The sequence below is a fragment of the Trifolium pratense genome, linkage group LG1 (genome assembly GCF_020283565.1).
Source record: "Trifolium pratense cultivar HEN17-A07 linkage group LG1, ARS_RC_1.1, whole genome shotgun sequence".
NCBI lineage: Eukaryota > Viridiplantae > Streptophyta > Magnoliopsida > Fabales > Fabaceae > Trifolium > Trifolium pratense.
Genome location: NC_060059.1, coordinates 40,067,225 through 40,194,187, shown reverse-complemented (window position 1 = coordinate 40,194,187; position 126,963 = coordinate 40,067,225). Strand labels below are relative to the sequence as shown.

General features: G+C 31.9%; 10 protein-coding genes and 2 long non-coding RNA genes across 13 annotated transcripts; 8 read left to right on the top strand and 4 right to left on the bottom strand.

The window, feature by feature from the left end:
• Positions 1-12,006: 12,006 nt before the first annotated feature.
• LOC123917365 lies at positions 12,007-17,419 on the top strand. Its single transcript, XM_045969070.1, has 5 exons — positions 12,007-12,478; positions 12,670-12,797; positions 13,269-13,381; positions 16,785-16,970; positions 17,094-17,419. The coding sequence occupies exons 1-5, from the start codon at positions 12,144-12,146 to the stop codon at positions 17,121-17,123; spliced, it is 792 nt and encodes a 263-aa protein (XP_045825026.1). The 5' UTR covers positions 12,007-12,143; the 3' UTR covers positions 17,124-17,419.
• Positions 17,420-28,939: 11,520 nt separating this feature from the next.
• LOC123917359 (AP2-like ethylene-responsive transcription factor ANT) lies at positions 28,940-33,437 on the top strand. The gene is made up of 9 exons (XM_045969056.1): positions 28,940-29,466; positions 30,035-30,587; positions 30,876-30,958; positions 31,126-31,134; positions 31,238-31,326; positions 31,453-31,526; positions 31,869-31,919; positions 32,014-32,090; positions 32,375-33,437. Exons 1-9 carry the CDS (start codon positions 29,136-29,138, stop codon positions 33,034-33,036), a joined length of 1,929 nt encoding a protein of 642 aa, XP_045825012.1. The 5' UTR covers positions 28,940-29,135; the 3' UTR covers positions 33,037-33,437.
• Positions 33,438-44,426: 10,989 nt separating this feature from the next.
• On the bottom strand, positions 44,427-49,474 carry LOC123917350 (ruBisCO large subunit-binding protein subunit beta, chloroplastic-like). Its single transcript, XM_045969045.1, has 14 exons — positions 49,094-49,474; positions 48,868-48,993; positions 48,559-48,696; positions 48,355-48,450; positions 47,473-47,715; positions 47,147-47,381; positions 46,844-47,013; positions 46,452-46,529; positions 46,278-46,349; positions 46,095-46,199; positions 45,825-45,917; positions 45,661-45,753; positions 45,039-45,162; positions 44,427-44,682 (listed from the first exon to the last, which is right to left on the bottom strand). Exons 1-14 carry the CDS (start codon positions 49,283-49,285, stop codon positions 44,669-44,671), a joined length of 1,779 nt encoding a protein of 592 aa, XP_045825001.1. The 5' UTR covers positions 49,286-49,474; the 3' UTR covers positions 44,427-44,668.
• A 6,521-nt stretch (positions 49,475-55,995) lies between these two features.
• Positions 55,996-57,078, top strand: LOC123917342. Its single transcript, XR_006812437.1, has 2 exons — positions 55,996-56,225; positions 56,804-57,078. It is a non-coding gene; the product is annotated as an uncharacterized LOC123917342 (long non-coding RNA).
• A 1,526-nt stretch (positions 57,079-58,604) lies between these two features.
• Positions 58,605-63,146, top strand: LOC123917335 (transcription factor bHLH74). The gene is made up of 8 exons (XM_045969029.1): positions 58,605-60,265; positions 60,655-60,855; positions 60,950-61,015; positions 61,182-61,250; positions 61,489-61,560; positions 61,846-61,986; positions 62,079-62,160; positions 62,488-63,146. Exons 1-8 carry the CDS (start codon positions 59,663-59,665, stop codon positions 62,508-62,510), a joined length of 1,257 nt encoding a protein of 418 aa, XP_045824985.1. The 5' UTR covers positions 58,605-59,662; the 3' UTR covers positions 62,511-63,146.
• Positions 63,147-68,645: 5,499 nt separating this feature from the next.
• On the bottom strand, positions 68,646-72,601 carry LOC123917324 (probable xyloglucan glycosyltransferase 12). The gene is made up of 5 exons (XM_045969016.1): positions 71,715-72,601; positions 71,153-71,461; positions 70,165-70,455; positions 69,856-69,969; positions 68,646-69,709 (listed from the first exon to the last, which is right to left on the bottom strand). Exons 1-5 carry the CDS (start codon positions 72,453-72,455, stop codon positions 69,068-69,070), a joined length of 2,097 nt encoding a protein of 698 aa, XP_045824972.1. The 5' UTR covers positions 72,456-72,601; the 3' UTR covers positions 68,646-69,067.
• A 2,136-nt stretch (positions 72,602-74,737) lies between these two features.
• On the bottom strand, positions 74,738-78,199 carry LOC123917309 (amino acid transporter AVT6A-like). Of its 2 annotated transcripts, none has more exons than XM_045969002.1 (5): positions 77,501-78,199; positions 76,933-77,085; positions 76,541-76,744; positions 75,416-75,881; positions 74,738-74,916 (listed from the first exon to the last, which is right to left on the bottom strand). In XM_045969002.1, the coding sequence occupies exons 1-5, from the start codon at positions 77,901-77,903 to the stop codon at positions 74,772-74,774; spliced, it is 1,371 nt and encodes a 456-aa protein (XP_045824958.1). In that variant the 5' UTR covers positions 77,904-78,199; the 3' UTR covers positions 74,738-74,771. The 2 variants fall into 2 exon arrangements, with proteins under 2 accessions (XP_045824958.1, XP_045824964.1); XM_045969008.1 differs by having other exon boundaries at positions 74,893-74,965; positions 77,501-78,019.
• Positions 78,200-82,901: 4,702 nt separating this feature from the next.
• Positions 82,902-84,202, top strand: LOC123917302. The gene is made up of 2 exons (XR_006812430.1): positions 82,902-83,017; positions 83,540-84,202. It is a non-coding gene; the product is annotated as an uncharacterized LOC123917302 (long non-coding RNA).
• Positions 84,203-93,786: 9,584 nt separating this feature from the next.
• Positions 93,787-96,763, bottom strand: LOC123917294. Its single transcript, XM_045968985.1, has 4 exons — positions 96,425-96,763; positions 96,118-96,313; positions 94,544-94,630; positions 93,787-94,145 (listed from the first exon to the last, which is right to left on the bottom strand). The coding sequence occupies exons 1-4, from the start codon at positions 96,652-96,654 to the stop codon at positions 93,996-93,998; spliced, it is 663 nt and encodes a 220-aa protein (XP_045824941.1). The 5' UTR covers positions 96,655-96,763; the 3' UTR covers positions 93,787-93,995.
• Positions 96,764-102,833: 6,070 nt separating this feature from the next.
• On the top strand, positions 102,834-107,184 carry LOC123917289 (squalene monooxygenase SE1-like). Its single transcript, XM_045968972.1, has 8 exons — positions 102,834-103,298; positions 104,449-104,560; positions 104,679-104,853; positions 105,307-105,475; positions 105,718-105,936; positions 106,048-106,323; positions 106,519-106,797; positions 106,890-107,184. Exons 1-8 carry the CDS (start codon positions 103,077-103,079, stop codon positions 106,998-107,000), a joined length of 1,563 nt encoding a protein of 520 aa, XP_045824928.1. The 5' UTR covers positions 102,834-103,076; the 3' UTR covers positions 107,001-107,184.
• Positions 107,185-112,577: 5,393 nt separating this feature from the next.
• LOC123917280 lies at positions 112,578-116,359 on the top strand. The gene is made up of 6 exons (XM_045968961.1): positions 112,578-112,967; positions 113,148-113,255; positions 113,779-114,023; positions 114,922-114,958; positions 115,922-115,979; positions 116,076-116,359. Exons 1-6 carry the CDS (start codon positions 112,854-112,856, stop codon positions 116,153-116,155), a joined length of 642 nt encoding a protein of 213 aa, XP_045824917.1. The 5' UTR covers positions 112,578-112,853; the 3' UTR covers positions 116,156-116,359.
• Positions 116,360-119,979: 3,620 nt separating this feature from the next.
• LOC123917244 (probable pectin methylesterase CGR2) lies at positions 119,980-123,462 on the top strand. Its single transcript, XM_045968917.1, has 7 exons — positions 119,980-120,212; positions 120,297-120,431; positions 120,557-120,596; positions 120,691-120,732; positions 121,750-122,124; positions 122,800-122,855; positions 122,973-123,462. Exons 2-7 carry the CDS (start codon positions 120,339-120,341, stop codon positions 123,123-123,125), a joined length of 759 nt encoding a protein of 252 aa, XP_045824873.1. The 5' UTR covers positions 119,980-120,212; positions 120,297-120,338; the 3' UTR covers positions 123,126-123,462.
• Positions 123,463-126,963: the final 3,501 nt, after the last annotated feature.

The following is a 126,963-nucleotide window of genomic DNA, read 5'->3' as shown; positions in this document are numbered from 1 at the left end:
AACCGTTTTTAATTAAATATATATTTTAATTAATATATAAATAAAAAATATGAATAATTGTTCAATATTTCATAATTTCACACATTAAAAAGATAAAATATCAAATGTCAAAATAAAATAAAATTTATAATTCAAACCAAATTAGAAATTATATAATAAACTAAGTTCAATAACACAAAATAGCACCATAACATCAATTGACAACATACTGCTTTCAAAAAAAATCAATTGACAACATACTACCAAAACCAAGTGCCAAGTGAAAAAGCAAAAACTAAATGTTCATCAAGTTCATAAAGACTAGTGTCCAAATGCATAGCTAAATGCAACGTAATAATCATTATAATGTTCATCTAGACATAAAAAGTTAAAAACTAATAATCATTATAGTCTTCAAGGTAATAGTAGTACCGCCGGCGCCGGAGCAAGAGGAGGAAGGGGAAGGGTTTGTGGCAAGGTTGAAGAGGGTGGAGGAGAGAAGAGAAAAAAAATTAAGCGTTTTTACGTGATGACTAATGAGAGAAGAGAAAAAAGATGAAAAACAACTTTTCCTATTCCTACGTTGTTTCAGATTTTTTTTTTTTTTAAAAAAAAAAAAAAGATTTTGCCTTGTTTTTAAAAAAAAAAAAAAAAAATTGCAAAACCGTTTGGACCGGCCGGCCGGTTCGCCGGTTCAACCCGGTTCAACCCGGTTCGCCACGGTTTTTTCCCGGTTGGTTTCCTGTCCGGTTTTCGATCATAACCGAGCCGGTTTCATGGCCGGTTCACGGTCCGACCGGTCCGACCGGCCGGTCCGGTCCGGTTCTGACAACCTTGACTAATGGTACTACAACTATAAAGTATTCTCTTCGACGAGTCATTGACCCAACAGTAAGAGAAAGGATGAGTCAATAAATATTAATATATTTCATTTAAATTTTACATCAAATCCATTAGTATTTATTTACTCAATTTTGTCTTATTTATATTTAAGATCATATTTCCTAATTTATTTTTTTTAATAATTTGGTTTCCAGAAAATAGGGTACGGGAATTCATAGTTTAACAGTGAGATAAATCAAATATGGGCAAAAAATCTTTCCACTAAGAATCGAATTCGGATTCTTTCAAACAATTCGATTTAAAGACGGTTCATATTAACCACTTGAACTAAATAATTTTCTCTCATATATGATCTAATTAATATCCTAGTAAATACATTATTGAATATTTCTTCGTTTGACAATGCAATTAGAAAGAAAGAAAATATAAATACAATTTGAATGATGGAAGATGCGCAGAAAATAAGATTGACAAAACGAATTTATCCGGTCACCCTATCGAACATAACACAAGGAGGATTGATAAAGTGAGTTTGAACATCGTACCCTACATTGCGACGAGTTAGTACCAACAAAAAAACAATAACAAAGATTTTGATGCAAAATATATCAAATGAAAAAATAATGACCAACTTGTGTATATTTTGTTTTATCGTAGGTTATGAAATGCATGTCAATTTTTATTGCTTGTTTAAAAAAATTACAACGAATTTGATAAAATATAGAGCTTCTCATCAAGTGCTTTCTTTCTCCATTGAAGTTCACCTTCATATTCCTTTTCCTTCCTCACTCGGGGCCTTTTCTTGCTCGTTAGTGTTGTTTTTTTATTGCAGGGCGCTAGCTTACTAAAATATCAGTTAGACATATTTATTACACTGCGAAGAAAGATCGAAGACGAAGATTTTTTGACACAGTGCAAGCATTGGATGGAATAGGCAGAAAATGTAACAACCCATCGCACCAGAAGGACATACCTTAGGAGCACTGGTCTCCCTCGACAAACATCTATTTGCACGAAGCCGACAGAAATAAATATAGAAAAAAAAATGCTTTGGGTAACACTAGTTTGATAAGTTCACCATGAGTTTTACATATCAGTAAGTTGAAAGTGTCAATCTCTTCCAACTAAAACATACCATTATAATTAGTGAGTTAATAATTTCAATTCCCTCAAATCAATTAAAAGTTAAACTGGTTGTTGCGATGGAGTTAGTCCATTATGTCATTCTTTTCTAGTTCTAGTAAAAAGCAAGTACAACATTTCTCAAAAGGAAAAAAAATAATAAAATCTAGTAAAATCTTATTAGTACAAGTTTCTTGAAAAATAGACATGTCCTATTTCAACCGACAGAGAGAAAAGTAAAAAGAAAGGCAAAGTGATGCATTATATATATAGCATCCAAATTATAGAATAAGTATATCTCAAGACTCAAACTGAAAGCAAAACAAATAAAGCAATGAAACTCTGAATACAGTTGGCACTTCAAATTGAGTACTGTACGGTTAGATGATCAATCAAACAGCTAGCAACTTTGTCGTCTAATTATGTACCTTACAATAAGTCAATAATGTTACTTTTTCATGGCTATATATTTCTAACGGGCTTCCTACAATAATCATAATCTCATCAACAAAAAAAAGTGCTTCCTACTAGTCACAATTTTTAATTAATTGTCTGTATTCTTTTCGCAGCAGATAATCACATTTATAATCTCATAGTTCAATTGATAAAATGTCAAAAATATTAGATTGAACATTTTTACTTAAATTCGAATTTCAAACCTCTTAAATCTTAATTATGCGTATGCGTGTGTGAATTTCAAGTAATTACATATAGTGCTTGATAATTTATCTATACCAAAAGAAAAAGAAAATCAAACTAAGAAATTCATATTAACGAGTAAGTCTTTCGTAAATATAACTTAAAATAAAATATATTTGGACATATAAATTTTGACTTTAATTAATTATTTTCTCTTTGTTTGTAGGAGTGTATCTAACCATATTTTTATTTGTGCATGTTATATTCAATATTCATACAAGTATTTATCTCATGTTGACCCAAAAATGCAATGGTCCCACTAGGCCACTATCATAGTTCATAGGAATTGTAAAGCAACTGCAGTGATTAGGAATTTGGTCATGTCAATTCCAACTATGGCCAGGTTGTAAATTCATTTTCAAGTAATTCTACATAATAATAATAATAATAATAATAATAATAATAATAATAATAATATACCACCAAATTTTGATTTTAGTCCCTCTAATTTCTTTATTCAATCCTTTTCTTTGTAAAAACCAAACTACACCACTCTTTTACTTTCCAGTTTCCACTAAAAAACATATATTACTTTGGATAGTAAATTTCCTTTTAGTTTACATAATTTGAATTTTTATTAAAGTCCCTTAATTATATAATTTTTTAAAGACGATCAAATATGTACGTTTTTAATAAAATATTATATTTATTTAAAATAGTTAGTACATCTTATTTTCAAATTATTTTAATTTTGTTTTTGAAATATTATTACTATTAACCTAACACATGCATGTGATTTGACTTTTACCATTGGGGCATAACATGAGGAACTACTCATGTAAGATCTGGGGTTTACATTACGTAGGAATTTGACTTCCACTACAATGAATACAAAAATAATGAGAAGGAATAATTAAAAAAAGAAAAAATTGTTGTAACTTTATCAAAAGCTGAATTTAGCCCATACATTCATATACAAGTCTCAAACTACAGAGAATATATAATGAAGTAAGAAAAAAAATTCCATCATTAATGATCCTGCAATTTTCAACTATGAAGGTGCCATAACACAACGTATATATACTATATGAGTATGTATGTGCATGATAAGCTAAGCTATTCTGACACCACGCAAGGAATCTGTTTCAACAATTTGTTTGTGGGGATATATCTTCCTTTAACTATAGTCAATATATAGGTATATATTTATTTTTTTACGAGAGTCAATATATATTGTAGGACATTTGTACTATAACCAAAATTTATTGGCAACAAGTTAGGAGTAGATAAAGAATCTGTTTCACACACTCCCCATGAACATGGAGGGAGAATTTAATTGGTGTTGGTGATTAACTTTGGTGTTGATGCATGATTATATTGTTGTATTATCACGTAGTCTAATTCTACTTTAGATCTCTTATTTTATGGATTATTATGTGCTGTTATAATAAATAAATACATGTCGTTGGACATTTTTTTTTTTTTAAATTTCGGCCGTTTATCTAAAATTGGATGGTTTTTAAATTACAAACTTTGGTACAATCTCAACCATTGATTTATGATTGGATTACAGATATTATAGCGTGTTACAACATGCTTGTATAATTGCTACGAATTTGATTCTATGCCTAATGATTAAAAATTTCACCTTAAATGTGAATAAGTTGAGTGTCCAGAATTTGAACCCTTTGTCCCCATGATGAACCAAAAAGAGCGAGCAGAGTGAAGTTACCATTTTATGAGTATATATCCCGATTTTTATTTCCATTTCTTTTTCCTTCCATGGAACAGAACCTTATTTGCCTTTGTCTCCTGCATAATATATGTGATGTTCCTATTAACTGAGCTAAGTTCATAGGGACGAATCTGATTCCATTTTATCACCTTCTTAAAATAGTTTTTCATATTTTAGTAAAACAAAATACATCAAACTTTATGGTTCCTCAAGTATGAAATTTGATTTGTTACTAATTTAGAATTTTGACCTAAAAGTTGCGATGTGGCAAAAAAATTGGCCCGTGAAGTAACTATTTTATCGGCGTTTGTTTGCTTCAAAAGAATTTAAGGTTCATAATTTCATTTCTTTGTAACTTACTTCCTCCGTCCCAAAATATAAGTAAAAATGAGTCAAAAATTAATATAATTAGTTCAAGATTATGACCAAACACATTTACTTTTATTAACCAATTTTTACTTATATTTTGAACGGATGAACTATTTATTTTTGTCACATTAGCAAGTTTCATGTCATGTATAATTTACGATTTGTTAGGTACCACTTTTGAAATTGAAAATATGAGTTGGAACTACATTCATATTAATGTTTCATGTCGTGTATATTTTTGTCACGTTAGTATGTTTCATGTTATCTGAATGAGTTATGTTTAAACCCAAAATTTTCTATTTATTTATCTTAAGTGGATTTTTAATCACTAAATCACGATAATAAAAAAACTTAACTACACATTTGGTCTTACGTTTATTTTAGATTTTAATTTGATCTCTTATGTTTAAAAAATATCAATTTGGTCCCTTACGTTTATTTTAGGTTTCAAGGTAGTCTTTCCGGCAATTTTGTCATGCGTGACAACCAATTTGCATATGTGGACTGACACGTGGCACTTGGACACACTGACATGTGTATTGTTCAAACGGTGTTAGTGACAAAACTAACGGAAAAGACTAACTTAAAATCTAAAATAAATGTAAGGGACTAAATTAGTACTTTTTAAACGTAAGGGATCAAATTAAAATCTAAAATAAATGTAAGAACTAAATGTATAGTTAAAAAAAAAAAAAAAAAAACCATTTTGCCAAAACAATATGGACAGTTAATTGGATTAATTTAATGCAATAGTATAATCTAAGATGAGATTCTTTGTTCTTGAAAGTAAAAAGGAGTTTACTTTGTTCACGGAGGTAGAGAGAATAGGTGGTACCGTGACATTGACATATCAAGGGTCTGGTGTGGTAATGATAGTGCCACGTGGGGAAAATGTAAGGTGAATTTGGTACTATTCATTTCTTTTCAAAGATAACAAACTTACATTATCAAAAAAAAAAAAAAAAAGATAACAAACTTCTATCTATAAATGATGGGAAATTAGAGAAATATTTCTTTATCAAATATTGGACATGCCTTAAAAACAAAATTTGGACACATAAGTATTTATCTATCCTTCAAAAAATAATAAAGTATTTGTCTAGTTTTTTGAGTTTTTAATTGTGTCTTTTATATCATGTACAAGTTTGTTTCTTATTATGAGATCAATAAATTTTATCACATCTTATCTTATTTAATTTAATAGTATATGCTTGACTATATATATAAACTCTACTATCATGTACAAGGTTGAAGGTTGTCTAAGGTGCATAGATAAATTCTTTTTATATCATATACAAGTTTGATCTGTGTTATACTCAAATTTTTATAATTGAAACCGGTAAAAATTTTAAAAGTCATACTAAATATTATCTCTAGAAGGAGTATTAGTTAAGCATATTAAAAAAAGAAATAAAAGAAAAAATTAATGTTTAATTTTTTTTTTACATTTTTAAAGAATGAATGCACAAATTTCAATATGAATTTTCCATAATACATACTTAACTAGTGTCTTGAAGACACCGTTTAGCATTTTTCAAATTTTAAATATGTGCTATTGTAAAAAAAAATAATTGTTGGTAGAACACCATATATCATAATCTAAAATTAAAGGTAAAAAAAGACATGATAAGGTAGAAAGGAAAATCTTTAAATACAGTTAAGATATTGGATTCAAGTGATTAATTAATATAAAAAAATTATGATGAATTGTACGGATAATCCGAATTCAACAATTTTTTATCAAACTTTATTTATTTCGAAGTGAAACTCTAAATTACTAGATCTATTTTTTTTTTGGAACCTATGAGTTAATATAACATAAAATCTTATCCGGTCCAAAATTCATTGCATTGTATAGTATGATTGTATGTATGGTCAATTAATAAACTAGAGTATTTGGAATTTCCAATGTTGATATATGTAGTATAACAATAAGTCATGTCATATGTGATATATACTATGTATTTGAATTTAAAAATGAATTATAATATAACAGTTGGAAAGGTACATTAACATTACATGTACACATACATAAATAATAGAGATTTTTTTTGGTTACACATAAATAATAGAGATTGAAAATGAAAAAATGTGAAGAAAAGAGATAAGAAAAAAGAAAAGTTGTGGGTAGAGAAGTGAGGGAAGTAGGGAAGGGTATGTTGGGCTTAAAGAGAGCGAGGAGGTTCGCCTCCCCTTCGCCGACAGGTTTGGGCTGGGGCCCACATATCATTTATATGCTTGCTTGTCCTATTCATTCACCTCACTCAAACGGCCCTTTTTATTGCTTGTAGGGTCCCATTTTCTGATATTTTCTTCTTTCCTTACTTCCTAGTTCCTACTCCTACACAACTTGAATTTAATTGTTTCCAATAATTTATTTTTGGGTTATGCTAACCGGTGCCCCGGGGTCACCGGTTAAAGAAACCAAAATAGGAAATTTTTAAATTGAAAATAATACTTTTTAGACTTTCGAGACGTTGACTGCACAAAGTTCAATGTCATATTACTATATTTGCTTCCTTAAACAGTGCCCCGGGGGCACTGTTTAGCATTTTCCTTTATTTTTTTTCTTTTCTAGGATAATCTTTTCAATAATGTCTTTAGTAACTATCAACTAAATTAATTTAATGAGACTTCACTTACTTATTTATCGTGTAAATATTGGATCCAGTTTTCTCTTGCTCATTCTACTACCATTATCATTCATCTCACTCATTCATTCAAATTTTCTAGCTCTCCGACTATTTTTTAAAAATTTATTTATATTTCATAAACTCACAACTTGCATTCTCAAATACCAACTAGTTTTCCACTTATTTACTGTGTAAATATTTTTAGGGTTGAATAAATTTTTAATATCTATAAGTATATAATCGGGTTAAATAAGTGAACTTTTTACGCTAATACTACCATGTTTGCATATACTAAGTAAAAAGATTACGATGGAAGAAACTTATGCACAAGTAGGTGTAACGATGAATCAATGTGAATTTATTGATATTGTAACATATAATGTTTTAATGCAAGGTTTTTGTGCAGGAAAACACATAGAAATTTGGAACAAAATGTCACGGTTAGGACCTATTCCATCTTTGTAAGAGGATTAATTAAGATTAACAGGATGGATGATGCATGCAATAGACCTTTATCATTACTTACAATAAAAAATGTAGCTTTGGAGGTAGAATTTCATAACATTATTATTGACAATATTTGTAAGTTTGGAGGAGCGGTTAGGACCTATTCCATCTTTGTAAGAGGATTAATTAAGATTAACAGGATGGATGATGCATGCAATAGACCTTTATCATTACTTACAATAAAAAATGTAGCTTTGGAGGTAGAATTTCATAACATTATTATTGACAATATTTGTAAGTTTGGAGGAGCTTGAGAGAATGATTTTGATATAAGCTCAGCTCATCCGGATGAAGAAACCTTTAATTCTTTCTTGGATTATTTATTTAAGATTGATAAAATGAAGGAAACATTTGAGATATGATGGAAGAAGCTTTTGCACAATTAGGTGTGATAATTAAAGTTGTTTTTCCTGATATTGTATTGTGGACTGTTTTAATTATTTACCTGACAATTAGGCGTAATGGTATAAGTATTCACTCCATTGACTCAATTGTGAGAAAAAGATAAGTCAAATAAATGTTGAAAAGATAAGTCAAATACCTCAATTATGCAATGAATCTAAAAAGATGGTTTTTGCTTATATAGTGTTACAGATAGAGTATATCATATGTACTTTTACATTTATTGGCGCGGTATTTATCCCTTTTTTAATATATCAACGACAAATGATTTTCGCATGTTTTAATTTATTATTTTAAAATTTATTCAACTTATTTAACAAATTTTTTAAGTGTGCTAATTAAGCCACTAGGTTTGGTCTAGTGGTGAGGAATTTGAGTCATATGCACGAGGTTCCGAGTTCAATCCTCTGCTCAATTGTAAACAAAAAAAAAATTATATATTAAATGATGTTTAAAATATGGGCTCAAACAAACCAGTTAGTTAGATTTACTGTATTGTTTGAAACAAAATATTTTGAGAAAAAAGTCTAATTAAAAATAAAGTCTAATTAAATTTAATTAAAATGATGTTCAATTAAAATAAAGAAAAAATAAAGATAAATATTTACTGCATTAATGCTTCTAATCATCGTTTCATAAGTACGTATGTAGTTTCATTTGTTGGTATAAATTACTTTGAGGGATATTTATTGATATAAATAAATTTCTTCATAATTTGAGGGATATTTTTAATTGTGACATGTGATTTCATACCTAAAGATAGTTATTATATGTTATAATTAAAAATTAATTATAGATGAAATTATTGGACATTGTACTAATACGAGGGATTTGTCTGGTTAAATATGACAATTTCTCAATTTCAATTGTTTATAAAAATAAAATCTAACTCATGGTAGCTATCACATATTGATGGCTAAACACCCACACATTTAATAATTAACACAATTGAATAAAAAATAGTTAAAATATAAATACTAAAAACTCGAAGGAAAATATATTTACATTTTGTGATGATAAATTAAATAGAGGGTGTTATAAAGAAAGCACTTATGCATATGAAATTTTATAATCAATTTTATATTAAGGGACAAAACAAATGTAAAATATGTAAAATATCTTATAAATAGGGGGAAGGGAGTATATAAATGTAATATGATTACAATTTATAATTATTTCATATTTCTCTCAAATATAATATTTATTATCATATGCATGACTAAAAAAGTCATTTATTACATGAAGAAATAAAGAATAAAATGAATTTTTTTAAAAATATATTGGTGTTGTTATGCATGTAGTAGTTGATTGGTGATGTTATTGGTGATTGATATGCATGAACAACCCAAGAGTCGTAACTAATACACGAGAATGAGGAAAATTCAAAATTATTAAAACACTCTTATCCGCTACTTAAGTAACAGACGTTATAAAATGGAAAATTTGAGAAAAAAACACTCTCCTAACATGACAATTTTAAGATTTTACATGTCCGTTACTCAAGTAGTGGAAGGGTAAAATATGAAATTAGAAGGGCGCGCGAGAAGATGATAGAGTGGCAAAAGAAATTCTCATTGATCATGGTAACATAGCTTAGATAAAAATGAATTAGAAACAACAAAGACACTCAAAAAACTACAAAAACACACAGATCTTATATGACAAGAAGATGAAATTTTCATTTGTCACCCTACTTACTTTTTGTGCGCCCTAAGCGTTTTCATTTATACCTTTCTACTACTTAAATAGCGGACGTCATACACAAAATTATTTGAGGTACCTATTACGTAAATAACAAACATGAAAATTTTATTAAATTCGTTTAGCGCATGAAAAAATAAAAAGGGTGGCAAAAACAATCTCCAAAAATTAAATCCTTGATCCAAAAACTTGAAGCTTGAATGCTCAATATAAAGGCCTCGATCCAAAAACACAGAAATAAATGGGCCGCGAAATTGTTATCACATTTTCACATGGATGTGCAAGGCTAAGTATGAAACAAATAAAGAGAATTACTTCTGGCCCGGCATATATGAGCACCCCCTGAAAACCCCAGTTTACCCCTCTTGTTACTTAGGATACTAGTGTGTAAATAGCAAAAAGGGAGGGGGGGAGTTCGCTTTCTAGATAGCAAACTGCAGTTGAGCTCACTTTCTAGAATGCAAACTCCTGTTTTCATGATTTTTTCCATTCTAGGTGGTGAATTTGAGCTAAAAATATTGACACTCGTTACTTAGAGTGCGGAAAAGTGTTCGCATCCTAGAAACCAAGAGGGTTAGTTTGGTAATTTCAGGGTGCGAAAAGTTGGATTCATATTTTAAATAGAAGAAAAAACTGACTAATTGTTACCTAACATAGTAAAGAGTTAAATATACTTTTATGATTATAAAATTTACAAACATTATAAAAAATTTACAAAATTTTATTTTAGTGCTCTATAAATTTTCTATTACTTTTAAAGTTTGTGTGCTTTTAAGCTTGACCAAGACAAAAAAAAAATAGTTTTGTTCAGTTTATAATTTTTTTATTTTATTTTTACCAACAATAAATTGTTCAAAATGGTAAGAGTTTTGAACCACTTAAACAAATAATCACAATTTTGATATGTGACTCTTGCATAAGAAATTTTGGTTGAAAAAGAGAGAATAAACCTTGTATGCATCATAACATTAGTTATCGCCAAACGATGGTAAATTTATTGTATCTATGACTTGTAACACATACCTTTTCATTTTTTATTTTATTGTCACCGTGAGCTTAACTCAATTGAGAGAAACATCACATTATATATTCATGAATCGGAGCTCGAACTCCAAATACTTAACTTTTCTTTTTTGACTAAATAAAAGGTATTCATTCAAATTGATAAGAGTACATCGATGCAATACAAATTCAAAATTGCTAAAAACAAAAATGATGAATCTGCGAACAAACTCACAACATCCGTGTTAATAGCATATAATGACATGTTGCATAAGCCTACATACTCCCTCCGGTCCTTTTTATAAGAAACACTTTGGAATTTTTATTTGGTCCTTTTTATAAGAAACACTTTGACACAATTCCATTTCTACCCTTATTAAATACAATCAAATAATTCATTATAATGCTAGTGCATTAATTAGAGAGACCTATTTCCCATGCTAGTCAAAGGTTAGTTTTGGAATATAACATAAAATGTTAGAATCATTAATGAGAAAATTTACCTTCCTTGGTCTGTGTGATTTTGTCAAAGTGTTTCTTATAATAAGGACCGGAGGGAGTATTTGACTATATTGAAGTTTCCGGAATATCCATGTCTTCGGATCTGTAGCGTTGATGGGATAACAATACTGCGCACTAAGACGGGAAAATCAAAACAAAGGATGATGAAATCACAAAAACAAACAAATGAAATACTAAATATATGTGGAAATCACACTTATTTGATTAAAATAGAAAGAAAAACGATTTGAAGGGGTAATTTTAGACCTAAATTGACCCAAAATCACCTCTATCTAGTAGATCAATAAGAAGAGAAAGAGCGGTGACAGCCGGTGTTAGAGGAGGAGGAGAACTCCAAATACTTAACTTATTCATAGTTAATAGTAAAATTCTAATCGCAAATTCTCTGTGGATAATTACTCTATAATAAAACTCTTTTTTAAATAACTTATAATAAACCATAAAAAAAAATTAAGCTGTTGAATTCAAGTTATTGATGAATTTTACGAAACAATGAATCCTTCAAGAATTCAAATTTAATTCTTAAATATAACAAATTTAATTCTTAAACATGGAAAATTGGAAATAGAAAAGAAAAAACATAGAAAAATTTAATTGTGTGGATGAGAAAGCATAAAAAGAACAAATGAACATCATCGTTAAACATCAACACAAACACAAACACAAACGTTTGAAAGTTGTAAATAATAATGATACTTGTTGTTAGCCATATCCAAGGTCCTTGTGGAGCCATGTTTACAAACTGTTCCATTTCGTCTTCAACCAAATTCATCACTTCAAACTCATTCTTCAATAATCAAATACCAAAGTTCACTAGAAGAAGTTCCATTAGAACCTTGCATCTTACACTAGCCAAAGCTGAAGGAAGCATAGAATCAACTTCACCACCAAAACCATCAACTTCTTCAACAACACCTCCTTTTGCCAATGATCAAACAATTTTTGTTGGTGACAAGGATGTTCCATTGGAGGGTGTTATTCAGTTTGACAAACCCAACAATAATTCTCGTATTGAAAAATGGGGGTAAATTATTTTTATTATTAAATTGTTGGTTTTTTACATAAAAATGGAAACTTGATGTTAATTTTCATTTGGGTTTATTTTTTTATTATTAAATTGTTAGTTTTTTTTTTCTTAAAAATGAAAACTTGATGTTAATTTTCATTTTTTTGTTTCTGTTTGTGGTTATGATGAGGATTCATGTTTTGTTGTAGGCGTGTAGCTTTGTTTGCTGGTGGTGATGTGTTGGCTTTGCTTTTGTTTGCGACAATTGGAAGATACAGTCATGGACTCTCTATTTTGGATTTTGAGACTCTGCATACTGCTGATCCATTTATAGCTGGTATGCTTGGTTTCATGATTGTGAAATTTATTATTGTCTTTGAATCAAGGTTTTAAATTGTTGTCGTGTCGTAGTGTTTCATATTGTCAATAATTGCCATTAAGTAGGTTCATGCATGCAGCCTTAATACGTGGCACACCAACGGTGTGTTTGGTGTCCGACACCGGCACATTGCAGTTGAATAGGCTCATGTAACCTTAGGACATATAACCAACACTTCACATTGAAGACATGTCTGGTGTGTTTAGTCTCCTCCACGTGTCCACTATGCCATAATCTGTGTCTGCGCTTCATTGGCCTTAATCAAAGTCGCATAATGGCTGTAGATACATAAACTTTTTGATAATGTGGCTGAGATTCGTGTTGCAGACTTTTTTTTATAACCATGCGAGTTGAACTTTTTTTGTTTTTATTTTGGAGAGATTATATGAGAGATTTGAAATTTGTTGGATGTGTTTCAATGGTTGGCAGGGTGGTTTTTAGGTGCTTACTTCCTTGGAGGTTTCAGTGAAGATGGGCGTGGAATGAATGGTCTACCCAAAGGTGTCACTGCTACTGCTAAATCATGGGCTGTTGGGATCCCTGTAAGTTGAATTTTGTTTTGTTATGTCAAGCTTATTGGCATACTTGGAAATTGGAATCATCCATCTTTCCACAAGTTGTTTTCCTAGCATGACCTGAGTGTCGGTTTAACTGTGTTGATATTCATATTCTCATAGAGTCATAGTTGACATTGTTTGCTTTAGCATAGATTTTGTTGCGAGGAAACCATCATTTTGGTTCCTAAATGTATTGAAGTTACAAAACAATTTATAAATGCGTTCCTTGTTAGTCAGTTTGGTTTACTTTTTTTTTTTTTTTGCTAAGAAGGAGGCCGTTAGTCCAAATTACAAATGAATACGACGATTAAAATAAACATTTGCAACATCGTGCCAAAGAAGGTTATAGCAACCCGGGGGAGGATGGGAGAGAATAACAGAACCCGTAGGAATAGATAAAGCGTAGTTTGCAATCCAGTCAGCGACTTGATTGGCCTGCCTATAAATGTGATGAAACTGAACTTGCCAACTCCGCATCTTAAGGCGATCGGTGAGGGAGACAATGGATGCACAAGGGTGGGAGGGAGGGCACCCCTTGGTAATCAAAGACACTGCAATAGTCGAATCACTTTCCATGTATATACGTCGAAAACCTTTGTTCCAAGCAAGTTAAAGAGTAGTTTGGATACCCCAAAGTTCCGCCATTAGAACCGAGCAATACCCCACGCTTCGAGATACACCACTAATCCATGCACCTGATTCGTCGCGGATAACACCTCCGCAAGCTGCTTTGTGACGAGCGGACATAACAGCCCCATCTGAATTACATTTGACCCAACCATTGAGTGGTTTCTTCCAGTTAATTTCAATATTAGCTTAGTTACCTTGCATGTGAGGAAAGGTTATTTTGGCCCTGTTGATGTCTGCCACTAAGTTATGGACTTGATGCAATGCACTTTGATGAGAGAAGCCTCTTCTTGAAAAAACAACTTGGTTCCTCTGCAACCAAATCATCCAAATAGTTATTCCGAAGATAATATGCTGATCTAACTTACCCAACTCGTTGGATGGCGTCAGGTGCACGTTCAACCAACTCGGGAGGTTTTGTGTGTTTTGATGAGTAAAATTGAAATTCAGTTGCCAGACCGACTTGGATTGCACAGTCACGTAAAACGTGGATGGGAGTTTCCGTGTGTGTCGAGCACAACGGACACCTATCATTTGCATCAATATCGAACCTCACTCTCTTGTCATTAGTCTTCAGCCCGCATTATATAACATCCACCGAAAACATTTAATTCGTTGGGGTCCTTCCCATTTCCAAACATTCGACCAACGTGATACTCTAGAATAAGATGACACAGTAAGGTAATCGTAAGATGGAGAATGTTCACCCAACATTGAATAGGGCGGTGTACAACCCGAGATTTGATCAATAATTTGATAGGGAATGAGATCCTCTACCACTGTGAGTGACCAGTTACCATTGTTATCGGAGAGATCCGCCAAAGAAGTGATTAGCTGTGATTCAGTGAGAGGTGTAGTTGCGACATCCTTGAGAATAATACCCGACGGTAACCAAGAGTCTGTCCAAAACTGATTTTTTTTCCCATTACCGGATATTCCAATGCATTCCAGATATAACATCTTTCCAAACTGCTACAATTCCCCTCAGGGACAGGATATCACTACCAAACTTGTATTTGGCTTTCAAAACTCGAACTCCGAGCGCTGAAGGGTTTTCCAGCATATTCCAAGCTAGTTTCATGAGGAGAGATTTGTTATACAAGTGAATATTTCGGATTCCTAAACCACCTTGCTCCTTGGGTCTACATCTATTTTCCCAAGCTACAGAGTGCCAACCTCGTTTATTATCAGTGGCGAGCCCCAAATGAAATCACGCACCAACTTTTCAATCTGCTTACAAACCCCTTCCGGAAGGAGCGTGGTTTGCATAACATATGTAGGAAGGGCAGCAAGAACAGATTGAGCGAGAATAACACGTCCCACGAAAGACAAGGTAGATGATTTCCAAGAAGAGAGGCATTTCCGGACTTTATTGATTAAGAAATAGTAATAGTTTGCTTTTTTCTGGCTAGAATGGAGAATAGGTACCCCTAAATATTTCCCAAAATCTGAAGACAGTTCAAAACCTGAGGCATTACTTATCTCTTGTGCTTTTTGAAAGTGAACATTTTTTGAATAAAGCACTCTTGATTTTTCCATACTAACCTTCTCTCTAGAGGCTTCACAGAAGTTCTTGAGACAATCAGTAATAATCTTCATTTGAGATAGAGAAGCTTCCCCAAATAATATAAGGTCATCCGCAAAAAATAGATGCGATATAGGGGGACCTTCTCTTGAAAGGTAGATTGGCATCCACTCCCGGTTAGATACCTTGTAGGATATCAGATGGGATAATCTTTCCATTGCAAGGACAAAGAGATACGGGGACAGCGGATCTCCTTGTCGAACGCCTTGAGAAGGATGGCTTCAATTTGTCTGAGGGTCTCAATTGGTATAGTTGGATAAGTACCCCTAATGTGCCAATCAACTAAATCGCCTCAGGCTTTATAAAGATTATCAAATTAAGAGGTTGCCATATTTTTCAGAACATTAGGATCAAATTCCATCTTGTTTTCTTCATTTTGGAGCATCTCAATCGTGCTGCTTCTTTTCTTCACAACAGTGGACATGTGGAAAAAACATGTGTTTTTGTCACCAAATTTGATCCAATCTTGTCGAGCTCTCTGGTACCAAAATAAATCCTCTTGAGCTAGGATATCTTGGTATTGTTGAAAGGTTTTTCGTTGGAGTACCTGAAGGCTTCTAGAATCCAATACCGCTCTCCGCCGGTCAAGACCCTCAAGCCTCGCAAGCAGCCACTTTTTCTTATGAAAGATATTTACCAAATTTGGTTTTATTCCAGACCTCAACTTTGTTTTTAAAGCCTGCAACAGTCAGATTCCAATTACCATTATCAATCCAGGACTCACGGACGAGCTCAGGAAAGGGTTGATCCATCGTCCAATTTGCCATGAATCGAAACGGTCTTTGAACTCTCACCTCCTGGTCCGGCTTCAAGCGGAGAAGGACCGGACGGTGATCAGACTTTAAACTCAGCAGATGAAAAATACTGGCATCCGGACGGTCAGTTTGGTTTACTAATGCTTCTTTCATTATTTAGTTTGGTTATCGAATATATCTTTCATTAGTCATTTGGTCCATGAAATAAAATTACTAACCAAATTCACACTTTACAATGTTTTTCTAATTTCAATACATTCAGGACCGCTGTGACAGCGCCTCACATATTTAGGGGATAGAAGGGTTGTTTACTTGTTTTATTGCTGAAACTTCGATGCAATTTTTCAAACAGTTGAAACTTGATAACTTAAGAAACTAAGCCATAAACTAGTTTCTTAATATCTTTTTAACTGCTTGGCAGATAGGAATTGCAATAAGGGCAGTAAAATCAGGCCATTTACCTAACTATGGTTTTGTATTTGTGAGTCTTGGAAGCACTGCTGTTTTACTCATTGCAGTCAGAGCATTATTGTACGCCCTTCTTCCAGTTGACAATAGTAAGAAGAATGATGTCTATCGCCAAGGCAGCCCCTTTGAACTTTTTGAGGTACATAATCATTTCATCTTTATCAGTTCTTGTTAATGTTAAATTTCTGATTCCATCACATAGCTTGTATCATAATTATGTAATGCTGAACATAATACAATATTTGTTTCTTTTCTTTTGTAGCTTCTTACATCATTAGTACGGCGGTGGTAGCGCGCGGTTACATGTTCAAGGCATTGAAATCTAAAATGCATCAGGACATCAGTTTCCATATCTAAATCTCTTTGTATTGTCCATTCAATTGAAACAAGTAGGAGCATACATATAATGTATTTGAATTTCAATAATTTTTTGTTACATTTACAAATTTGATCATTGTAAAGTTCCTTTTTAAGTCATTATACCATGATCTGGTCCATTTGCACCATGTCACATGATATGATGAAATGAAGTTTTCAGAATTACAAGAGAATAAAAAGGATCTAGATATCATAGAATCATCATAGTGTTTTTTTTTTTTTGATAAGCAAAAAAATGAATTATAAGGAGTACAAGGGGTACTCAACCCTTACAATTCAGAATAGATCACTTTAGATACGTTGAAAACAATCTAAAGGATTATTACGCAATTCAGAGAAAACTAAATTAACATTGTTCCCTGTTCGGCCTATAAACCAAAACCAAGAAAAATAAACAATTTGCTCCACTAAAGATGATATGTTCACACAGTCTCCTCTAAAAATGTTATTTTGAACATGCGAAATGTGGACTTTCCAACAATGTTATTTTGGAAGCCATTTTGACCATATTATATTAAAGTGTTACAGATATATCAAATGCAAAATTAGCATTTAAGGTTGCAAAATTAGCAATTAAGGTTGCATAATGTGGTTTATTACATTGTCATGCTTATTAAAATTGGGGTCTCACATTGTTGAGGTTCTTCAAATGTATTTGAATATTCTTATCTTTTAAACTTACTTTTAGGATGAGATAGAAGTCCCTTTAACGAGAAACCAAAAAAAAAAAAGTCCCTTTAACGATGGTATAGATACAATGAACTTGGTAATGCATCTTTCTTTCAATTTATTTTTTTTAAATGAAAAAAAAATGAAAGAAAGATGCATTTTATGTCAAGCGGTTGTGAATGTAGAAATTTGAGATGTTGTACATTTTAATGGGCTGGATACTAGATATTTTTACGAGAAATGGTGGCGGTCGGAGAAAACTTTGGGTAAAGGAAAGAAAATTCTAATTAAATTCAAATTTCACTTTAAAATTTACTATAAATTTTTATTCAAATTTGTTATATTTTAGTATTTCAATTTTGGTGGTAGGACATTAGTAACAACCAAAGATTCATCGCCATATTGAAACTGATCAGAGGTGGCGGTTCAACATTCTTATGGTGAAACTAATCAGTGTAGCAATGTGATTTAGCTAATTTTGGTTGTTTGTTGAATTCAAATTATGGTGTTTTTTGAGCTGTAACGCATGATAACCGTTGATTTAAGATTAGACGGTTGAATTCAACATTGATTCTTAAATGTTTGATTTAGAGTTTTAGACTATCTAATCTTAAATCAACGGTTATCAAATGTTACTGCGTGGAACTGTGCTACACCCATTTAACACATGCACACCCACCCACTTATTTCAAGTTCAAATTAACACTTTTATGAAAGAAAAAGAAGTTCAAAATACTAGGCATGACAATGGGCCGGAAACGGATTTTGCTTTCTTCAAATCCATAAAATTCGGGTATTCTCATACATCCCAAATCTTAACGAGGATAAAAATTAGAACTCAAATCCATACTCGATAGGGTTCGAGTATCCCCGTTTCCCTCCACCCGACATAAATTTGCGTCGTATTTTAGTATTTTTGTATTATACAAAAAGTTAAAAACGCAAAACTATTTTTTCTTATTTAAAGGATTAGAGGGAGGGAGTAATATTTTCTTTTATTATAACACAAATTACTTTATTTAATTACAATAATTACTCTATCAGTCCTTTAATATAAACTCCCTTAAAAATTTTCACGCTTATTAAAAAAAGTTGACAGTGTAATAAATATGTAATTACAGAAATTTCTGTTAAAAAACAAGAGAACTAATAAAAAAAAGAAAGTAATATAATAAAATAAAAGTGGATCAAAAAAGTAGAACAAAGTAGTATTTGAGTGACGTGACATAGTGAGAGGTATAGGTTGTAGGATAGAGTTGCTGGATTAGATAGAGAGAGTAGAATAGGAGTAGGAGTAGGAGACTAGGAGTGTAGGGTTGTGTTAATTCTCTGAGTGCTACGTGCTGAATATGCTGGGCCGGGGGGCCGTAGGGAAGGCTTATTTGGGCACTGCATGCGGTGTCATATCACCTTCATCATCACTAGATACGTTGCCAGCTACTAGCTACTCCTATCAACTCATCAAATTGTTTCACCACCTTCTTTTTTTTTTTATGCCATTTAACCATAGTACTAGTAATTAATAATCTCTATGGAATACTACTCCCTCTACCCTTATACTATAATAAAAATTTTGCTCTCTAAATTAATGGAATGATTAATATATTTGGTCCATTTTTTAGACCAAATATATTAAATATTTCATGAATCTAAAAATTAATTTTTTTTATATTAAAGATCGGAGGGAGTAATATGCAGTGTATATAAAATATGATAGTAATTGGCCTAATGGTGATTGATGTTGATCTTAATAGGGAATATCAGAGTTTAATCCCCTATAACTACAATCAAAAGAGGTTAAAATCACTTAATGTCAGAACTAACTTCTAAATCAGATTAGACGATCTAATGAGCCAAATACTAGTTTTGAAAAAAAGAAGAAGAAATCTTACCTCATTCTAACTAAATTTTATTTATCCATAAAAGTTTATCTAATTGGTTTAAAGAATTTAAATTTTTTACCACTTAAATCAATTAATTTAATTGTTAGTGTTTTTTTTAAGTAGCCTAATAACTAAAAATTTCACTCTCTTATTGTCAAAAAAAAAAAATTCACTCTTAAAAATAATATTTTTTATAAATGGTTCTTATAATTAGGCACGGAGGAAGTAATAAACAAACTCTTTTAAAATAAGTGAGATTTACACTTTTAAATAATATATTTTTTTAGGTGCATATTTTCTTTTAGTTATGCTCCTTAATTATTTAACTAATAATGCGTGCACTAATTATTTTTTATTCTAATCACACTTTCGTTGACTTAGCTTGCCACGGATTACTATAAAGAGAGTTTAGACTTTAGAGTGGAAATGAATCCTCCTCTCATGTACTAGAAAAAAGGATTCACTTTATTAGAAAAAAATTGAGTAAATAATGTGGGTATTTAGATCATTAAATTATAAACGTATGATAATATTTTAAGGCAAATATTGACTTTGAGGTATTCTTTAAGATCTTAAATAATAAACTTTTTATATAATTTTTTCGAAAAGCATAAAGTCAACGCATTGGAATATATTGCATTTAACTTTTTGAATAAATTTTTTTTAAATAAAATGTTTAAAGAGTCTTCCTAGCAAGACCCATATTTTAATTAAAAAAATGGAGAAAAGTTGGTCAATTGTTAAGATGTAACAATTGAAAAAACTTGAAGAAAAAAATTTGAGAGGATCGTTTCTCATAAGTTAGATACATCATACATTATTCTTTCAGTCTATCCATAAAATGAACATTTTCTTATATTTATGAATAAAATGAGTATAATTTACACATGATTAAACTTTTTTCTTTTGTTAGGATGTGAGGATTTATACTCTTGTTCGTAGGGAGTATATGAGAGGATTCATTTCCACTCTAAACTTTTTCTTTTGTTACATGTGGGAGTATTTGATATAAGTAGTTTTAGTTTATGTTATTAATTTGTTCTTTTTATACTCTTGCTTTTTAAAATTTTATCGGACTGAATTGTTCTTTTTATTCAGCCCGTCATTTGTTTTTGTTATGATTGAATTGTTAGAAAAAAAATAAATTGAAGGGTTAAATATATTTTTAGTCTCTATAGTTTTACAAAATTTTTATTTTAGTCTCTGACGTCTGTTTTTACATTTTTTAATCCCTATGATTTTATAGAATTTTCGTTTTAGTCCCTAAAGTTTGTTTTCATAATTTTTAGTCCTGTAGTTTCACATAATTTTCGTTTTAGTCGTTGAAGTTTGTTTTCACACTTTTTAGTCCATCAAGTTTCTTCACTCAAGGTTTTTAGTCCATACTTTTAATCAAACTATTGTATACTTTCACATTTTTTAATGATCTTTTATATTCATTTTTATAATATTATAAGAACATCTTAAATAAAAATTTATTTTTTTAACATAAGATGAATTATTTATGAACTTTTATGTGGAAAAAACTAAAAAATTAATATTTAATTTATTTCTTGTTAAAAGAATTAAACTTTTGAAACATAGATTCATATAATGTACTACTAAACATGACCGCAGAAAAAAATTTAAAATTTCGAATGATATTCACGAGTTGAATGAAAAGTAGGGACTAAAAACCTTGAATGAAAAAACTTCATGAACAAAAAAATATGAAAACAAACTTCTAAGACTAAAACAAAAATTCTATAAAACTATAAGGATAAAATCATATTTAACCCTAATAGCTTAATTAGTTTGATGGGAAAGTAATACTCCCACGGTAATGTGACATGAGAGAGAGAATCTGCTTCCAAATTTTAAAGAAAATTAGCATAGCGTGTTAAAGTTCTCTATTAATAGCGAAATTTATCTCAAATTTGTATGCCCGTTAAAAATTTCATTTTATTGTGGATCTTCTTGAAAGAATTCAAAAAGCGATGCATAGTAATATTGTGTCTCCTAGATTAATAAATGTGGTTTTAGGAGGACTGATTTTGTCATCTAAAAAAATTTAGCGACGCAGTTTGTTGCCCCTTATTTTTCATCCATATGTAATTATATTGATTATATATATAATTTAGGCTTAATTAGTAAAATGATCCCTTAAAAATATTTTTTGTTTCACATTGGTTCCTTAAAGACATCTCCGTTAATCAGTTTGATCCTATTTGGACATTTTTTTAGGGACCAAACTGATTAACGGAAATGTCTTTAAGGGACCTATTCAGACCTTTTTTTCTTTAAGGGACCTATTCGGACTTTTTTTTTCTTTAAGGGACCAATCTGAAACCAAAAATGTCTTTAAGGGACTATTTTACTAATTAAGCCTATAATTTATATATAATTCGACTCGTCTGATTCATTAAAAAAATATAGATTTATTGTTAGAAGCTTCATTTGTTTGCTCTCGTTAAAACTTCATTATATGAAATGTATTGTTTAAAATAATTATAGCAGATAATACATAGATGAATATAATATTTAGGAAAAATAAAAGTATCGCAAACTGATCAACCGAACTGAACCAATAGAGAGTTCATCGATTCTTTTTTCGACCAAAAAATGTTCAAACCGATTCAATTATATTACACCCTTAATTATTTCTCCCCCTCCCTTCCCTCCAAACTCGCGCCTTAATTGATTTGTTGATAAAATGAAGTTTTAATTATGCCCACTTTAGGGTTTTCCTTCTATCATTGTATTTTTCTTTTATTAGGGCATGTATTTGTGATAAGTATGGCCCTATGGGACATGCATTTGTGATAACGTACATTAAGACCAGAAGGCAGATAAAAGATTAATTCAAAGAGCAGAAATAACGTACCAATTTAATTTGTCTATGAGCTTTTCAAATCTGTCCTCACTACAACAAGAAAATAAGAAAGAATAAAAATAGAAAAAGATGCATTACCTTGATAAGCCAAAAGAGTAAGAATCTAAGGTGATTGTGACATGACATAGAAGCTTGGATTTTGACATTTCATAACCGGGGGGGTCATGACTCATGACTCAGAAAGAGTGAAAAATAGTACTGCTACTATAGATTAGATTAGAAGATGATGAGAGTGTAATGTAATGTAGTAATTGGAAGAATAGTTGGATTGAATTTTGAGTTCAAAAAGTCCAGTTTTTTGCATCAAATGAAGGGGACATAATGAGGAGAGAGAGTGTGAGAACTAGATAAGGAAAAGGTTGTAGACCAATTTGCATGACATAAGAACATTTGAATTCTAATGGCCAAACATATATGCAGGCAGGGGTAGCAGGCGTAACATCTCTTACTTTACAGTTCCTGAAATTTCTCAGTTAGGTAGGCATCAAGGAGAGTGATATCAAAATCTACTTTTTCTTTTTACTTTTTCTAACAATGAGTAAAAAATATGACTCGATCTCTTCTTCGTTACAGCTAAGATGATGACATGATTGAAATTGGTTCAATGCGAACTACATATTTTAATTGAAATCAATTAAGTCATCATCTCAATCGTGAAATTGAAGAGGAGCATTAACCTGATCTACTTCTGAGAAACGGTGTATGTCGTCACTCGTCATTAGTCTTAAACATTCTCAAGTACTATAGTTTACGGTGAATCATATTACTCTAGTCATAAACTAAAATTAATCGAACAAAATTGATACATTTGATTTAGATTTTAAGCTAAATACAATAATTTTCTTTGACATTTTTTAATTATATTTAAGATCAAATAAAGTAATAAATATTAAAATTTCTTTATATATAAGATATTTCCTCACCGTAAAAGGTACGTTATGTTGGACTTTGAATTTTTTTTATCCTCCACTCTCACTCTTATTCTCATTTCTTAAAATTGCAGTGCTAAACTCAAAAACAAACAAAATGTGCTTTTCTATGATATAATTAAAGAACTAAATTATTTGAAAAATAAAAAACTAAATTATTGTATTTAAAATACTAAAATCTAATTTTATAATTTGAAGGAGCAATATAGTAATTTACTTCTTTTGTACTAGTCATTGAGCAATAACAGACTAATTTTGGGAATGGATCTTCTCCAGTATTATTTTCATTAGAGGGATTAATGTCTTGATCTTGACCTTCCATTTCTTTTTTTACATTATAGTCAATTTACAAAAAAAAAAAAACAACATATGGTTAGGATTTCACTGGATTCACTTTTCAATGGAAAGGATCCTCTCCCGACTAATTTTATATTCGAATTATGTCCTTGGAGGGTCATGCATCATGCATGGTTGATGATGAGTGAGTGAGTCCTGGAATCCGTATATGTGTGGCTTGTTCAATTGTTCTGTGCATCTGAACAGTGCGTTTGTCTTCCTAGTTAGTTTGTCTTTTTCGTTAATAATAATGTCAGAAACTTATTCATTCAGTGTTTAACATATTATATATAAGGTGTGACAAAGGGAGACATAAAACACTTTCATTATTTATACGGAGTAGTAATGCATGGCATATATAAGACTATATGACAATTTTCATAATCAAATTCAATCTCAAATGAATCTTCATCCTCCATCAATAATTTAATGTTGAGTATGACTAAAAAACAAAAAATGACTTGTAATGATTGTAACATTGAAAATTATAATTCATTTTAAACGGTATTTTGTAAAAATTCATAAATCGCTAATCTTGATGAGTCTCAATAACATATCAAACGATGTTTAATTTTTCTAAAAATTTATATAAATGATCTATATGATATAAACTTTCAATCTAACGGTAGATTTTGTAAAATTTATTTTCGTTATCAAGATATTGACGAGTGGTGCTCGTCTCACTCTTTCATTTTAGCCAAAGCCTCAAAAGTATACTTTTAGTTTTCTCATTACAACTTCTCCAAAATAAGGTACTTACCCCACATAATCTCTTTAGGTGTAATGTTATTGTGGAGTATGGTATAAGGTTTATAGATGGTTATGTCGGGAGCTAGTTTTACCTTAAGATTGACGGGATTATTTTTCATCTTTGTAGATTTAGGGGTTAGAACTAGGATTATGATAGGTTTGGTTTTGGTTTTGCATGATGTTTTGTGGTCCATCGGGAAGGCTCGATCAAAATAGTCTTTTTTTTTTCCGGCAAGACAATAGATGTGGAGCAATGGATGGATATGATTCAGTTCTCTTATTGGCAATAGTTCTATTCTAAGAGTTTTGGCAATCTTTGCTCCCATTATGATTTATGAGTGGGTGATAGAGCCCGTCCTTTCTTGATGTCAGTAGAGTTTTGTGTGATTGACATGCCTCAATGTCTCTCTTTGTGTGGTCTTGGGGGCGGTCCGCCCTTTGAAACTCCTTGCATGTGGCTGGGTGCCCCTATGATCTCAGTTTGGGGTTGGTTGATTTGTTTTGTACTGATAGCATTGAGTTGCTTTCTAGCTCTCTGCTCATCCTTTTCTATTTGTTGATTTGTTTTTCCTTCCTAGTGATTATTTCTTTTTTATTTGTTTCGAGTATTTTTAGTACTCATTGTTTTGTGGTCTTTTGACTTTTCTTTTTTTGACAAACCTTTATTTCGAAAAAATTTCAATTGAAAAATATTATAATATTTACCATTAAAAAAAGTTATTTAAAATTTATAGAGTTAATTTGAGTTCTTCATCGCAAAACTCTCAATTTCAATCTATTTTTTTCTTGTATTTGATAGATTGAGTAGTTATGTCACGTATCCGTGACAGATTTTATCCGCAGATACCTGCATATATGATTTTTTTTTCTATCTCTAATTACGCATGTTTAAGAGAGTTTATAATTTTTTCATATAAAATTATACGAGGATGTTTGCAATTTTCATAACTAGTACTCAAGAGTTCTAATTATTAGCATTTTAAGATTTAAAAGAAAAAAGTCCTAAATAGCATTTTCCTTTTCTCATTTCTTTTTGGACGTGAAATCATACGTTGACTAATTTTGCCAGTTTGCAATGTCACACACACCAACACGAATTATGTTATCAAGTCTGAAATTCGAAGCCCCCTGCTCCAAGTCCAACAAACAATCATATCCCATGCCCAAACTCTTTCACCATTTCTAACAAGAGGTCTGCTATATAATTGTATACTACATCCAAATTTTTTTTTACCATGATATTGACACGATGTTTTCACCAACGTTAGTAATGACTAATTTTTATCGGGAAACTTGTGGGGCATACAAGGTGAGTTATGCTTTCCCAATCAAATTTTCTCCATACGCATGAGTCAGGAATCGAACCTCTGACCACATACTTAAGAGGACCAATACTCTTACCGCTTGGACCAATTTATTGTTGGTTACTACATCCTATCTTTAATAGAAGAATTTTTTTTTCTAATTTAAAATACACAGAAACTAATATATCATATATTTGGTCATGATCAGATACATCAGACAGTGTATTTAAAATATAAACTTTTTTTTACTAGTATTAGTGTTATTTTTTATTTAAAATATTGTCAATGTTGTTTGAATTTATGATCTCAATATCTCATACATATTATTAAAATATCTTACCAAATCTTGTGATCAAATATTGTCTCATTTGTTTGATCATTAGTCTGACTTTTTTACACTTAAATAAATTAAAATATGTTAATAAGTGTCTTAATAGACCAATTATTAGTTGATTTAATGATGATTGACTCTGATTTAGTTGTCTTAGGTATCGCATAAGAAATAAAAAGTAACATAACATTTGTATAAAAATTTAAATGTTGTTTTAATATCTTGATTAAATTTCACATTTGTTAAATTTTAGATGTGGTTAAAGCTACTCCGAATGCCTCTTTCTTTTTGGATGATATTAAAGCTACCTCTTGAATGTGGTTTAGTGATAGATTTGTTCGCAATTCTTGTTTTTCTTTTATCGATTGATGTTCTGATCCTATGAATTATATCCAAAACATATAATAAGTTGCTTTGAACTATAAGAGATTGAGTATATCTTGTACTCCATTATAATATATTTGCTTATAATTTTTTTTTTTAATTATTTTAATTATTTGATTTTAACTCTAAATTTTACTATAGTTCAATTTAAAAAGTCAAAAAGTTAAAATCAAATAATTATCAAATTTGAGGGGACATTTGAACCTTTATATAAAAGTGAAATAATTAATAATTATATGAGGCGGTGGAAATATTTTTGTGGTAACACAGGCGGTGCAAATATGAAATATCATAGAGTAGATATCTAAAGAAAAATAAAGATGCTTTAAAAGTTTGCAGAATGGCACAGAGTGAAGTACTGTATATGAAATGACTAGATGAGCAGGTACGTCTTTGCTGCTGCTGCTGCATGTCAAATCTTATTAACCCCTATGCATTCCAAAGTTCTCTTCTCTTTCTCACGGTAAAAAATAAGATACTACAGTACTATAATAGATTCTTCGGATATTTCTTATCTTAACATCACACTACTATATGTCACTGGGAGGAGTGCTAGCAACACATTCTTTAACAAACACACTTCAATATACTTTCTTTTCTTTTATTGGTTAAAATTTATATGGGTCTCATAAAAGTTATATGGGTTCACATTTTTTTATAGGATTCATGTGAATTTCAACCAATAAAAAAGAGTGTGTTGGAGTGTGTTTATTAAAGAGTGTGTTGCTAGCATTATTCATGTCACTAGATTCAGCTACTACCACACTACATATATATAATACTAGTATTTTCTCCTTTAGTATTTTATAATAAGAGTCTTGTTAACTACTCAATTTAGTTTTTAATACAAGAAGTTAACTTTTTAGATACATTAAAAAAATGAATGTATTTAATTTATAATATAATTTAAATATATCAATTTTTTAATGTATTTAAAAAATAAATCTCTTATATTAAAGATCGAAGGGAGTAGTAACTAGTGCTCCGGAACATTAGTTAAGGAATTAAAATGAAAAAAAAAATATAATACATTGAAAAGAATAAAGTTTAGCCTTTAGTATATTATACAATAATTATTATTTTTTATTTGTATAAAAATACAGTGAAAACAAGATATGTAAATAATCTTTCAATCCTTTATTATAAGCTCATGTTGATATTTTTCTCACATATTAAAAAAATTAATAGTTTAATTAATATGTATTTTTGGATATTACAATTACTAATCGTTTGGTTTTAGTTCAAATTCATTCATCGGTTTTCGTATTTTTCTTCCTTTCCACTTTCTTTCTTTCTTTCCAAACAAACAGATCGTCGTTGGTGAAAATATGTATTTATAGTTGATTTTCTATACTTTTTTTTTACTTTTATCATCAGTTTAATTTAATCTGATTCAGAGGTCAGTTCTGACATCAAGTGATTCCAGTCGCCTTCTATTTAAGTTCATCGCCAATATCACTAAGCCAACTAATGATTGATTGACTTTTTATATTCTAATGCAAAGTAAGATTATGTTTAAAAAAATAATAATAAATACATTAGGAATTTGAAAAAGAGTGATTATAATTATAGACCAAAAAAATAGTATATTTGATCACACTAGATCATTTAAAATGGAATGGTTAGAGGGCTTTGTCTAACATGCACCACTTGATTAAGTGGTGCATGGTGCACAAGTGTTTGATATTTTTATAACGAATACGAATTTTACAAAATTCACCGTTGGATAGAAAGTTTATATTGTTTAGATCATCCATAAATTTTTTTAATTTTTTTGAAAATCATTTGATATGTTATTGAGACCCATCAAGATTAACGGTATTGAATAAAAATCCATAAACCGTTAATTTTGACGGGTCTCAATAACATATCAAATGATTTTTAATTTTTTTTAAAAAATTTATGGATGATCTATACGATATAAACTTTCTATCCGACGGTAAATTTTGTAAAATTCGTATTCGTTATAGTATTTTCGATAACTTGTGCATGTTGCACAACTTAACTCACTTTTGCACCTTAGACTTTGCCATGGTTAGAGTAACATTCAATTTTTCAAAAATAGTTTATTCATATTTTCTCATCTTACCATATTTGGTTTTAAACGTTGTTTCTGGTTTTACATTATATAAGGATAAAAATAAAGTGTGGGACAGAGTATTAACTTTATAAATATTTTAAAAATTAAAATTAAAATTAAAATTAAAAAATCTTTCTCATATATGTGTACACAGATCCCTATGGAATGAAGTGTATACTCCCCCAAGTTTTTCATTTTGTATAGTAACAAACTCATTCTCTTTGCTTATTAAATAGGCTAAGACTAGATAGAGATTTTGGTTGGTATGAGAAAAAGATTGTTCTAGTTCTAGCTAAGCAACAAAAAAACCAAGTTACATAATCTGGTTTTGTAAAAGTGATTATATTAACTTGTCACACCTAATCATTGACTTAGAACCAAGAAGAAGATGAAGTCCATGATGAATGATAGCAACACTAGTGATGATGGAAACAATCATAACTGGTTAGGATTTTCTCTCTCACCTTACCAAATGGGAGAGATTACTTCTGAGTCTGACCTTTCTCATAATCCTAATAATCATCATCATTACTATCATCATGATAACCAAGTTTCTTCTTCTGCTGTTGTTCCCTCTAACTTCTACATGTCACCTTCAATGTGTTATGGTGTTGGACAAAACAGTAATTCCTTTCATTCTTCTTTATCTATGATGCCACTTAACTCTGATGGTTCACTTTGCATCATGGAAGAAGCTCTCACTAGATCACAATCACATGGTTAGTCTCTTTCAATCTTTATTTTCTTTCTTTACTCAAAATAAGTTATTTTTATTAGTTATATAGAGTTTATGAAAATAAGCTGAAAACAGCTTATCAAAACGGCTTATGCACAAATGTTTTATGATGGTAGATAAGCTCCATGCAAGACTAAATATGCATTAAAAAATTTCCTTTTTTTATATATATATATATATAATTTTGTGTTAATCCTCCCAAGACCTAGTAATTCAGAGTTCGGTCAGTAGCGACCGAACTCGCGAGGTAAGTAAAACTTGGCTAAGAAATTGTTTCACCTAGGAATCGAACTTGAGTTTTATTGAAGTTCATTAACCACTTGAGTCTAATGTCTTAGTTATATAACTTGTTTTTGATATAGCTATGCCTGAGCATTATGAAAATAAGCTGAAAACAAATTATGAAAATAAGCTGTGAAAACAGTTTATAGACAGGTGTTTTTTTATAAAGGTAGATAAGTTCAAATAAGCTAGTTTAAACATGTTCTAAATATGCATTCTAAATGTTTATTATGACCCTTTTGAAAATTTTATCTTTATGATTGTTTTAGTGATGATGCCTCCAAAACTAGAGGATTTCCTAGGTGGTGCAACAATGGAAACACATCATGAGTATGAAGGACATGAAAGAGAAACAATGGCTTTAAGCTTAGACAGCATTTACTATAACAACAATGTTGAACAGCAAGATCATTCTTCATATTATTCAGAACTTGCATGTCATGGAATGTATCAACAAGCACCATTGTTAGAACAAGAAGAAAACAAGGAAGAAAACATTTTTTGCTTCAAGAACTTTGTGGCTCCTAGAGATTATTCTTTGGAACAACATCATCATCAAGTGAATAATAATGTTGTTGATGATGGTTCTGTTGGAACAGTTAATGGTTGTGGAGAGTTACAATCTCTAACCCTTTCAATGAGTCCTGGTTCACAATCAAGTTGTGTTACTGTTCCAACTCAGATTTCATCTTCTGGAAATGATTCTATGGTTGTTGAAGCTAAAAAGAGAGGTCATGGTAAAGTTGGAAAAAAGCAACCTGTTCATAGGAAATCTATTGATACATTTGGACAGAGAACTTCTCAGTTCAGAGGAGTTACAAGGTTAGTTGGTTAGTTAGTTCCACTTTCAAAAAATCGGAGGATCGATTTGATCCGGTTACATTGCAGTCTGGTTGAACCTGGTTGAAATTATTAAGTACTCCTTTACTTTATTAATTATTTATTTGTCATCTAATTCAACTTATGACTAAATCAATTGAATATTCATCCGACGGTCTTACTGGATCAATCTCCGGTCCAATTTTTAAAAGGATGGTTATACTTTTACAAGCATTTTTTTTCCACTTCAATTTTTTAGTGACTTTTTATTTTTTTTGTTATTTATATTAGACATAGATGGACTGGTAGATATGAAGCACATTTATGGGATAACAGTTGCAAGAAGGAAGGACAAACAAGGAAAGGAAGACAAGGTTAGTAACCAAAAATTCATAAACAATTTCACATTATTTTTTATTTGAAATAAGTACACTTTAATTTTACATCTGAAAATTTTGGTCTATTATTCTGAACTTTGTCTACTAACATGTCACATGTTCACATTATGGATGACAAATCAACAAATCATTGTACATCACAGTTTATTTGGGTAAGTACTATATCCTATATCATAGACCTATTTTTTCAAACACCCTTTTCCCATTATAATTGATATATGTGGTAAAATTTTGGTTATGAAATTTTTACTAAAGGTGGTTATGATTTGGAAGAGAAAGCTGCAAGAGCTTATGATCTTGCTGCTCTTAAGTATTGGGGTCCTTCAACACATATAAACTTCCCGGTACGTTTCGTGACATTGTAAGACGTAATTTCATAAGTGATGTATTTTCAAATACTCTCGAGAACAGACGTAATTTTCACTAGATTTGTACCTTGGAGTCTAATTTTCTTTTATTCTCTTTGGCAGCTTGAAAAATACCAAATTGAACTTGAAGAAATGAATAACATGAATAGGCAGGAATATGTTGCTCACTTGAGAAGGTATAGACACCGGTTAACTTGTCAATTATTAGAGTGAAAACCCGTTGTGGACCTTGAGAATAATCGCATAACAAAATCTAATTTAGTCGATGAGAAGAATAAAAGTAACTTTTAGTCTCTGAGACAAATAAGCTGGGACAACTTAGTTCTTAATGTTCAAGTAGGAACTAAGTTATTGCGGTTTATTATTTTTTCAGAGACTAAATGTTTTTTTCTTAGAATAAATTTTTTCTCTAGGACCACAATATGTCTTCAGTCTCATTATTGTGTTGCTAAAAGTTGTCAATTATTGATGTGTTTAATGATATGATAATACTAAGTTTTTTTTTTGTTGGTTTGCAGAAAGAGTAGTGGATTTTCTAGGGGTGCATCAATGTATAGAGGGGTGACAAGGTTCTTTATGCAATTCCTATTGTTCCTTTTTTTTCTCTATAAAGTAGAAAACAAAATATGAGCTAACTTTACTTTTCAATGTTTTGTTATGCAGGCACCACCAACATGGTAGATGGCAAGCAAGGATAGGCAGAGTTGCAGGAAATAGGGACCTTTATCTTGGCACATTCAGTAAGTCCTTCCAAAATACACCATTTTTAGCATTCAAATTACAACACAATAACTTAGTTTTAAAATTAATAATTAAGGCTTAGTAGTTTTCTTTTAATGCAACAAATTACTTTAAATTTCTAAGGCTGTACTCTCAAGACTCGGCTTGAAAGTGTGTCTAGTGTCTGACACATGTTTGACAGTGACACGTAGTTAATTAATTGTATCTTTATAATTATTATTTGTGTCTATGTGTCGGTGAATTGTTTTGTAATGTTTTTTGAATCGGGTAAAAAAAAATTCAGGCACACAAGAGGAAGCAGCCGAATCATATGATGTAGCTGCAATCAAATTCCGTGGCCTAAACGCAGTCACAAACTTCGACATGTCTAAATACAATGTCGAAAAAATCATGGCTAGCAACACCCTTCTTGTCGGGGAACATGCTAGAAGAACAACGAAAAAAATTAAGGATTGTGAAGAACCAAAACCTGAGGCCAAAGAATGTAGCAACAATGTTGTTGTAACAAACCAAATCACAAATGGTGAAGAAATTGAAGCTGTGAACAACAATGAAACAAATAATTGGAATCAGTCCCCACAACAAGAGTCAAATACATGTGACCAAAAAACTGTAAAGTTTGGAAATTTTTCTATGTCCCTACAAGATATCATTGGGATTGATTCAGTAGGAGGATCTAGCCAAGTTTTGGTAGATGATGATTCCACTAACAAGATGAAAAGGACTCATTTTTCAAATTCATCTTCACTTGTGACTAGTTTAAGTAGCTCAAGAGAATGCAGCCCTGACAACAAAAGTACTGGCCCCACTATGCTTTTTCCAAAACCTCCAATTGGGTCAAAAAATTTGAGTCCTATTGTTACTAATGTTGGTTCTTGGTTTCCTTCTAGTAGTACTATCTCAATGCCGCACTTTCCGGTTTTTGCGGCTTGGAGCGATGCTTAGTGCATGTTTGGATTGACAGTGGACCGTAACAAAATCAGGGTGACATTGTAATTTTGCGAGATTCGATCTAGTTTGACCAAGAACCATAGTGGAAGGAAAAAGAAAAAGCAGTTAATGGGGTTGAAAGACAATATTGGTTTTTTGAAGTAACATTTAGAATATGTATTTTGCAAGTTATGTTAGTGAAGGAATTTTAGGGGTTAGTTAATTGGGTGTGGGGGAAACTTTATGTGTAATCTTTATGTATGCTAGTGGAACAAGACATTTCCTATGGTAGTTATTTTTAGCTCTATAGTAATAGTATTTGGATGGGAAATATGCTAACTAAAGGGATGGAAAGTGTTATTAAGGGGAGGACTAATGATTATATTTCAATGAAATGATGTTTTGATTAATTGAAATGACCCTTAAATTATTGAATTTGCTTTATTAGGTTAACAAATGTTCAATTTTATGGGTCCGGGCTTAAGACATAAACGACTTCTTGTTTGGCAATATTTAAAAGAGGTATCTCCTTTTGATATTGAATTCTTTTATTCATATATATTTCATCTCATTTAGTTGTATATTTGTGTTTCTCAAAGTGTTAAATACCATCGTTGGATTAAAACTTTTTTGTTGTTAGCTTGAGCTATCATCAAAGGCAATAACATTACTTGTTCTCCACTCGTCTTCATTCAAAAAGAAGAGAATTTAAAGAATTTGATCTAATAGTAAAAAGAAAGGTTTTATATTTGAAAGTTTCATATTTGAGTTTCATGGTATTTTTGGAGAGGGAAAGTTTAAATGTTTTTGTTCTTCTTTGAAATGGGGTATCATCTCATTTTAAAAAGAAGAAAAGTGCTTGTCATAAATACTCATGCACTAAAGCTATTGTCTACCCCATTGCCATGGACCATAATTTATTTTGTAAGGAATCTGATCCTAATGTTGAGGTAGCTAAGCGGCTGATTGGTAATAACACAAATAGACAGTGGTGTTGGTCTTGGTGTGGTGAATTAACGGCAAATGAAGAGGAGGAATTGCAGGGTCTGCAACATTTACTTCTTGATGTGGCGCTGGTGGGAGAAAGCAAGGATAAATGGAGATGGATACCGGAAAGTTCTGGACAATTTTATGTAAAATCTGCTTATTCTTTGATGATGGATGGGAGAGTTATGCAGGGTTTAAACCCTTCGGTGTTAACAACTTTGCAGTCTCTTTGGGAAAATGATATACCTTCAAAAGTAGGTGTCTTTGGCTGGAGATTGCTACTCGAGAAATTACCTACAAGAGCAGTCCTTGCTTCTAGAGGTATTTTAAATAATCTACATGAGTTACCTTGTGTTTTTTGTTTCAATGAGGTAGAGGACTGTCCACATCTCTTTTTCAAATGTCATTTTATGCAACAAGTTTGGAGAAGAATTTTTAATTGGTTGGGATGTGCTTTTTATCATTATGATGTGGAGTGGAAGCACTTCAATTTCTTTGGAGATATTGTGAAATCTAAAAGGGGATTAAAAGTAAAACATTTGATTTGGCTCGCGACAACGTGGTGTGCTTGGAAGTTAAGAAACAACATTGTTTTTAGGGGAGCTATAGCATATTTGGATTTGTTAGTAGATCAAATTAAACTCATTTCTTGGCTTTGGTTCATAGGCCGTTCGGGTAGATTTAGCACTTTCTTGTATTCTGATTGGTGTGCTAATTCCTTAGAATGTATTCTTAATATCTAAGGGTTTTTATTTGTATTGTAAGAATTTGAGTACTCCTTATACTCCTCCTTATTAATACAAATTTTGATTATCAAAAAAAAAAAAAAAAAGTTGTTGAGTGGATAAAATATTTGGTGAATAGTCCAGTACACGTATTATTTAAATATGGTAGATTTATCACTAATCTTAATTTGTTGGGACCATAATTAGTTGTTGAGTGGATAAAATATTTGATGAACATTTTGGTACACATATTATTGAAATATGGTAGATTTACCACTAATCTTAATCAGATGACAAATTTGGCACACATGCTAGATTCACCACTTTTAACAGAATGTTTTTGTAAGAGTTGGGAAATAAATTTCTGAAGATATTTGCTTTAAGGATTCTAAATCATTTATCACTTGGGTCAACATGTAGCATAGCATTAGTTCTTTTATGTATTGTTGATATAATATATGATTAGTGATTATATATACAAAGATATTAACCCTTTTTCCTATATTATATGTCTTTTTGCCGTATTTCTTATGAGTTGAAATGGATAAAGTTTTCTTTCTTATCGGTTTTCTTTGTTCTGCCCCTAGGTCGAGCGACCTGACGATCAAATTCTTCGTGGGAGTCATCAACTTTATAATGTTTTATTTCTTCAAAAACTTTATAATGTTTTAATAACGGCACATGCCTTTTTAATGATCTTTTTCATGGTTATGCCGGCGATGATATAGGTGGTAATTGGTTTGTTCCGATTCTTATAGGTGCACTTGACATGACATTTCTACTATTAAATAATATTTCATTATGTTATATAACTTACATATATTATTATTTCACCTTAATAATTTTTATCAAGTGCTGTGTGTCCCTCGTGTTTTAATATTTGTACTCGATTACAATTTTGATTTCTTGACCGTAACATTAGGACGACAAGGAGGAATCAATGTCGGCAATGTCAGTAATTTCTGCATGCATGGAACAATAATGTATTAATAATCATTCTAGTTATATATTCATAATTTTTTTTGAATCAATATATATTAATTTTACCAAGTACAACTTTCCTAGATGGAGCAAGTCTTTGTTCAATGGATCAATTTGTTCAGTTAGGAGGTGAAAGATATATGTCTCTAGTTCAATTCAACGGTGAAAAAAATAGGAGAGAGTACAATTTTTTCTTCTTTTGTCTTTAGCCAAAGTGAATTATATGTTGAATATAAAAGATTAATTTATTTTGACAAAGGAAAATCATGCATATAAAAAAGTGAAACTAGATTACATGATAAACTAAAGGTTAAACTAAATTAAGATTGATGGTCAAAAAGCTAGTGGAAAAAATAGGAAAGCAAAAGATGTAAAGATATCTCTATTTCAATCACACGTTTTTTTTCCCTCCTAACCATGGTGATTAGTCAACAACTATGATTATATATTTTATTTTGTGGACATCCTTAGAGCAAAAGGTTTTCTAAGGACAGCTTAATTTCCAAAAGCACTTGCAGCTGAGCTGGATCATTTTTTAATGGCAAACGAGATATACGAGTTTTTTATATGACTAATTGTTTAGGGGAATTTGAGTTTGATTTTTAGTGAGACTAATTTTTATCATATTTTACTTATTTTGTGACCGAAGTTTAAACTACTAATGTCTCTTTCTCTTAGAACCATAGTTAATAGTAAAAAATTATTAAATACATCTTAAAGTGTATGTTGCTATATACTATATATATGGCCAAAAGTAATCAATATATTGGACTCAAATGGTTAATAAATTTTATTAAAAGACAAGACAAATTGTTTAGGACAAAAAAATTCATGAAGAAAAATTTAGAATTACTTTCTTTTTTCTAGTAAAAGAATTAGTTTCTTTTGAGTTTTGATGCATGCATCGTAGAAAATTTCGAAATTACTGACTTAAATTGTATGTATTGGTTGTAAACAAATATGTTTTATATATTTCGTAAAAAAAAATGTTTTATATATATGCTTTCCAAAAGATTCACCTCTTAATTTCTTTTCCACTTGCTTTCACCAAAGTCTCGAATCAACAAAATCGCAAACACACAAGGAGCGGTGGATGTATGCGCAAACGGAGAAAATGAGCATTTTAAGAGTTTCGAAAAACAAATCTACAAGTTAAAAAGGAAGATCACAATCACAAATGTATAATGCACAAAATCTTTGTACATCAATCGTAGTGATAACCAACGTAAAGAAACGCTCGCAACATCGATTATAAAAACAGCCGGTATAAGAAAGTCACATCGATTAATTTTGTAACCGGCGTACGACAATAATTCCCTAAAAAAATTGCTTCATTTTTACACAAGCTTCCAAAATTCATATGCCCTCTATTTATAATTTTACAATTTTTATACTTAGCTTTTGTGTAAGTGTACAGCAAAAGTGATGGTAAATTTTGTTGAGAATTTAGATATCCTCTCAATAGTGCCAGAAAGGTCCCCCACCACACACTCACTTACAAGATACAACCATGCTGAATGCAATGCAACAAAGATGGTCCCCAGAATATGTTAATATTATTACATCATGCAACTTGATTCAATCTAAAAGTAGTGTCATATTTTTTCAGTAATAGGACCATTGAGAGACAGAGAAACCCTTGTGATTATTTTGTGGTGTTATAAAGGGAGAAAATAATGAGTGTGCCCTTTAGACGGGCCATGTTTCCTTTGGGGAAGCCTCTATAATCTAATTAGTAATTACTGCATCTAACTACATTTTTTTTTTCATTTCATTTTTGGTCCTTTCCTCATTGATGGCACAAGATGGAATTTAGCTTCATTTCATTTTTAGTGGTGTACTACTACTATTTGATATTGCACAAATATTCTTTATATTAGTTATTTTTGAAATCAAAATTATAAATATAGTCACAAATATTATTTATTTTTTGTTATTTTTATCGTCAAGTCAGTTTTTATGTAATTAATTTAGTCATTGAATACGGTTTTTATTGATCAGTTTAATCTATAAAATTACTAATAATAGGGACACTAGACATTTGCAATTTTGATACATTTTTTTGACGTAAACAGTGAGCAACTTAAAATTATTCACATAAATTGCTAATTAGATCTACATATTGAAAGAAAGTAATCACATCTAACCCTCTTTGTTTTTTAATTTACTTCGTCTATCTTTTGTTGCATTGTGTACGAGGTATTAAACTATTCGAAAATTAGGAATTTTTGGAGAATGAAGGAGTTTTAGATGTAAACAAAGTTTCGATCTAACCCGTAATAACCGACTCGTTCAATCCGCCACCCGTATGACCCGAACCCGAACAAACCGGAGATATAGACGATCAGAATTGGGTCCAAATTAAATGGTTGCGATTTTTATCGATTTAGTGATTTTTGATCCGAACCCGACCGAAACCGACCGATGCTCAGCTCTGAACATGATTTAATGAGGAGCAAGTCAAATTTAGCATGCATGGCTACAACTCAGCAAATTGTGCAGAGTTGAAGCATGAAAATATTCCTTTTGTTGCATGTATTTAAGTATGTCATTCCATTTATTTGATGTGCATGCATTGGGGGATTTAACTCAAATTTTATTTGTTCTTTACAAATTTCACAAAAATACAAAAAAAAAATACTCTTGCACATAAATAGGAAATCAACCTTTGAGAAGCTCGTATACACAAAGAGAACACCAGAGGATGAGTACTATGCTTTTAAACAGAGAATAAAAGAGAGAGAGAGAAAGAAAAGGGATTTGCGTGAGATAGATGAAGAAAGAGAAACATTTGACACTAACGATCGCTAAACAATAGCATTATCAATTAATCCCTAAAATATTCATTTGACACTAATGATTGCTAAAAAACAGCATTATCAATTAATCCCTAAAAAATAGCAATAGTCATTTGACACTAACAATTGCTAAAAAATAGCATTATCAGTTAATCCCTTAAAAATAGCAATAGTCATTCCATTTATTTTCTCGGTTATTATAATCAGAAAGTGAGATGAAGAGATGGAGGGATTTCGGGTATAATTGTTCAACGGGTGAAGAAATGGAGGAATTTGGGATTTGGAGTATAATTGTTCTTGGTTGAAGAATGGTTATATAGAAGGGTGGTTGATTGTAGGATGTGGTGAAGATTACCAAACTTGTTGTCCATCATTTAAGCGTATTGAGCATTACATGCTGCAAGACTTGCATGTAGAGGAAATTAAATGTTGCAAGTCATTACATGTAGAGGAAACACGTATTGATGAAGAATTGTGCAAATGGCAATTGGTGATTACATCAAAATGTCATTTAAAGATTTGTTAGAATGTCATTTAGTGATTTGTTAGAAAGATTAGGTTTAGGGTTGTAAGGGACGAGCTAGGGTTTTATGGGGATTAAGGGCTAGGAACGTCCATCTTTTTTAAAGATAGAGATAGAGATAGAGATAGAGATAAATGTGCATTGGGCTGAAAAACTACCGTTACTATTATTGTTGTGAAATTTATTTATATGAAATTTATTTATATTATCTTGTAGTATTATTTATTATTATTATTATTAGGCTTAATTAGTAAATTGGTCCCTTAAAGACATTTTAGATTTCACAATGGTCCCTTAAAGAAAAAAAGGTCCGGATTGGTCCCTTATTGATATCACCGTTATCCAGATTGGTCCCTTCTGTTAGTTAATTAACACTAAATATATTATGTGGATCAATATTGTAGATGGTCCACCATATACCTCAATATATTTTTCAATCTTAACCATCAGATCTTTTTGAAGAAAAATAAACCATTAGATTTTGCATGTCCAGCGGATCTAACCGTGCACCATCATATCCTTCATCCTCCATCATTTCTTCATTTTCTTCCTCTTATCCTTCTTCATCTTCAACACCATTTTCATAACCTTCATAAAAAACTCAGTTTTTTTTTTCCAGAACACAATTTTAGTTTCTTATTTTTTTTACAAATTTTATTAAGCAAATTGCTGAATCTTGGGTACAAAAAATGCCCCTAATCAAGAACAGTCACCAACGAAACAGGGGACAACACACAACCTGCAACAAAATCAAACAAAAAACTCCTACACGCAGGCATACAATCAATGTCTCAATACTTTTCAATGTCTCAACAACTTCATGGAGAAACAGATCTATGAAGAAACAGATTTGAAGAAAAGATCTATGAAGAACATAGATCTTGTAGAAACTCAGATTTGAAGAATACATAAATCAAATGAAACCGAAATTGAACATAGGTCGGGAATCACTCAAAATCGAACAAAAAAATCAAACAGAAATCGAAATCAAATGAAACCCATTCCCAAGATCATGATTTTGGTTCTTGCAGAGATCTGATTTTGATGATGAAGTGTTATGTTGTTCTAGGTTGTTGTTGTTCTTGATGATGTTCTTTTTTTAAACTATATGATGATGTTGAAATCATGATGATGTTCTGAGTTTTTTTGTTGTTGTTGTTGTTGTTGTTGTTAAGTTTATGAAGATGAAGAATGAAGGGAGGTAGAAGATAAAGCAAATTAGTTTGTGGTGGTTCACACCTATAGATATAATAGACCTGCAAGATCTAACGGTATCCATTGTGACAAAAAGATTAAACGGTTAAAATTTAAAATGTAAATGAGGTCTACGATGGATCACTGTATATATTGGCTCACCATAGTGCCACGTGTCAATAGTTAACGTTTTTTGGAAAAAATGGACGGAAAGGACTATTATGCGTAACGGTGATATCAATAAGGGACCAATCTGGACCTTTTTTTCTTTAAGGGACCATTGTGAAACAAAAAATGTCTTTAAGGGACTAATTAACTAATTAAGCCTTATTATTATTATTATTATTATTATTATTATTATTATTATTCCGGTTCAATCGGTTCAATAACAGTTTAACCAGTCCAACCGATTGAACCATGAATCGGAGGTCACAACGGTTCAACCTGCGGTTCGATTTTAAAACATTGATTCAAAGGAGATTTTGGCTCTGTTTAGTAAAAATAGTAGATAGTTAATAAGCTATCTGATTTTTAATTCCTTTAAAGAAAAATATTTAATTATTATGAGAATATATATATATATATATATATATATATATATATATATATATATATATATATATAAGTAGAAAAAAATCCAAAATATAAATTAATTAAAAAAATATTTTCATCATATTAAAAGTGACCGACTTGTGGGAACTCTTCTAAGCTAAACTTAAGGTAGAAAAGTTGACTTATTTACTAAAGAAATATTGAAATTTATGATTGGATAACTAAAGTATAATAAATAGCCATCAAACTTCAAAAATCATATTAGTCGTCAAATATTTATATTATCTTAAATTAATATTTCGTTTGATGCTATGAAATTTTTGTATAGTTTCTGCAAAGTGTGTACACACACGAGTATTGCCTTGAAATTTTTGTATAGTTTATTATCATATCACATTATGATTGAAAAAGTCATTTATAACATGGAGAATTAAAGCGAGAAATGAATTCTCTTAAAAATATATTAATGGTGTTATTCATGTCACATGTATGATTCAAAAAGTCATTTATAACATGGAGAATTAAAGCGAGAAATGATGAATTCTCTTAAAAATATATTGATGGTGTTATTCATGTAGCAGTTGGTTGATAGTATTCTTGATAATTAATATGCATGACTTAAATAATTTTTTATTTATTTATTTGAAAATTTAAAGAACCATATCTGATACATGAGAACGAGGGAAACTCAAATTTGTTAATGATTTATTAATATTCAAATTTGAATATGTACGTGTTCTCGCTTGAGTTATTTAGATAAGATGTGGTCATCACTTCGATAATTCGATAATGTCTGATGAAGATTGAATGATTCAGATGTTAAGATAAATTTTTATTTTTATTTAATATATAAAATTTTGAGGTTAAAATCTAAATTCCTGATCTCAATTGACTGTCCCACATTAATAAGTGCAGGTAATCTCTAACGGTGTAGAAATCTAATCTTTATGTGAGTTTGCCAAAATAATAGTGCTCAATTCATCGTAATACCCAAAATGCACCTATCAAAATGTTGAATTTTTAATTGAATTAAGAGCTTCTAGACATTAAGGAGACACTAGACATCCCAACGAAGTTGACACCCTATGGACCTTAAATAGAAGCACTATATTTACCTTGTTATGCCATGTTCGCCTAAGCCTGCCTTAATATTTGAATCTCTTTCTGAACTACCAAAGCCAATGCATTATTCTGTGTATCTCTTTTGTTTCCCTCTCTCTCTCTCTTGCACTATGATTTTAATTGGAACATCATCCTGTTGAACTGGTGCACTGGTGTTGTCCATGTCCCTATTTAAATTCTCTACATTCTCTGACTCTTTCTCAGTTTGGGGTTGTAGCCTTGGCTGCATTATCTTACTCAACATACTACATTTTGAATTGTGGTTTGGAAGCCACGTTTTTCTTATCTCTATCATCACTAGCTTTTGACCTTAGGGTGTAGCTTGTTGCAATTGTTTACGGAATGACCAATAGATTGACAATGGGTGCAAAATTCCGGCAATTTTTTATACACCACCTCTACATAAAACGCGTAGCCGTCTTGTTTGACCATGATCTCGTCAAACATGCGTTTAGTAGCTCTATTTTTAGTAGCTTCATCGAGCATAAGGGGTCTCCCTACTCCTCCTGCAATCTCAAACAAGATACGAGGTCTCCAATTCTAATCTCTCTTATATCTATCTTATAAGAGAGATTAGAATTGGAAGAGAATCAACATACTCGATAAACTTAGACGATGCACAAGGCAGTGCAACAGGTGATGGTATGACATAGTGGTGCTACAAGTTTGGGTCTATCGATATGTATGGTGGAGAATGAGCGTTGGATCTATATATATGGCGGAGAATAAGCGCAATAGTGCTACATTTGTTATGCAATGGAGACATCAAGGGTGGTTTGGGATAGGGCAAACAATAGGCGGTGATGCATTGCGACAGAGAGAATGAGTATGTGAAGAGTTTAGAAAACAAAACTACGCGTCAAAAAGGGAGATCACAAATAATGCAAACAATATTTGTACATCAATTGTGTTGATAACCGATGTTAAGAAAACACTCTCTACATCGATTATAAAGACAACAATATAAAAAAGTTACATCGATTAGAATATAACAGATGTAAAACTTCAATGTAGTAGAATCTGGCTTTGTACTAGTGTTAATAAAGCAAGAACAATAAATAACATTGTCCAAGCTTCCAAATTGATATACCCTCGTTTTAATTTAACAATTTTTATACTTAGCTTTTGTGCAAGTGAACAGTAAAGTGATGGTAAATTTTGTTGAGAATTTAGATATCCTCTCATTAGTGCAGAAAGGTCCCCCACCACACACTCACTTACAAGATACAACCATGCTGAATGCAATGCAACAAAGATGGTCCCCAGAATATGTTAATATTACATCTTGCAACTTGATTCAATCTAAAAGTGGTGTCATATTTTCAGTAATAGGACCATTGAGGGGCAGAGAAAAACTAGTGACTATTTTGTGGTGTTATTGAGGGAGAGAATAATGAATGTGCCCTTTAGACGGGCCATGTTTCCTTTGGGGATGCCTCTAATCTAATTACTGCATCTAACTACTAAATTTTCACATTTTATTTTGGTCCTTTCCTCATTCATTTTTGTATTTAAAATAATAAAAACAAGAAGAATTCATATAAGTAGAAATGAAGTGCCAATACGAGAATATGATTAAAAAAACGTGGTTACTGTAACTAAGGTATGAATCACATTATACTTATGTTTCCAAGGGCATTATACTTATGATTAAAAAAAACAAGAATACTTATGCATACGGCATTTTTCCCTAAAATTTCTCATTTTATAACATCCACTACTTAAGTAGCGGATGAGTAAAAATAGGGCACACGAGTAACTCATAGGGTGGCAAAAGTAACTCCCTTGGGAAATTCAGCAAGCTTCAAATGGTTGAGTACTATAAAGCCCAGATCCTTAAATGACTCGTCCAAGACTGCATTGCCAATATGATGATGCCCCATAGATAAAACTCACTCCTATATTATATATACAATAGGGCATTGAAGTTCTTTGAGATGCAATTAAGATCTTAAAATAACAGTGACACTCCCAAATTAAACACATTTTGTCCTCCTTTTAAGTGATCAGATTCAACCAAAGTTCATTGTTGCGTAATATACTAACTTACCTATATGACAGTTTGTCAATCCACCCCCTAAAACGTGTGGTTTACCGGAGGCGTTGTGCTGAATTTTATCTAAAAATACACTACCGAGAGACACTTCTGGTAATGTATTTTGACAGATTTGAGCATATTTAGAGAAAAAGACAGAAAAATTGTCTAACTAAATAGTTACATACCTTTGTTTGAGCCCATACCCTTTGTTTGTTCAAGATGAAGCTCCTAACCAACTTGCTCTACAAATATTACAATTGTATATCATTGTGTATCTTTTTCAATATGATTTCTTATAGATAGAACAATTGTAGTTTATTCTGTGCATCCTTATGAGTTTTACTTTCAATCTTCAAGCTCTCTGAGCTTATTTCCATTTCTCTACACCTCTGATTTTTAACAAGTCTAAATCACACTAATCCAAGGCGTGTTCCAGGAACAAGTACAAAACAAACAGATAAAAGTAAAATATGTAGGGGAGGTGATTTGCAAAAACTTTTCCAATTATTAAATTAAGAGAAACAAAAATGTCACACTTTCTGGTTCACTACACTACAGGCGTCCGTCCTACATATGGACTTGTTCCTACAAATTAAATAGCTACCAGATTATGCGCTACATCGAGAAAAAATACAGGGGGAAATGTTGTTCCCACTTTAAGGAGGGAAAATGTTGTTCCCCCTCTAAGGAGGGAAAATGTTGCTCCCACTCCACAGCAATCGTCACTCTACATACCATAGCCTGGAACAAAAGAAAGGCACAGTCAGCAAACATTTAACCCAAATGTATGTGAGATTCCTGATATTCAAAATCTTATTTTACACCTTGAAATTCAAGATTCTTGGTTGACAATTGAAAGTTACACACAAAATAATAGGAATATACGATGATATTTTGTTGCTTACAAACAAATAGACTTGGTTTACAAAATATAAAAATATTTATACAAAATACTTATTATTTTCTATTATCACTTTTAATTAAAATATCACGCTTTTTATAGATCATACATCTCCATAATTGACAATGCAATGGAAACATCAAAATGCCACGGCCTTAAAATGGTTTGAATGAATTTGAATGTTCAAACTACATACCCGAATTGTCCATGGGGTTGCCAACAGGTGCAGACTCAGGTTCCTTAATCTCAACAACAACACAGTCTGACATCAAGAAGGTTTTGGCAACAGAGGCTGCATGTTCCAGGCAACATCTGACCACCTGTGCAAAAGAGTAAGATGCTTTAGTTTATCAAAGTTTCATATCAAGCATAAATATCATATTGTTATTATCATTGTTACATAACATTCACACACTAAAGGCGGAAACATGCATAATAAGCTCTTTTCAAAGAAGCATTTTAAAGATTGCCATAGAAGAGTATTACACCACAGTTACACTAGACAAGAAACTAAACATAAAATAATTCGGGTCATGTTTCCCACATCAAGTCCAGTGACACTTCAACAAATCTGTAACGTCTAGTGCTTAATATCCTCCAGACAGTTTTCTAGGGAGGGTGGTACACTGCCATTTTACAACAGTATGCATGATTTAAGAACCTTGTGTTTGGTACGAAACCAAAGTTGAGCCAAAACTGACATGGGACACCCATATACAACGAGCAAAGTTTTAAATGTATTAGCAGATTACAAGAGATAGCAGCAAATTCAAATGCAGATAAATGAAAGACAACACAGGCACCAATCAATATATCACCTTTGTTGGATCAATGATCCCGGCAGACATTAAATCTTCGTATTTTCCAGTGGCAGCATTATATCCATATCTTGTATCGTCGTTAGACAGAACCTATCCAATACACGGAGTTACATCAGCACAATCTAAGAGTAATGAATTCCGAATTCAGCTGATTTATATACCTTCTCACTAACAACACTTCCATTTACACCGGCATTTTTCGCTATTAACTTCAGAGGGTAACTAAGAGCTCTTTTAACAATGTCTGCTCCAACCTGCGCCACGTTGTAATCATAAAGCCATGGGAAAAATCAGAAAGTTAAACAATAAAAAGTGATATCACCGAACAGAGCACAGCCAAGTCAGGCAAACTTTCAAGGACCAAAAGAGAAAATATCTCCATATATACAGAAAAAACATTAATTCTTGTAATATATCAAATAATGACTCACTTTTTCTTCATCATTGGCAAGGGTAGCCTTTATTGCATCTACCTTTGATGCAAGTCTGAGCAATGTGCACCCACCACCAACTACAATACCCTCTTCAACAGCCGCCTGAAAGTCAAGAAAATATTAGCTTATAGAACTGGAAAAAGAATAAATTAATCAACATTTTGGGAAAGATAAAGTCACCTTTGTAGCATTAAGAGCGTCTTCAACTCTCAATTTCTTTTCCTTGAGTTCTGTCTCAGTTTGTGCACCAACCTACACTCATAACAAAACATGCGCCGTTTAATCTGACTTGCAGAGATGTTAAAAGCTACCATATTATCAAATTTCAGTGGGGTACTGGGGTAGGAACAATACCTGTATTACAGCCACACCACCAGACAGTTTTGCAATCCTTTCGCTCAGCTTCTCCTTTTCATAATCTTGTTCTGCAGCCTGTATAATATGTAAACATTTTGTTAGAGCCTGCTTAACAATGTGAATTTCTCGTACTCTTTTATATGTACAGATTTAGAGTTTCTCCTATATAATATGACCACTCCTATGCATGTGTGCATACACACATTTGGATTACTGACTGTAAATATCAACCTAATGTTATGCATATTAATCCTCCTGAACTTGAAAATATTTCTCATTTGTAGTGCATCATTAGTTAGTGTGTACAAGGTCTCAAAAAACAGCCTTGCACATGTCATGCAAACAATTTTTTAGCGGGTGGAGGGGTGGGGCAGGAGATAGAGGGAAACCTCAATTTGGTTTTTAATCTGTGAAACTCTCTTGGTAACTGCTTCCTGGGTACTTCCATCACCAACAATTGTGGTCGAATCTTTGGTGAGCACCACCTTGGCGGCAGTACCCAGAACCTCATTCCCAGCTTTGTCTAAGGTAAGGCCAACCTCCTCTCTGATAACAGTACCTGTAAGCAAATTGGGAAAATACATATTGTTACCAACAGCTGGGCCAAAAAAGAAAAAAGAAAACAAGGAGAAACTATACACTTCCAAATTGAACAGAATAATCATAGACATAAAACAGTTATATTTATAAACCTCCGGTCAAGATGGCAATATCATCAAGGTACTGGCTCTTGCGTTCTCCAAATCCAGGAGCCTTAAGTGCTGCAATCTTCAGTGATCCTCTAAGTTTGTTCACAACAAGAGTTGCCAAAGCTTCTTGTTCAATATCCTCCGCAATGATCAAGATAGGGAATCCGTTTCTAATTGCATCCTCCAGTATGTTAATAAGATCCCTTGCATTGGTTATCTTTTTGTCAACTAATAGCAACTGCACAACATATATACCATATGAAATATGTAAGTAAATGCATAAGATGACGTCAAAAATAATTTCTAGAGAAAGAAAACAAATGTCGCACCTTGCAGTTTTCAAATTCAACAGTCATTTTCTCACTGTCGGTAACAAAGTAGGGTGAAATGTATCCTCGATCGAATTGCATTCCCTCGACAACATAGAGACTGTTTTCAGCACTCTTTCCCTCTTCAAGTGTCACAACACCCTTTCTACCAACCTTGCTCAATGCCTCAGCTATCATATTTCCGACCTCATAATTGTTCCCTGCACTGACTGCTGCCACATCTGCCAATTCACTGTCTTCAACCTGAAAAATTCACACGACCACGACTCTTCTAAGTCTAAATGGAAAGAGAAAAAAAAAGTGAAATAATCTATGAAGCACAGAAGCCAAACCCAAACACATTGACACTACTAATATAAAAAAAACATAGGACACTTACAGGCTACAGCGACACACACACATATGAACATCTTTTATAAAATATCCAAATTATTAAGAATCAAGATATATATGTGCGTCTAAAGTGAGTAATTTGTTTCATTACAAAAAAAAAATTCTAAAACAAGGTCTTTCACTTTCATTCATCAACTGCCGAAAAACTAAATTATATAATCAAATTTAATGTCTTTAATCCCCTCATTGATCATCATTGCTTCTACATGTCTTTACCATTGTAGATGTATCCAAAGAGTCTCTAAGGTATAACAAAGCAAAGAAAAAAATGTATTCACAGTTTCAAACACTCGTCTAAGTTGTCTGACATTTCTCGTACGGGTGTCGGACACAAGGGCAGGCCTAATCCTACATGTGTCCGTACTTCACAAGAAATAATTCCCAAGCAATGAACAGACTAAAAATATGCAAAGAAAATGGAAGTTTGAGGTACCCCTTTTAAGTAAACATGCTTAAATACACAAAAGAACAAGAAGAAAAATGTTTCACCTCCTTTGACATCAGTTTAAGTTCCTCGACAAGAGCTTTCGCTGTCTTCTCAATACCACGTGTAATAAGCACAGGGTTTGCACCAGCTGCAACAACCTATAAAATATAACTCAAAATGAGTCCTTAATTATGTGACAATAACCAAAACAAAACCAACCCAATAAGTTACTTGTTACTTATATCCACAACTCATAACAGTCCTACCTTAACACCTTCTGCAATAAGACCCTGAGCCAAAACAACAGAAGTCGTGGTTCCATCACCCGCCAAGTCATTTGTCTTAGCGGCCGCTTGTCTCACCAATTTGGCACCAATATTCTCAACTGGATCCTCCAACTCAACCTTTTCAATCCAAATTACAAACACAACATCAAAACAAACACCCCACATAACTAATTCAACAAAAAAAAAAATATTTCAAGTAAAAAATCATAGACCCTAATCTCATACAAATTAATCCAATTCTAATAAATCACATGTCACAAAATTGAAAAGCATATTCAAGTGACACACCTCTTTAGCAACAGTAACACCATCGTTGACAATTTTAGGTGAACCATATTTGCTTTCAAGAACAACATTCCTTCCTTTAGGACCAAGAGTAACACCAACCAAATCAGCAAGCTTGTTCACACCATTCTGTAAAACACAAAAAAAAAAATCACTAAAAACATTGAAACCAAAAACAAAACAAACAAACAAAAAAAACTCAATTTTTCAGTGTAATTGAGTAACCAACTTGAAGTTTTCTAATTGCGGAACCATCCGTGTTGAAATGTAACTCCTTGGCCATGGCAGAGATTTTAGGGTTCCGATTCTTTCTGGTGAGAGCGACTTTGTTGGAAGACTTTCTGCGGGAGGAAGAAGAGGGGAATGAAGAAATGGAAGCTGAGGAAGAAAGATTGCATGAGGAGAGATTGCAAGAAGCCATGGTTGAAGGAAATTGGAATGGAATTGGGGGGAAATGGAGGCTAGGGTTTAAGAAGGGTTGAGAGGATTGGTTTTGGATAAGTTTACTATGGTAGTTGAGAATGAGAATGAGAATGAAGAGATTGAAATAGGGGGTTTCAGTGTTTCATATGGTACATTGCTAGGTTTGTCTATTATCTAATTTTTTAGTACTTTTTTGAGTAAAAATTTCATTTTAATATCTTACAAAAAGGATATTCCTTCTTTTAAATATTAAATATTTGTTGAGTAAAAAAATATTAAATATTTGTTTTTTAAAAAGCAAAGTTTTTATTTATACTAACGAGCCAGGCGCGGAACTGTATAGTACAATATATATATATATATGTGTGTGTCTTATGTTATGAACTTATGGTGGGTTTGTTAATAAAAAAATTTGCTGCTAAAATAAAATGTATGTTATGTTGAGTTTGTTAATAAAAGATTTTTTTTGCTACTAAAAAAAAATCAAGGGTATTGTTGATATTATGAAAAGTTCACACAAAAACTGACCTATTCTCTTTATATATGGTATATATTTAGATACATTGACATGTGTTCTTACATGACTCTAAGTTGTGATATGTAATATGTTAAAGTGAATATATTGACAAATAAGCCAACGTTAATATTAGGTCTAATTCCGCGATAAAAGAGTTCAATTTTTAATGACTATGTGGTACTTTTGCACCCAAAAATAAGAGAAGAAGACTACGTGGTATTTTTCTTTTGGGTTAGTTCTTTTGGGTTAGTTAGTTTGGTGATTAGAAATTTCACCCTTAAAGCAGATAAGTGGGGTGTTCGGAGTTCGAACTACAGCTATACATATAATATGTGATGTCCTTTACCAACTGAGTTAAACTCATATAGATGACTATGTGGTATTTAAAACAAAATTGAAAGGATAAATGAATCTCTCGTATGTTTGAAGCATAATTTGAGGGAAAGAACAATAATTAATGTTTATATTTTTCTCCTGTGTTAACCATCACTCTATAACCTTGACAATAATGATGTTGAAAACTCATCCTGAGGTGTGTGATGTTGTTAAGTGCAATGAAATCTGATTATGAAAATTCAATAGAATGATCTCATGTACAATCTATACAGTTTGATTCTAGAAAAAAAAAATCATATGACTAATAGTCTATGAGAAAAAATCATAATTTTGTATGGTTGCCCTAGAAACTCTTAAATAACTTCAAATTACTTCCTTGAATTTTACTTCCACAGTTGTGTCACATTAAATACCTTCATTTATTTACTATTAAAATAGAAAAAAAAATTCCATGGTTTATTATTTTTTCTATCTACTAAAAAAATCTGACTGTTTTTCTTTTTAGATTTCTTCTTTTTGTGACCTCTCGTTGTTCTAGCGCGCGCCAAAAAATTCAAAAATACCCCCTTACTATTTAAGTAGCGAACTCAGGGGCGCAAAATCTGGAAAAAAAAATAGTTTGCATCCTAAGATGCAAACTGAGTTTGCTACTTAATTAGCAAACCTTGTAAAATAGGTGGCAAAGGAAGGGTGAGAAATACAAAAATATTAGATTTTATAAGATTCACATCTTAGGGTAGAGAACTGTTTTTTTATCCAATTTTTATTATTTATACACTCGTATCTTATGTTGCGAGGAGGTAGAATTGGAAGGTCCGGGCGCGTAAAAGACTCGAGGGCACAAAAAGAAAATCTTTTTATATTTATTGAGCTCATCCCACTTTTTTTTAATGGTTGGGCTCAACCCACTTAGTCCAACAGACAAAAATGGTTGGGTTGAAAGAATATAGGCCTAATTTATTTATTTTTTGCCCAATTCAATATGATCTGAAAAATTGTTGGACAAACATGGATAGTCCCCTAATCGGTTGGGTCAGTTTACAAACAAATAATATTTTTATTAATTAAAAATATTACTATTTAGTTATACATATATTATATAGGATCAGTGAATTAGTTAGTTGGTTAACAGAACCACTAAGTTAGTAAGTTAACATAGGTTAATTATAATAAGTTAATAACTTGTTGAGCTCGCGGAAGTTTACAATTCAATTGTCATGATGATCATCAATCGCTTAGATTTCCTATCTATTGAAGATAGATACTAATAAGACATTACTCATGTGGTAAAAAGCTCAATTTGACGGATTTTAATAACAGCTCACAAATTTAAGCTTAAAAAATAAATAAATAAAAACTCACAAATTCTAACGACTTTATTAATTGGTTTGTTTTTTCAAACTTAACATAAGGATAGAGATGATTCAATTCTCATTATTCATCAATTAATTTCTTACATTTAAGATGATGTTTATATACATAATTGCATATCCTTGTAACTATAGCTGCCTAACAAACATCTACCAGCTCAGCAAACTATTCTAACTAACATATGTCAGTTCAACCAACGATAAGTAATACTGTACAAAAAAATCAAGATGTACATGCTATATAGTATAAGTATCTACATAGATGTTATAATGAAGAGGCCTAATTTTCGTCAAAATAATACTAGAATAATGAAGAGGCCTAGGTTAGAGGTGTATAATATAAATAAATGACCACCCAAGTGCGATAGCCCATATTATTATTTACACAAAATAAGTGACATATCCCATAAATGTGATTGGCCTAAATCCTAATTGCCATGTGATCGTTTAGTTATAGACACGACAATAGCCCGTAGGGGACGAGAAGCAATATAAATGAGTCATGCATATAATACACTAATAATGATAATAAAATAAAAACATAGTTTTTCAAACAATAATAAAATATTGGCTTAACTATATATTTGTTCCCTTACGTTTATTTTATGTTTCAATTTGGTCACTTACGTTTAAAAAGTATTAATTTGGTCTCTTACGTTTATTTTAGATTTCAAGTTAGTCCATTTCGTCAATTTTGTCACATATGGCAGCCAATTTGCATATGTGGGCAGACACGTGACACTTGTACACACTGACACGTGTACTGTTCAAACGGTGTTAGTGACAAAACTAACGAAAAAGACTAACTTGAAACCTAAAATAAAGTAAGGGACCAAATGTGTAGTTAAGCCTAAAATATAATAAAGTCTTAACACAAAATTTAGGCTATTTATTGACTAATTGGCCATTTTATAAGTAAGTCAAATATTCATTTTAAAAACTTTAACATAAAATAGATTTTTAAACTCATTTGCACTCAAAATTTGCTATTTTTAAAACTCTTGGATTAATAAGTGAGAGTGTGTTATTTATAAACTATTATATATTGACATTGATTTCTAAGTCATATGAAACTTTTTTGGAGTACCTAAACAATAACCATGAGTTGGGCGGATTCTAGTGTGGGTCAGTGGAACATGTCTCCCACTGGTGAAATATGTCTTGGTTATCGTTCGATCCAAATAAAACAATATGAACGGTCCAGATCTTGTAAACAATAGCTGTTTCTTCCGTATCAGATTTTTGACCCAAAATTAAAATTATTAAAAAAAATCAGATTATAATTTTATAATTCCTTCATCTTGTTGTTCATCGATCATCACCGGTACCAACATAACATACTCTCCATCTTCATCTTCATCTTCATCTTCATGTATGTTCTTCATCCACATCACCTAACAACAACCCCCATTATAAAATTTAAAAATTCTTTACAAACTTAATTAACATGTCACTCTTCTTCATCAATATGAAACTATTATGAACAAAGTCTTACTAATAAACTTCAATCCAACTTGTAATTTATCAAAAAATTCATGAGAGATGCATAAGAGAAAATTCAGAAAGATCAAACTCATCAAACCCAAAAAGATGAAACCCCATCAGATCCAAATCCATGAAAATTTCGCACAAAGAGAAAATACAAGGAAGAGAGAAAATAGATCTGGGTTCACAAACTTCATGAAAGTTTTGACCCTCCATTGATTCTGCTCAATCCATCCTCTTTTCTCTTTAACCACGACATACATCATGTTTAGCCACGGTGAAACTGTGGTTAATTTTAGATTCCTTCATCCAAAAATCTAGCTTTTAATCTTCATACAAACAGAACCATACATGAAAAGATGGAAATAAAACAAAAAAATTCACCACAACAAAACTCAGATTTGAAAATTGGTGGGAAAGAGAGAGTAACGCTGAGAAAGATAGAGGGACGACGACGGTTGTGGTGGCCGTCGGTGGTGGTGGATGATGCACAATGAGTAACGAGAAGAGGAAGATTCATATAGGATTGTCACTCTTTTAGGTTAGCGGTGGCGATGTTCATGATGTTTGTTTTTTTTTTTTTTATAATTTTAATTTTGGGTCAAAATCTGATACTGAAGAAACAATTATTGTTTACAAGATCTGGACCGTTCATGTTGTTTTATTTGGATCGAACGATAACCAAGACATATTTCACCAGTGGGAGACATGTTCCACTAACCCACACTAGAATCCGCCCATGAGTTGAGGCTAAGAGTAAAGGGTATGTCCACCATTGTACGTAGTTTAGACTTTGTTCCCACATGTGTCACTAATGTTCCATTCTCAACTTACAATACACACTACATTTTTAAAGTATTGTCTCCTTTGAACATTGTGTGAGCTCTCGCAATATTATCATTTGTAAAAACATCCTAGTGTGTATCGAAGGATATGAATGTTGTCTATAAACTATCGTTGATCTATTCTAAACTTTTTTGGTGTACATGGTGGACATTTACTTTGGTGACCCTCCATGCATCATAATATGGTGAATAATTTTCAATATTTAAATTTAAACACCATTTTATTTATTTTATATTACTACTATATATTGTAAACATATGTCACCATTTTTAATCTTTCTAGTTAAGGTGTTACATTATTGAAGAGAACCCCAAGGAAGCATCCAAGTTAACATCTTGTTCATAATTAGCAGCCTTTTGAATATAATTTTTAAAGCAAGGTTGATGATGATGATTGCTCTGCATCAGACCCTTCTTCGCATGCTTCCATCTTTTTAAATTAAATTAGAGATCTTATAATGCTACACTTCGCTGTCACGTAATCACTTGAAAAAAGATAACTAGAGCTTTATTGGCATTTGATGTAAATTAAGTTGTTTTGTACTATGTTTATGTTCTCATTAGATTCTCTAATGGACCTTTAATTGATATTATAATAATCAATTAGATGAATTGATTGTAGGATTATATGCACGAGAAGTCTCGTCTACTTGAAAAAGTGGGGGGTTTGGCTTTTCACACTTTATGCAAAGAAAAGGAAAAAGTTTATGTAGAAATTTTATTGGCAAACAAATATGTCTCAAATTCTTTAAAATATGTCTCAAATATGTCCATTACATAATTTTTTTTGTAAGAAGTTAGTTGTTATAGTTATAAAAATGCATGTCATTAATATTTTAAATACATTTAAATATTCAATTACATACATATATAGAGAACTAACTTATTATTTTTGGCTTTTCCAAAAAATAAACTAATTTGTTTGTTGAATTAAACCCAAATTTTTCTAATTCGTCTTAAAAAAAAAAGTGTTAACAACAATCATGTGAGATCATTTTATATTGGGTTTTTTTTTTTTTACAAAATATTTGACCTATTTTAAAACAGCATATAAATTTCACTCGATAATAGAATGAATATTGAAAATAGTGTTGTAGCAAATATGAGTTAAGTCTCATATTGTTAGAAAAGTGGAAGTTGAACATTTTATAAGTGAGAGAATTCATAAACCTAACGTCTTAAGATTTTGAGTTAAAATGCGGTGTTTAACCCACTTGTTGAGTTGTTCTTAAACTCAATGTGCATGATCCTCGACTGCCCCCTCGTGACCCAACAAATAGAGAATCACTAACTTTACATTTAACAATATTAGAGTTTTCTTTACAATAATGATGCAATTTTAAGATTCTTTCGGTTTCTTTTCAACTAAATATTTTGAAACTTCTCTCATCTTCTTCATATATCATATCCAATTTTTTTATCTCTTTCACAGACCCATTTGTTTCAATATATCTGATTTATAATATGGACCAAATACATCAATTATTCAATGTACTTGAAAAACGAATATTTACTTATATATGAGATTGGAGGGAGTACTCGATAAGAGAGTGACATATTAAAAAAAATATTTTAGCAAGTACCACGAACATTCCTCTATTTTTTATAAACAATTTAGCGTCAAAATTCACACATATTAAACAATAAACAATCGTAGATTCAAACTTACACCCGAGGTCATTTACCCTTACGGGCACCACTGCTCTATAGTTTTTTTTTTGTTAGATGATTTCTACATATAAAATACGATATCAATATTCTTAGGATCGAGAGTTGAACTTAACCCAACCATATAAAATCAGCTTGAAAAGTAAAGATTATTTTCTACTTATAAATCCTTAGTCAGACTAACTCACATTCGATGACTTCTTAACAATTACCACTTGAGCTAAGTTTACAACACTCAAATAAAATAACTTCTCTATAGTTTTTTTTTGGTACATGTAACTTCTCTATAGTTCATTACGCCTAAACAAAGAAATACTAATATTTTTACGAAGAAAAGAAAAAGCAAGAACATGTGTTTTGGTTCAACAAGTTAGGTGTACTGTGTACATACCAAATCTCCACTAATCACACGCTTCAAATCACAACTTCACACTCATTTTCAGGAGAGATTTTTATAAGCAATTTAATTATTTTATTTGTCCCTATACTATACTATATGTGTCTGATTCTTGATATAGTATATGATTATGCTTGTGAAGAAAAAAACCCGTCGATTTAGGAAAATTGAATTAAATTTTGTGAGGATTATAATTTTCCAGCAGTATCACAACGAGGTCACATGTTGACTAACTAGATGATGATTTTAGGTTTGACTGGATTGGGTGAATAGACAAGGCTTCACAGGCTACAGCTGGAAAACGTAGGCAGGACAAGAAGGTAAAATTCATGATTAGATTCCATTATTATTCTTTCTGCTTCTCACTCACTCCCTTCTAAAGTTATTATATTAATTAAGATTAAATCAAAGCTTGCTGTTTCAAGTTTATTACATTGTTAAATAAATTGTCTTTGTTAAAGTTGAGATACAAGCTATTATACCCTGCACTTCTCCCATCTCCCATATACTAGTACTACTATCCTGTCCCATCTCAATCATCTGGTCCTCACACTTGTGCCCCCATGGTACAGGAAACATATTTGATGCTGTAACTATGTTGACAGCTTGACGCAGTTACATTATAAATCGTCCGATTTGAATAGATGACTGTGATCAGTTTAGTATATATATATATATATATATATAATGTAAACTGTCTGATGGAAAATAAATGGCTGAGATTAATTACTGCGTTAAACTGCGTGCTTTTTAAACTTCAGTAAACCCGAATCCATATGGGAAACACCGTACATGTTACTATGTTGAACAATTTATTTTACGGTGTGAAAAACATGCATGTGTGAATTTGATTGGAGTTTTTCTACTTGTGGAATTAACGATTAAGAATTTACTGTAGGACAGACGGCCTGCAAAACTGCTTCAAGTAAAGTAGTCAAACATGGAGAGCATGCTCTAACAATCGACATGTGTTTATACCTTTTGCATTTGACATTTTTTGTTTCCTAGCACCAGAGGTTGTGAATATTTTGAAAAGAGTTCACAATGTGATACCTCCTAGATCTCAAGATGTAATGTTTAAGAGAATTAATTTTGTCATTCAAAAAGAATTAGCGACGCAATTTGTTGTCCGTTAGCCTTTCATTAAATGAGAATTTGATTACTTATTTTAAATTTTCATTTATCTTTATTAAATAAAATAGGTGTACATATTTGTTCTCAGCCATGATTTTGATTTAGTAGGGTATATAGTGTTTGGAAACCATGATGAACAGTGTTTGAGTGAGGGTTGATGAAGGATGATGGATGTTAGGTGTATACAATTGAGAATTCTAAAAAGGAAATCAAAGAGGTTAGTTGGCACTGAGTAAAATGAGTGTGTAACAGCAAAGAAAGAAGAAGAAAAAAAAAAGGTTATGTTACTTAGAACAGTTGGCAAATGTGTCAGTAAAAACATTAAAAATATGAATAAAAATACTAAAGATGTTTTTTAATTATGAAAGAATACTAAAGGGAACAAGCTTGGCCTTCAAGAGAAGAACCTCTCAAACTCAATCAAAGGAAAAAAATTGCACACGCCCCTGAAGAAAAAGGTTAAAGCTTAATTAAACTATTGATTAACAAAATTATTAATTAACTTAACCTCAAACCTGAATAGTTATTACAATCATTAATAATAAACTTGTGGTCGTTCATAAAGTCCGTAAATTTTAATACAATCGATTGAAATGTTAAAATTGTTAGGTCAGATACTATGATTAGGATCTGAACTCTGATCCATTCATTTTGGATGTGTGAATTTTCAGTGATTTGTCATTTCGTCAATTAAAAAAAAAATTACATAAAGTATAATTTAGTTTCTTTTATAAGAGGAGACAATGAAACAACTATATTATTTCAATATCAAAATACAAACTATATCATATGAAATTTGGAGTCTGTCGCTAATTACTTTACATAGTCAACATATCAATTATCGTTGGACTGTGATTGAACGTTTCAAATTGAAAATTTAGTGTTCTAGATAAAAAATTTCAAAGCCTAGACAGTTTAATCTTGACCCAAGAGTCAATGATTTGTTGACGGCATAAATGCAAGCAATTGATGAACTATAGTGAATCTAAATTCATTCGAATGTGCTTATCTTTGTATCTCTTGTTACGAAATTGGATTCCCCGTTCTAATTACATCACAAAATTGCAAATTTCATCTATGTCAACGGCTAAAATAATTTTATAACAAATTTTATAATCTAAACCGTCTAATATCAAATCACCAAAAAAAAAATTAACTACAGTATAAAACTTCATAAAATCTAAACCGTATGCAATGACGATAGTTTTTTTTTTTTAATTTTATTTATATGCACCGTCGGTGTAAAGTTATTTTGCACATACGTCCAATAATATACCGACACATTATATATGATCATTAAAAACACATGATGTGTCACATTCATGAAATAATGTGGCAACGCGTCATTGAATATATGTGTAAAAAAAATTTGCACAAAAATTATACTTTTTTTTTTTGTGGTTGATAGAAAAAATCAATAGCTCAATTTTAGTATTTTTTTTATCTTATACAACTTACGCGGTAAAAAAACACAAAAATTATTTAAAACATCATAATTTTGCAGTTAAAAAACATCATATCATATCTCAAACTAAAAAGAGTGATTAGGTTGTTGTTGTTGTTCTGTTTGTGCAATAATTTACCAACAGGAGCAGTTGGCAGTAGTTAGTATGTCTTTTAAAATGATACATGTCATTTCATAGCATGGGCAGGTAAGCAAACAAATCAATCTCTCTCTCTCTCTACACACTCTCTCTCTACTCTCTCTCTCTAGTTCTAGCTTATACTAGTGTTGTCTGTAATCTATAAAAGTTAGATTTTTATGCTACCTTTAGTGTTTATGGTTACTACCCAATTGGTGAAATTGGTTTTTATTGTCCAATTTATATAACATTTGATTCTTCTAAGACCTAATTCCTGTCCCTTTCACTTTCAGTTTCCATAGTCATTGCAGGATTTGAGTACTATTTCATACTTTTACTCTTTGTTTCTTCTTGGATTCCAATTCCATTATTTATTATCATCACCAATTTCACTTTCAACTTTTTCTACCTATTAACTGTTTGTTAAATTGCCTCACTGAATAATAATAATCTTGCTTAACATCAACCAAAGTTGGAAATTGTTGTGTTGATGTGTTGTGTGTGGACAAAGGAGAAAAGGGAATCTGCTTTATATGTAATTTGATGAGCTGTTGTTTGTTATATATAGCTAATCTAATCTCAGTGTCTATGTCATCTACTTTATGCTCTTAACAAGACTGAAAGGTGAAACCTTTCTTGTCTCAGAGAGGAACAATTTTTATTATTTTCTCTTCATTAGTCTTTGATTTGATCCTAGGGTTTTTGAAAGGAAGAAGTGAGGTGAGGTGGTATCTGTATCTGTATCTGACTAGTTAGATTATATTCCATTTTATGAGAAGAAGGTTTTTTTCTTTCTTTCTTTTACTTTAACTTCCTCTCAGTCCTATAAAGCTGCAAAATTATTTGTTCCTTGTTTAGTCCTGCAAGATATCTCTTGAGCCAAACTTAGTCAACATTCACTTTCCCTTTAATCATTTTTATGCATTTCTTGAGCCAACTGCTGAGTCAGGATTGTTCTAATCAATTGATATATAAATATAGAAACTAGAAAGAGTGAGACATAGAAAAGGTGTTATTTGCTTGGTTGAATTGAGATTGAGATGGGTGGTGAGGAAAATACAATGGAGTTTCAACATGGAAATGAGAACATTATGACTTCAGAAATGGATATTAGTTCTGTATCCAATATGGCTAAGTCTTCTTCAGAGGTACCTAATCATCATCATTTCCTGGGTTCTTCAGCTTGGGATAATCCACTTATTTCATTGAGTCAGGCTCATACTTTTGGAGGTTCTTCAATGGTTTCTCACAATGATTTTGCTAATGCAAATTCAACTTATAACCCTCTTGTTTTGGAGAATCAAGGAATGAGTAGCACCTCTCATCTTGTTCAATACTCAAATCTTGGAGGCATGATCCACAAGATTCCTTCCTATGGAAGTGGAAGTTTCTCAGAAATGGTTGGTTCCTTTGGCCAACACGGGTCAGGTGGTGATCATGTAGCTAACACATCAGGGTATCCAATTCCACCACAACATTATAATCACATCAAAGATGCTGGAAACCAAAGGGGACATTTTAACGGCGAACAATCTCAAGTTGAGGACTCAGTTCATGAGGATGGAGGTACAGGATCTGCACCTGGTAGTGGAAATAGAAGAAAAAGAGGAATTGATCAAAATTCCACTTTCAGTCCAAACAAGGTTTGTTTCTAAGCCAAGTTTGATATTCATATAACAATGAATCTTATATAGGACCATTTTTTAATAGATAAATGTTGGTGGTAAATTTGTTAGGGTGAGAGAGAAATGTTAATAGCAGAGATTGAACTTAGACCTGATACATGGAACTTCATTGGTGTCTCATATATGACTTGTAATATTGTTTTACTTTGGTTTTGAGGTTTTATAAGATACTAATGAATCAAATGCCTTATATATGAGCTTGGATTAGATCAAGGTTTGTCGCTAAGCTAAATTTGATATTCATATATCAATGAATCTCATATAGGACTTGTAATATTTAATTGTTTTGTTTATGATGTTTTATGAGATACTAATGAAAAACCTCTTTATATATGAGGTTGGATTAGAATGCTGAGGGTGATGGAATGAAGGATTCTCCAAGGAAGATCTCTGATGGATCAAAAGAAGCTGAAAAGAAACCAAAAGTTGAACAATCAGGGAAGCAAACTAAAGACAACTCTCCGAGTGGAGATGCTTCTAAAGATAATTTCATTCATGTTAGAGCTAGAAGAGGTCAAGCCACCAACAGCCACAGTCTTGCAGAAAGGGTACAAACTACATATCTTATACTATAATGTTTATTATGTGAAATCCATTTTTCTAATGTATACAAATGAATGATTATATTTTTTTGGCTTGTAGGTTAGAAGAGAAAAGATTAGTGAACGAATGAGGCTGCTTCAAGAACTTGTTCCAGGATGCAACAAGGTGATTTCATTTAGATGATTGTGTTAAATGGTTTCTTATGATTCATCATAACTCATAACTTATTTGGTGACACACTGATATATGTTTCATATGTTTCAACAGATTAATTAATTTTCGATCTGTGAATTTTTCTGATGATGATGTCTTTGGTTTTTTCTCTTATTAGATAACTGGCAAAGCAGTAATGCTAGATGAGATAATAAACTATGTGCAATCACTGCAACAACAGGTTGAGGTAAGAAAGCAGTGCTTTGCAATCTGTTAAGCATCAATTTTTTATTATTATTCATAGTTCAAATTTGATCTGTTTTGCACTGTGCACATGCTTAACACCAAGGGAATTTAAAAAAAAAAAAAAGGGAAATACTTTTGTAAAATATGAAGGATTTAATCATTTTACACAACTTCAAAGCATCAATTTCATTATATTATGGATTTTGTGACTACTCATCTTATAAAGATTTATTTTGCAGTTTTTGTCCATGAAACTTGCCACTGTGAACCCCGAACTGAACTTTGATGTAGAGCGGCTCTTATCAAAGGATGTAAGTAAAGATCTTAATCCTACAGATTTGACTCATTGGAAGTGAAGAATTCACTCTAGAGGGTAAACTAGATAATCTCAATCGTTGATGCGAAAATTAGCTATTGATGTAACAATATGCTTATGCATAACAAATCTTAAACGTGTCCGAATATCAGTTATGAATCTTCGCATCAACAACTGACATTACTTTATCTTCTAAAGTGAATTGTACACTTCAGAAGAGTTGCTCTTAGTCCGTATAATACACAATTATTATTGACTTGTGTGTTTCTCTATCAATTAGATTCTCCAGTCACGCATAGGACTTGGAATCGGTGGATTTGTTCCTGGTATGAGTTCCTCTCATCCATTCCCAAGTGCAAGTTTCCAGGGAAACATGTCTGGCTTGCCTAGTTCATCAACACAGTTCCCTCCTTTGCCTCAGGTAGAAAGAGTAAAGATCTTTTGAACACTGTAGTATTGTACCTTTTAGCTCTCTTGTTTGTCAAATACTGATTATGTATTATGTACATACAGAATGCTTTGGACCATGACTTCCAAAACTTTTATGGAATGGGATATGATTCCAATACAGCACTTGACAATTTGGGTCCCAATGGTAAATACACCGAATCTTTTTCTTAGTAAACAGTCATTTTGATCTCTAATTGTGCAAAACATTGTCACTGTAGTACCTGAATATATCAAAATTACAAAAACATATGTGCGCGTATCTTCTGTTAGTAATTGGATGAACCAAACTAACTCAAATAAATTTGATGACCAAACTGACTAGTGAGAGACACACAAGGATGTTTTTGTGATTTTTGTCAACTCAAGAATAGTGACGGCGCTCGACACATTCAATGACCGTTCTGTTTTTTATAATTGTTTGCACAATAAGTTTTAGTGTCAATTTATTCTAATTAATTTATATGTTGAACAGGGAGGTTGAAACCAGAGCTATAGTGTGTTGAATATATAGTCTTGTTTCTACAACAGAACACTTTTCGAATTTTCCTCTTGACCGCACAATTTAACTGAAGTTGGAAAAAAAATAGAGGGAGAAAAGAAAAATAAAGGTTTTAGTTGTATAGGATCTTAATCTTAATACCTAACTATTGGCTCTTCGAATTTTTAGTAGAAGATGACTGTGTTAGATTTAATATCATTCGGAAGATGAGTTGCGCATATTGTGTGAATGTGTGTAAAATCTAGATCATTAAGAACAAATTGCAAGGGTATTATTGTTTATTGGTATGGAGGGCATTATTTGAGGAGAGCATGTGAGTAAAGTGTATGCAACTATCATTACTTCTGTGAAATTATGTATAGAGTTGCAAGGCTTGGATTTTTGAAGATGTGTTCAAAATTTGTTTTGGGTTAGGTGATGTGTGCATTTTTTTAAGGGTTTCTTGCTGTTCTTGTATTGTTCTTTTGAAAAGAAAATGTAATGAATGAAGAGATTCTTAAGTTCATACATGGATGAACATGTTGCAACTTACTTGTATGAGTATTGTAGAGATTGAGTAAACCAGTGCTCATAGTCATTGTTATTAGTCTATCTCTTAATATCGTAAAAATTTTCTATTTCTTTTCTTTCAACTTCTGTGAGTATTAATATCTTCATACTCTTTCCGTTACAATCAAATTCGATTAGGGTTGCACTCTATAAGTTAGAATTCCATATATAGCAATGCAACTAACACTCACATTGCATGCCCCTATTCCAAGCAATGGATATCAGTATAATGACAAACTAAAAATATATATAGATTCCTTGTGCCATGTCACTACTAATCATTGATCCTTCTAGAAACTAGATGAATCATCGTATATGAAGTAGATAGAGTCATTCAATTTCTTTGGCATGTTGCATTGTTGCTGGTGAGCTTGCACATAACACTTGATCATCACCAGAACTTCATTCACATAGAAAGTCATCCAATATTTTGCTTCATGATGATTTTAGAGCAAAATTATATGATTTTGCAACATTATATGCTTTGATTTTCAACTATGGTATTTTAAGTTTTAATGATTGTCAAATTCAATACTAAACCATGATAATAGTGTGCTTGATTATTTTATTTATTTTTGACAAAATGAGAATGGTTGGTGAAGATTCTGTTTTATAAACATTGCTTTTGTCTTACCTCTTGATAATTTCTCAATCCACCTCTCTATTCTCCGAGTTCCTCCAAAATTGAGTTAAAGTGTTGATTTTTTTTTTTGAGTTTCAATCCGGACAAATCCCATCCAGAAAGATAAATTTGGTAAGGGGTAAAAATGAACTTTTGGAGGGCTCTGGAAATATAGGGGTGGATTGAGAAACTTTCTTACCCTCTTTTGTATTCAAAATTTCTTTTCATGGGCCCAAAGCCCAAAATGACAATATCATACTCCTCAAGCCCAAATCCTGTGTTCAAAATTACAAAAATTCTATACACGTTTATATTTTAATCATTGGCTCATTGTTCTACATATTATTTTTTCCTATCGGTTAGCTATTAATTAAAATTTTAGCTACACCTCTATCTCATGTATTTATTTTTTTAAAATTTATTCATTTATCAAATGCCTGATTTATATGGATGGAGTGGGTGGGCATGGGCTTTGCCCTCTTTATTCACCAAAACAAAAGAGTGGGTGCCGGGTGGGCATGCAAATAACACCAAAAGTACACTATCGATTCAGCCCCACAACAATGCATGTCACTGCCACATATCCTTCGATTTACAAGATGCTTTCTCTCCCGACCCCGTAATTCTTTTATATTCCCAACATTTCAATTTTGTCCTTACAAAAAAATTCGGTTTGCATAAACCGAATTTTTTTTAGTGCAAATTCAGAGTAAATTTCGGTTTTTAGAAACCGAAATTTCTTTTCAAGGCAAAAAAAAAAAATCGATTTCTACAAACCGAAGTTTTTTCAAGGATAAAATTGAAAATTTAGGTGGTATAAAATAAACACGGGGTCGGGAGAGAAAACATCAATTCACAATTATGCTTTTGTGCATTTTTTAATGCGACAGTAAAGAATATGTCATCGCCTTAAAATAACCCACTCATTTTTTACTTTAATGATGCAACTCCAAAGAACTCATATTTGACCCCACAACTTTACCTCAAAAAAATTCATATTGAATATATTTTTATTTAATCAAATATCCTCAAAAGAAAATACTATACTATTTATATAAAAGAAACATGCAAAGTTTCGTTGCTTCCTCATGTTACTGCGTTGTCAGTTGGCGGACTTCATTGGTCTTCATCCAAAATAATCCCACTTTTTATAGCACTCCATGCTCGGACGTAACCAATTTTATGCCGTTCGAGTTGCTCTATGGTCAATCAAGTTTCCCAACAAAGTTAATTATCGGTAAAAAAATTAATGATACTTCACACTAATAAAATGGTTAAGAAAAACACAAAAACCGAATGCAGAACAAGTAAAGCTGGATGATTGATTGGTAGTGGAAAGAAAGTTAGTTGATTTTGTTTGAAAGGTTCACATGAGTGAATAGTGGTACAACTACCTCAAATGGACATAATCCAATATTATGATGACCTTATTTCTTCAAGTGCAACCATCCATGTGATAAGAAAGAACCATTGATTGTATATATTTACCAAATTACCAATTCGTTTGTTTTTTCGGCTTATGTTTCCATCTTAGTAAAAAAGTTGCTTTTTCTCTCATTTTAATTTCTCATCCATAAAATGACAACTATTTGTTTCTTTCCTTTGCTTAAATAAGTCATGTGCTATAGTATAGTCTATTATTCATCTCAAAATGATGAACTAAAGGGAGGTTATGTGTCATTTTATGGATGATATATCGACCATAATACATGAGGAAGTAGTGATTTGAACCAAAAGTAAATAAAAATGCTAATAGCAAGGATAAAAGAACATGGTGCGCAGACAAGTTTGGCGACATTGATCTTATCTAAATAAGGTTCGTGAATATAACCGTGTACTTATAATGTTAAACAATACTATTTAGTTTTGACTTGCTAAATAAGATTTAGTTCAACTTGAAATATGCATTCATGTAAAATGGTGAAGAAAATTACTCCCTTCCTTTTTTGTTTGTTACCATGATTGTTTTTTTTACAGCTTTGGGTTACAATGATATTAGTAAGAAGTTTTTATCATCATTAGCGATGATTAATCTCCATCGGAGAATCTATGGGGCACACAAGGTGAGTTTTCCACTCCCAACTGAATTTTTTCCATGCGTATAATCAAACCCCTAACCACATACTTAAGATTTCGTTGGATCAAGTTGAACTTTGCAAATATAAGTTGACATGTTCAAAATATATAGGTTTAATTGAATTTAACCAATTTTCTGACTGACCTAAGTTGGCAATAAAAAGTCCCTTAAAAAAATGTTGGCAAACATTTTTTTTTTTTTTATAGTAAAGTTGGAGGACTATTAATTCATGAGATTATACGTTTAATTAACTCCATTGAAAGAAAAAGGAAAGTGAAAAAAAAAAAAAAAACTCTATGCAAAATGAAATCTTGATACCAAAAACAAAAGATGTGTAATATTCAGTGTTTCCTCGTCTTTTCATTTGTGCATATTCAGTGTCATATTGTGAATTAACGGACACGAATTCACCAATGGACATGCAGCTCAGAAGCAATTGTGATCAGGAATAAAGAAAAGACGAAAAAACTTATACAGATGAATTTACTTTCCTACTACTAAACTTTTACACCTATTCTTTTTTCTGATAAATAAACAAGATTTTCTTGAGTGATACCATTGGCAATTAATGTTCTCATGTTTTTAATATTTTCCTTTCCTATTTCTTCATTTTTTTTTATTATTAGCACTTTTGACAAGATTCATGTCCCATGTTTTCTAACTTGCAGTTTTGTGTAGTGGTAATTAATTGGCTGTTACTTGGGTATAAATTCACAAGGTTTCATTTTCATAGGATATCTTGAATGCTGAATAACTAGCATGTGTTCACATCATAATCAACTTCAACACCATTGAATCAGCTTAATGCACCAGCTACAAGACCTGAAATTCCCATTAGAATCATTGTCTTATCATCTTTTCTAATGGCTCCAACACCCATCATTAAGGATGATGTTGAGAGTAAACCATCAATAGCACCTAAAACAGCGGCTCGAAGCCATAATATTGAGCTCTTTGTGTATAATCTTTTTCATCATTTTTTTCTTCTTCTCCTTTTTCTTCAACATCAATGTTGTGCACTTTTGATTCACTACGAGCTAGTGTATCTGCATGGTGGTGTTGAATTTCAGCCATATATAGATCATTACCATATTTCGTTCGTCAGAGTTTTTGTCTGCCGTCGAATGGAAATGTTGAAGGAGATGATGCTACTGAGGTAGTATGAAGATAGGATCCTGTGGAACAATTTTACATGTTCTCCTTTTTAATTTTTTAACACATCTTGACCGTTGATTATATCTGATGGTTAAATTTTTTTTTTTACTCCCTCACAAGTGAGAGATATGTCTTGCTTATACCCATACTAGAATCCGCCTTGTTTTTTAGGCTTATGTTTCCATCTCAGTGTTTAATCCGTAAAGGGATAAAAGAGAAGTTACTTATAAAATATCAATTCCAATTTTTTCTCTAGTGAAATTATTTAAACAAACTCAAAGAGAAGTTGTTTTTATCAAATTAATAATTCTCACGATTAAGTCAAATGAAATATATATGGTAAAATTCATTAGTAATTTTTGATATAAATGTAAAACTTATTAGTCTAGTAAGAAAAAAATAAACTCATATATGATGTCCATAAATCCTAGCTCAATTGGCAGAAATGTCGAAATTACTAGTGTTTGTCGGACGTCATGACCGGGATTCGAATCACGGTCACTCCACTTTATGCGTGTGAGTTTTCAATAACGTCAAAAACAACTCATATGTGGTATAATACTATGCACTTTCGGATTAATACTATGCACTTTCTGATATCTACTAGTCACTATGATGTCTCCTAATACTCTTAATTTACCTAAAAAAAGATTAACCATTTAAAAATTACCCTTCATGCATAAAAGTTAATCCCAATATTTTGTATTGAGATATCCCCCTATCAACATTTTAAGAAGAATATTACTACTACATGTGTCCCTAAATATAAAATCTCTCCGAGTAAATCACAAAAATTAAGAAAATTAAGTTTGGATCAAATAAGTCTCTCTCACACCCACATAAGTCTCACATGTCCTATATAGGCTCTGATTAGTAAAAAATAGCAAGATAGCTTATAGCAAATAAGTTAGCTAATTGAATTTGTAGTGTTTAGTAACTCTTAGTGGTTGAACGAAATGACATAAGAGATATGTTTAATAAATATTTAATTTTTTTTCTTCAAGTAAGATGATAAGGATAAAATTGGAAGAAAATATAATAAGTTATAAGCTATAAGCTCATAAACTACTTAAAATAGTGTTTGAAAAATAAATAATAAGTTTTTTTAAACTCAAGCATAGGACCACATTGAACTTGTACTATCATCAAATATCCGTGACACCTTTTGCTGACTTTCTGCTGCTAAAATTTCATATATAACTCTCTTTCGAAATTCAAACCACAAATTTTAATATGAAATAAAAGAATTAATCCAACAAGAATCTACATCCATGATCCATCACCATAAAATTACAAAATGAAGAAAAAAAATAGTAAATTTCATATCTAAGCCACAGCCAACTTCTATTGTACCTCTTTCCAAACAAAGTCTATTATTTTTCTGGCAAAATTACACTACAGGTCCTTTATCTTATTTTATTGTAACATTTTGGTCCTTTATTTTTTTTTTGTAACACTTTGGTCCTTTATCTTTTATTTATAACACTTTAGTCCTTTATGTTTTTTATTTGTAACACTTTAGTCCCCTTTTTTGTAACAGTTTGGTCCTTTATCTTTTGTTATTTGTAACACGTTGGTCCTTTATTTTTTATAAATAAATAAGATAAGGACCAAAGTGTTACAAAAAAAAAAGATAAAGGACCAAATTGTTACAAAAAAAAAAGATAAAGGACCAAACTGTTACAAAAAAATAAGATAAAGGATTTGTAGTGTAATTTTGCCTATTTTTCTTTTCTATCTATGATCACATAATAGAGTGGGGTCTATATTATGCATAATTGGATAAGAATCACTGTATGGCTCTATGCTCCATGCAGTGTTCCCATAAACTGTCTTCAATGATTCACATGAGCAATATGGTTTTTTTTTTCATCCTTGTTTTCTGTGTATGATCTCTATACAATAGTATGATAACCTGTATTGCATCAGGTTGGAATCTCATGCATTTATGCAACCAACACATCGATAGCCATTGGATAAGGTTAAACCCTCCAAATTTGAACCTCGGTATAATAGATTTAAAAAACAATTAACAAAATACGATCACTGATATGCTGACTGTGTGAATGCATGAGATTCTGACTGCATGCGATCCAAATCTACAGAGTCTTATCTGGTTATTTTTATTTTTATTTTTTACCCTTACGGATTTAATCAACTTGTTCACCAATCAAGTCTAGACCAACTAAAAGGAATGATATGCCTTGGAATAGCAAGAAGTAGAAGTGAATTCCTTGAGCTGAAAGGAGACTCCTAGCTGAAGCTGTTAAAAGTAGAAAAGCCAAAGAAAGCTCTTTCATGTAGATTCTATTATGCCTCTTCTTCTTCTTTGATGCTGCTTCATTTTTCTCCTTTTGTAGTTGAATTTCTTCTTTCAACTCCTCGAGATCAGGAACCGAAACCCCTCTTTGATGATGCTTTGGCCCTTTGTCGATCAAGGAAACAAGATCACCCTCCGAGGAACGACCTGATTTCTTGGTTACAACCCATTCGTATGCACTCCCAAGCTGGAAAAGACCGGAGATCATGGCATTGAACTTTGTAACCGACATGGTGTTTTCGAATAGTAGGTAAGGAACTATGAATGGGAAGGATTTGGGAGCTGGAAGAATGTTGAGAAATGACATAGTTGCCGGGATATAGCAAACAACCCAAGCGGGAAGCTCGGCTTCTGGTACAAACATTGTCATTGGCAAAATTATACAGAAGAGCGTAAATGAATAGAAGGGTAATATCAATTTCCTAAGAAGAAAGAACAAGAATATCAAGTTGAATTTTTTCCATATGCTTATCTGCAAAAGAAAATACAAAATACCGTCGTTAATTTAATGATATCTTAACCTACCATTTTTCTGTTGGAAAAGAGTATAACAAAAGATTTTCATAAGCGTATGTTAACCTTAAACGACAAGTAAAATGAGAGGTAATAAGTATATACCTTAGAACGTATAATGTCAGGCAAACATAAGCGAAACAATTGCATTGGTCCAGAGTGCCATCTATGCTGCTGTTTTCTGTAGGCTTCATAAGATTCAGGTAGCTCGCATTGGCACTGGAAGCAGCAACAAATTGCAGTTAGTAAATGACAAACCAATATTGTGTTTGGATCTCCAAAACCATGATTAGCGCAAAACAAAAACAAGCTATTTAACCAAAATCATGATTCGAATTGATGATGCCTTATCAAAGGGAGATACGAACATAAAAGCACTAAACTGTTTGGTACAAATAATAATGTGAAGCAAACCTCGACGTCGTTGAGGAAAATGAATTTCCATCCATGAAGATGAGCTCGAACGGCAATATCCATGTCCTCCACAGTTGTCCTCTCCAACCAACCACCGGCATCTTCCAAGGCCTTAATTCTCCACACTCCAGCAGTTCCATTGAAACCAAAGAAATTGATGAAAGTACCATTCACTTGTTGCTCAACCTCGAAATGGAATGCCAAGTTAATGTTCTGCAATCTTGTTAAAAGGTTCTCATCTTTGTTCACAAAAGACCATCTTGCTTGAACAAGTCCTAATTCCTCATTATTCTGTGCAGCAACACCACACCAAGTGATTCAATCAGTTGACTACCACAACATAACAAACACATCCATATATGTTTAATGATTATTCAAACTGTATTTAGACCATGTTTGAATAAAAAACTTAATTAAGTGCTAATAGCTAGTATAAACGCTTATCATATAAGTGGTTATGTATAAACTATTTTATAACAAATGATAAAATAAATTCAAACTTTTTTCATAAGCTATCCTGGAGGGCTTATGGAAATAAGATGAAAACAATTTATAAATATATCATAAGCTATTTTGCTAAGCTCTACCAAACAGTCTCACAAGTGCTTATGTTAATAGAAAGCTCAAATAAGGCCTAGTTTGAATAAACAACTTAATCTGCAGCTTAAAGTATAAGTGCTTACATACAATACAAGTTATTTCTATAACAAAAGATAAAATTAAGTTAAATAGTTTTTGTATAATCTATAAGGAATAAGCTTAAGCTATCTTGGAGAGCTTATGAAAAGAAGCTGAAAAATAACTTAAGAACACGTCACAAGCTGCTTCCCAAAGTACTCTCAAATAGTTTTACAAGTGCTTATGTCAGCTTATAAGCTCAAAAAAGTCAATCCAAACAGGCTCTTACTATAGGACATAAATACATAATAAACACACATGGTGTGTGTTACAAAACGACATTGAACCAATCAATCAATTAATGAATTACCTTAAAATGAGGAACTGTTCTTTTAAGGAAATCAGGAGTAGGCTGAAAATCAGCATCAAATATAGCCACAAATTCATAGTCTTTCACATAACTACAGTTCATGGCTGATTTCAAGTTTCCTGCTTTGTAACCTTCTCTAATCGCTCTATGCCTGTAAACAATGTTGGCACCTTCTTGTTGCCATTTTTGAACCTCTTCATTGATCAAAGAAGAAGTTGTTGGATCATCAGAATCATCTAGAACTTGAATTAGTATCTTTGATTTTGGCCAATCCAAATTACAAACAGCACCAATTGATTGCTGAAAAACCTATACAAACAAAAACAAACACAACAAAGTTAAATTAACACAACAAATGAAAAAACAACACAAAAAGGACCAATAAACTATGAAGCACGGACACTCCTCAGATTAGGCGTGTCCCAGCGTCAGACACCGACACTTGAAATTGTCATTTTTTCAAATTATTATCGGTGTCAATTTTTCAGTGTTTGTGTTGTGTCCGGTGTCTGTTGTTTCTGTGTCCGGTTGCCAATGAATGATCTAAAATATTGTCTCTCACCTCTCTCTCATTGCACATAGGAATCTGAACCAAAACCATAGGAAAGAAACCCTTTTCTCCATTCTCAAGATCAACATCATTATCAAGTTTGAAAACAGGTTTAATCTTCTTAAACCGAATCCAAAAACAACCTAAACAAAGGACTAACCTATCCAAACTTTGAACAATGAAGAGCAAGACACACACATTTGCAAGAAACTGAAGTGGTGGAGCAAGATACTCGCCACGAATCAAAACCCATTTAGAATAAACCCAATCAAAAAAACCTTTGACTTCAAAATTCAAACTTGTAGAACCAAAATGCCAACTTTTATTAAAGTAAGCAATAACCTCAAAACAAAACAAAAGAACAGAAAGCAAAAGAAACATTTTGATACAATGATATAATCTTGTCTTCACAGTTAGATTCTCTGTCTCTCTTTCACTTCCATTTCCACCAACAACAACATCAACATCGGTTTTTCCAGAAGACACACGTTGTTTAACAGAAGAAACAAGTGTGAACAATGCAGGAGCGATAGAAGCTAAACAACCTGCAGCTTTGTGAGCTTTAAGGAGAAGAACCCAAGTTAATTGTTTAGCATTTTTACCTCTTCTTTTGTTGTTGTCTCTTAAAGAAGAGTTAAAATCTTCATCAGAAGAACCTTCAAGTTCAAGCATAGACATTTTCACCACCACAGGGGTTCCATTATGGTGATGATTGTTGTTCTCTTTCCCCCACCATTTGAATAAAGGTGCCATTTTTGTTGTTGTAAAGTTTTGATTTTTTGACCAACCCAGTACAAACAGAAGAGAAGGTGAAGAAGCTATAGTAGTGGGAGCTTGTTTGATCTTATTGTCGGAAAGTGAAATGGGAGAGTAGGTTTTGTAAGAGGTCTCAACTCCAGTGTAATAAATACTATTTATTGCTATATTGGTCTTTTTTATAAAAAACAATTGACTTTGTAATGAAAAAAGAAGAAGAAATAGTTGACTTTTAGGTTTATTAAATAATTGATGTAACTACCGATCGTTAGTTGGTCTATTGGTAATTGCTGTTGTACTTGGTAGGGATGATCACAGTTTGATCCCCACAACTGCGATAGAGAGGGGTTGGAACTGACCCCCGAACCAGATTAAGCGATCCAGTGGGCCGAATACTAGTGGTGAAAATCAAAAAATAAAGTTGATGTAGTTAGTCTATATTATAGACTAAATACATCAATTATTTAATGAATCTGAAAAGTGAGTTGTTTCTTATCAAAAGACTCGAAGGAGTAAATAAGAGTGATTGAAAGAGTAGTGTTCCAGACTAGGTCGATGCCATTTGAATACCGCACGATGGACATGGTCATGATCACTTGTGCTTGGGAGACCATAATATAGACATGTCCTAGAGGATCACCGAAGTGGGGCCGAAAGTCTTATTATTATTTTTTGAAACGGTCCATGTTAATTGTTAATTTGTTAGTTTCTGTTGAATGTGAGAATCAAAATCAAGACCACTCTTATCACTCTACTCTTTAATTCTTCCACCCCAACTATCAAGTCAACCCTATAACTCATAGTCGAGAGCATCATTATGACCGTCAAATAAATGAATTCAGGGGATCTTCTTACACATGTCCATGAGGATAACCGTTCAAAGAAAGATGTATGGACCTAATTCCCTCACTATAAAACCTAACTCGTGGTCTAGACTCATAACATATAGAGAACATAAAGTAGGAGAGAGAGATATATAATTAAACATATACATTGTCATACATAGTGTCAATATTTTGATGTTCAAATAACACAATTAGATTATAGGAGATTAATACTCAAAATATAAACATCATTTACCCTCTTAAAATAGTTACTATGGATTTATGTCTCTTTTTTTTTTTCTTTTTTTTTTTTGTTGACAAAATGGATTTATGCCTCTTAAACTTGTAATTATGGATTTATGGACATATAGTCTTAATACTCCAACATTGGAGAAGTATATTTTACATTTTAAAAAACATTTTACCAAATAGTGATGATATACGTACTGATACACAAATATGTATCCTATAAAATGAAGTAGTATATAAAAAAGTTTGTGACTAAGGCAAATCATTGAGTTTGATCTAGTGGTGAGAAATTTGAATAATATGCATGAAGTTCTAGGTTTAATCCTTGTTGCTAACATTGTAAAAAAAAAGTTTGTGACTAAGGCTTAATGTTATTATTATGACTTAACTAATCATTAACATTGCATGATATATAACTATAGACTCTAGCAACCATATTGCCACCTCCACCAATGGTATCATGTCTTGCCTTCTGTTCTATCCTGAAAATAATGTACTTCTTGTTGGATTGGATGACTCCAAAATGTAGTTATATAGTACCATATATTATTCATAAATCATAACTATAATCAAGGTATATATATCTTTCTTCATTAAAGAAAGACATCAATTATTACATGTTTAAAGGATAACTAAACTCACTATATGTATCATTCATTTTTGCTAGGTTCAAAACAAGTTTGTGAGGGTCAATCTAAACAAGTTACTGCTATTGCCTTGACCACTAACAATGTTGTATAGATGCAGTATGAGTTGGAGTTCTGCCTTTTATCAATGCAATCTTTTGAAAAATGATCATATATATGTCATTTATGAGAATACAATTATGGATGAGATTGTTATTTATGAGAATAAAATGAGTAGGTGAGTGAATACTCAAAATTTATATATACACAATAAGACAACAAATAAAACAGTAGAACAAAACTACTCTCCCAGTGTCATATAGTACAAGCAACAATTTACATTTTAAATTCATTGAATAATTAACACAGACATTATTTATTTAATAAATCTATAGTGTGAATTGTTGTTTATATATGAGTCCTTCAAAGACTACATTATCTAGAATATACAAGTTGACTAGTCAATACACCACAAGCAAATAAAAACTAATTATTGACTCTAGAAAGTGCTTAAGAGTAGATACTACTTTAATTAGAGGAATAACTTCTTGGAGGCAAATGAATGATTTCAATGTGATTAATAAAATAATCTATCACATCAATCCTGATAATATTTAAGCTTCATGTAATGTTGTTTTTTTACTGAAAGTGCTATAATACAAGTCACTAAAGATGGCTAAAGTGCTACATGAGACAGCCAAAACTATAATTAACAAAGATAACAACTTGTCTTTTTTTGTTGCAACCCCACGATTGTCCCTGCCAAAGGGTAATCACAAAATTAAATATGTGATAATCACCCTATTTTCTGGAAAAAGGCAAAATTATTAAATAATCTAATCACAGCATAATTGTCTAACAAAGTTTAATCCTAAAACTAACAAAATTTCATAATATTCAAATTGAAAATTCTCCATCACATTAGTTCTCTTGGTTACTTTGTCTTTGATTTTGTTTTGGTAAGACTAATGTGATCAAATTTGATAGATCATTTTAAAATTTTAGTTAATTTTAAAGACCAAATTTTCTAGAACTTTAGAGATTACCACCTCCGCTCCTTTTTATAAGAAACAATTGACTTTTTAAGTTCATTGAATAACAGATGTATTTGGTCTATATTATAAACCAGATGCATAATGAATCTAAAAAGTGAGTTGTTTCTTATAAAAAGGACCGGAGGGAGCATTTATTATATTTGAATATTTTGAGGACTAAATTGAAGAGTGTTATGAGAACTGGCCATAGACTGATAACTTACTTAAGAGCAATGGCAGCTGGAAAAATGTAACCAACAGCAATGGTAGTCGTAGCACCTGTGAATTGGAAGGCATACCAAATACTAGGAACATAATTTGCTCCAACAAAAACAAAAGCCATGAGAATTATGCTCACAAAACAAAATCTCTTGTTGTCAAATGCAAGAGGAATGGCATGTGGAAACAAAAGACCATCTAGGTTGAGTCTAAGGGAGAAAAACACAATTGGGAACACTAAGATTAGGTGAATTCCATAACTCACTCTAACTACATCATTAAGAAATGTACCATAAGGAACTCCAAGATCTCCATCAAAATTTGCAAGTACATCATCTTGTATGTTGTCTCCAAATAATAAAATTCCAAAAATACTTGTCGCTATGTACACAGATCCGCATAGTAAAAGTGATGTCTGAACTATTGCATTCATATGGGATGGATCTTTAAGTTCATTCTCTATAGGATGCACTGCAATTAAATTAAAACAAGTCATGTTGTGGTTCTTTTTGATGTTGTAAAAAGCATAATACCACATTTATAAGCTCATGATCACAAAATTAAGCCAATCAAATATGAAAAGTGACCTATAAATAAGCGTTTGTGTTGCGGTACACTAAAACATTTCACATTGCTTAAGACCCAAAAGCAGACAATACTTTGGAATTGTAAGCGTGAGATGAGAGCTGGCAAGCCCTTTAGCCTCGACTAAGGGCTATTGTTCCGGTACACCATCAAGTTTCACTTGTCTTGAAAGTCGAGGTTAAGAGTAATATATAAACAACACACACTCTTCAGCCCATCGAGACACCTTTTAACTATGAACAATACTGTAAGAGTTCACACAAGACTCAAAAACGGACAATATCTCAAAAATATAGTGACGGTTCTGGACTTGGGATCGTTTCGTAATGGTTTGTAATACAAACTTTATTGCGATGAAATCATTTTTGTTCTTACCCTTCCAGTTTTAGGAAAAAGAATTGCTATTCCAAAGTTTGTGCAAAAGGTTAAGTAAAATTTGATAAAGAAAACTATTTCAACAAGGGATCAAATCCAAGTTTAAGTAAAACAAACACATTAATCACTTGCAACACAATTAAGAATCTGCAACTTTAGTTTGTACTAACCATTATGATGACAGATATATGCAGTGACTAAAATAGGGACGGTAGTGAAGAGTTTCCAAAAGGATTCTTGGCTAGTGACTTTGGGCATTAAGTTTGGCACCCCAATGCTTCCATCAACAAACTTAACAATTGCAACACCTGCTGTTATCACCACAAAAACAATAGCCAATGCCACTGATAATGCTGATGTGTATCTCAGTGAATCTGATATATAGTAAAACCAAGAAAAAGACCAAATCAATAACTATTTGATGTATACACTACCATAAAATTATTCAAGCATCATGTAACATATTCCACAAACAATTTATTTTTGTAAGGAAAAGTTGGTAACCAAAAAATTGTGATTTCGATAAATGCACAATAAATCTAGATGTCTTAATTAGACGTACCTACACGTCTGAAGGATGTGAGAGGCGCAAAAACAAAAATCGTTGTGAGCAACAATAAGATAGGACGCGTTGACCACCAACGCTGACCAAACCATTCTTCTAGAACTCCTGTAAAGTGGACTCCTTCCGACCACGTTCCCGAAAACACATCACCTGTCACAACATACTAGCATTTAGCATAACACAATCATCACAGACAACAATTTTAGAGAATGAATTTCATACAACCAGATAGTGACAGCAGGTGAATCTCAACCATCATATGAGAATGAATTTATCACACTTTTTTAAACTGTAAGGTGTAGGAGATTGATTGACACGTCAAACTAGTAGATTCTACTACTATTAAGAATGACCTTTTATGTCATTTTACATTATCAGCTAGTTGTTGACTAATTTTAACAAGCACTTCGATTAGCTTATCCGCTATAAACTATAAGTCATCAGCTAACTTATCAAATAAAATAAAAAGTTAATTCAAATGTTTTAAATTTTGGAAATATAAATCAAACTATCAATCAAAGAATGATAATGAGCCTATTGTAATTGTAAATAAAAATAAAAATACCGATAATGACCATGTAGGCAATAAGCATTCCCATATTGTTGAAGATAATAGAAATCAACAAAAGAAATCGACCAATGCGACCAAAAGCATCCCTCACAACACCAGAATACGTCGACGTTTTAGACACACGTGTGAATTTCAAGAGCGTAACAATTGAAAATTCTGTTAAAATAGCACAGAGAATAATCATAATTGAGCCAGGAATCAATCCGAGTTGTTTGACGGCAGCAGGAAGAGCCATGATTCCGGCACCGATAATTGTGGTTGAAAGGTTGAATACGGCACCGGTGAATGATGAACCGTCGAATCCACCTTCCACGTCATCGCGTTTTGCATCGGGAACTGGATTTTGATGTGGTTTGGCGTTGCGGCGACGGTTCCGATCTGTAAAAGGTAGGGACATTGTTGTCTTTTCGTCACCGTGTGGTGGATCGGTAGAATGGAAATGGGAAAGGAAGGAAGATTGGAGAGTGTTTCAAAAACGACGAAATAATAAACGGTTAATACCATTAGTCAAAATAAAGAAGAAAAATAACGGTTAATTGTTAATACCACTTTTCCACCCGTTTTTTTTGTTGAAATTTTGGTTTTGTTGTAAAAATTTTATTTTTCTGGCAATTTTTCTCTTAATTAGAAGATTATTAGTTTTGGACTTTGATAATATTTTGAGTGAAGACTTTTATTTTATATTTTTTTAACAAAGAAAAATGGATCATATATATATATATATATATATATATATATATATATATATATATATATATATATATATATATATATATAGGGGGCTGCTAATTTAGACCCAGTTGGGTCTAAATTAGCAAGGTGCACCTTTTGAGTTGGACAAAAATACCCATTTTTTAATTTTTTGGAAGAATAGAGCAACAGGGGCATTTCTGTAAATTTATGCAACAGTACACGCGCCCCCACTTCTTTTTTCCCCCCCATGACACGTGGCAGCGTGTGATTGCACAAGATCAGAGCGCGTGCATCACACGCGCCGACAGCTGCGAGTTTGCGTGATGGCTGACGCGGAGAGAGAAAGCCTTTTGAAAAGGCAGGCCACGTGTCAGCAGCTGATTGGCTGCGTTAATTTTTTTCCATTTTATACTTTAAACTCGATTATTTCGTCGTAAATTAATTTTTTATTTTTTAATTTTTATACCAAAATTCATAATTTTTTTTTCTCTACAAATAGAGACTTGGTTTGTTTGATTTGGACACCGAAAAAAAAACGCAATTTTTTACTACTTTAAACTCGATTATTTCGTCGTAAATTAATTTTTTATTTTTTATTTTTTATACCAAAATTCATAATTTTTTTTTCTCTACAAATAGAGATTTGGTTCGTTTGATTTGGACACAGAAAAAAAACTCAATTTTTTTCACTACCTTAATCTCATCAAATAACTAATAATCAACTTACTGAAACCATTTTACCAGCAAAATGGTTTCAGTTTACAACTCTCTGAAACCATTCTACCAGATAAATGGTTTCAGAAGCAAACACAATTAAATAATTACTCACTGAAACCATTCTACCAGTAAAATGGTTTCAGAATACAACTATGTGCAACCATTCTACAAGGTAAATGGTTTCAGAAGCAAATAACTAATAATCTACTTACTGAAACCATTCTACCAGCAAAATGGTTTCAGATTACAACTCTCTGAAACCATTGTACCAGATAAATGGTTTCAGAAGCAAACACAATTAATAAATTACTCACTGAAACCATTCTACCAGTAAAATGGTTTCAGAATACAACTATGTGCAACCATTCTACAATGTAAATGGTTTCAGAAGCAAATAACTAATAATCTACTTACTGAAACCATTCTACCAGCAAAATGGTTTCAGATTACAACTCTCTGAAACCATTGTACCAGATAAATGGTTTCAGAAGCAAACACAATTAATAAATTACTCACTGAAACCATTCTACCAGTAAAATGGTTTCAGAATACAACTATGTGCAACCATTCTACAAGGTAAATGGTTTCAGAAGCAAATAACTAATAATCTACTTACTGAAACCATTCTACCAGCAAAATGGTTTCAGATTACAACTCTCTGAAACCATTGTACCAGATAAATGGTTTCAGAAGCAAACATTAGTTTTTAATTATCGTTTTATCTCATTTAAGGTAGTGAAAAATTGCGTTTTTTTTTTCGGTGTCCAAATCGAACGAACCAAATCTCTATTTGTAGGAAAAAAAAATTATGAATTTTGGTATAAAAAATAAAAAATAAAAAATTAATTTACGACGAAATAATCGAGTTTAAAGTAGTGAAAAATTGCGTTTTTTTTCGGTGTCCAAATCAAACAAACCAAGTCTCTATTTGTAGAGAAAAAAAAATTATGAATTTTGGTATAAAAATTAAAAAATAAAAAATTAATTTACGACGAAATAATCGAGTTTAAAGCATAAAATGGAAAGAATCACGCAGACCCATTCATATGCTGACACGTGGCTGCCTTTTTCAAAAGTAAAATTTTCTCTCTCCAGCTTATAATCTAGTGTGGCGCAGACAAGATGGTAGGATGATCTGGGCTGTCTGATCAATCAGACAGCCTTAATGAGATCACATCTTGGCTGTCTGATGGAAATCAACGGTCTGTAACCATGGTCCTTCCGTACGCGCGCGACACTGGATCCACGTCTATTAATTTTTAAGAAGGTGGGGGCGCGTGTCAGTATTTTTTTTTTATGTAAAATTACAGAAATGCCCCTGTTGCTATATTCTTTCAAAAATTAAAAGAATGGGTATTTTGGTCCAATTGAAAAGGTGCACCTTGCTAACTTAGACCTAACTAGGGTCTAAGTTAGAAAACCCCATATATATATATATATATATATATATATATATATATATATATAAATAAAAGAGAACGAATAATCTTCTCACCACAAGGTGTATCCAAGGTAGGGTTGGGAATAGGCCAGGCGGCCTACAGGGGCCTTCGGCCTGGCCTGTATAAGTCTGGTCTGGCCTGGCCTGGTTATTAAAAATGCCAGGCTTAGGCTTTAAAAACGGTCTGTTTACATAAATAGGTCAGGCTTAGGCTTCTAAAAAGGCCTACGAAGCCTGATAGGCCGGCTTGTTTATAATAATTATTATTTATATAATATTATTATTTATATCTTATAAAAAAATATTATTTATATAAATATTATTAGCTTTTAATTATTGCGACTTTTCGTAATCGTATTTGTTATTTTATTAGTTTTTAATTATTGTGTTAATCATATTATTAGCTTTTTCTTAATGTTGTAGAAATTATAAAAATTAAAATGTGAACTTTTTAAGGCCTGTTTAGCCTATTTAAAAAAACTATAGGGAGAAGCTTTAATATAACACAGACTTTTAAACAGGCTACAAGGCCAGGTCAGGCTTTTAAGAGGCTCAGGCCAGGCCAAAAAAAAAACATTTGATAGGCCACAGGCCAGGCTCAGGCCTGAAAAACAAATCGTAGGCCAGGCTCAGGCCTGTCAAGGCCTGGCCTGGCCTGTTCTCAACCCTAATCGAAGGAAACTACAAAAAATTATACAATATATAATTAGATGAACAACAAAACAACATTAGTCGATTTTCAGACATAACATAAGATTCAAACCACCAAAAAGAGTAAATTTTGACTTTGTCCAATAGCTGAGATAACTTTTATTTTATATCTATTACAAATTTTAGATGGGACAATTTTATCGCTGATAAAAATAAATTTAAATTTATCTTTGACATTTTTATATTGAAAACAAATTAGTATCTCAAATTGGGACCAAATATAATAAAATTGATTACTGCAAAATTTATTAATCACATTCCATGTTTTATATTCTTCATTGTAATTTTACTAAAAAAAATAAAAAAGAATATAAGATAAATACAATAAAAAATAATATTCTTAAAAATAGGAATAAAATAAATCATAAATAGAAATAAAACAAAACAATTTATATGCATTCAAAAGACACGTGAGAAAGCCGAAGGGTGCAAATTTTTTTTATCACAGATTTAAGTTCCGCGAGCATCCACAGCCCATATAAATTAAATTAAAACCCACATAATAAAAATCACAATCTCCAAAATTTTATATGAGATTGTGATATTTTCTACGATAAATTTCTCACTGTTTTTTAGTAAAAAATCTAACTGTTTTGTCTCAATAAAATAAAAAGTTTCACTGTTTTTTTAGTGTTGGTAGATCCTATCCCATCTCATCCCATCCCATCCCATATATATATTAAAAAAAAACACACTAGTGTCTTATTAGCGAACCATAGTCCAAATAAGGGTTTTGAACTTCTCTGTCGTTCACAACAGACTATAAGTAAGTGGTCTCTTCTACCATCACTAGTTCTCTTTAGCTTAATTTTTTATGTTCAATAACATACAGTAGTAGATAGAGTCACACAGTAAATGTTGAAATAAGAATTTTTTTTGTCTCAAATTATTTTCTCATTCCATTATTATGTTAAAAAAGAATTGCCTACCCTTACGTGACATCCAATTCTTATCACCAAGCTAAAAGTTGAGCGTAGTGTAAATGAAATTCCTTTCAAACTGTTTGATATTTTCTTTACTTTGATTCTGCCGGTTATGAGAGTTGAGTGACACGTCAATATAAAAAGTCATCTCGGCATGGAGACTACTAAATTAAAAGGGAAAAGCATAAGAACCACAATCATCCACTCCATTACTAGGATTCCACAACTCTACGCCTCCTTGTCAAAGCTAGACCCCTTGCAAGGAAGCCTTGAAGACTTTGCAGTCGTTAGAACCCTTGCAAGGAAGGTGATGACACACATCATGAATGGACCGATTTCCAACCATTGATAGTTACTAGATTTTTTTATATTTTTTTAGGTTTTAATTTGATCTCTTATAGTTAAAAAGTTTCAAGTTAGTCCCTTATATTATTGATTTCAACATAAGTCTGTTCCTTTTGTAAAATTTTGAGTTAATTTCTTCTAAAACTTTTGAATAGTATCCTCTTAAGTTGTCCGCATATGCAAATCTACTAGTCACGTAGACGATTTATAAACATAAATTTGACTAAAATAACCAATTTGAAACTTTTGAAACCTAAAATAAACATAAGAAACCAAATATGCAAAATAAAAATTAGATTAGGCGGTCTAATAGACCAAATATTGGTGGTGAGAAAATAAAAATAAAATCTCCTCAAAATACTTTGTTTCTTTGAAACAAGGTAATCAGAACCGGACCAGTCATTGAACCGGCGTAGCCAGTGGTTCAATGTTAAAACTCAAAGGAAGTGAGTAAGAATATGAGGGGTTAGATTAGTAGACCATTCGTTATTGGGCTCAGCCACACTATTCCCAACCTAACCCAACCCAGCCAAGGGAGAACCACACTTGAATCCGATTCAATTCAACAATCATCATTTTGCTCGATTCGTTGTAACACCTCCTCCATAATAATCCCCATAGCTTCAGCTTCCATGGCCGTGCGAGTTACAGTTCCACCCTAAACCCTAACTACCATAACAGGTTTGTCTTCTTCCTGAAACATCAGTAGATTTCTAGTCTTCCAAATGTCATAGCATACATAACTTATTAATTCAACACAATCTGTGTGTGTTGCAGTACAAATTATTCCCTGTGTGTGTAACCAATCAATTATTTGTTTCTTCTCATCGATGGCCCCCAAAATTAATTACAGTATTTTTAGTTATTGATTTAAGCCTAAAATAAAATAGAATCAATGAATAAGATTTGGTCACAAATTAGTTTTCACTATATATATTATACACCAAAGTTATTAGTGAAGCAACTCCACCTGTTTAATCTGGTTCGGGGTCAGTTCTGACATCTGTTCTTGTCCTCTCCCGATAGCAGTTGCGGGAATCGAACCGTGGTTCTCCTACTAAGTTCAGGGTCAATCACCACCGAACCAACTAAAGATCGGTCAAATCCAAATTCTTACACAAGACTAAAAGTGCAATTAAATCCTTTCCTTTATGTATTTATATTTATTTTTATCACGGCTAACTATAATCTCTTTTTTCACAGAAACAATGGACGAGATTATGGAGTTATATGATGATGATATATGCTACACAGTCTGTATGCAGATATTAATTCCTCCGGCAATGGATTGGGCATCTCATTAAATGACTAAGGAAACACAATTAATCTTTTACACATGCCTCACACTCATTATTATGAAGTACTTTCGTCGGTTCGTCCTTTGGATCGATCCATACATCAACGTCAGCGAAAGGATTCTCTCTTCAATTTCGTCGATGAACCCTCGACAGTGAAGGACCATATATGCCTCGCAATCGCTATCAATTGGGCGCTGTCTCACATCTTCCGTTGGATGGACATCATGGATGAAGAGGTCATAGACATCATGGATGAAGAAGAGGTCATGGACATCATGGATGATGAAGAGGTTTAGGGCAATTTAGTCTTCAATTGATAAGGCATTTGCCTACCCTTAGTTAAAAACCTGACACCTAACTAAAATTTGGGAAATTTAGTCTTCAATTGATAAGGCATTTGCCTACCCTTAGTTAGAAACCTTACACCTAACTAAAATTTGGGAAATTTAGTCTTCTATTTTAGAGGCAAAGTTTCAAGTTTTGTTAATATGTTGAAATTAACATATTTTAGTAAATGAAAACAGTGTTTGCAAATTGCAAGTATACAATGCTAGAGTTTCTATGTTCTCACTAGCCTAGCCAAGGTTAAGGGTTTTTGTTTTCTCTCTATCATTGGTGGCAGCTAGGGATTTTTTTATAGATAAATAAATGAATGGTATTGTTGGTTTTGTTATTGACTTGTGCTTTTGTTACCCACCAAAATAGTTTTGGTTGCTTTGCATATTTGTGTAGTAGAGAGCTCTACAAATCCTAACAAAATATTGGACATATGCTTTTTTTTTTTTGGTATCTATTTATAATTTTTAACATGACTGATTATATTATCTAGCTCTTGTTTGTTTGTTCACAGAAACAATAGAGATAATGAAGTTATTTTATAATATATGCTACACAATCTGGTTGCAGCTTTGCATTCCTCCGTTAATGGATTGGGCATCTCATCGAATGAGTATAGGAGTAGAATTAATCTTTTATACAATCTTCATACACATTATTCTTTCATACTTTGATCAGTTCATCCTTTGGATCCATCCATCCATCAACGTCACCAAAGACTTTTTCTCGATTATGTTCATCGCCATCATCATTGCTCATCGTTTCAATTTGGACGATGCACCCCCAACAATGGTGCATCATATATGCCTCGCAATCCTTAGAAATTTGATTATGGCTTGCAGCATCAGTTGGCAGGACCCATCTAAGGATGCTGCAAAAGAACTCTTTTTTGTTTTATCCTCACTCCATTACTAAGATTTTTTTATATCTTTTTGTTTGATGATTGTTATATCATCATCGATATAAACCGATATTTTGTTATGTTTTTGAACTTTGAATAGAGTTTGAAAGTAGAACTTTGCCTCCAAAATAGAAGGCTAATTAAATTGCAACAAATTTTGCTTAGGTGTAAATTCTAAATTCCCTATAAATTCCCTATCAATCTTTTTGAAACTTAATTTGCTACATTTTACAGCTCGTGCAATACGGGAATTTTACCATATAGTATTACACTTACAAATGACATGGAATTTGGAATAGAATAATTGACAAGCTCTCAAATAGCATTATAGACATTATAAATTGCAAGGCACAAAATTCAACACAACATAAAACAAAAACCAAACATGCATATAACTGATATATCATGATCAATCATCAAAACATGACCTCATATTGAGGATGATATATAACATTAATAATCATCAAAATATACCCTAATAAACTTACATCATACTAATTAGTAATGAACCCTAATCTTAAAGATATAAAAAATCATAGTAATTGTCAAGTGTAGGAAATCGTTCCATTAATGATGTGTTCCATCGCCTTCCTTGCAAAGGTACTAGCTAGCTCGGGCAAAGGCTTCGAGGTTCCTTGCAATGGGTCTAGCTCCGACAATGAGGTATTCATATGAAAAATCCACGTAATAGATTGAGGATAGAATAAAAAAATACTTCTTTGGTGATGTCCTTAGATGGGTCCATCCAACGGACGATACGAGGCATCGTCAAATTGACAATGATTTCACTGCTTATATATCGAAAGAAAAATAACGCCATTTTACGATCCCAGATTGCTATGGTTTCACCGTACCAATTGAAATAATGAGCAAGAATGTTGTTGATGACCATAGGAGTGAGAATGGTTTTGTTGACGTCGATGGATGGATGGATCCAATGAATGAACCGATCAAAGTAATAATGAATAAAGAGTATGAGGCATGTATAAAAAATTAATTATTTTAGACTAAAAGTTTAATTAAATATTTTTCTTCTATGTATCTTGAGTGACACACCTTAGTCATCTCCGCATGAGGTCTACCAAATCAAAAAAGGTGAAAGCATAAGAACCACAATAACCCACTCACAATATTTTAGACTAAAAGTTTAATTAAATATTTTTCTTCTATGTATCTTTTTATAATTTTTAACATGACTGATTATATTATCTAGCTCTTGTTTGTTCACAGAAACAATAGAGATCATGAAGTTATTTTATAATATATGCTACACGATCTGGTTGCAGCTCTACATTCCTCCGTTAATGGATTGGGCATCTCATCAAATGACTATAGGAGTAGAATTAATCTTTTATACAATCTTCATACACATTATTCTTCCATACATTGATCAGTTCATCCTTTGGATCCATCCATCCATCAACGTCACCAAAGACTTTTTCTCTTCCATGCCCATCACCATCATCTTTGATCATCGTTTCAATTTGGACGATGCACCCTCAACAATGGAGGATCATATATGCCTCGCAATCCTTAGAAATTTGATTATGGCTTGCATCATCAGTTGGCAGGACCCATCTAAGGATGCTGCAAAAGAACTCCTTTTTGTTTTATCCTCACTCCATTACTAGGATTTTTTTATATCTTTTTGTGATTAGGGTTCATTACTAATTAATTAGTATTAGGATGTAAGTTAAGCAGGGTATATTTTGATGATTGTTATATCATCATCATCATCATCAAAATATAAGGCAATGTTTGGATGATTGGGTGATAGTCAAAAACCGAGATTTTGCAACAAATTTCTAAATTGCTCCAAAATAGAGTTTGAAAGTAGAACTTTGCCTCCAAAATAGAAGGCTAAATTGCAACAAATTTTGCTTAGGTGTAAATTCCAAATTCCCTATCAATCTTTTTGAAACTTAATTTGCTACATTTTACAGCTCGTGCAATATGGAAATTTTACCATGCACCAGTGTTAAAACTCTTAGGGAGCGCAGAGATACCCGGCTTACAAAAAAAAAAATAACAAAGTGCACCAATTGCTAGCCCAATAATAATCGGGCTCAGCCAGTCTGGCCCATTTATTTTGATTGGCCCACCGGGCTGGGTCGGACCAGCCCATTTGACGGCTCCACTAAAATTACTAAGAACACATACATATTCAAATTTGAATATTAATAAATTATACGCAATTGAGTTTCTCTCGTTCTCATGTATCCAATATGATTTTTGAAGTCATCCATAGCAATTATCAATAACACCACTAATCTATTTTTAAAAGAATTCATTTTCCTCCTTAATTCTTCATGTTATAAATGACTTTTTGAGTCATATATATCATGTGATAATGAATATTATATATTATACTTCAAAAAAAAATTATATACTCTTTCTGTCCCAAAATAAATGACCTACTTTTGATTTTGTGTACTATTCATATGATCTACTTTGACCATATTTTTTTACTAATATATAAATGCAAATATTAGCATATGAGATGTTTGATTTGTCTCGATGAGTATTTTCAAAATATATAATTTTTATAATTTTTAATAAAATTCTGTCATTTTTTTTTAATAAAATATAATTTAAGATATTAATGATTAAAGTTGTACATTGGCAAACGTGACAGTGGTCAACTAGGTCATTTATTTTGGGACGGATGGAGTATTAAGAATATAAAATAATTGTAAATCTTAACTCCTATTATATTTAGTTTTAAGTGCTGTTATGGTCTCTTTATTTTGCTAAATCCACAATTTTGGTTCTCTCTTTTTTTTTCCAGCAATTTTAGTCATCTGTATTTCTAAATCTGCGATTTTAGTCCCCCTCTTCACATTGTCTTCAATTTTGATGATGTGTAAACTCATTAAATTATGTGGTACTATGCATTTTGATCATGTGGTTTCCACATCAAATTTTATTATTTCTTTTACAATTTCTTACATTTATATTTTCTTCATTTAAAAAAAACAGAAATTAAAAGGTAACATGTCAAAATGAAAATAATAATGGGAATTAAAAGGTTTTCTTTTTTTAAAATGTATGAACTATGAATATTTATTTAAAATAGTATAAAATCAAGAATCAATACATAAAACTTATCACTTACACAAGCTTCAAAAATTCCAAATTCCAAATTGCACGATTAAGTTTCAAAAAGATTGTTAAGGAATTTGAAATTTGCACAAGCTAATCTGCTACAGTAATACACTTAGTCACTTACATATCACAATGCTGCAAATGTCTTGTGTTGAGTTTGCAAAATGTATAGCAAATTAATTTTAAAAAAGATGGATAAGGTATATTTAAGCCAATTTAGTCTTCAATTGATAAGGCAATTGCCTAACCTTCCTTAAAAAGCTGACACCTAAGTAAAATTTGGGAAAATTTAGTCTTATATTTTAGAGGCAAAATTGTACTTTCAATGAAATAGCATACTAGTAGGGGAGGAGAGTAACCTCGCTCACGATCCAGCTATATACAGTATAACAAGTTCATATCTGAAAAAATAGATGAAAGTATCTCCTATAGTATGGCAAGCACATATCTAAAGAAATAGATGACAATATCTCCTATATAGTACATGCTGAAAAACTAATAGGAGCTAACCACGATGAGAAGTACTAATAGAGTGTATAGAGTATAATCTGCCATGGTGGGAAGTACCGCAAGTACATGCTAAAAAATGAATCGAACCCTCCTGATATACCTGCAGGATACGAAAGATGGAGAGCACGCTCCTGATCATCCACCTGCATAGTATATATACTAATTTTGAATTACAATAAGTTTTGATAATCCACTTGTCAAAAAAGAAGAAGTAATCAATCCATTAATCTAAAAAATCATTGATTTTTAATATGAAAAAATATTGTATATATACTAATTTTAGTTATAAATTGTATAATTTATATGTTGTTTTTACTTCAAAATTTAAATAATACTCTTTTGTTACTTTAACAAATTTCAACAGATTGAATCGAATCAAGCTAACATTTTTTTTTATTGATTTGGTTTGGTTCGAATTTTGAATTAAAAATTTACAAAAGTAAAAATGACTAATTTTTATTAGTTCAAATTTTTTACTCAAAAGTCAAACATTTATTGGGATATGTCAATCCCTTAAATGAATCTCAATTGCACGCGGAAGATACCTTTAGATAAAAAAAAAAGTTGTATCCTCGTATATTTTACACAAAATATTTAACGAAATCTTTACTTTACAAAAAAAATAATATTGTATCCAAGCATATTTTAGACAAAATATTTAACGAGACCAAATATTTAATGTTAGCTTATTTCCTTCCAACTTGCATAACCTCCCTTTCGTATAAATTGGGCCAGCGTGAGGTATTTTAATTGGGTCATTCATATCTACACAAATAACATAATAATATTAAGTAATATATATTTAAGTAATTAATATTAATAATTAGTAATATATATAATAATAATAGTTAGTAATAATAAATACTTAAGTGAAGCTAGTAATTTATATAATAATAAGTAATTATTTTAAAATACCACAAAAAATATCTACATATAATACACTAAATCGGAGTTTATCAGTAACCAACGAAAATGTAAAATGAAAAGCTCAAAAGGCACCTTAGAAAGGTTGAGGGTGCGAAAAAATTCTCACAAATTTAAGTTCGGTGAGCATCCTTTAAAAACATGCTAGTTTTGTTCACAAACCATATAAAATATAACCCACATACCAACTATGAATTGGTTTAAGTGGTAAAAGTTTCGATCATTTTAAGTATGTGATTAATGGTTCGATTTCTGATTCATGTGTATGGTAAAAATTCGGTTGGAAGAGGAGAACGCACATTGTGTGCCAACAGGTCTCCCGACAGTAAAAACTTCATACTAATATCATGTTAATCCAAAATAAATAAATAAAAAATTAAAACCCACATAATAAAAATCACAATCTCCGTCCTCGTGAGCTTTACTCAGTTGACATGAACATCACATATTATATGTACAGGAGCTGGAGTTCGAACTCCGGAAACTCTTTAAGGTGGATTTTCTAGCCACTAGGCTACTTGACAAAAAAAAAAAAAAACACAATCTCCAAAATTTTATATTTGAGATTCCGATATTTATTTTGTCACTATTTTTTAGTAAAAAATCTAACTGTTTTGCCTCAATAAAAAATAAAAAAAATCTCACTGTTTCTTAGTGTTGGTAGATCCTATAAGGGTTTTGAACTTCTCTCATCTACGAACTTAAAAGGGGAAAAGCATAAGAATTATCCACAATCACCCACTCATAATATTTGAGACTAAAAGTGTGTAATTAAATATTTTCTTTTATGTACTATTTATTTATAATTTTAACATGACTGATCATATTTTCTCTTGTTCACAGAAACAGAGACCATGAAGTTCCTTTATAATATACGCTACACAATATGTTTGCAGCTCTGCATTCCTCCGTTAATGGATTGGATATCTCATCAAATGACTATGAGGACAGAATTAATCTTTTATACATGCCTCATATTCATTATTCTAAACTACTTTGATGAGTTCATCCTTTGGATCTATCCATCCATCAACGTCACCAAAGACATTCTCACTCCTATGATCATCAACATCATCTTTGCTCACCGTTTCAATATTTTAGATGCACCCTTGATAATGGAGGGTAATAAAATGGCGTTGTTTCGACATATATTCGTCGCAATCCGTATCAATCTGATGATGGCTTGCCTCATTAGTTGGATGGACCCATCTTCGGACTATGCCAAAGAACTTTTTTTTGTTCTATCCTCACTCCATTACTAGGATTCCACAACTCTATGCCTCATTGTCAAAGCTAGACCCCTTGCAACGAAGCCTTGAAGACTTTGCAGTCGTTAGAACCCTTGCAAGGAAGGTGATGACACACATCATGATTGGAAACGATTTCCAACAATTGCTAGTTACTAGATTTTTTATATTTTTTTTTTGAGATTTTGGTTCATTATTAGTTACTAGTAGTGTGTAAGTTAAGTATGGTATACTTTGATGATTATTATTGTTATATCATCATCATCATCATCATCATCATCATCATCATCATCAATATAAGACAATGTTTGGATGATTGGTTGTGATTATATGTATGGTTTTCGTTTTATTTATGTTCTGTGAAATTCAAAGGCTTAATTGTATATTTAGGGCACGTTTGAATTAGCTTATTTTTGAGATTATGCAATATAAATTAGGTTTTATGTTATTTTATAAGTTCATCCTAGTGAAAATTGTATTTTATAAGCTATTTTACCATAAACTACCTTGACAAAGTTATAATAATACATAAAAATTGCATAAGCTATTTGCATAAGCTCAAAAATAAACTAATCCAAACGTGCCCCTTAGTCCCTTATGTTTATTCTAGGTTTTAATTTGGTCTCTTATGTTTAAAAAATTTCAAGTTGTTCCTTATGTTATCGATTTCAACTTGTAAGTTTCACCATGACCAAATAAATTAATGGGGCATGTCAACTAATAATATCTGTGAAACATTAATTAAAAAAAAAAGTAAATTTTATATTGAATTTTTTGTTTGGTTCGGATATTTTGATCATTTTATATCGCATTTTTTTCGATGCATTATTTCCGATGTATTTTCATGCTATTATTTTTTTCCGATATACAACAAATCAAAAATACATCTCTTTTTCCATAAATTCATCAAATAAACCATATTAAAATCAAATTCAAAATACAATTTGATTGATATTACACCGCTCAATAACGCTTTAACGAATACAAATTTTACAAAATCCACTGTTGAATTGAAAGTTTATATCTTATAGATCATCCATACTAAGTTTTATAAAAATCTAAAATCATTTGATATGTTTTTTAGACTCGTCAAAATTAACGGTTTATGCGTTTTATTAAATACCGTTAATCTTGATCGATCTCAATAACATATCAAATGATTTTAGATTTTTGTAAAATTTAACATATATGATCTATAAGATATGAACTTTCAATCCAAAGGTGGATTTTGTAAAATTTGTATTCGTTAAAGCGTTATTGAGCAGTGTAATATCACTCAAATGTTACACCGGTGTAATTTGATCTCTCCCATATATATATATATATATATATACTTAAAACTTGAACCGAAAACCGAACCAAACCACATCGATTTTCAATTAGTTCGGTTCAGTTTTTAATCCGAACCATAAATATCGGTTTATTTTTTGGTTTGCATTGATTTTGATCGTCAGTTCAATTGGATTTTTCTGATCCGCTTACCCTATTCTTTTGTGCTAAGGATTTGCGTTACAAATTAATCCAAAAAAGAAGATTTGTGAGACAAATTACATAAGATTTGGTGTAAAAAAAAATTGACCAAGAGATTTGGTGTAAAATTAATTTTGACTTTAAACACCTTAATCATTTGATCCTATATATAGTTACATACACACATTCACTCACCAAAGTTATTAGTGAACCCAATATCAAAATAAAAAAAAAAAAAGTTATTAGTGAACCAAAGTTGAAAGAAGGGTTTTGTATATCTCTCGTTCACAAGGTAAGTCTGTCTATTCCGCCTTCACCAGTTCTCTTTAACTTCCTGTGTTTTCTGCCTCAAATCTAAACTCATTCCAAATTCGCACACTCATCATGATACTTGAGAGACTACAAGTATAATTATTTTTTTATGTATTTATTTAATAATATTAATTTTAATACGACTAATTATATTCTCTTTTGCTTACAAAAACAATGTTGATCGTGGAATTATTTTGTCACATATGCTACACAATCTTTTTTGATGTCTGCATTCCTCCTTTAATGGATTGGGTCTATGCATATCATCCAATGATTATTGAAACAGAATTAATCTTTTGTACATGTCTCGTGCTCTTTATTCATAAGTACTTTGATCGGTTCATCCATTGGATCCATCCATCCATCAACGTCACCAAAAGCATTCTCACTCCTACGGTCTTAACCATCATCTTTGCTCACCGTTTTGGTTGGTTTGATGCATCCTCAACAGTGGAGGATCATAAAATGGTGTTATTTCAGTATATATGCGAAGCAATCCTCACCAATTTGACGATGCCTCGTATCTTCCGTTGGATTGACCCGTCTATGGACACTACCAAAGAATTCTTTTTTGCTCCTTTCCTCGCTTTATTCCTTAGATTCCACAACAGGATGCCTCCTTTGACGTAGCTCGACCCCTTGCAAGGAAGGTGATGGCACACATCATGAATGGAACGGTATCCTAAGAGTTACTAGGACTTTTTATGTCTTTGAAATTAGGGGTCATTACTAATTAGGATACATGTTAGGGTATATTTTGATGATTATTAATGTTATATCATCCTCAATGTGAGGCCATGTTCTTATGATTGATTATGATATATCAGTTTTTTCCAATTGGTTTCGGTTGTGTTTATGTTGTGTGGAATTTTGTGGCTTGCAATTTATAATGCCACAATGCTATCGATTCAAATGGTGTAGAATTTGGACATTTTAATCAAATGTTCACAACTTTAATTTTTATTCTTACATATGGAAAAAATCGGTTGAGAGAATAGAACTCATCTTGTGTATCTCACATGTTTCAAACAAAAATTAGTCAACAAACAATTGTGGAAACTTCATGTATGGTAACCAAAAATTTGATTATTTTATGTAAGAGATGGGATGAGTATCAAATGTATTAAGCATGTATTCATCGGCATGACCCGGACAAGTAGAATCACAAATTGAAAAAAGAAGTCTTCTTGGAATTTTGTTTTTTTTTGGGTACAATGTCGGTAAGTTTTTATTTCCACTGAATATAAAAAATGACACTTACATGAATCTAGAAAATTAATTGTACTCAACTAAATTTATTAATCGCTACAAAAATCTATTTTTTCTTATAATAATGACAGGAAGAACTATCCAGCACAATTTAGAAATTATTGATAAGCTATGTTGTGTTAACATCAACAAGATGAAGTTCATGCAAGCATCTAAGTTACATCACAAGCCCACTTTCAAGAAAGGAATGTTGGCACTTATGACAACAAAATAAAGGGGACTAGCATAGCATAAAAAGGACAGACATTACTTGTGATTCAAGTAATTAACTGCTCTACTTATATGTGTCATGGTTTTCTCTTTCTTTTAGAGCTCTTGCTTGGATTGGTCTTGGGGTCTTTATTTGATTGAGGTGCTGATGACTTCCCTATAGCACAACTCCACAAAGCCCTTTCTACATCAGATGGAGTAAATGAGGCCTCTTCTGAACTTAGTTCCTGTAAATCATTTTCAAACCAAATTCATGAAATTAACGCAGCTAAATTTGTAACACGCACACGGTACAGTTACAGACTTCATATATTAATGTCACTAATTGTATAGCAGAAAATGGTCACGCTTAACAACACATGATTGTTTCTCTGCCACCCGAATTGATGCCCGAATTAAAACCAAAATAGAAAGTGAGAGATAATGCAACAAGCATCAATAGGAAATTCGTAAGGAAGAGTAGTTATTTTAATTATATGGATAAAGTTGTTTCTGTCAACATAATTATGGAATCACGTATGAGTTCAATATATAACCATAAATGAATCAATCTATATTGTTATAACAAAATTCAAAACACCAAGCATGAATACTTTCAAATTAAAAAGACATAAAATAATAGTACCTTTGCTTTCTCCTGCAGTTTATTGGCAAATATTAGATACTGCTTAAGCGTATAATCTTTAGAGTTTCCAAGAGCAGCTTGCATAGCCTGCATTGCAGTGCGGCCAATGATCACAAAATCACAAGAAAAACCAAAATAAATGGCAAGTAATAAATAATAGCAACAATAGTAATAATATAAGAGTCCTGCCCCCCAGTTTGTTAAGGACAAATCTTACCCAACTACAAAAAAAAAAAAAAAAAAAAAAAAAACAGAGTAACGGCTCAAAGCCTCAAACTGATACTTGGAAAAAATACACGGTTTTATATTATTATTTTTGACAAAAGTCAAAAGACAGATCTATATGGAAAATACATAATTTAGTCTTTAAAAATGGCGGTGAAAATAGTCTTTTCAGTATAGTTTTTAGGAATGTTTAATTTCTCAGTAGGCACAATTTCAAACTACATGTAAAACTTTTGAGCACTAATTGTTCCAGTACTTATCATTTTTTAGACACTCCTTAATGATGTTTCAGTATAGTTTTGACTTTTAAGGGATGTTTCAGTTCTCGTTAGGCACAATTTTTCAACCTACATTTAAAACCTTTGAGCACTAACTGATACTTCCAATTTTTCAGCCACTCCTTCCTTAATGATCAGTTAGGGCCTTATTCTGAGAAATATTTACTGAAAAACATAGAATAAATAATCATTTTGATCCTCAAAATTGTAAGCATCGAACAATTTAGTACTCCAAACTCCCTGAAATTAGCCATACACAATTGATTTAGGCCTTGTTTGAATAAACAACTTAATTTCCATAACAAAAGATAAAATAAAGGTATTCCTAGAGAGTTTATGAAAATAAGTTAAAAACAACTTATGAACATGTCATGAGCTGTTTTTATAAGTTCTCACAAATAGTCACAACTTCAAGTGTTTATGATATTTCAGTATAGTTTTAAGGGATGTTTCAGTTTTCAACTTACATTACATTTAAAACCTTTGAGCACTAACTGATACTTTTCATTTTTTCAGGCACTCCCTCATGACCATTTAGGGCCTTATTCTAAGAAATACTTACTCAAAAAGATAAATAAAAGCAGCAGTTTAATCCTCGAAATTTCAAGGACCGAACAATTTAGTACTTCAAATTCACGAAATGACAATTTAGTCCCTTAAATTAGCCATACACAGTTGATTTAGGCACTGTTTGAATAAAAACCTTTATTTGCAACTTACCGTAAGCTATTTCCATAACAAAAGATAAAATAAAGGTAATCTATTTTCATATAAGCTATTATCCTGGAAAGTTTATGAAAATAAGTTGAAAACAACTTATGAACATGTCATGAGCCCTTAGTCCATTCACAAGGACATGTCTCTTTAGAAAACATCGATCAAAGAACCTCTAAAAGTGTGATGCTAAATTCGAAAAAAGAACTTAACTAACTACAATCTTTAATTTAATAGAATAAGTTATTATTTCGCAAATTTAAGTTACTAAATTATCTCAGCCTTAGAATTTCAATACTAAAATGCTGAATTACTCAAAACAAACATAATACTAAACAAAATTGAAGAAAAATAGACCTCATCAGACATGAAAGGAGTTAAGTCAGGAGCAAAAGCAGCCAAAACAGCAGAAGCAGTGGCAGGACCAACTCCCTTCAACGAACTTAACTCAGTAATCGCTTTTGATATATCAGGAAGACTCTCAAAAGCCTTCTCAGAAGCACTTTTCACTACGTCTTCATCTAGCGAAGAAACAAAATCCAACAAACGCGGCCTAAAAAGCATAAACAAAAAAAAAAAAAAAAAAATGCAATAATAAAATAAAATAGGTAATTAATGATGATGATGATTAAGCGGTGATTATTGATTAATTTAATTAAGCTACCTCCATTTACCACGGGTGAGTTTCCATTGCATGAGTTTGGAAAGTTCTTCGGTGGTGATGAAAGGGTTAGGGTTTCGTTGGTGAAGAAGTGAAGGGAGTTCATTGCAGTAAAATTGGTTGAGAGAAACTAAATTGGGTTTGTTTTTGGTTAGAGAAAGTGATTGTATTTGTGATGTGTAAGTAGAAAGTGCTTCTTTCCAAACGCTAACGTCTTTGCATCCAAAATCCATAGCTTATAGCTTCAACTTATATGAAACCAGAATCGATTCCCGCTCCACCGCGCTTTTGAGCTTTTTTTTTTTTTTTTTGTTACAAAAATATGCTTTCGCGCTTTTGAGTTTTGACTTTTGATGTCTACTACTAGTACTTGGCGTCTTGAACAGTTGAACTTTGACCACCACACACAGCCAAATACATGTGTGTCGTATATGTGTTTATAAATTTGTGTTCAAATAATATATCTCTGAAATTAAAAATGAGGTCTTATTAATTGTGGGAACAGAGGAGTGCTAGCAACACACTCTTTAATAAACACACTCTAACACACACTCTAACACACACTCTCTCTATTGGTTAAAATTTATATGGGTCTCATAAAAGTTATATGGGTCCACATTTTTTTATGAGACCCAAGTAAATTTCAACCAATAAAAGAGAGTGTGTTGGAGTGTGTTTGTTAAAGAGTGTGTTGCTAGCATTATTCTTGTGGGAACATTTTATGTTGGAATCTGAGTCACTATATTTCTTCTCTCAGTGTGTTTATTTGAGAAATATACTACATCTGTCCTTAATTATAAGACTTTGTTTGACCACTGCGCGTATGTCAATGTACAAATTTGATCACTGATATCTTTAATTGTCTGTTAGTAAAAATTATAAAAATTTAATATTTTAAAAATACTCATCAAAATAAATTGAACAATACCTTATATATTAATATTTACATTTATATATTATTAAAAAAATACGGTAAAAACAAAATAAATGAATAGTAGTACATTTTTGTTAAACATGATCTTATAATTAGGAAGGGAGGTAGTATATTTTTTTGAACAACAATAAGCTGTGTTATATAAGTTTATCAGTTGAATACTAGTTTATAAGTTGTTCATAGCTAGCTAGTTTTTTATATATGCTTTATCAAGTTATTATTCTTAATTTACTACTATATATATCCCTATTTTCTATCATCATTTATACATAAACTGATAAACATATACGCCAAACTAGCTAGCTAGCTAGCAATAAGCTGTGTTTTCTTAACAAATGATAAACAAAACTTATAAAATATTATACCATTATTAGTGTACTATTATACTACTTCAATTCATATATGGAGTATAATTATTCTATCATCTGGTTGTAACTTTGTAAGTTAATTATTCGTAGTTTACTACCAGACATCCATATTCTATCATCATTTATACATAAATAAATACGCTGGCTTGTTATTTACGTTGAACGTCCAAGATTCCATTAGCTAGTAGCAAACTTCAAATTTTATTATAAAATTGAATACTGTCCTTATCGAAGGAAATTAATAGTAGAACTTGGAGTTACATGAAATCATGTATATATGCAGCACATTGATTTGTCATCCTTGGTTTTGGTTTGCTTGCAAATATCGGTTATGCTTGTTATTAGTACTACTTGACTAGACTAGATAATTAGATTTAGATAATTTAATTAAGTTAGAACTAAAGTTTTATATTTGTTTGTCTTTTATATTAATTGTTAATTATTTAGTTTAAATTTTTAGTCTTTGGTTTTTATGTTATTATCCAATATTAACATTGTATATGAAGTTACCAAGATTTGATACAAGTGTAAGAGTTTTGGTCATCTTAAGCATGAGGTTAGAGGTTCGATTCCTGACTCATGTGTATGGAGAAATTTTGGCTGGGATGAGAGAACTTACTTTATGTGTCCCATAAGTTTCCTGACAAAAATTAATCTTACTGACAACGGTGAAAACTTCGTACCAATATCATGCTAACAAAAAAAATTATATATGAAGTCTCATTAGAGTTGAGCAAAATAAATCTAAGTGACCGAACCCACGTAAATTAGAACCATCATTTGAACAGCAAGTCAAGTCTTCATAGTTGGATCGGGTCAGGGGTGAAAACATTCATGTCCTAATGAGTTCATGGACGGATCTACGTACTCCCCGACTAGTTCGGGCACTTGCCCAGACTCAGGTAAAAAAAACTGAGATTTTTAGACGTTAGTTTAGGGTAAAACTGAAATTTTAGGTGTTAGTTAATTTAAAACAAAATTGAGTTTTTTTTTTTTTTTCAAAATTGAAAATTTTCGATGCAACATTGAGATTTTGCTAAAGTTTTATAATTTTTCTGATTCCACCATTGAATAAGTTTACATGGTCAGTCCAATTTTTATAAATCCAAAACCGTATGGACCAAACCTGACCGACCCAAAACTAAACATAGAAAAATGTTTAGTGTATATATTACAATTTCATTCTAGAGTTGGGTTCAACCAGAGTTCGATTGCAAACTAAGTAAAGTCTGATAAAAAATTATTTTCACTAAGAATCGAACTTGTATTCTTCGAAAAGATTTATTCTAGAAGTTCATTCATCACTTTTGTCCAATATTTTGATTTATCTTACTCCATATTTTTAGAGTTGTTGACACCATTATTAATGTGTAAAAAAAAAAAAAAGACACCATTATTAACTGTAGTTTGTAGAGTAGTTAAATGAAGTGAAATTTAATACAGTAATTATTAATTGTAGTTTGTAGAGTAGTTAAGTGATTTAATAAACAATGTTTCAAAAAAAAAAAAAAAAAAACAAGAATATATTTAGTGGGTGATAATTGTTACATCAATATTTTAAAGTGACGATTATTGAGATAAAATGCAAATATAACAATTCTTATGTTGTAAATAAATCTAATACTTGTATTGACTCAATAATAGTAAAAGATAATATATACTCATTCCGGACACAAATATATAAGTAAAAAAAATTGTTTACGCGGTGTTTAAGAAATTTTGTTAAGTGTAATTAATTTTCTTGATTTAATGCAAAACATGAGTTAAGTTTACTATATTACCCATTTTGAAAAATGTAAAGTGAAATAAATGCCTAAAATAAAATAAAATTAAATAAAGATATATTAGGAATAATAGTATTAATTAATTTAAAAATAATTAACTTTTACTTATAATAGTAACCAAAATTTAAAATAATTTTTTTTTTTGCTTATATTTATATCCAGCATTAACAAACAAACAATTGAAACGCGAGCAAAGAAAAAACGTTATAAAAATAGCCATGCTTAGCACGCAGAACGCGTGGATGGAGAACATAACAATCTAGTCAATTGCAACCCCCGACCCTACCTTTTAAGTAATCTTGTCTTATCTTGATCAATTTCATTGGTCATAAAAAATAGAAGGAACAATTGACTTGATTTGGATGTTTTAGAAAGTTCATTAGTTTCCAAAAGGATTGAGCTGAGAGATATGCTCCAAGATACAGTTGGCATGAGAGATTTAACATATTCGAATAAAATAGTATATAAATTGTTAATTTTGTCGAACCGTGACATATTAAATGATTTTAAATTTATGCATTTTTTTTCATGGATGATTACAATAATATAAATTTTCAATTTAACGGTGAATTTCGTTAAATTTATATTCGTTAAAATATTATTAAACGGTTTAATGTTACTTAAACTATACATCTAATGCATTAGTTAATGAAACAAAAGTCTTAATATAATGTCATTTTAAAAGTAGTGCATTCATTCATTGCCTTTAAACTTTGAAAAAAAAAAACTTTTCTATTTATTTTGTTTTTATTTTTATTTCTTTAATTATTGCCTCGGAGCACCATTTAGTGTAACTCTTTGGGTCCCATTTAATTTCATTCCGAATAGGACCCTTATTGTCTGGATTCTTATCAAGAACAGACGGGATTACTAGAGACGGTTCAAATAGGCTCCGGTCAATTACACGGTATTCCTGTAGCAATTGATATTATGGAGTTTGATTAATAAGTTTTTTTTTATCAAGTTGCCTAATGACTACAATTTCATTTTTTTAAAGTGAAGTAGTGAGTTCAAACCACGATTCCTGCATTTTTACACGCAATGTCCCAACCAACTTGAGAATGATTAATAAATTCTTTTTACAATAAATCATCTAAAAGAATCTGAATTCAATTTTTGAATTATTAATCATAATTTATTTACTCAAAGTCGAACTTTAAATTACTAAAATTACTTCTCCTAATTTGATTTTAAAAAAATACTTCTCCTAATGGAAAGATTAATACCCAAAACACTTATGGCAAATTGGAATAGTGTGGATGACTGACTGGAAACTTGGGAGGATGGACTTGAGAGTCAATGCAACGTGAGAGTTGGGTCCATCGTCCAACACCCAGACGGCGCAGATTAGCAGCAGCCCTTTTTTCTTCATCAAGAAGTAACTTTTTTATAAAAAAAAAAAAGAAAGTATAATTATTATATTGATAAAAAATAATCATTTGTATTTTCAAAATAAAGTTTTCTTTTAAAAAATCATCAACTGATATTCTTAAGATAGCTGTTAGCAAGACTCTAAGGTTAAATATTGTGTTATAAAATAAATAAAAAATATTACATATGTATTTTTATGACCAAAGTATCAATTTACATTGATATTTAGAGTAAAATTGAACTCATAGCTTTTAAATAAGATACTAAGTTTAAATTATGTGGGGAAAAAAGTGTGGTAGGAATATTTTTTTTTTATGGTTAGCGATAAATTATTTATCAATAAAGTCAAATGATTTAATGGTAAAGCCATAAATTATTATAAAGCTTATTGTTATTGAGTGGAAAATTGTTGTTCGACATTCTTATTGTGAAGCTAACTTTTGTGTGGATGCTATGGAATATGGGATGTTCTTTTTTGAGTCATAATATGTTACATGACTTAACTAATGTTCGAGACACTGTTTAACATTTTTCATAATATAATACATCAATCACACTTAAATCATTTTAAAAACATCTTGTAATGTTTGTAATTTAAAAAAGCAAGATAAATTATCCTCTCATTTTATCTCACCACTAAAAATCATCAAATAAAGTCATAAACTCATAATGTACACCGAGTTTTTTAATTAGGGGGAAAATAATAAAAGATAGCCGTTGATCGTACGGCAGAAAATGTAATCTTAATTTTCTTGGGGTCTTTTTCAACTAAAGTAAGCAACAAGAATATAACGGGTCAGTGTATAACAGATATAATCAAGAAAAGGAATACTATATGAGTCAATATCTCTCGATATAGCTGCATGCCTGCATCGGATAGTCACAACACAACGCAAGACATACGACCATTGTGAGTTTAACTAGATGTTTAACTCGTGATATGGTGGAGTTTTGAGTCATGCAACACATCGGAACAGGATTTGATGCGGTAATTATTCACACAGTTTTCACGTTGTTTTAAATTAGGATCGTTCGATCTAAAATTAATTGTTGATATTATTTTATACTGATTTTATTAAGATGTAATATGAACCGACCAATTTAAAATGGATAGCTAAAATATATGTTTCATCATGTAACTGTGTGCTTCGACTACAATAGCGTGATCCCAATACATGCAACATATCACTTATTATTTGTATTTAATATAATATATCGAGAGAGATAGGACAAGTCTACCATGCACAAGCTCTTTATGTTATGCATGGTGCACAAGTTGTCATTTATATTATAATGAATACGAATTTTTAAAAATTCACCATTGGATTGAAAGTTTATACCATCTAGATCAAACATAAAAAAATTTGAAAATCATTTGATATGTTATTTAGAGTCATCAAAATTAACAGTTTATGAGTTTTTATTGAATACCGTTAATTTTGATGAGTCTCAATAACATATCAAATGGTTTTCAAATTTTTTATGGATGATCTATATGATATAAACTTTCAATCCAACGAGAAATTTTGTAAAATTCGTATTCGTTATAATATAAATGACTACTTATCCACCATGTTTGTGTCAAGTGTCTAATATAATACTTACATTTCATGCATCATGTGTGTATAACCATATAGAATAGGAATAATTATTTTTAAAATTTTATTTGGTATTAATCCTCTAGTTCTCAGAGGAACAGACACAATAGTAATTTGGAGTTTGACTGCAAGATAAGTAAAGTTTAATCGAAAAAAATTTCTATCCAAAAATTGAACTCAGACTCTCTGAACATCTATTTTTTCCGATAAAACTCATTAATCATTTGAATTCAATGACTCACTTAGAGTGGAATAATTTTACCAAATATATAATTGTTATTGCATGAGAGTGTAAAGTTATTTTTTAATATTCATATTCATTTTTTTCAAATACAGCTCATGTTGATATGTTGATGCGTCCGTAGCCGCGTAGTAAACAATGAATCTCGCATCTCACATGCACTATAAAATGCGCACTCCTTCCCTTCATTTTCTGTTACATCAACCAAACCCGTTCATTTCTCTTCCTCTGCCACCTTGGCAGAGAGAGATAGAAACTTTAACGAAAATAACCAACACCTCTTTCTCCTCCTCCTCCGTAACCGTAACCGTCGCCGTTTGTTTTTCCGGCGAGGTTTCTCTGATTCGGTTATCGGATTGATGGATCTGTATTTACTCGGTTGGATTTTAAGCTCCGTTTTGAGTCTGTTTGCGTTATACAGTTTGATTTACGATGGGAAGGAGAAGGTGAATCAGCGTGTGGATAGCGTGAAAAGTACTGATGCTGGAGAAATCAAATCGGAGAAACTTAACGGTGACGCTGATGTTATAATTGTTGGAGCTGGTGTTGCTGGTGCTGCTTTGGCTCATACTCTCGGAAAGGTATTATAATTTTATCCATTATTTTGGAATTGTGTATGAATTGAATATGACGTTGTTTTTATATGATTGAGATTTTTTGAAATGACGAGGAATATTATCTGTTAATAGAGAAAGTTGATATAGCAAAAATGGAAATGATTCGCTATTTCTTTTTTGGAAATTTTGAATCTATTTGAGATGAAAAATGCGTGATGAAAGAGTTGTTTTACCAATGAGAAAACAAAATAGTGTTTTGTCTCTCTCTCTCTGTAATTGTTTTGAATTAAAATGACGACTTGATAATTTGGCGTTCGCTGTGACCACATGCTTGTGGTGTGGTGGTTATGCAATTGAACAACTAAGCAGATTTTCAATATGTATCATCAACAACTTAATTAAGCGGTTATATCATATGTGCTTATTTTCAACATGTATCATGTTTGGATTGACTTATTTGAACTTGTATACTGACATAAGTTTGGTGAGACTGTTCGAGAGAACTTATGAAAACAACTTATGACAATTTTTATGTTTTTTTCAGCTTATTTTCGTAAGTTTTCCAATACATAGCTTATGAAAATAACTTGTAGCATATTTAAGCTTATACATAATCGCTTATCATGACAAGCACTTGCGCTATAAGCTGCAAATAAGCTGTTTATCCAAGCATGACCTTCTATAACAAAAGATAGAATAAGCCATTATAATAGAATAAAGTAAATTGTTTCAATATAAGCTTTAAGCTGTTTTCATAAGCTATCTCCGAGAACTGATGGAAATAAGCTTAAAACAACACAACTTATGTACATGTCATAAGCCGTTTTCATAAGTTCTCCCAATCGGTCTCACAAGTGCTTATGCAAGTAAATAAGCTAAAATAAGTCAATCAAAACTTGTTTGTCACTTTTAGGTTATAATACCTGCAATATGACCACAACAGAGAATCAAAATTTGTTCTGGGTTTTGCGTCCTATACCTTTCACCGGTTGATCTTCTATTCTGCCAGTAACATATGTTGTTTGTGTTGTGTTGTTGATCAGTTGGATTCAGGACATACATAGTTTTTTGGGAGTTAAATCTTACGATTTGTGTTAATATATTTAGGTTGAGTATTGTTTTGCTTCAAAGAATACAGATGTGTATTGACTGTATAAAATATTATGTCATATAGGATGGACGTCGAGTGCATGTTATTGAAAGAGATCTGAGTGAGCCTGATAGAATTGTTGGAGAATTGCTACAACCTGGTGGCTATCTCAAATTAGTTGAACTCGGGCTTGAAGGTAGTGTAAACCTCAAATTATTGAACTTTTAGGTTGTGGTTGATCATGAATGCTGGAAATACTCGGGGAAATTGTTTAGATCTTCCTGCCAAATGATCTGTTTTGTGTTTAACTGCAGATTGTGTCAACAATATTGATGCTCAGAAAGTGTTTGGTTATGCTCTTTTCAAGGATGGAAAACATACTCGTCTCTCTTATCCCTTGGAAAAGTTTCACTCGGATGTCTCTGGCAGAAGCTTTCACAATGGCCGTTTTATTCAGAGGATGCGAGAGAAGGCTGCATCCCTTCCCAAGTACTTATTTCTTCGTTTGTGGATGTATAATATATGCTTGTGTGGTGTATCCTTCCTTTACTAGCTTTTGTTTGTCATATATACAAATTGACTTGCCAGACAGATTGTTGGAACTTCCTATGATTCTTTTCAACATTTAGGACTTAATCTTTGTACTAAAAAAATTTAACCTCAGTTTCTATTATCCACATAGATTTAACCTTGAATTGGTTGATATTTTAATCATGTTACCCGAACCAAATTAGTTCTAGTGAAAGTTGTTCTGCTATTAGCTTGTGTCTCCTAGTATTTGGTCATATCTTCCTAAGGACGGCCAATTGATATAAGTTCTCATAATATGACCGGAAATGATTTTTGAGAATTTTGGATGTAGTTTTTTATGCTTCAATTGAGCTGAAGGTATCTTCCTGTTAGCTCATTTAAATGACGTTTTTCCTTTTTCAATATTTGCAGTGTAAATTTGGAGCAAGGAACAGTCATTTCCCTACTTGAAGAGAAGGGGACAATCAAAGGCGTGCAATACAAGAATAAAGATGGTCAGGAATTGACAGCATATGCTCCTCTTACCATTGTTTGTGATGGCTGTTTCTCAAACTTGCGTCGATCTCTTTGCAACCCTAAGGTGAGAATTCCTTTCAGTATGATTCTGTAATGGAATTTCCACTGTCATGTTGTCAACTTCTTTATATGAAACAAGCGACAACTACTAAACAAACATTGCTGTAATTCATTCAGACTTGTTATTTTGGTTTACAAAAGCTGCTGGTTCAGAGTTTTCTTACTAATTCACTAAAGACTCTTAGTCATGGATAAAAGGAGCAGTCTAGAATTCTATATTAATATTCTATATTGCTTTGTTTGCAGGTAGATAATCCCTCTTGTTTTGTTGGCTTAGTTTTAGAGAACTGTGAACTTCCATGTGCGAATCACGGCCACGTCATACTTGGAGATCCTTCGCCAATTCTTTTCTATCCTATAAGTAGTTCAGAGGTTCGTTGTCTGGTTGATGTACCTGGTCAGAAGGTTCCCTCTATTTCAAACGGTGATATGACAAAGTATCTAAAGACAACAGTTGCTCCGCAGGTACCAATCATTCTCCAAGTTCTATAATTTCCTTTTTAGTCTTGGCATGTGGTTACCCTTTTGTTTCAGAGTAGTAGAATTTAGTTCACATTAAGTTGCAAATGATTGCAGGTCCCCCCTGAGCTATATGACGCATTCATAGCTGCAGTGGACAAAGGCAACATAAGGACAATGCCGAACAGAAGTATGCCAGCAGATCCTCGTCCTACTCCTGGAGCGGTACTGATGGGAGATGCATTCAACATGCGTCATCCACTAACAGGGGGAGGAATGACTGTAGCATTGTCTGATATTGTGGTGTTGAGAAATCTTCTCAGGCCTATGCGTGACCTGAATGATGCTCCCACACTTTGCAAATACCTTGAGTCCTTCTATACGTTGCGTAAGGTAATGTGTATGTCTTTTTTGGTTTTGGTTAAATTTCAAACACAAATAAATAAGTAGTCACAAAGCTATTTAGATTCACCGGTCATCTAATTAATAAGATGGAGCAGAATATCTTTCAATGCACTAATCTTTACTTCACTTGTCGTTTCTAGAGCTTAAAATTTAAAATGCTAATGCTAGTCATTCAATTTGCAGCCTGTGGCATCCACCATAAATACATTGGCAGGAGCCCTTTACAAGGTTTTTAGTGCATCCCCTGATCAAGCAAGGAAGGAAATGCGCCAAGCTTGCTTTGATTATCTAAGTCTTGGAGGCCTATTCTCGGAAGGACCGATCTCTTTACTTTCAGGATTAAACCCTCGACCCTTAAGCTTGGTTCTCCATTTCTTTGCTGTTGCAGTATTTGGTGTCGGCCGTTTACTATTGCCATTTCCTTCACCTAAGCGGATGTGGATCGGAGCTCGATTACTCTCTGTAAGTATCATGGTATTATTTTCATTTCAGTTTTGTGTCTAAAGAAATAGCATGGAAATTAACGCTTTAAAACAAAAATTATCTATTCCTAGGGTGCATCTGGAATCATCTTGCCCATAATTAAGGCCGAAGGAATTCGGCAGATGTTTTTCCCTGCCATGGTTCCAGCTTATTACAGAACTCCCCCAGCTTTACAAGAGTGAGTAACGGCAAATGCATTTCGAAAAAATAAAGTTGCTCTCAAGATGAGATAGCTTTATCATCCATCCGTTCTTGAGAAATTGAGGAAAGGTTGATGCTAATCGATATGTATACATTTTGGCTTAGTGTGCATTCTTTGTAGTTTGTAACTGGTACAATCTCAAAAGTGCATGTATGTTTTCTCCACTTCCTTTTTGCTATTTTAGAAAATCGAATCCATTATATTAAACCAAACTAAAACCACCATCCAACTTAACCCGATGCCATGAGTTCAAATTTAACCCTAAGAATGTAGCAACACTAAAATTTGTAAGAGAGTTTTGCCGCAATTGTGGTCTTATCAAACACAAGGGGTTAACAAATAGCAAAATGCTAACAAATGAAAAACTTATTTCACAAGCTTAAAACAAATATGGATGGTGATCACTAATTAGTTTAGTCTTGCTGTTCTTACCTAAATAAGTGCACTGAATCAACAACAATAACTGCAAAAAAGTGCACTGAACCAGCCTTAATAATACAACTCCTTTTAACACAATTGAGGAGGCATTAGGATATTCAGCTTAATTATATGTATTTTATATATAAGTGCTTATGCATGACTCATTTTCATAATTGAAGAAAAAATGAAAGTAAACTTTGCATAGACTAACTATAATTTATGAACATATCATTGATTATTTTCTTAAACTTTTCTGTGTTCTCAACATTTATATACAGTAAGTGGTTATGTAATCATAAAATAAAGTTTAAGTAAGCTCTTTTAAACTCATTAGTCAAGTGTTCAATTCTACTAAATCTGTTTTTACTTTCCTCATCCCAAAAGGTCAATGTTTCTCTTTACTTTCCTCATCATCACTACCCATTGATGCCCACTTCCACGCTGTGTATTCAATGTCATCAATATACCTGTTCTTGCTTACTGAACTCGTTAGAAAAGAAAGAAGAAGTCTCATACGTGTAGCTCAAATAGTAGTTACCAGAGACATTATTGGAGGGGCCGGAGTTTGAATCCCGGATTCCACATTTAAATGTGTGAGAGTCTAAGTCACTAGGTTTGGTCTAGTGGTGAGGGATTTGTGTAGTATGCTATAGGTCCTGAGTTCGATTCCCAATTCATTGTAAACCAAGAAAAAAAAAACATGTGTGAGTCTAGCCACTAGATTACTTGAAAAAAAAAGAAAGAAAGAAGAAAAAAAGTGAGGAAAAATAATAGAATTTTCTTTGCATGTCCTGTATAATTTTTTAAAACCATAATCATTCTAGCAATGCAGGGTCGTGGAAATCGCCACGTTTTCCAGCTTTTTTAACATATAATTGTTCATTTTGTTAATTTTTTTAGACAAGTATATTGTTCAAACATTATGGTTTCAAGGGTTGCTCAAACAAGAACAGGTATATTGATGTCCATTATGGTTTTAAAACAGCTATACTCAATTATATATATAACACTGACTCGATTTCATGAACTTGCATGGTGTGCAAGTAGTTAAAAATGAACACCAAGAGTATACAAGCATAGGGAGCAAGAACAGACATGAAACCAATCTCTCTAAAATAGTCAAAAACACCAACATTGTCTTAGAGAAAATTGATTAACCTGGATACAAAGTTAATTAGTATTAGTATGGTGCAACAAAGAATAAAACAAAAACAACTACACATGGACAATCATGTTAACTATATATGCTTATTCAACTGTTAATTTACGATTACTTCAAACTTCCTAACAAGAAAAAGGAAAATCACCTCTCTTATTTTCGGTTTCACTTTGGTCATATGTACTGTTTTAAATTTTTTAATGTAATCCTTTATATTAATAAGGTAAGAAACCGTCTCCGTTTGTATAAAAAAAATGTCTCCGTGAATACAACTCAGTTACTTAATAGAGACATTACAATATATACGAATGTCAAAGTGTAAACCTAAAATTCTCCACTTATTCAGAATTTTGGACACTAACATGTTGAAAGAAAAAGTAGTAACAATGGCATTACCCCAGAAATGCTAAATTTTTCCTTCGTTTTTGCTCCGTTCCGATTTTTCTTTCTTTGTTTTCTTTTGCTTAGCAGTTTATAAATTATAGCACAGCTGAATGAATATTCCATTTAATTTTTTGATACTGCATCTTTCTTTCTTCTTTTTTTCATTGCAAAGAGGGCTTAGGTCCGAAGAAGTAAAAACTACACCAAAATTAAGCGAGGGATAGTAATCACCAACATATCAGCAACCACCAAATGATTAAATTGAGACGAACATGGCCCCTTAAAATATCGACACCACCATTTCTTGAAAAAAATTTCCTTCCACCCCAATTATTATACCTTCACCCCAACAAACAATTTTTTTCCCAATCTTACCCTTTTTATCATTTGACTTCACCCCCTAATTTTTTTTTTCAGGTAAAGTTTTTCGGTAGTCAAAATTTAAAACTGGAATACTTAAAAAAAGAGATCCGGAATGTAACAATCTACCGGAAAACTTTGAGAAAAAATTCCGGAAGGTTGGCCATGGTTAAACTGTGACGAACTGACGAGTCTCCTTCATAGTTTTGGTTGCGTAGTATCTTTAGCAGGTAGTGACACTCTCAGTACGTTCTATTGGTTTGTTAGGACTTTTACTCACTCAAACTTGAACATATGCATTATCTTTTAATCTTGCACAGAAAACCAATCAGCAAGATTCCCTCAGTTTCTCCTCAATCTTGTGCTAGTTGCTATTAGTTAGTAACTTACAGTGCAAGTAATATCCTTATAAATACCTTTGTAATGTGTGATCATTGTAATCAAGTGTTAAGTGAATAATTTATCATTTATTAACTCATTACAAATATAAAACAGTACAACAAAGTCATGTAGTAGATAGAATTTGACAATATTCTAGCTAAAACAACTATCTTGGAGAGTATTCTATTAATTAAAGCAATTCCTGAAACAAGAAATCATACCTCCGCATTTTCTTGTAATCTTCAACAGCTTCATAAATAAAGCCATGTGTTGATGCATATGGCCTGCATCATATTCATTTAAGTTCCAATTGTTGTGTGATCCTCATCTTTTTAGCAGAGAATGTCATATTCAATTTGATTAATACTAAAATGCTTTTAATAGATCTCCAATATATTAATGAAGAAACTCTTATCAAGATATAAAACATGAGAAAGTACTCCAACTTGCATACATACATACATACATACATACATACATACATACATACATACATACATACATACATACATACATACATACATACATACATACATACATACATACATACATACATACATACATACATACATACATACATACATACATACATACATACATACATACATACATACATACATACATACATACATACATACATACATACATACATACATACATACATACATACATACATACATACATACATACATACATACATACATACATACATACATATCGTCCATGTATAAATGAAATGAAGAATGATATAAAATACAGTACCTGTTAAGGCACTAGTGTAATAACAGTTAAAATTGTCATAAACCAAAACTAGCAGATAATCCGCCCTGTTTTTTTTTTAAATTCTGGTGAAAGTTAACAGTATTTGTCATGCAAGTTTCCACTAACCAAGGGAATTCAAACCATTTTTCCATTCATGATGACTCAAAGGAAAATGTTAACCGGTGCCCCTGGTGCACGAGTTAAGGAACCAAATATGGTAAAGTCTTCTTAGAACTTGTGTAGTTAACCTCTAAAATGTGTAAAAAGTGTTATTACCTATACAATGTTTTCTTCTTTTTGGTTTCCTTAACTAGTGCCCCAGGGACGGGGCACTAGTTAGCATGACCCTGAGTCAAAAGCCTAAAGCTAGTCAAGAATGCTATTTAGCTTGACTCAAAAGCCATAAGCAAGATCCTTTGCTCCATCTTTACTTATTTCCATATCTTACGGAGAGAGTGTGCCTCCTTGTTCTGCAAGTCATAGCATCATCATCTGTAACTTGAATGCTTCTTCACCAAACAAGCCCACTTTATAAATAGTTTGTTGGGAGTACTAATGTTCAATGTAAAGTTGGTTAATTAGCATTATTTCCACCTTTGCTGCAATCTTATTAACTCTTCCACTTTTGTACAGTTCATCTTTGACTGAGAGATAACTGGCAAGAGTAGGTCTAATACCGCCTTTTATCATCACAGCTACAACACTTTTAGCATCTTTCACCTCGCCTTCAGGTAACTGGCAAACCTCTTCTATTTCGTTGTAACAGGACATGGGAGAGATAGATTGAGAGCGCATGTAATCGGAATGCCAAATAGCAGCAGCAGTGCTCTTGAATGCGATCAGAGGAACAACGTATGGTGGGGATGAAGGGGGTAGGTCTGAGAAGAAGTCATGAGGAAGACGAATCGTCGTTGCTGTAACAGAAGGAAAAGAAGAAGAACAACAACGACCAAGATGAAACAAATTGTTGTTGGGAATAATAATAATAATAATAAAAATAGAAGAAACAGCACTAACACATCGTCTTCTTAACATTGACAACATTGTTGTTACAGATCATCTAGTAAGGGAAAATTGTCGGTGGTCGGCTGCTGATTGTTTTAAGGAAATTGAATAATAGTAGTAGTGTTTTAGGGCCAAGAAAATAGCAGAATCATAAAGAACAGAGAGAAAGACTAAGAAATACTATCACCATAACCTCCAATAAGATTTATCAAATTTGATGGCTTATTTAATGTACGATATTATCAATGTTACCTTTTTTTTACAAAGTTAAAATAATAATTATAGAAGGGATGCTTATTAGTAATGTATGAAATCTTAACATTATGATAAGAATAAAAAAAATATCACTGCAATGAAGTAAATTGAAATGTGCTCATATTATAATGGATAAACACTATTTAATCCTATTTTCTATACAATTGGAAAATATTGAATTGTAGGAATGAGTTATGAACTATGATAGCGTTTTTAATTTGGTCATAGGATGAAAATGGCCGCCGAAGATGGGAAGAAGAGGTCCCCTCGCTGAACAAATATCCAACCAAGAATGGTGAACTTTTTTTTTTGTGAACATTAATTAGTACAGATCTTATTTGTGAACCTATCAAAATTGTACACCTCAACAAATGTAAAAATACATATTTAAATAAAATTTGTAGCAAAAAATTCACCATAAAAAACATGCTTTCGATAATATATTTTTAGATGAATTATACTATCGGAAGCCTGCTTCTGCTTCCACTAAATCCCTCCCATTTTGGACAGAAAGATAGGAATTATACTATCGAAACGCGTTTTCTGAAGTTTTTCGAAGTATTTCTAGTTCAAATTCGGAAAATACATTACGAAAATTTTTTTCAAGGCAAAAAAAAATCGAAAAATGCGTTTCAAAATATTTATTGAAGTGCAAAAATGGAAACTTGGTGGTAGAAAAGAAACACGGGTGTGGGAAGAGATAATTCGAAAGATAGAGAAACTGTTAGCCCGGTCCATGAAATGAAAATGGGCTAATTGTTCAGGTCCGGCCCATTTTAATAACTATCAATTCATGGCAAAATAAGATCTCCCGCGGTGCCACGTCATATGGAGTCAAACCAAAAACTTTTTTTTTTTCTTTTCCTTTTTCGTTATAGCGAATTCGATCAACGGGAATCTGATGCAGAGGGAAACAAAACGCAAATTGCGCCTATTAAGTCAAAAAGAGAAACCAGAAGAAAGAAACGTGTTCGAGTTTGATCGTATGAACAATTCAGAAGAAAGAAAAAATAGAGAGTTCTTAGATTTTGTGTTTGGATTGTGGAGTAATTGATTATTGGAAATTTTGAATTATTATTATTGAGAGCGGTGTTTGATCCTAAATAAATGAAGGAAGATGAAGGTGATGATAAGAAAATCAGCGAAGAGAAAATTCAAGATATTAAGCTTTGGGGAATTTTCCTCTTCGGTTTAATTGGCGCTACCGCCACCAGTTTCGCCGTGAGTTCTACGCGTTCTCTTTTCTTTTCCTTTTCATATTTCTGTTCAATTCAAATCATCTGCAACTATTTTCCTATTTTTCATTTTCATTTTCATGTTATTGGATTTATCTGAAATATTATCAAGAGATGCGAGTAACAGTGAAACTGAGTATGCACGCTATTGTTGAACTCTTTGTAGCTGTCCAGATCAAAAGTTAGTTATTTTCGATCAGCTTTTCAAGAAGAAGCTTGGAAGAGATACAATAAGCGATTGCAAGAGGAATATGAGGAAGAGATGGAAAGAGTGGTCAGTTTTTCTTAAATTAATTTTCTTAAATTACCATCGGTGTCGACGTGTCAGTATCTTGTCACATATAATAAGGGCCTGTTTGGATTGTCTTATTTTTTAGCTTATGCGAAACAGCTTATGCAAATAAATATGGCTTGAGACCTGAGAGTGTGCTCCTCTTAAGGTCTCGTTCGATTCTCTCTAGTGGCAATTTGAGTGGGCTAATTTAACTTTTTCAAAAAACAGCTTATGCGAATAAATGAATTTTTATATATTATTATTATTATTATAAGTTTTTCAAGCTAGTTTATGAAAAAATAGCTTATAAAGAGATAATTTTTGTTATTAAAAACTTATGAATTAACATAAATGTCTATTTATTTGCATAAGTTATTTTCATAAGCTAAAAAATAAGCTAAGTCCAAACAGGCCCTAAGTTACAAATGATACTTGCTTATGAATATAATAGTTACTTATGGTAGTCACTTATTAATAAATAATTTATAGTCAATTATGTGATATTTCTATCTTCAATTTATAGGAAAGAATAAGGCGTATGCAAAATGTGTTTAATAAAGAAAGGGATAAGTTTAGAAGAAATTACGATAATTGGAAGGAAACTGGTTCTGGTACATATCATCAGCATTTCCAAAGAGATGATTGGTATTGGAAGGCTGAACAAACCTTCAGAGACCAGTGGAGTCATTACCGAGACACCCCAAGGGAAAACGGAAGCATAAATAATTCATTATTATCACACCACTACTCGGTTTTGGGTCTCGACAGGTACTTACAGAAATCTATTGTTGTTTTATATAGTGTCTTGTATCAGCAGCAATTATATCAGAATGCTGCAATATAAGTAGATTCACCATTTTCAAGTGTCTTGTATCAGCAGTAATTATATTAGAATGCTGCAATATAAGTATATTCACCATTTTCAAATATTTTTCGAAAATCAAAATGATTTAAATTTTGATCCTATAAAAAATTTTACACGTTCAGCATACCACACTGTTGCACTTGTTTAAATGTGTTTTTAAAGCTTCTACAATGTGTCAAACCTCAATTGCTACAATGATCTGAACTTTTTGTTTGTTGATAAGATATGACATGAAAATGTATTATAAGTGGGGGACATTTCACATTTTACAAGCTAGTTATGGTATAAAAGTCTATCCAATATCCATTGGGACAAACATTCTGTCAGGCCACTCATGTTGGGCCTAACAACGTCGCAAAATTGGCTTGTAAGGCGAGGGATGCTTCCCACTTATAAGCATATTTTCAAACCATATTTCATCCAATGTGGGCCTCTCAACAATTGTGATTTGATGGAAATTGTATCTGCATACTTATGTAACTCGAGGGACCACAAGATTGCACAGTTCATATATATCATGTTGAGAAGTAGAAAATTTTCTATAACAATAATTTTTCTAAGTGGATATATTATATCGTACATTTGGAGGGTCGGCAATAACATATCATAATTTGAAGCAGTACATGATTATGACCCAATAAAAAAAATTGATTTTGGTATCTGTTCATAGCCAATAGACCATTGTTTCTGAAGGAAAACCCCTTGCTTTAATTGTATACCATCTGCATCAAAAGTTAGCAATAGTATGTTTGTTTGCTTTCATGATCAACAAATAAAGGTTCTTCTTTTGATCAATCTCAGGTCCAGAACAACACCATATACAGATGCTGAGATTAAGGTATTTTCTCTTTTTAATATCTTTGCATATTACTGAATGCTTTGCGACTATGATGATAGTCTTTTGTCGGTTTCTCATATCACCCTCTGTGATACAACATGGCTACCATTGACACTTTTCATTAAAATTTTATTTGATGGATGTTAGGTTTAGCCCTGTTATTATTTCTTAAGTAAAAAATAGTTTTGTACTGTTTTGTTAAACACAGTGAAATCGTGTGAAAAATATTGTTTGTATGATCTGAGCTCAAGAAAAGTTATAAGGCTATCTCAATATATATGGAAATTTTACCAACTATTTCGGCTGGCCTCTAGCAAAATCCTATGGTGTGGTGCCAAATGACCTGTGGAATGGTCTAGAGTATAAAGAAGTTCATATCATGTATATTCAGACTATGCGGATCTGTTTGGTTGCGAGAAGAAGTGCGGCACATTTCTTTGCTTCTTTGCCGCAACTTAACTCAGAAATGTAAATATGTAGGACCCATCGTATTTTTTGCTCTTCTCAATTTATTTGCTAACTGTATAATTTAAATAAGAGAAGTTTCCCGTTTCTCTTCTCTTTCTCTCTTGCCTTACTCTGTCTTAGCCATTTATGTGAAACCAATCAAAGCGTTCACGATACTGATGATGAGGCAATAAATAGTCCATAAGCTCGGAAGTTGTGGATGATTTTTCATTGAGAAATACTAATAATACATTCTCTAACATATTATTATTAGCGGGACTTGTATGAATTTCATTCAATAAATAAAGAGTATTAAGTGGTTATTTTTCTATAAGAATAGATTTGCAGCAATGATCTACTTTAAGTCTATACCTTTTACTTTGTCAAAAAAAAGTCTATACCTTTTACCTTGGTTTTCGGCATACTTACTATGCATAAATATTTCTTATTTTGTGTCTATATATTTCTTTGACCTTTGTAGGTCTTAGTTTCATTTTATTCTTCTCTCTTTCGCAGACAGCATTTAGGACCAAAGCAAAGCAGTATCATCCTGACCAGAACCAGGAGGATAGAGGTAGGTCTTGTCTAGATATCATGGAGTTCTTGTCGTTTTAGTTTGTGTCATTATTATTGCTTATATATTCATGGATGTCATGTGATAATGTGACAGTGGCTGCTGAGGCTAAATTCAAAGAAGTAATGGGTTCATATGAGGCCATACAACAACAAAGAAAGAATCATAGTCTGTAATTGCAACCCTGCCTGATAATCCTGGGACCTTGAAGGATGCAAGGTATTAAAAAACAAATCATAATTTTGGGGTCGTGTCTAGGGTTGATGTAGTTCACTGGTATGTTGAAAACCAGCGGAAATCTTAATGTTACATCATAGTGGCGTTGTTTTACAATGATGTAATCATTGATTGTTAGTTTTTTTTTTTTTGTTGGGAAACTTGTAAAACAGAGCAGCCCTATGCATGTTTAGGCATGAAGCAAACGGTAAATCACTATTGTTCTCGAGTGAGTTATTTTATTGATATTAGGCTAGCAAGGTGCCAAACACCGATTTTTTTTGTAAAGCTTCATAGCGTGAAGTGTCAATCCCCTTATATAACCCTACAGCTTCATAGCGTGAAGTGTCAATCCCCTTATCTTTTATATTATAAGTTTGTATACACAAGCAAATCTTAAACCCTAATTTGTTTTTCCTGTTTTCCCTCCATTTTATCTTGCAATTTTTATTAAAAAATAATACAATTTTGTCTTGACAAGGATTCAAACCCACAACCCTTTAGTGCAAGACAATATTTCCAACCACTATGGCAAGTATACCAATTGTGATTAAAATTATGTGCAATAATTGATAAGCATCATCAATTTTAAAAGTATATCATATCAAAATTATTGTTGACTATATTATTCATCACGAAATATTTTTATGTTTTTCCTGATCAATGATTTTTTTTCTACCGGATCATAAATTTAGAGAATAATTATCATGTGAGATTTGGAAAGTTATTAACACGTGTGATTTGGAAAGTTATTATCAAACTCAATTATGTTAAATCAATTTTTTTTTTGCAACACAACCATAGTCATGTCACTAATCACATTCATTATTTTTTATTTTAACATTGCAGATTTAATATTAATCGATGATCAATTGATACAATATGTACTGGCAGATATTGAGATGATGTTACGTAGTTGTGAGAAGAGTTTAAAAGATTATCCTCCAATGCCTAGAGCAACCACATCATTAGTTCCTGATATACAAAATAGTCTAATACACAGCGAATTGAATTATAACAGACAATCATTAGTTGGGGAACATGTTAGATTGATGTCAACTATGACTTCAGAGCAACGTAAAGTATATTACACAATCATGACAAGAGTTAACGAAAACAAACCTGGTGTGTTTTTTCTTTATGGTTATGGCGATACAGGGAAGACATTTATCTGGAGGGCCATGTCAGCCGCATTACGCTCAAAAGGTGAGATAGTTTTAACAGTTGCCTCAAGTGGGAACGCTGCATTGCTTATACCTGGCGGTAGAACAACACATTCAAGGTTTTCTATTCCTCTAAATGTTGACGAGTTTTCAACATGTACCATAGTTCCTAAAAGCCCTTTGGCGTTATTAATACAAAAAGCAAAGCTCATTATATGGGATGAAGCACCAATGATGCACAAACACTGTTTCGAAGCTGTTGATCGAACTTTAAAAGATATTCTCAAGTCTATCGATGAAAAAAATAAACACATTCCCTTCGGTGGAAAAGTTGTTGTTTTTGGCAGAGATTTTAGACAAATTCTACCATTAATACCAAAAGGTACAAGGCCAGAAGTTGTTCATGCTACTATTAATTCTTGGGTTCTTTGGAATTTTTGTGAAGTTTTAACATTGAGTAAAAACATGATACTTCTCGGTGGTGCTTCGAGTGCAGACGTTGAACAAAGAAATTTGTTTTCTGAATGGGTTTTGGGTGTTGGCGATGGAGAAATTGGATATGACAACGACGATGATTTAAAACTTGACATTCCATCAGATTTATTGATTCCAAATTCAGGTGATCCTCTTGCTTCTATCATTGAAAGCACATATCCCTAACTTTTACAAAACATGAACGATATAACGTATTTCCAAAATAGAGCTATACTAGCTCCTAAAAATTCAATAGTCGACACAATAAATGATTATATGTTGGATTTAATTCCTGGTGAAGAAAAAACATATTTGAGTTATGATACTCCACTCACACAAAATATAGACAGTCAAACAGTGGATGATGTTCATACTCCCGAATTTTTGAACAGATTTCTACGTCGGAACTTCCAAATCACAAGTTGAGACTTAAAGTTGGAATTCGAGTTATGTTATTAAGGAATTTGAATAAAAAATTAGGATTATGCAATAGAACAAGACTTATTATTACGAGATTGGGAAAACGTGCTCTTGAAGGAAAAATTATTTCATGAAGTAATATTGGTGATCAGGTTTTCATGCCTAGATTTTCTCTGACACCATCTGACGTGAGAATTCCTTTTAAATTTCAACGGAGACAATTTCCTATAATTATTTCTTTTGCGATGACTATTAATAAGAGTCGGGGACAATCTTTAAAGCATGTTGGGATATATCTTTCGTCGCCAGTGTTTTCACATGATCAATTGTATGTTGCAATTTCAAGAGTTACTTCTAGAAAAGGATTAAAAATATTGATCATCGATGATGACGGTGAAGATACGACTAAGACTTCGAATGTGGTCTATAAGGAAGTCTTCCGTAATATAACATAATTTTCTTTGTATGAATATTTATCCAAAATTATTGTTGAACTATCGTTTAATGTTACTCAACTTTTTTCATATACCTTAAATTATTGAAATTATCATATCTTATTTAATCATTACATATCTTACACCTAATCAGACTAGTGCACCGCACGGGTCGATGTTCTAGTATAACCCTACAACTGTAATTTTATTTTGCTATTTTTGAAATGGCAAACTTGTTTAGCATATCGTCCATAAAGCATAATGTCTTCAATCAATTAAGAATTAAGAATTACGTAGTTAAAATAGTTTGCTATACTGATACCAATCAATTATTGTTAAGTCCTTCATTATTACAATGGTAGATTCAATCCGTCGTTATTATTATTTTTTAGTAGGTATCTTGCGATTTATCTTTGTTTTTCTGATTCAATGATTAACTGCATAACTGATTCAGTAGTCAGATCAATCTGGTTGTATATCCGGTTTCCAGTTCAACGGTTTTAAAAAACCGTCAATTTATTGGATTATTTTTCTCAAATTTAACCGGTTTCGTGCCGATTTTTAGTGCTTTAACTGCATAGCCGATCCAGTACTCGGATCAAACCGACTAAAATGAATAAGTTTTGTTTGTCGAGGTTAAAAGATAAATCAAGAATATATGTTTAGAAAGAATAAAACGAATACATACAACCGATATAAAATATTTTATCATAGCTTATAAAAAAAAAAGTATTTCATCATACATATATTATATATAAATATAAAATTGATTAAAATGCAATTTAAATATGTATGGTAGCTGTTGTTGTGAATAAAATTCAGACACAAGACAATTATAAGTAAATTTAATTTTTTTTTACATTAAAAAAATAATGTATCTAGTATATGTGTCAAATATATCACTTTTTCAATGTACTAAAAAAAGTCAAATTTGCTTATAATAATAATAATAATAATAATAATAATAATAATAATAATAATAATAATCGAATGGAGTATGTATTTTTTGTTTTTCTAGTAGTAATGTATTCTGTAAGTTTGCACATTTGTCTTTTATTTTCTTACCAAAAGGGTTATTTTTCTTAAGGGTTAAATAATTTTTTTTGTCAAGTAGTTTAATGACTTGAGGTGAATTTTCTAACCATTAAGCTACTTAAAAAAAATGGACGGTTTTTTTACAGCTCTAATTGGGTCGACAAAGCCCATAATAATAAAATAAGATCTAGCCCAATAAAATAATGATCAGTTGTTCACCGTTGGAAATGTACCAACCGACACTACATCAAGCAAGTTGTTAATTAATTAATTAATCGAAGCACACATCAAAATCTCTCTCTCTCTCTCTCTCTCTCTCTCTTTCTTTCTATCCGTTCTTTTTATTTTTCTCATTCTCATCATCATAGCGACATTTACACATCACACTCTCTGTTTTCCTCTCTCTTTCTTTCCCTTTAATTCAATTCAGATCTAGCTTTTCATAATTCATAATGCAACTTCAATAACACTATTATTATTCACTACTACTGGTAATTATTCTTATTCTCTAATTCATTATTTCAGATCTATTAAATGTCATATTAACATTATTACGATTTCTAATCAATTTTCAGATTAATCAATTTTGTATAATAACAAAATCTGAAATTCGAGTAATGATGTCAAGAAGACCGGGTAATCCTTCTAGAAGATTCGGCGATGGCAAATCGAAATCGTCACCAGTTTTGTCAATTGGTCTTATAGTTGTGGTGAGAAATTGTTTCTTCATTGATTCATTATTCTGTTATTTACATAATCATATTGATAATTTTAGATTTACTTTTTGATTAGCTTAATTTTCTGATTAATTAATATAATAATGATTGCAATGTAGGGAGCTTTGTTTATCGTTGGTTACGTGTACAGAGGCTCAGGTTTGAATTCTTGTTATTGTTTCTTGCTTCAATTTAATATTAATACTTTTTTGTTTTCTAAATTTGTTTTTCACTCCTTAATTATTTATTATAGGTGGAATTGGAAGCCGTTTAGATTCTGTTAGCAGGGTTGAAGGTACTTTTGTTTTTTCCACTCCTGCTTGCTGATTTATTGGTTGTTTCGTAAATTTTCTATTATTTCTATTATGGTGGTGATTTATTTGGTATGTAATAAATAATTATGCGATAACTTGTGTCTTATTTGGTATGCAATAATTATGCCATTTTTTGATTAGCTGTAACATGTAAGTGTAACTTATTATGAAAATTTTCAAATGTTGTTTATTTCCTAGTTTATTATAATTATCCTTTGATGAATTTTCACTTTGAAGTCGTCTTAGACAACAATGCAAGGTTGTGTATGTCATGTATGTGAATGCGTAAGAGCTTTATCACTTGCCTGTTTGATTCAAGTGAGAAAATGGAGAGATAGAACACTTAGCAGCGGGAGTTGTCACATGTCAGTAAAAGAATTCTTTGCTGATTTGTGTGACGCCTAAACCAATTTGTGTCTGTGATGTCTATATATTTAGCTTCATTCGGTTGAATTTGGTAACTTTTATGGTCACGGGTACCCAATTATTGATTCCAAATGAAGACAGAGCTATAGGAAATGGAAGGCGGAGCTTTGTCAAATCATTGCCAACATACATTCTTTGGAATCGTTAGACATTGGTTATTTGGCAAACATGTTTTCTTGAGTCCTTGAAAATCGAGAAATGAACATAATGAGAGCTTTGGTTTCTTTCCCTTTGCTTGGATGTTTAAAATCCTCCAAAGTTGGGGGCGGAGGGGAGATGGCCTTTGAAATATTTATAAAATTGGATGGATAGGGGGTAATGGAATGGACGATCACATGCTAATGCATCATTTGATAAAACTCCCAAACAAGTGGCTTGTTTACGCAAAACATATTTCCCGCTGTTCTCCTTCATCCAGCATAATGACTTAGTAGTAGTATCTCTATCATTAACATTTTGTTCATTTGTACATATTTATCGACAGTTAGCTATATCTAGTACCAGTAACATTTAACTTGTCATTTAAGCAAGTCCATATATTTTGTAATAATTTCAATAACTTGCCGATGCAGGTGATTATTTGTGCAGTGGAGAGGTCCAACGAGCAATTCCTGTTTTGCAGAAAGCATATGGAGATAGCATGCATAAAGTTTTGCATGTTGGTCCTGATACTTGCTATGTGGTCTCTAAATTGCAAAAGGAGGATGAAACTGAAGCCTGGGGTATAGAACCGTATGATATAGAGGATGCTGATAGTACTTGCAAATCACTAATCCGTAGAGGCAATGTGCGTGTTGCTGATATCAAGTTTCCTCTTCCATATAGGCCAAAATCTTTCTCTCTTGTAATTGTTTCAGATACTCTGGATTACCTATCCCCCAGATACCTCAATAAAACTCTTCCAGATTTGGTGAGGGTATCAGCTGATGGTTTAGTGATATTTACTGGTAAGAGCATATTATGGAATTTTGATTCCCACCTATGAGTAAACTTTATTTCTGTGCATAGAGTTTCTTTAACATGAAACTTGCCTTAAATCACTTATATTTATTACCGTTACAACCCAATGGGGAAATGAAGGTTATAGGAATTTATAAGCCTGCATTCCTGCAAATCTGAGCATCTCACTTAACGGTTATAAGGAACGATAGACACACACTAGAGACACAAAAGTGATCTCATACATTTGCACACTTCTCTTGAACTTTGATGCTTCAACTCTTCGAAGACATGACTTTTTTTCAAGAAGGATATTGGATATCAAATGACTCACCTTTTCAAGAAAAGTGGATATCAGATTATCTCTTACCTTTCCAAAACTATTGAAAATTGCAATTCCTTTCAATGATGGATTTTAACTTCCCAAATGTGTTAACATAAAATTTAAGCTGTGTTTACAATTATTTTTTTTAAATCCCAACAGTTTTAAGCACAGAAGTGTTGTTTGAAGTAGTGTGTTTGAGCTAACTCGGATATGCATTTTATTTGTAGTAAATTTGTTGAGTTACTTGGGGCTTAAGCTTTTTATACACAAGCTGGTAGTCTAAAGACTGTCTTAGTAGTCAAAAATCTTTTGGACCAGTTACTGACATATGATATTGATATATTATCTACAAATGAAGGTTTTCCATCTAATCAGAAGGCCAAGGTAGCAGATGTTTCTAAATTTGGAAGAGCGGTGAGTGGATTTACACAATCCTTTGTTATCTATGCTTTTGTCCTTGATCGCTCTTCAGTCTTCCATTTATTTTAAAATTATTAGTAATAAAAAATTAACTGATTCGTCTTGCTTCAGGCCAAGATGAGGAGTGGATCCTGGTGGGTCAAGTTTTTCCTTCAAAACAACTTAGAGGAGAATGAAGCTATTAATAAGAAGTTTGAGCAAGCTTCAACGCAGAGTTCATTTGTTCCAAAATGCCAGATATTCCACTTGAAGTCACTCCATTGATTTGTGAGTTTATTAATTGAGTAGCATTGCAGCACAGATAGTTGCTGCTTCATTTTCATCTAAAATATTTTCTTCGATAAAGGTAATTTAATTCATTGATGAATATTCGCCATGGATGGTGTATCACTTTTGTTGTTGCTTGAAATAGATATTTATTCTTTGAAATACCAATTCTTGGCGGCTAAGGATATCCATTTGGTATTTAACTAAATTATAAGTTCAATTAGATAATCTATAAGGACATATAATTAAAGTGGCAGTGGCTGTTGTAGTTGTACTTAAGTGACACTCCTTTTTTTTTTTTGGTTCTTGAAATATAAATTGAGTATTTGTTATATTTGCTCTGCTGCATTGCTGTTGTTAAATGAGGAAATAATGAGATCTATTTTCAGTCTATATATTGTACACAGTAACACAGGAAAGAGCAAGAGATGGGGAAATACTTTTTTTTGAATAAAACGAACTTTTCTTTTTTGATTTTTTTTTATTTTCTTTCTTTTTTTGGTATTGACTCAATAACGAATTTTGTTGCTATCATTAATTTGGTCTAGAGTAAAAACACAAATGAACATTACTAGTTCACTTTTGACACATTTTTCAAATTTGTCATTATTATTGATCTTGTAGATAATACAGGATGAGATATAATCGTAAATTTGGTGACCAGCATATAACATTGATGTCTTTGCTAACAAATGAGTGGCATTATTTGATTATCTTCTAATGAAATTTATCCTAAAGTTTGAAAAAGATTGCAACAAAGTTCTACAATACAAAATAATAACGCTAATCTCAGAATGAGAGTCGAGTATGACGACTATAGCCAAGTTCAGCGGACACATGCTTTGGCCCCATGCTTCAGCTTGTTTATGGAGCAGCACGCATGGTACCACGACTTTGGGCACAAATAAATTCACTTTCAGCTCTTTTCATTTCAAAGCTGCCAAATACACCACAACATCATCACCAAATCCCAGACATGATCATGTGACACGACTTCTAGAATCCGAAACAATGGTGATGCAAAACCATTGTCGCCTCGCCTCCACTAAACAACTAACGATTCATTCCACGTTCTTGAAGACTATATTGGGTCGGAAAGCATCCCCTTGTTATATGCCAAAGGAACACTTTTCACTTTTGGGATATTTTCAAATTTCAAATTTTCATGCAATTTCTGCTAACTCAGATATCGTTATTGTCCATGTCCACTAATTCGTCCATAATAACATAGTGTTAGGCCGATTTCACTCTATAATATCCATGGTTGGTGAATTTTCACACATATTCATGGATATTGCAATGTCACCATAAATAGTCGGTGAAAGAATATAGCTTGCATCTGTCCACCAAAAAGAAAAAAAAGAGAAAAGGATATAGCTTGCATCTTGTTGGTTGACAATAATAAGCACTACATCTTGTTGATCAATTAAATCTGAAACCTTCATCGATTCTGACCTCGGTTGTATCGGACTTGTTAGGTTCAATATCTTCACTCATATTCGAATTCAGGACCTTACGATTGTATGTAAATTTTAGTGGTGTCACTTTCTTTACAAACTAAAATAAATAAATTTGAAGACCAAATTACTTGAAGCCTTTGATGATCAAAATTGTAATTATATCATTATATCATGTTTTGTTTATTTTGAAAGCTCGGACGATCTGCCATATGTTATATGTACTACCTTTATTTAATAATTGATGTTTTAATCGATGATTTAAATGCGTTAAATATCCAATGAATATTAAAAACAAACTTTTTTTTTCTTCTTTCTAGAATGGTTTTATGTAGGGGTGGACAAAGCCCGTTAAACCAGCCCAGCCAGCACTGACCGAAAATAAAAAACTGAATTGGGTCGGATCTGGACGGTTTTACGGGTTCACGGGTCTATTTTGCGGTTTCTAGTGAGTTTACACGGTCGGGTCCGGGTCAACAAAATGGAACCACGGATACCCATACCAAACCGTGTTTACATAATAATAGCTGTATTCCATCCACCAACTTTATTTCTCTTACATTAATTTAATATTTATACTACTACTATTTCTCTACAATAAATATTTATATTTATTTCTCTTTATAGTTTTTCCTTTGAAATGAAAACTACCAAAAATATCAGTATACCAACATCATTCACCACCAATGTTTCAATGTGTCTCGTTCTCGCCATCAATGTTCAATTAATCTGGGTTTTTATCTCCAACTAAGCAAGACAAGACCACATTTATTTTCTCTTACTCCCTACCTCATGTTTCTTCTTCTTCTTCTTTCTTCAAAAATCTCAGTCTGAACTTAATATCTTCATCTTTTGTAGATCTGGATTTTTTTTTTCATTTCTAACCGATCTAATTCTATTACAATAGATCTTTTATTCCTTTTTTTTTTGTAGATTTTAGATCTTTTATTCTTTGCTTATACTGAAATTTTTTTTATTCATCTAATTTTGTTTGTTTGGATTTGCTGTGTTTGAAATATTATCCGAATATACCCGACCCGTAAACCCGCGAACCGTTCAGCCCGAACCCGCCGAATCCGTAGGACAAATTTGGGTCGGTATGGACAGGTTTTTTCCACCCGTGGATTGGGTCGGGTGGGGGTTTTGGGACCATACCGGCCCAACCCGGCCCGTTGTCCACCCCGAGTTTTATGTCTATGTATAAAGCACGATATAGATATGGACTTTTACAAAACTAAATATGTTTAGTGTGTTCACTGTTCACTATTAGTTCCATCAGCATTTGCCAGAAGTCAATGGTGTCACAATATCTATTACTCCCTCCATTCTTAATTATAAGCAAAAGTCAACTTTTTAGATTCATTGAAAAGCTGATGAATTTGGTATGTAATACAGATCAAATACATCAATTATTCAATGAATCTGAAAAATAAACTTTTGCTTATAATTAAGAATGGATGGAGTAGTCTATTAGTATGTGTGAAAGGACTAACATACAATTAAAAAGAATTGTATATTATTATTGTGTACAAGTGGTAAAAGATATTTGTTCTATAAATAAATGGTTAGAAGTTTGATCTCTGACTCATGAACAAAATTTAATTAGGAGGAGGAAATTTATTTTAGATGTCTCACAAATTTTCCGATGAAGATTTATTATTGCTATACTATAATATAGTGGAAAATCTTCAAAAAAAAAATAATATAGTGGAAATTTTGTACCAATATCAAGATAATCGAGAAAAGAAGCATGATTGTATCAAGATATATTGAACAAAACAACTATTATTGTGTTCTAAAAAGGGTCGGCCCAATAATTTTCAAAAATAAGTGAGATATAAAGCAAATGTACCTATGTGAAGGTTTTTTTTTTTTTTTTATGTATATGAGATATTTTTATTTAATAAAATATATCTTTAATTTTATTGGGGATCTCGAGCGGCAGTCAATCGAAGGCCTGAATGCAAGATGCCAGCGGAATGATCGGTCGGACAGAGGCTAGGGCTGCTTCCTTCCCACCGCGTCCTTCCTTGTGTGTCGGAGATATAAAGCGAATGCAACAAGAACTGGGTCGATCTATTCTATGGCAAAGCATCCCAAGCATAACTGCAGACTCACACGATCTTTGTCGATAGTCTCACCCTTACGCTGACCCTATAACAATATTAGGATTAGATGTATGTTTACTCTCCAATTTTACCTTAATCACTATGCTATCTTCTGTTTGTTGAACAAAACAATTTTTTAAAGTTTTTTGAATAACTTACAATATTTTAAAGACAATCTATAAAAAAATAAGAAAAAATTCAAATGCTATACACGCATTCAGCCGACTCTCATTCGCATTCACACCGACCGACTTGTTGCTTATGTCGACA

Excerpts from the sequence above, each read along its gene's own strand:
- LOC123917359 (XM_045969056.1), top strand. The coding sequence starts at position 29,136 with ATGAAGTCCATGATGAATGATAGCAACACTAGTGATGATGGAAACAAT. Across the intron at positions 29,467-30,034 it reads CACTAGATCACAATCACATG|TGATGATGCCTCCAAAACTA; the intron begins GTTAGTCTCTTT and ends TGATTGTTTTAG. Across the intron at positions 31,527-31,868 it reads TATGTTGCTCACTTGAGAAG|AAAGAGTAGTGGATTTTCTA; the intron begins GTATAGACACCG and ends GTTGGTTTGCAG.
- LOC123917324 (XM_045969016.1), bottom strand. The coding sequence starts at position 72,455 with ATGGCACCTTTATTCAAATGGTGGGGGAAAGAGAACAACAATCATCAC. Across the intron at positions 71,462-71,714 it reads CTATGTGCAATGAGAGAGAG|GTTTTTCAGCAATCAATTGG; the intron begins GTGAGAGACAAT and ends TTGTTTGTATAG. Across the intron at positions 70,456-71,152 it reads GAACAGTTCCTCATTTTAAG|AATAATGAGGAATTAGGACT; the intron begins GTAATTCATTAA and ends GTTGCTGCACAG.
- LOC123917350 (XM_045969045.1), bottom strand. The coding sequence starts at position 49,285 with ATGGCTTCTTGCAATCTCTCCTCATGCAATCTTTCTTCCTCAGCTTCC. Across the intron at positions 48,994-49,093 it reads CCGCAATTAGAAAACTTCAA|AATGGTGTGAACAAGCTTGC; the intron begins GTTGGTTACTCA and ends TGTGTTTTACAG. Across the intron at positions 46,530-46,843 it reads AGATTAAAAACCAAATTGAG|GCTGCAGAACAAGATTATGA; the intron begins GTTTCCCTCTAT and ends CATATTATACAG.
- LOC123917294 (XM_045968985.1), bottom strand. The coding sequence starts at position 96,654 with ATGGATTTTGGATGCAAAGACGTTAGCGTTTGGAAAGAAGCACTTTCT. Across the intron at positions 94,631-96,117 it reads CTCCTTTCATGTCTGATGAG|GCTATGCAAGCTGCTCTTGG; the intron begins GTCTATTTTTCT and ends ACTGCAATGCAG. Across the intron at positions 94,146-94,543 it reads AACTGCAGGAGAAAGCAAAG|GAACTAAGTTCAGAAGAGGC; the intron begins GTACTATTATTT and ends AATGATTTACAG.
- LOC123917244 (XM_045968917.1), top strand. The coding sequence starts at position 120,339 with ATGATGTCAAGAAGACCGGGTAATCCTTCTAGAAGATTCGGCGATGGC. Across the intron at positions 120,597-120,690 it reads TTACGTGTACAGAGGCTCAG|GTGGAATTGGAAGCCGTTTA; the intron begins GTTTGAATTCTT and ends TATTTATTATAG. Across the intron at positions 122,125-122,799 it reads TGGTTTAGTGATATTTACTG|GTTTTCCATCTAATCAGAAG; the intron begins GTAAGAGCATAT and ends CTACAAATGAAG.
- LOC123917280 (XM_045968961.1), top strand. The coding sequence starts at position 112,854 with ATGAAGGAAGATGAAGGTGATGATAAGAAAATCAGCGAAGAGAAAATT. Across the intron at positions 113,256-113,778 it reads AGGAAGAGATGGAAAGAGTG|GAAAGAATAAGGCGTATGCA; the intron begins GTCAGTTTTTCT and ends TTCAATTTATAG. Across the intron at positions 114,959-115,921 it reads ATACAGATGCTGAGATTAAG|ACAGCATTTAGGACCAAAGC; the intron begins GTATTTTCTCTT and ends TCTCTTTCGCAG.
- LOC123917289 (XM_045968972.1), top strand. The coding sequence starts at position 103,077 with ATGGATCTGTATTTACTCGGTTGGATTTTAAGCTCCGTTTTGAGTCTG. Across the intron at positions 104,854-105,306 it reads AAGGCTGCATCCCTTCCCAA|TGTAAATTTGGAGCAAGGAA; the intron begins GTACTTATTTCT and ends CAATATTTGCAG. Across the intron at positions 106,798-106,889 it reads TCGGAGCTCGATTACTCTCT|GGTGCATCTGGAATCATCTT; the intron begins GTAAGTATCATG and ends ATCTATTCCTAG.
- LOC123917365 (XM_045969070.1), top strand. The coding sequence starts at position 12,144 with ATGATACTTGTTGTTAGCCATATCCAAGGTCCTTGTGGAGCCATGTTT. Across the intron at positions 12,798-13,268 it reads TGCTGATCCATTTATAGCTG|GGTGGTTTTTAGGTGCTTAC; the intron begins GTATGCTTGGTT and ends AATGGTTGGCAG. Across the intron at positions 13,382-16,784 it reads CATGGGCTGTTGGGATCCCT|ATAGGAATTGCAATAAGGGC; the intron begins GTAAGTTGAATT and ends ACTGCTTGGCAG.
- LOC123917309 (XM_045969002.1), bottom strand. The coding sequence starts at position 77,903 with ATGTCCCTACCTTTTACAGATCGGAACCGTCGCCGCAACGCCAAACCA. Across the intron at positions 76,745-76,932 it reads CACATCCTTCAGACGTGTAG|ATTCACTGAGATACACATCA; the intron begins GTACGTCTAATT and ends ACTATATATCAG. Across the intron at positions 75,882-76,540 it reads ATATATCTGTCATCATAATG|TGCATCCTATAGAGAATGAA; the intron begins GTTAGTACAAAC and ends ATTTAATTGCAG.
- LOC123917335 (XM_045969029.1), top strand. The coding sequence starts at position 59,663 with ATGGGTGGTGAGGAAAATACAATGGAGTTTCAACATGGAAATGAGAAC. Across the intron at positions 61,561-61,845 it reads AGCGGCTCTTATCAAAGGAT|ATTCTCCAGTCACGCATAGG; the intron begins GTAAGTAAAGAT and ends TCTATCAATTAG. Across the intron at positions 61,987-62,078 it reads AGTTCCCTCCTTTGCCTCAG|AATGCTTTGGACCATGACTT; the intron begins GTAGAAAGAGTA and ends ATGTACATACAG.